The 120,884-nt window shown below is 40.6% G+C and overlaps 3 protein-coding genes and 2 long non-coding RNA genes across 7 annotated transcripts; 2 read left to right on the top strand and 3 right to left on the bottom strand.

The window, feature by feature from the left end:
• Window positions 1–8,795: 8,795 nt before the first annotated feature.
• birc6 (baculoviral IAP repeat containing 6) lies at window positions 8,796–94,659 on the bottom strand. Of its 3 annotated transcripts, none has more exons than XM_089012857.1 (73): window positions 94,297–94,659; window positions 92,347–92,528; window positions 91,547–91,684; window positions 89,166–89,359; window positions 88,402–88,513; window positions 88,101–88,183; window positions 87,758–87,983; window positions 87,511–87,680; window positions 86,834–86,892; window positions 85,063–86,697; window positions 83,463–83,612; window positions 83,167–83,392; window positions 82,929–83,089; window positions 80,680–80,811; window positions 78,913–79,044; window positions 78,629–78,795; window positions 78,408–78,541; window positions 77,366–77,527; window positions 77,018–77,149; window positions 76,839–76,936; window positions 76,606–76,753; window positions 75,828–75,961; window positions 75,269–75,415; window positions 74,995–75,182; window positions 73,436–73,747; window positions 73,199–73,298; window positions 70,607–70,821; window positions 70,040–70,248; window positions 69,136–69,488; window positions 68,563–68,782; window positions 66,909–67,045; window positions 66,662–66,799; window positions 65,653–65,780; window positions 65,255–65,386; window positions 64,841–65,056; window positions 64,473–64,656; window positions 62,174–62,347; window positions 61,827–61,960; window positions 60,869–61,022; window positions 60,665–60,781; window positions 58,418–58,578; window positions 58,089–58,215; window positions 57,863–57,973; window positions 56,387–56,645; window positions 55,738–56,309; window positions 55,462–55,637; window positions 55,278–55,374; window positions 54,958–55,152; window positions 54,680–54,880; window positions 54,022–54,301; window positions 53,678–53,934; window positions 53,471–53,579; window positions 52,950–53,174; window positions 51,852–52,701; window positions 51,608–51,751; window positions 50,047–50,176; window positions 49,579–49,710; window positions 49,308–49,469; window positions 49,058–49,231; window positions 48,353–48,552; window positions 47,072–47,405; window positions 46,681–46,898; window positions 44,648–44,812; window positions 43,503–43,674; window positions 32,050–32,272; window positions 28,319–28,464; window positions 26,618–26,728; window positions 23,555–23,772; window positions 22,027–22,188; window positions 18,823–18,900; window positions 18,214–18,402; window positions 12,066–12,200; window positions 8,796–9,059 (listed from the first exon to the last, which is right to left on the bottom strand). In XM_089012857.1, the coding sequence occupies exons 1-73, from the start codon at window positions 94,505–94,507 to the stop codon at window positions 8,880–8,882; spliced, it is 14,937 nt and encodes a 4,978-aa protein (XP_088868983.1). In that variant the 5' UTR covers window positions 94,508–94,659; the 3' UTR covers window positions 8,796–8,879. The 3 variants fall into 3 exon arrangements, with proteins under 3 accessions (XP_088868983.1, XP_088868984.1, XP_088868986.1); XM_089012858.1 differs by having other exon boundaries at window positions 65,255–65,383; XM_089012860.1 differs by lacking the exon at window positions 60,869–61,022 and having other exon boundaries at window positions 60,665–60,821.
• Window positions 79,854–102,722, bottom strand: yipf4 (Yip1 domain family, member 4). Its single transcript, XM_089012861.1, has 7 exons — window positions 102,538–102,722; window positions 102,138–102,291; window positions 101,174–101,345; window positions 99,449–99,526; window positions 99,257–99,370; window positions 96,288–97,134; window positions 79,854–79,930 (listed from the first exon to the last, which is right to left on the bottom strand). The coding sequence occupies exons 1-6, from the start codon at window positions 102,593–102,595 to the stop codon at window positions 96,997–96,999; spliced, it is 714 nt and encodes a 237-aa protein (XP_088868987.1). The 5' UTR covers window positions 102,596–102,722; the 3' UTR covers window positions 79,854–79,930; window positions 96,288–96,996.
• On the top strand, window positions 94,792–96,402 carry LOC148889121 (uncharacterized). The gene is made up of 3 exons (XR_016116989.1): window positions 94,792–94,889; window positions 95,878–96,189; window positions 96,267–96,402. It is a non-coding gene; the product is annotated as an uncharacterized LOC148889121 (long non-coding RNA).
• A 2,482-nt stretch (window positions 102,723–105,204) lies between the features above and the next one.
• exo1 (exonuclease 1) lies at window positions 105,205–119,768 on the top strand. Its single transcript, XM_089011471.1, has 13 exons — window positions 105,205–105,266; window positions 106,610–106,784; window positions 106,952–107,071; window positions 107,351–107,474; window positions 107,886–108,023; window positions 108,991–109,203; window positions 111,546–111,733; window positions 111,858–111,960; window positions 112,167–112,386; window positions 114,391–114,580; window positions 114,800–115,292; window positions 115,378–115,455; window positions 118,076–119,768. The coding sequence occupies exons 2-13, from the start codon at window positions 106,624–106,626 to the stop codon at window positions 118,235–118,237; spliced, it is 2,190 nt and encodes a 729-aa protein (XP_088867597.1). The 5' UTR covers window positions 105,205–105,266; window positions 106,610–106,623; the 3' UTR covers window positions 118,238–119,768.
• LOC148889119 (uncharacterized) lies at window positions 111,639–114,361 on the bottom strand. Its single transcript, XR_016116836.1, has 4 exons — window positions 113,411–114,361; window positions 112,190–112,359; window positions 111,821–111,900; window positions 111,639–111,738 (listed from the first exon to the last, which is right to left on the bottom strand). It is a non-coding gene; the product is annotated as an uncharacterized LOC148889119 (long non-coding RNA).
• Window positions 119,769–120,884: the final 1,116 nt, after the last annotated feature.

The raw sequence follows: 120,884 nt of genomic DNA, 5'->3' as shown, positions 1-120,884 counted from the left end.
ACTAAATCTTATGGTGTACTGGAAGAAATGCAGCATAATTAATAGGGCCCCAAAATATATATTTTTAATTGTTCCTTTTTTAATGAAGAAAAAAATACACTAAACTAAATAAATAGAATGGTTCGTGTGTCAATCTTTCCATCTAGTTTCTTAACTGTTTATCATTGATAAGGATGTGGGCATTCTGAAGCCCATCGCATTCGTCTCCTGAACAGGTTTTGAAAATGATATTAAAATATACTCCTTCATCCATGTTATCCACAAAATGGATACAATTATCATGCTGATTATTGTTGATACAAACATAGTCATTATATGTGATTTTTGATATGACAAAATTGTAAACAGCTACTGCCCAAATTAAAAGCCGTGGTGAAAGTTTGAAAAAAATGGAACTGGATTGAATTACCCATTATTAGTCTGGCAGTGGATTAGTTTACATTTCACAGCAGCAAAGTTATGAAAGCAAGATGAAAGGGAAGAAGTAGAAAAACAAAATGTTGAAAATGTTGAAAGCAATCATGAAGCTGTATCATCCATTGACGAAAAGAGATTGTCTTACATCTCCTGTCGCACATAAATCTGCTTCAATTCCAATTGTATGAATTCAATTTTGACACAGGTTTAAAAGTAACCCAGTGAGAAATTCATAGTAGTGAACTGAAAAGAAAACATTGATTCTCTCCCCGCTTTCAAATCCCATCTCAACCCCACCTATTGAAAAGCACATTCAGAGTTGTAATTCATCTCTTTTATTATTTGTGGATTGGATTGGATTTACCGTTATTGGTCTCACAGTGGAGACATTTACATTTCAGAGCAGCAAAGTTATGAAAGGAAAGAAAGAAGAAGAAAAACAACACGCAGGAGCTGCTTGAAAGGCAGCCACTCTTACGACGCCATCTTGAAGTCAAAATAACAAAAAAAAACTAAATAACATGACAACACAAAGACACAGACAGTCAGTTATTCAATCTTAAGCACTTTGTGTAACGTCTTTGTTGCATGAAGCAGTTCTAGATGAAAGAGGAGAGGATCAAAGCGTCCTCTTCACCAGTGGATAATATAACTTTATCTGTAGTTTTACTGCTTTTGTCTTTGACTGTAAAGTATCATTGAGTGTTTTGAAGGGTGCTTATGAATAAAATGTATGATTACTATTATGATTAAGAGAACTATCCCAGCCATCTTCAGGCACTAAGCGGGGAACACTCTGAATTGGTTGCCAGCCACTCTCACACTCGCACCTGGGGACAATTCAGAGTATTCAATCAGCCTGCCATGCATGTTTTTGGTATGTGGGAGGAAACCGGAGGACCCGGAGAAAACCCATGCGGGCCTGGGGGGGAAGATGGCTGGGATAGGCTCCAGCACCCCCCCCCCCCGCCCCCCACCATTTTAATGAGGATTAAAGGGTCTGGAAAATAGATGGAGTGATTAATATAACAACATTTATTGACAAGTCATCACTGTAAGTAAATATGCCCAACAACTTTAGACTGTAGGGCACAGGTGTCAAAGTCAAGGTCCGCGGGCCAAATCCGGCCCACCACATCATTTTTTACGGCCCGCGAAAGCAAATCAAACGTGTTAAATTCCATGATGATTGCTAAAATCTGAGCAAAATGTCATATTTTTGGATGTCAACCACAATAAAAGTCATTATTCTTGACTTCAGATTTGAAAATGAGTTATTCATTAATTTGCTGTGTGCTCCATATGTAATATTTAAAGGGATTTAAACATTCTAATGGGTTCCCCAAATTCATAACGGCCCTCGAGAGGAAACCATAACTACAACGTGGCCCGCGGCAAAAAATGACTTTGACACCCTTGCTGTAGGGTGAGGGAAAAATGCCAAATTAATAATGCAAACCAGTAACTCAGATACCTCCAGACTCTTATAACCTTGGAATTAACTCTTTTTTTCTGAAGAAAGAAGAGAGGCTAAGGTTTCTTCCGCTGATTTGAATGTTTGTGTAGTCCTAAAACTCAATATTCTGTGGATCCTGCCATTTGAGTGAAAATGACTTAAACATTGGCACAGGAGTGGACACATATTTGCACATTGTCTGGCAATGAATGAGTTTAGAATTGTTTTTTTTTTTTGTAACTAAATAGGTGCGTTTAACAGCACACATTACTTTTTGGTTTAAGTAATCAATTGACTCACTTCTCAATGAAGTAACTGGTAACTACTAACAATCTTGCAGTAACTAGCAAAAATTGGTAATAGACAATCGATGAAAAAAAGGTTTCTTCAGCCGTCATCTGTACTTCTTTGATGGTGTCATATCATTCTTATCCAAGAAACTTCGTCAGCAAAGTTTGCCGACGAAGTTTCTTGGATAAGAAGCGAAACGTCAAAGAAGCACAGATGACGGCTGAAGAAACCTTTTCATCGATGGACCACTCCTATACGACTGAGAGCTTACACAGAGGTAATAGATAATATTTCAAAAGTAGTTTACATGCATGCATTTGTGCATGTGTGTTCATGTGTAAGCATGATAATGGTCGATCACGGAAGGTGAGGTGGCTTGAAAAATAGCCGAACAATATTGGGAACCCCTTATTTGGACCATTTATCATTGATCACCTGCTTATTCTGTTCAAACGTAAGTGGTTAATGGTTATTTACATTCAAGCATATTTTATTACATTTATATTTCGAAGAAATCCATTTGATTCTCGAAAGATACAGAAAGGCCGTAATTTGTGAATGGTAAATGACTACCGGTAATTGCTGTCCAACTCAGTGTGCATGTAGAAGTATGCTTTGCCTTAACCTGTAAGACAATTCAGCTTGTTACTCATGCTTTTATGGATATTAAACAAATGCTCAAAGGACTCTGGACAGGCACCCCTTACGCCTGTATTTTCGGCATTTAAAGGACAACTGACATCTCCGGACAAGTTGTGTCCATAATTTGTAAAATGGCTTCAAATGACTTCTACTGAGCGTATTTTACAAAGATTTCACCGCATATAGCTATATTTTACATTTTAAGACTCGCGCTGAATATTCCGGAAGTCTTGTTTTTGAATTGGTGACGAGTACTCACCGTACGTCACTGAAGGAACGCCCCTCACCGAGAAAGGACATACCTTGCATCACCTCAATGCATTTTCCAGTACTTTGTTTGGTCTGAAAACTTCGCGCTGATCCGTATGGATGGCGAAATTAGAAGGAAAACACATAAATAACGCCATGGTGAATCGTTTTGTGTTACGCGAAGACTTCTACAGTGTATTTGATGTTCGCTTACAAAACGTCCCAGGAGACAATTTCCACGGAGCTTTGTTGCCCTCTTCTGCCTTTTTTGGGTACTGTGAGTACTAAAGAGTTTGTCACTACATTTCTCTCCAGATGCATCAAAATGACCGGAATAAATTCTTTAATCGATTGCAAACATGTATGCTTCCCTCTTCAAAACTATTTGAAACATATTCATAACTAGATGAGTAACAATAGAATATCTTTTCCGAATCTGAAGCCATTGTTTTGGAAGAGGAAGATCAGAGAGGGGAAGAAGGCCTACAGGATGAAAATGGAGGAGCAGCTGCAAGCCAGCAATGTCGCTGGTGTCTGGAAGGGCCTGAAAAACATCTCAGGCCACAAAAGCCCAGTGACATTGAACGAAAAAGACAAGGACTGGGCAGATGAACTCAACCGCTTTTTCAATCGGTTTGACAAGACGCCAGCCGCCCCCGGCCCACCGTCAACTTCACCTGTAGCTGCACCTGCACCAACTCTCACTGTGGCCTTACCCTCCCTGCCCCCTCTCACGACCAGCTCTCCACAACCAACATCTGCCCTCCCAACCGTTGCCACACCCTCAGCCGCCACTCTGCCTCCTGGTTCCTGCCTGTCTGTCACAACTGCGCAGGTGAGGAACCAACTGAGGAGGATGCAGGTGAGGAAGGCAGCAGGTCCGGATGACATCAGTTCCCGACTCCTCAAGACCTGCTCCGACCAGCTGTGTGACATTGTCCAGCACTTGTTCAATCTGAGCCTGAAGCTGGGCAGAGTTCCACAGCTGTGGAAAACGTCATGCCTGGTCCCAGTGCCCAAGATTGCCAACCCCAAAGAGCTCAACAGCTACAGACCGGTGGCGCTGACGTCTCACCTGATGAAGACGCTGGAGAGACTCGTCCTCGCCCACCTGCGACCGCTGGCAAGCTCATCGCTGGACCCGCTGCAGTTTGCCTACCAGCCCAGCATCGGTGTGGAGGATGCCATCATCTACCTCCTCCATACGGCGTTGCTGCACCTGGAGAATGCTGGGAGCACGGTGAGGATCACATTCTTCGATTTCTCCAGTGCCTTCAACACCATCCAGCCAAGTCTACTGGGGGACAAACTGCAGCATGCCGGAGTCGACCATCACCTCACATCCTGGATTACAGACTACCTCACAAACAGGCCACAGTACGTGAGGGTAAAGAACTGTGAGTCGGACAGGCTTCTCTGCAGCACCGGAGCGCCGCAGGGAACAGTCCTGGCTCCATTCCTCTTCACCCTCTACACCTCGGACTTCAACTACAACACCCCAACCTGCCACCTTCAGAAGTTCTCTGACGACTCAGCTATTGTCGGCCTCATTACAGAGGGAGACGATAGGGAGTACAGGGGACTGACAAAGGACTTTGTGGACTGGTGCCAGCAGAATCACCTCCAGATCAACACCGGCAAAACCAAGGAGCTGGTGGTGGATTTCTGCAGGAAACAATCGTCACCTGCACCATTGAACATCCAGGGTTCGGACATTGAGAGGGTGACCTCCTACAAGTACCTGGGTGTTACTCTAAACAATAAACTGGACTGGACAACAAACACGGATGCCCTAATCAAAAAGGGACAGAGTCGCCTCTTCCTCCTCAGGAAACTGAGGTCTTTTGGAGTTCAGGGGTCACTCCTAAAGACTTTCTATGACTCTGTGGTGGCATCAGCCATCCACTATGGCATTGTCTGCTGGTCAGGCAGCATCACCACCCGGGACAGAAAAAGACTGGAGCGCTTTGTCAAGCGGGCCAGTTCTGTCGTGGGCTGCTCGCTGGACTCTCTAGAGGAGGTGGGCAACAGACGGACGCTAGCTAAACTAAAAGCTATGACGGACAGCCCCTCCCACCCCCTCCTGCCCATCCTGACAGCTCTGGGTAGCTCCTTTAGCCAGAGACTATTACACCCGCGCTGCAAGAAGGAGAGGTACCGCCGCTCGTTCCTACCGACTGCTGTCAGGCTTCACAATTCCCAATGATCACATGTGAAAAAAAACCAAAAAAAAACTGGACACCTGTAAATATGGGTTGTTGCAATATATCTAAATGCATTTCTTGATTCTGCACTATGTACAGTCTTGTTTATAGAACGGTTTTTGCACATCTACATTTGCACAGTATACAGTTGACATTTTTATTTTGTTATGCTTAGAATATCTTGTTTTCTATCCTTTCACTCCCACCCCAACCCCATCCCTCTTCAATTGCTGCTGTGGACTGCAAATTTCCCCATTGCGGGACGAATAAAGGTATTCTGATTCTGATTCTGATTTTAGAGCAAGTCAAGATGTCTTGGCATGACACCACAAACAAGGGGGCGGGACCTTCTGAAACTGGCCACTTCCGGTTTCAAATTTAAGTACTTATTAGACACTTTAAGTCATTTTTATTGGTGTTTTGTATTTGACTAAAAATATACTGCGTGTTTTGGGCATTTTAGATGCTATAAAATGTTTTTCTGATGTGAGTTAGGAAACAAAAAAATGGTGTCGGTTGTCCTTTAAGGACTGCTGTTGGAGCGCATTTACTCATTTTGTGTTCTAGTCATGAGTTGAGCAATAGATTGACCTTTCCTGTCTCCTGTGATGCAAAAAAGCAGGAAGTCTTGCACATGGATAATGGACCCAAAAAAAAACATTGTCACAATCATTACATACTTTCAAGCATCATTTAATGTCCTAGCAAAAAAGATTAAGCGGTTGTTCTAGGGAGTGATTAAAATAGAAAGTGCATCTTTTTGTTCACTGGAGTTCTAACAAGAAATAAAAAAATAAAATAAACAAAAAATGTTTTAAGCAATTCTATTTGTCAGATGGCGCAAAATCCATAATCATCATTGTGTATGAACAGCAAAAGAATTTCAGTAAAGGTACACTGTGTGCTGGAGTAATTGGTAGTATGGAGTCACTTAAAGGCACATCACAGTTTGGTATCTCACGAGGATTGTTGCACACGCACAGAAGAAACACGTATAACATGCGCTAGCCTTCAAATGACACGTGGACGTGACACGCAGTCGCAGTCTCATGTTTTTCCAGCGTCCGGAAGGGGGACAATATAACATTTTAAGGATGTCAGCTTTTATTGATATGGATAGAATTCCAGAGATATCAAATGATTGCAACGGGTATCCAAAGGGGCTTTTGTCTTTTACTCCTTTTCCTCTGTAATAATACATTTAATTTATAAGCGCCTTTCAAAACACTCAAGGACACTTTACAGTCAAAAACGAGAGCAATAAAACCATCGTAAATACTCAAAGAGGGGATTAATTTAAATGCAATTTTAATTACAGGAGGTGGGTTTTGAGATGGGGAAGAGAATCAATATTTCGGATGTTGGGTGGGAGTCACTTCCAGAGTTTGGGGGCAGAGCAGCTGAAACTTCTGCACCCCGTCGTGCACAGAGGGTACACAGAGGTGGAGGGAGGGTGAGGACCTGAGGGAACGAGAGGGAACGGAAATTTGAAGGTCGGACAGATGGAGGTCTGGGGGGGGCATGGTTATGGATGGCTTTAAATGTATACAGAAGTATTTTGCAGTTGATTCTAAGTTTGACAGGGAGCTGTCGGAGGATGCGAGTGATGTAATGAAAGGAGTGGGGTTTAGGGATGATCCGGGCTGAGGAATTCTGGACTAGTTGGAGTTTATGAAGGACTTTGTGGTGGACACCGTGAATTGCTATAATCAATACGGGATATGAGAGACTGTGGACATGGATAGCAGTGATGTGAGGGGTGAGAGAGGGACAGAGACAATTCATGTTACGCAAGTCGAAATATGTGGACCGAGTTAAGATAGAGCCATCCTTGATGGCTCTATCTTTGGCTCTTGGACTTGATGACAAACTTAGATTATTGAGGGATGGGGGAGTTCAAAAGTGGATAAGAGTTGAAAATGGGTGGGTATGTCGGGGGAGGTGGACAGAGACGTTTTTACAGAGACCAGGGGGTAGAGTAAAAAAAGACATAGTGGGGCTTGACTGGAGCAAGCGTATTGACAGTATTGGCGAGTAACCAAATCGTCAGGAGAGGAGTCGGAGTCCGGAGTCAGAGAGGCAATCATTGCAGCAAGGGAGACAATGTTGATGTCTTGTATTTCGGTAAGATTTGGTACGCGGTGGTTTGGAACCGCGTACCGAAGTTCATAAGCAGTTGGAGGGGGTAAGACCAGAGCAGCAAATCAGATCCAGGGTCTGACCTTTAACGTGAGGAGAAGTCTGCAAACTGATGGAAGCCAAAAAGGTTTGGGGGCATGGTTGACTGTGGGCAATGATCGTGGGGTGCTTCCGGAAATTTGAGAGGTGAGGCATTAAATGAGGACATTTCAGGGAGAGCGATTGGGAGGACTTTCCACTTCTCGCGGTATAACGGGGTTTGGATATATAATGAAATCCCAAGGGGGAAGAGTCATTAGGCTACAAAAAGTCTCATTCCAACAAAGAAAGTCAAGCTTACAGTCTTTGAGGATATCCTGGATACGATAACCCTTACTAGTAAGTGAACGGATGTTGAGTAGTTCGAAGTAGACGCCGGCAATATCGCTAATGCGAGGACCATTGGCAGACCTAGCAAGGCCGGCTCACCCACGATGGAGGTGATGCCTTTGGAACTATCAAGGATGGAAGCCCTGACGAGACCCACGGTGGATGCATTTCCGTGAAGAGCGATGTCCGGGTGCGCTGGTGGGGAGCCGGGCCACAGGGAACGGATCCTGAGAACCTCTGCCGCTGAATACGGTGGCAGTCCTTCCACGGGTCGATGGAGAAGTGACAGGACGGTACACATAGCAGATAATAGTATGACATTGGCCCCATTGTTGATCCTTGGGTGGAGATGGCACGCTCATCTGAGAGCTGAACAGGCAGGACGCTGTGACAACGCCATTGCGAACAATCACGTGACGATTTCATGACCAAATGGATTGGGATAGGAGTGTATGTTTTTTTTTTCCAATGACGACGGTAACCATAAAAGACACTAAAAATTGTGCGCGAGCAGCGGTCGCCAGACACACCAGCATTCACTCGAGCCAGAAGTGTAATGAAGATTGAATTACGTGTTTGTGGTGTTTTCCTTATTTCATTTCTCACCTCTGCTGCAATTATTTTAAATATGTTCCTTGAAGAACAGCCACTATATCCCCGATAACATCTGTTGTCATTCTCACAGTCCAAAAGATGGGAGAAGAAAATCATAAAATACAATTTAGTAAACATTCATTTCGAAAGGTAGTTTCCCTTATATAATTTTTCTCTGCCATTATGTATTTATAAACAAGTTTAATAACATACCAATCAGTGGTTATTTCACAAATAGGGGCAAAAAAGACAATGTTTACACGCTTTTTTAAGGTAAATAAAAGTCTTTGTTGACTGTTTTCATGAGGGGCATAGCATAGTTCAGAGTTCGTCTCATGGCGTTGTGGTTCCTCGCATCCCCACGCGTTCCACTATGATACTACTAGATCTTTACATACAAATATGGACAAAATGGCGGCCCATGCTCCAAAGCCTCAAGTCTCTCTCTGTTTTTTATTTATATCTTTTTTTTTTAAAGTAACCATTCGCTTTGAGGTGCTAGCCATCAAGGCCAAGACTCAAAGGTGACCCTCACCGCTGGCTTCGTCCTGACTGCCACTGGGCTTCTCGGAATCATGACCTGGCAGCTCTCGGAGAATGAGAGCGGCGCTCTTCTCTGAGAACTCGTCGCCGTCCGCTTCCAGACCGTCGGGGCAGTGTAACTTCAGTAGTTCATCTCGGAGCTGAGCTGTGTGTCGCTGCATCCAAAAACAAAACAAACCGTCAATCAATTTCAAGGCTTTTATGGAAATACCAAACACCACTTGAGAAACGAAAACTCAAAATCTAAAATCGCAATGATACCACAAACAAAAATGTGCACTCTTAAAGCACAAGCGACACCATTTTTTTGTTTCCTAACTGACATCAGAAAAACGTTTTATAGCATCTAAAATACCCAAAACACGCAGGCTGATATTTTTAGTCAAATGCCAAACACCAATAAAAATGAGTTAAAGTGTCCCAAAACGACTTCAAAATGACCTCGGAGATGCCGAGTTTCAGAAGGTCCCGCCCCCTTGTTTGTGACGTCACGCCAGGACGTCTTTGCCTTGCTCTAGAATCGAAACAATGGCTTCAGATTCGGAGAAGATGCTTTCTTTTTACTCATACAGTTGAATATGATTCAAATAGTTCTGAAGAGGAAAGCATAAATGTTTGCAATTTATTAAAGAAGTACTTGCGCAAGTTTTCAGACCAAACAAAGTACCCAAAATGCATTGTGTGTTGCTTTCTCCGTCGGTTGTCCTTGAATGTTTGTACATTCTCAAAGCAATTATTACAGTGATACCTCAGCTTACGAACTAGTTTTCGGCGGATGAACACCAAACCACACGGTCGAACAGCACCACGGTGGCTGGCGGACTAGTTTTCCATACCCCCTTTGAGTGCAGATGTGGTTTGTTATCGAGTGGTGTACCTTTGCTATGATGGGACTGAAAAATACCCCACCACAGGCTAGTGTTCCTCCTCCAAGTATCTGCAAAATAGTATGTAAACGCCATATTCCTTGAGACAAATTTATTAACTGATCAGGGATATTTTTCACATTTGAAAGACAGTTAATAAATTGGGTTGTAGTGTTCTTACTGTGCTATGAGGTTTGTACATACTACATTTAAAGGACAACCGGCACCATTTTTTGTTTTTGTTTCCCACTGACATCAGAAAAACGTTTTATAGCATCTAAAATACCCAAATCAGGCAGGCTGATATTTTTAGTTAAATGAAAAACACAAATAAAAATGACTTCAAATGAATCCGGAAATGGTCAGTTTCAGAAGGTCCCACACCCCTGTTCGTGACGTCACGCCAAGACGTCTTGCCTTTGATCGAGAATCAAAACAATGGCTTCAGATTCGGAGAAGATGTTTTCTTGTTACTCATCCAGTTATGAATATGATTCAAATAGTTCTAAAGAGGAAAGCATAAATGTTTGCAATTGATTCAAGGAGTCCTCCCATATCAATTTGAGCCGTCAATGACAGCAATGTAGCACCCAGAAAATGCAGAAGATTGCGCCCAAGCTCCGTTGGAAATGGGCTGATTTGTCAGCTGGGAATTTGTGTCAGCGAATATCAAATAGTTGTCTTGGTGCAACACACAATGATTCACCATCGCGTTATTTATGTGTTTTCCTTCTAATTTCACCATCAACACGGATCAACACGTAGTTTTCAGACCAAACAAAGTACCCAAAATGCATTGTATGTCGCTTTCTCGGTCAGGGGCGGTCCAAACGTGACGCCACATGGGGATCGTCATCAACTCGAAAACAAGACTTCATGAATATTCAGCGCAAGTCTTAAAACGTAAATTATAGCTATATGCTGTGGTATCTTTGTAAAATACACTCAGTCGAAGTCATTTGATTTTATAAATTATGGACATAACTTGTTCAGAGTATTTCCGGCTCAAACACTCCCTCCAAATGCTCCTGGCCCGGCCCCTCTGTCAAATTTTAGTATGCCTAAGAAGACATTAAAGAAAATTACGATCGAGCAGAAGAAGGAGATCACGGTGGCTGGCGGACTAGTTTTTGTCACCCCGTCGTTTGTTATAGAGTGAAGTACTTTTGCTATTATGGGACCGAAATAGAACTCATCACAGGCGAGTGTGAAGCCGAAAAGGAGACTGAAGAAAATTACGGTCGAGAAGAAGAAGATCATCGAAAAACATGAAAGAGGTGTGCGTTTGTGTGATATAGCGTCCCATTACCAGTACGCTAAGTCAACCATTGCTACGTGTGGGATGTTTCTGTGTTGTCTAAGCAACGGTCTAAGGCAATAGAAGAGGTTGAAAAACTTCTGTTGATTTGGATTAACAAAAAGCAGCTAGCAGGGGACCGTGTGAGTGAGGGTATTATCGCAGAGAAAGCACCGCTACTTCACTTGGATATCATCAAAAGGCAACTACATCAATGACCATCACAAAATGTAAATAAAATGACTCTTTATTATCCAGTGCAGTTTACTTCTTTAATTACAATACAGTAGCACATTTATTATACATAAAATAAGTTATATTTTGTGTAGTTTTAAGGCTTATTTAGGAGGAAATTATGTTTTATAGGGACCGGGGAACAGATTCGTCTCATTTTTAATGGTTTCTTATAGGATATAAATCTTTGGCAGATGAACTTTTCGCCTTTTGGCAGATGAACTTTTCGCCAATCAAGTTCGTAAGCTGTATATCATAATGAAATATAATGTAAAGCATTAAACGTTGTGTACATTGCAGTATCATCCTGCAATGCAATTCAGTGTACTGCTCCTTCCGGTGTACTCGTGGCCACCAAGAGGGAGTACAGTCCTTCATGCGCTGTTTTAAATATTAGCTGCTTCACTTGTTCAATGCCAGCCATCTGGGTTGATCCCAACTCAGGAGGGCCAGACATTTCAGAACATTTGGAGAGATTTTTCCGGGACTCACAATTTTTTTTACATCAAATCCATCCAGGTGAAAGAATAGACTTTTCTGTCCAATCATCAGTAGAAAATAGAACACTTTTTAAAATAGCACTGCTTTGTCCCAAAATCCAGAGGAAAGCAGCTTTTGGCATCAACAAATATTCAATTTGATACTAATAGTTTTTGCTTTTGTGACATTTATAACATCGCAGTATAGTTTGATCACAATAAAAACTGCTGGTTCAACAATTTGGGTTGGTTTTAATTGCAAAATAATACATTCCTTTACAATACCTTTAGCGCTGCAGCATGATGGGACATTGTACGCCCGACCCTCTTGTCACTGCTGTACTGCTGAATGTCAGCGATCCATTCTTCGCACTGAGACATAATCTCTGTTCGCTTTAGGTAAAAATGTTTGTGGATCACCTGCAAACACAATAATGTGACACAGTGGGAAATAAGACATCGAAATTGTATAATGATGAAACACAATGACACAAATGGTAAATGTCCTTTCGACTTTGGGAACTTATAATGGTTTACACCGTTTCTTCTTGTACCTACAGATGACGCAGAATCTGGAGCAAGTGGGGTTCGAGTATCTTGCTCAAATACATTTCAAGTAGGTTACAATGGCCGGTGAGCATTCACACGTACTAAATTATTCCGATGTAGCCCTTGAAAACAGCTTAAACCAGAGCAAATTCATCCCTGGTGGTTTAAAAATTTACTCCGGAGTAAATGCGCGTTTGCGGGGCAGCACCAATATAGGATGGGATGTGTGAACGCAAATGGAGTAGACTATATGCTTGAGAAGAGTCGATTATACTGTATTTTGTGCTCCGTGGTACTTGCATGCTACTCCCTCCTTTCTCTCTCTTATCCTTTTACGGGGTCTGTATAGACCACAGTGTTTATTTGTCTGGAGAAGTATAAACCATGGGGTTTTTCATATGTCTCAAACAAGGAGGCGGAAATGATGTACATTTGCAAATGTTTTGTTTCTGTATTATTCCTATCAGAAACTGCGCTGTGTGAATGCAAGCGGGACTGCACCGGGTTTAACACGCTTATCTTTAGTAAACAGCTTTTTACGTGTGAACCCTCCACAACAGTTACACCGGTAGATATATTGTAACAACATACCATATTTTCCGGGGTATAAGGCGCACCGAAGTATAAGGCACACCCCCAATCAATGATGTATTTTCAAACTATTTCCATATATAAGAAACACCGGACTATAAGGCGCACCTTCAATGAATGAAAAGTTTTCCAAATGTAAGGCACACCGCATTATATGGCACTACGGTTGGGGCTGGGGTTACATATTACTCCTTCTAAAGTGGGAAATGGAGTCGGTGGCTGCTGACAGTGGTTGCGAGACCTGTTCTGGCTCAATGGGAGGTCAACACCAACTCCATCCTGAGAAAGGCCCAACAGAGGATGTACTTCCTGAAGCTGCTAAAGAAGCATGGCCTGCCACAGGAGGTGCTACAACATTTCTACACGGCTGTCATCGAATCCATCCTGGAGAAGTATAAACCATGGTAGTATAAATCCATCAGCGTTTGGTTCGGAGCCGCCACAAAAATGGACAAAAATCGACTTCAACGGACAGTTAGGACGGCGGAAAAAAATCATTGGCACCGCCCTACCCACTCTCGAGGACTTGCACACTGCGAGACTCCAAACCAGGGCACGGAAAATCCTACTGGACCCTCCACACCCTGCCCACCACCTTTTCCAGCTACTCCCCTCTGGCAGGCGCTACCGATCCATGCGCACCAAATCCAGCAGACATTAAACATCTTCTTCCCCCAAGCCATTAACTCTCTAAACAGTAACCCAAATAGAACTGTATCGTGCCTCCATTTTATTTTATTTTTTTGAGGGGGGATGAAACTAGGGCAGCGTGTTCTACCGGAGACAAATTCCTTGTGTGTTCTACATACTTGGCAATAAAGATGACTCTGATATTACTTCACATACAAGACGCCTCTGCATATAAGGCGCAGGGTCTTCTTTTGAAGAAAATGAAGGCTTTTGGGGTGCGCCTCTGCCCCCAAACTCTGGAACTCACTTGGTTGTGAGGTTGTGGAAGATGAAGCGGCATTTGAAGCTTTTTATATATGCTCAAGCCCCTTGATGATGGTTCGGTTTTATTGGAAGTACAGTAAAGTCTCGTTATATCGATATCGGATATATCGATAGTCCCGGTTATATCGATATTTTTTCGGACTCCCTTGAATATCGATATAACGAGACTTTACTGTAGTAACAGGGCAACAGCTGTCATATGACTGTTGGAATCAGTTGAATATGTAGTCTGAGGCAAAACAAGAACAAAGCACGTAGGGTGAAGACAAAAGTGTCTAACAAAAGCATGGCCACAATCTATTTTCGACAAAACCTCTTCCAAAACACAGAGGCGGTTTATTACCAAGGGGCTTAAGTCATATTTTGACATTTTATCTTCAACACTCTATTCTAGGAATATCCATCATGTCCGCCTCATTGTCACTTTGCTTCACTTGTTTTTTACACCCTTGTATCCTCCAACGAGCTTGCTGGTGCAGGTGAGGAGAGAATGTGTGTCACCCTTGATCTGTTGCCCAACTGCTGCATTTGGCGTGGTTACCGCTGATTTGCTGTAAAATGGTTTGTGGACCATTCTAATCTCAAGCTTCCTCCCACATCCTTTTCGGCTCTATCTATCACAGTCACGACTTCCCAGCTCATCCTTGTTTCCTTCCACCCGCCGCCCGCGTTACATCCACTGAGTGATGGTCTCCATCTGAGAACGAATGCTTCAAGGTCACTGATGTGTGGTAAAAAAAATGAAAAGTTTGAGCGGGTGTCAAGGCTCACTCCAGGCCAAGACAGGATTTGTGACAAAAATCTAAATGACAAGCACATGGACACTGAGCGGACATGGCAAACATATTGAGGTAAAAAAAAAGGATGTTTTCCCTCAGGCGCCATGTTGCAGCGACAAACATCCACTTGACTTTTGGTATTTGGACATGGCCATCCATCACAGTTATGCAAAGACACACAACGCAAACACTATACTCCGCTGCACACACAGACACACACATATACACAGAGAGATTGAGAGAGAGAGAGAGAGAGAGAGAGAGAGAGAGAGAGAGAGAGAGAGAGAGAGAGAGAGAGAGAGAGAGAGAGAGAGAGAGAGAGAGAGAAGCAGATGAAGGAATACACATGCAGTCACAGATGAGGTCCACTGGCAGTGGAAGATCCCTGACAACCAGAAAAAGTCAGTGACCTTTAAGGTAAGGCGGTCCACTCATTATTCCACAGGGCAACCACGAGAGGAAGAAGAGCCAAGGAATGGATATGCAGAAGCTGACTGTCAGATGGAGGCTCAAGGACAGGAATGAATCACATCATCGTTATCTAGTTCTTATTCACCGTTTTACATTTTCCGATCAGTAACACATTGAGGCAACCAACCGCCTCATTTTGATTTTCTGACTAGAAGCTTCTGGTAACGTACCAGCAAAACAACACTTGCAGACAATTGGCGGATGCCATCAGGGACCACTGGGAAATCAACTCTATTTCCCAAGATCAACGTTAAAGTTGGCAAAAAAAAAATCTCCAGCAATGAGAACTGAACTGGAAAAATGGGATGTCAATTAGCTCCACCTTTAATGATACTATTGAAGAGGGAACAGGGGTTTTCCGGACAACCTAGCCGAGCCTAATCCAGACAATATCAACAAGGGAGGATGCAACGACACAGATATGACTGCAGACTCCATGAATGCCGGCTTTTCACATCAGACAAATAATACTGGACTTGAAGGATTGGATGGATTGGATTGGATTGGATATGCCTTTATTCGTCTCACAGTGGAGAAATTTACATTTCACAGCAGCAAAGTGATGAAAGGAATGAAAGTAGAAAAAAAATACATGAGCTGCTGGAAAGGCAGCCACTCTCGCGGCGCCGTCTTGAAGTCAAAAGAACAAAAAAAAGGAAAAGGAAAAGGAAAGGAAAGGAAGATACAAATCTGCAGTGCCATGGTTGAGGAGAGGGGTCGGCAACCTGCGGCTCTACTGTCGCATGCGGGTCCTTAGCGTACACCAGTTGCTCCCCGGAGCTTTTTTTAAAAAATGTTTAAAAATGGAAAAAGATGTGGAAGGGAAATATTTTTATTGGATTAATATGGTTTCTGTAAGAGTATGTATTTACGTAAAAACATACTTAACGTTACCCAATGCTAGATTTGGGTCACATCCTGCGGCACAACTTTCTTAAAAAAAACAACAACAAAAAAACAACTGCTGTTTCATGTATAATTCACAAAGTAGAGTACTGGCAAAGAAGATCTGGTGGTCCATAAGAACCATTTTTAAAATACAGGTAAGTCTCGTTATATCGATATCGTTTATATTGATAATACTGCTTATCACGACACTATTTTCATTTCCCGTGCACATTTATAGTCTTTATGTATAATTAGTTCCGTTTAGTACGATTCGTGGTTTTTACGATAATCCGGTTACTACGGTGCTCTTTTTCATCTCCCGCCGGCCATTTTGCTATGTTTATATCGATACAAAAGATATTTAAGATGAATCGATATTTGCTTAGGGTTTCTATATAATACAACCATTAACGAAATCTGTATCGGTCGCGCCATTGGTCGACTTGGTCACGTGACTTGTTACGTGACCAGCTCTCGTGTAGCAGACGCCATTTTCATTTTCAGACGCCAGCTCGTGTGTAGCAGACGAGATTGAAGTGTTTGTGTTAAAAGGTAAAAACGGGAAGCAGAAGAAGATTGATGACATTTTTAAATTGCATACATAATACAGTAAGATGTAAGTGTTGCAGTTTCCCTGTTGTGTTATGTACATGCCCACTGTACTGTATATGAATGCAATCGTTTTTTGCAACATTTCTTGTTTTGTCTGCTGAAGCGTGATGATTTTGAAAATTACTGTACATTCCATACTGTGTATTAAAGGACAACCGATGTCACTTTTTATTCAAATGCAAAACACCAATAAAAATGACTTCACGCCAAGACGTCTTGCATTGCTTGTGAATGCTTCAGATTCGGATATGCTTTCTTGTTACACATCCAGTTATGAATATGAATCATGATTCACACTTAGTACACATGAGTTACGATAGTTAAAATGCAGCAAAAGTGCGTCCAATGCCTCAGCGTCAGGTCTCGACAAAGGTAGGAAGGCATGGGTGTATAAGTGTGTTATGTATGCATGTGTGCGATAACAGGTCGATTGCGGTATGTTGGTTGATCGAAAAGTAGATCTTATGTAAAAAAAAAAGTGTGGAAAAAAGTATTTAATCATGAAGGCTCATTCTGTGTTTGTAGCAAATTAGATCCTTTTGATAGGAGGCTCATATATCTCATAAAGATACATGCAGCATGTTTCCTTCATTGTAAGGTTTACAGAAGACTATTTTTTATGGCTCCAGACATGATTATCCATCCATCTACCCGAACCTTATCCATCCATCCATCCAATACATCCACCCTATCCTCCCATCCATCCACACATGTTAATTTGGCTCTTTCAACATTTTGGGTTGTCAACACCTGGTCTCAGAAAATCAGTTTCAACTTAAGTTGTTTAAATCAAATGGTCAAAGCCTTGATGCTGACCCTCATATTACTGAACTGAATATTATGGAATTTTGAACACCCGGTTTGCAAACACGTCACATACTAAGGTCCAAGTGTGTACGTACTTTTTCTCCCTCTGGCATCAATATTTTAAAACAGAACCAATTGTCCTTAATTCCGCCTGACAACCTGCTGCTGTGCAATTCACGCTTGTGCCGCATCCTCGGGATCTCCCATTATCACACTCCTTTCTCACACACAATTACTAAAAATAAAACAGCGTCTACACCATCCCATTTTGAATTTAAGAAACGATATGCAATTTTTTCATTCTGGTGCTATCGGCAGTATAATATGCTTGAGTGCAGAACTGTAATTTGCGGACCATTAGGCGCACAGTATTATAAGGTGCATTCTCTAAATAAATAAACAAATAAATAATGAAAATAAATAAATAAAAATACAAAGGGGGTGTGCGTGCGTAGCCACTGAATGGTAAAATAAGTTATACCGAGCTTCAGTGAGTGTAGTTGATGAATGCAGATTAGCTCTATTGCAAATCTCCCCACTGTGGGACTATTAAAGGCTTTCTGATATGAGAGCAGCAGCGTCTCAAACAACACTTTGATAGCGTGCTTAAGAAGTCTCCAGGGCTTCAGTATGACTGTTCTTTTGTCAATTTGTCAATGTGTGCTGTCTTAAAGCTAAGGACACCTGTTTGTTTTCCACACTCATGGCTTTGCTTCCGCTTGTAGAAGCAAGCAGCTGGCATTCGCAATGTTTACACAGTTGTTGAGTCTTTCTGATCCTACCTCTTTGAAGCAAGGTGATGGGTTGCGCATCTGTTCCAGCATGGCCCATTTTACCGTGGCCTGGCGTATGTTGCCATCATATTCCCTTGAGCTCTGGGTGCCGCTCGGAGTACCCCTGGAGCGCTCGTACCCTGGCTCGTTGAAGTAGGGCTCAGCCACCAGGATGAGGGACTGCACTGATACTAGCACCTGCAGCACAGTGGAAAATAACAAACTAAATGACTGATATATTTTCTTTTTTAATAGATTTTCATAAATCCCTTTTCTTTGACTTTTGTGTTTTGCCATGAACATCTAAGTGCAGTGCACCTAAAGTGTCAGTGGCAAAATATAAATGTGATGTCATGGTTAACTTCCGGTACACTTAAATGTGGCTAGACTTTGTCTTCTGTTTCGCTAAGCCATTTGTTTTATTTACATAACACTGCATAGAAATTGAAACTTTGAAAATCATCTAAACATCAGCTGTCAGGACACTAAAACCATAAATACATTGTGGCTGGTAGTGTAATGACAGACTAATGAAAACAATCTTGTGACGTAAAACTAGCAAATTAGCATTGCGGATGTTTTCAAGCAGGTGACTATCATGATGGGTGTTCAAATCACCTGTAAAAAGCTTGAGGTTTGCGGGTTCCATTTCTCCTCTGGTCTCCCATGCCATGTGTTGAGGATACTTAAACATACCTGATAGAAACACAAATGACAAAGAACAGGAGAGACTTTCAGTCAAAATGAAATTAAGATTAAGGTTTACTGTGTCAATTGCTGGAATAAACGATTGGTGGGTTGTATCAAATGCTAATGTTTTATTCATGCAAATATATGTAAATCATGCAGATAATGAGTAACATTCCATTCCACCTGCCTCCCCACAAAAAAGAAAGTGCTGGTTGGCATTTGAACTTAATTTACATACAACATAGGGTTATACATTCTTAAATGATAGGGATTATACTAAACTGGCAAATGAAACGCGAAAATGCCTAATGATGTTCAACATTGATGTGCAAGTGAAATTTTCTAAGGCATTCATTCAAGTTTGTTGGTAAAAATAATCAAGGAAACGGCTCTTTGAAAATGAGCTCTAAATAATAGCCACTAAATGAAGAATGAGCATTTCAGAAAGTTTGGGAAGGTCAGGCTTGGAGATTGTTGTTATTGCAATTATCTGTTTTTATCCAAATTTGTGCTAAATAACAGCAATTCACATTTGCACAAATCATACCTTTGCTTGGAATGGATTTGACAGATCGAATATAGAAATTTGACATATTTATCCCAGCACCAAGGCAATTGAAATATTGCAAGGATCCACTCCTTCTGCTACAAGCTTCTTATAACATTCGCCCTTCACCGCCATCTAATCAACTGTCCCTCATCTGTGTACTAAATTGCTTCCTGCTTTGTCCAACCTGTAGCAGTAATGTGGGAAGCCTCAAATATTTCCTATAGCAACTGTCTAAATCTCTTATAGAAATACATGTGGACTGTCAGCAGCTGCCTAATGAGGTGTAACAGATGGTGAATTGAAGCCCCTTGGACCTTCATATATGGAAATGCGAAGCAACCAGGGCCACTGAGAAGGATGTGGGTGTCTTCTTCCAAACGCCAAGTGTAGTAAAAAAAAACTGTCGGTTGAAAGCAATAAATGTCTGCCCTGGCTGCTCAGTACAATATGGTGGGCGTAAAGTAAAAATATGTTGTCAGCATTAATAAAAGAGGATTGAGGGCATTTGTTTTGTTTTGTGAGGTTGAAAAAAAGAAGCAACTCCACATCAGTTAACTTGTGCATGCTCCTTTAAGACCATATTGAAGAGCAAAATTTGAGTACCAGAGTTGGATCCATTTTTATTCTCCTTAATAGTATTCTAAATAGTTACTTGATCAATATTCACTCCACTGTAATCTGCAAACAGGACGTCACATGCTTCCATTACCATTAGAGTTTCAGTAGTGCAACTGAGGTTGTTGTGTGAGGTTGTGCACTCAGTTGTTCGATGATCACTTTGCTGTTGTGAAATGTAAATTTATCCACTGCAAGACTAATAAAGGCAAATCCAAATCCAAATAGTTTAATGTACAGTGTGTTCATAGACATAGTCACTAACATTGACCACAGACAAGATGCTGCAAACAACATGAGAACAACTTCCCTCCCTAATGTCCAGCCATGGCGGCGCCGGACACAGCTATGATAGGTCCCTACTCTCAGGTTGGGGGGAGCAGAGGACCACTCCCTGTGGCCCCACTGATTGTTCCTACATTCCTGACTAACGACTGGCACATTTCCCCCACCCCACCGGTATCACCTCATCAGCATTACGAAAGTTGCCTAACCTGTTTTGCCTAAGCAGGCTATTGTATGAACGATCCAAATTGAACCTCACCCCACCAGACCGGTTTAATGAAGTATTTTGTTGTTTTATAAGAATTGCTTCTTTTACCCCCCTTTCAAACCATCTGTTCTTTCGCTAAGATTTTAACCTCATTGTCGTCAAATGAGTGGTTGCTAGCTTTTAGGTGCAAATGTACTGCCAATTGAGGCCCACTTATATTATCCCTGCGATGTTGATTAAGTCTTTTTTTGAGAATGTGTTGAGTCTCCCCAATGTACTGCTCTTTACAATTTTTATTCTTACAATGTATGGAATAAACTACATTACTTTGTTTTTGATTTGGTAGCCTATCTTTTGGATGCACTAATTTTTGCCTTAACGTGTTTGTCGGTTTGAAATAAGTAGGAATTTTGTGTTGCCAAAGGACTCTTTGTAATTTTTCCGAAACTCCTGCAATGTAAGGTACTGCTACTCCTCTCCTTTTTGTATCTTGGGAATTATTGGTTTCCTTCCCTATTCTACAGATGACAGCTGAAGAAACTTTCTCATCGATGGACCACTCCTGTACGACTGAGAGCTTACACAGACTTATGATAAGGATATATTATCCATTGCAAAGCAAAATTTGCTTACAAAGCTACACACCTACAAGAAATGTAGCTAATTTTATGTGGCCTACCAGTACTTCGCTCTCAGGTAGTCAAAAGCCATTGTTATACTTTCAGGCGCTTTATATAACAAACTGTAATAATAATAATAATAATAATAATAATAATAATAATAATAATAATAATAATAATCTTCTTCTTTTCCTTTCGGCTTTTCCCTACAATCGATCGATAATACGAAAATATAAAATGATTAAAATGACACTAAAAGTTATAAGATTTATAAATGAACTGTCAACATAATAATAATAATAATAATAATAATAATAATAATAATACATTTCATTTATAAGCGCCTTTCAAAACTCAAAAACACTTTACAGTCACATAGTTTTTTGTGCAGGTGAGCAGCGGCCGCCATTCACGCCAGCATTCACGCTACCCGGAAGTAATCGGTACATCAACACACAGCCTGTTAGAGCTACTGTATAGCCACAACTGACACTGGGTTATTGGATTCCTAATAAGCCAACTTGATTATAACACAAACATTTAAACTCATGGGCACTACAGTATAGAATGGAAGGATGGTGGATGAACACACAAACGAACCTCACATATATATTTTATATTTGATGTATAAGATTCTGAATACATATATAAATATATAGATGAGAAAATACCTATCTGTCACAACTTGGCAAATTTTTGTCAATTGAAGGTGTTCCACTGCACATTTTATTTTCACATGTAAATTTGTATCATAATAGAAAGTTACCATGCAGGGGTTCTATTATACTGTGATATCACCCAGTCCGATGACATTTAATTCTACCTCAAAAATGGCCAAAATGTTTTCCACTCACTTTGCCATCATTGTAGAGATTAGGGTTAAAGCGCACACTTTGACCACCGGTTGTCTCCAGGTTTACCAAAGGAGGTGAATTGGGATAATCTTGGGGAAAATACACATCAAATTCGAAGCAGCCATTGGCATAAGGAGTGTCTGCTGGGCCAGTGATGAGAACCTGGAAATACAATCAAAAGTGGAAAAAAATTAGTACGAAGAAGTACACAACATTCTGTTATTTCATTCATCCTTGTGCCGCATCGGCTCACCATACAAGCATGTTTACATCTGCATGTGGCCGATAAAAAAGCAGGCAGCAGTGGAGTGAGGTATGTTTGAATAGGCAGAGCGTGCACCCACCCCTCTTATTATATCTGCACACACCCTGCATGATAAGTAATTTGGTAGCTTATGCATGAATTGTTTCGATCCGTAAATCCTGACGCACTGGCGACCAGTGTTCTCAATTGGAGCATCCAGAGCGCGCTGCTCTTGGGCACTCTCAAAAATTGAATGACACATTTTGAAAAAAAAAAAAAAGGTTTCCATGCAGTTTGAATGGAGCAGAACATGTTCGAAGCTTATTTCTAAATCGACCTAAAGAGAAGTAGACGACACTCTCTCACTGCAGCAGCAGTGTGTGTAGGAGGAGGAAGCTGGTTAAAGCATTGTAAAAACACAGCGACTTTAAACCACGTCTTAAAAATGAGGCAGCATAAAAACATGAACTCGCACTGTGCGATTGGATGAAATTTGTGACTCACAGACACTGAAAAATTGCTTTAATTGATTTACAAGCATTTTATACGCAGTCTTGAACCTAGTTTAACAAAGAAGGATTCCCTCAAGAGACACTTGGGGGGTAGTTTCTATGATGCAGATTCAATTTCTTCCATGAAAATGATTAATATAATGGTAAGAACATTTATACATAATTTCTTTAAACTATATGAGGTTCTGTTCATGCATTAGCTGTATTCTGGCGTACAACGTTCAGGTGTAACAGTTACACTTAAATTTGCTGTAGAAATCTCTGAAGACAAAAAAAATAGTTGGAATAAATGCAATGGCTCAGGGGGAAGACACAGGTGTAGAGTGGTGAGTCAAAGGCCAGGCAACTTTATGCTGATGTTGCTATGTAGACAACTCAAGCCCCGAGAGGCAAGTGGGGGGGAAAGCAAGACGGACTATTTACTTTCTCAATTTGCAACTTTTGTCATCTTGTCATCTGACTACAAAGTGGGGGAACGTTTGTATTTATTTTTTTTTTGCGGCATAAACTTTCAAACTGTTTGATATTGTATTTAGAAACAACGGATTGTGATTCCCTGATAGATTAAGTACATTTACAAACACATGGGTAACTGACCGAAACTAGTGATTGTGATTAGCAGATAGATTAATTATATTTACAAACTGGTAACTGACCGGATCCTAAGATTTCACTCACATTTCACTTGATCCAAGAGTGTGTGGTATGAGGAAAACATACACTTCCAAATATATGCATAACTTGGTTGAATAGATCATATTCCCAAATTTACCTTCATGATGTCCAATCTCTCCTCATCACAACGGACAAAGACACTTGATGAGGATGACAGAGGCAGGGAGGTGGAAAGGGTGACAGCCTCTTGGGCAAGACGACGGGATCTGGCTGCACTGTTTGTATCGTTGGCATTCTTCACCTGAGACATGTAATGGTAGTTGACCTTGAACATCAGTTTCCCATCCTCATCCTCTGATACCATTTCAAAAGTGTCTGAATAGAGAGAAAAGTATTTTCAAGTTGTGTATCATCACAGGAAAAAAAGCGCTCAACCACAAATTATTCATTTGTTCGTTCGTTCGTTCGTTCGTTCGTTCGTTCGTTCGTTCGTTCGTCCGTTGGTTTGTTCCTTCATTTCCTGATCCACTTTATCCCCAGAAGGGTCATGGGGTGATGCTGGAGGCTATTAGAGCTGTCTTTGGGCAGTCGCATGGGGGGGGGGGGGGTTGCCAGCCAATCGCATGGCACACAGAGACGAACAATCACCTGTGCTCACCAGACTCACACCAAGGTTATATTTAGAGTGGTCCATTAATCTGCCATGCATGTTTTGGTACATAAGAGGAAACCTCAGTACCCAGAGAAAACCCACGCCGGCCAGGGGAAACATGCAAACTCCATACAGGAGGGCTAGAACCGGGATCAAACCCACAACCTCTACACTGTAAGATCGGTGCACTTACCACTCGACCAAGCATGAATTAACTATACCATAAAGTGGCTCCATACACAAATGCAAGGATTGTTTTGCTTTGTATTTTTTTTTTTTGTTGTGTTGTGGCACCAAAACAAAATTCCACATAACATGGCATGAAATAAAATCCCCAAGATCCCAAGTTAGACCAGTAAGTCACCAAATATGTGAAAATAAATTAAAATAAAGTAAATATGATAAAGACATGCGCATAATGCTTATTTAAATGACAAGCGACGTCTCCGGCGGACAAGTTGTGTCCATAATTTGTAAAATGGCTTCAAATGACTTCTACTGAGTGTATTTTACAAAGATTCCACCGCATATAGCTATATTTTACGTTTTAAGACTCATGCTGAATATTCCGGAAGTCTTGTTTTTGAGTTCTGACGAGTCCGTATGTGACGTCACTGAAGGAACGCCCCTGACCGAAAAAAAGGACACATTGTAGCAGTCCTTCCATCACGTCAATGCTTGTTTGGTCTGAAAACCTCGTCTTGCGCCAGAAGAGGGCGTCCAAGCTCCATGTGAGGAATTTATCAGCCTGTGGAAACGGGCTGATTCATTCCTCACAACAGCTCAGTGGCCATCTTGTGCATTTTCTGGGACGCTACATTGCAGTCCTGATGGCTCGAATTGATACGTAAGTACTTCTTTAATCGATTGCAAACATGTTTGCTTTCCTCTTCAGAACTATTTGAATCATATTCATAACTGGATGTGTAACAAGAAAGCATATTCTCCGAATCTGAAGCCATTGTTTTGATTCTCCAGCAATGCAAGACGTCTTGGCGTGACGTCACGAACTGGGGGCGGGACTTTCTGAAAACGCCCAATTCACAGCTCAATTTTTTGCAGATTTTGGACACTTTAAGTCATTTTTATTGGTGTTTTGCATTTGAATAAATGTCATACTGCGTGTTTTGGGTATTTTAGATGCTATAAAACGTTTTTCTGATGTCAGTTAGGAAACAAAAAAGTGACGTCGGTTGTCCTTTAAGGCTTCAACGGGTGCAAACATGCAAGGCAACCGAAGTGTGTATGTGGCAGAATGAAAATGCAAGAGGCTTAAATTTCAGATGATATTTCAATTTTATTTTATACCTGACAATAAAACGAGATTGCTCACGAATGAAGTGTCCAATTTATAGGAATTAATCAGCATGAAGCTATGATTGATTGTCCTTGAATTTTAGTTGTTGAATAAGTAATCAATTTCAAAATAAATGAATAATCTATTCAATCATCAGTAATCAAGTTATTTTGATTATATTTTTCCATAATCATCAAGCCCTAGTTCTAGGGAGTCGCTTTCCTCTCCTGTTGTACATGCTCTTGCTTTTTTCTTCTTTACATATGCAGCATCATATCAGCATGTGGTGAAATCTACAAACGCATGCAGCGATTTCTTCTTGCGTGCGTGGGATTGTTTGCCCTGCCTCAGGCTCACAGGCTCGAATTGTCAAACTGTATTTAAGTTTCAGAATATTCATACCACCTGTCGGCCTTAGCTTGTGAATATTGTGCTTTGCCATGGTGAACTGTAGATAAAAAAAGCTCAATGCTTTTCTTTTGTTCGGCAGTCATTTACTTCTGAGGCTTTTGGTGGTTGACTTGGCACCAAAGTAAAAACATGAGAATCCTCCGCATTGAGCAAGAAAGAGAAAATTATTCAAAATGGAGGTTCGAAAAAAATTGTAATAGTGTAATCCAGTCTAAAATGAATGATTTATTGAACACTTAAATATGTGTGAATTTGAGCGTGGAGGGTTGTTTGATGCCCTTGTTTTTTCCAAGTTGTAACACAATGCAGGATGATCATATTTGAGGGAATGGCATTCGTTTACACACCCGTATTTTCATGACCATGAGACACATATAAAAGTCATAAAAATACATTAAAAATTTTTCTCCACAATGGACGGGTGCCTGATAATGTGCATTGAGTTCTTAAATCTGTGAATGTTATTGGGTGACTTCAATGTAGGGTCTGGTCCGCTTGACAGACTAATGTTGCGACAACACACGAGGAGCCGCACGGGGATGAGGTTGACTTTAACAATGATGCAAGAATGCTAGCATGTTTGCTTGTGAAGTTTCTTCGCTGTTCAATTCGGATCCAGAAGATTAGAATTTAAATGGGTATGATAACGATGACTGATAAAAAAAATAAATAACATGAGCATATTGGTAAAAAAGTACATTTAAAAACTCATGCTCTCGCATCGTGTAAGCTTGCGTCTTGTAGATGTGGTAAATACAGAAATAAGTGACACTACGTCTTTTAATATGTTGCGTATGGTTGTGAAAATATGGAAAATAAACAGAAAAAACAACTCTGCAAATAAAAAAAAGCGGTCTCACCAAACTGCAGCTTCTTCATCGCAGCAACATATTTTTCTTCAAGAGAACGCAGGATAGAAAGGGGCTTGGGCCTACTTGATACCTTTCTTGAAGTCTCAACGAATTTCCTCTCTGTTAAACAAAATGTTTGGAGAGCAGAGATGAACAGGTTGCAGTATAATACAATTGTGTGCCAAACTGCTGCCATGGAAAAGGTGTCTTGGCATGGCCTCGCAGGACTTGTATTAAGGTTATTTTTCTGGACAGAATGACTATTTACATATCAGTAGAAAAAAATTAATACATCAAGTTTCAGGGGAACTGGTTGAGAATTGTGACTTGTGCGGGCGAGCAACATCAACAACATGGTGGATGGGTGAAATTACCTGGATACATGACTGGAAAATGAATTATGTATACCTCCCTGATGTCTCCCCCCCCCACCCCATTTCCTTTTTTTTACATCCGTTTTGTATGTCAGACACTATTACTAGTTTGAAAGCAGCCTAAGTATTAAGGGCAGACATTTTGTTGAGATCATGTTTATCAAGGTCTTCATGTTGCAATGTACGCATAAAAAATGTATTATGTGATTTGTGAGGCCTTAAACAGATGGAATTCAAAAAGGGAAGTAACTTAGCATTGATTCTATCTACACACCATGCATACTACGACTATGTTTAATAGTCAACTCTGCACCTCCGTGATCAGTTGGCTCGCTATTTATATGGACAGAGCATAACAATTTTGTCGAGCTAAATTTAATGGCAAGTTGGGGGATAATTAAATTAAGAGTACTGGCAGGCAAAAAGGTAATGAGGGCTACGTATAATGTTTCGATGTGCAGTTAAAATTTTAGGCATCTGCTACTTTATAAAGGTGACTCACTTTGTTGGAAGAATCTTATTTTCTGCATTTTTCTGCTTTTAGTCATTGCCATGGACTCACCATGACTGTGTAAAAGCTACATATATGTGTAGAAGTGTTTTTAATGCTCTCCTCTATGTCATACAAATGCTAATTCAACATGTGATGTTGATTCATGTTCCACAGAGTCAAGGAGGAAATTGTATGACATGTAAAATTGCCCATGCTGAAAATGTTTTACTTCAAAATCAACCAACAACGATCTAATCTAAATTCGGTCAAGGTTGGCCTTGGTTAATATTGTACGTATGACCAGCAGTCAGAGGTTATGAAAGTTGAGTACTTTTGGGTAGAAAAAAGTCAATTTCTGTGTCCTTAGACTTAGGATGAAGAAGAACAGTGTGAAATGAAGGAGATTGCCTATTTAGATCTCGAGTAAAATAAGGCAAACACGTGGTGAATTGCAGTTTGGTTAGCAGTGCTTCATTGTTTTGCTCCGGAAGTCATCTGACTAAATGAGATATTACACGTATTTAGTAATTTTAAATGGTAAAAAGGGTTACTTTAGTTATTTAGCCATTTTATTTTCAGCGATTAAAATGTAATATTTTGTCTAAAATATAATGGATTTCACGGCTTCCTTATTTTTAGATTTAGATTTAACACCTTTTACAGAGGGATTTTACAAGTGGCTGTCCACAGGAAGTGACATCATGTGTACTCAGGTTCAGAAACTGAGTTTCAAATGTGTCAATTGTACATTAAAAATAATGAGGGAACCGAATTCATTATCAACAAACAAAAAAATAAAACCAGTTTAGTATCCCTGAAGGTAAAACAGAAAAAGGCGTTTACCTTGGTTAGCTTGCCGGAGGCTCGTCGTTGCGGCATAGACAATCTCAGCTGTCCTCTGTATGTCAGGCACAAGAAGAGTGAGGCCCTCTGGCTCTGGGTCTGAGCTATCCGGCTTCATAATGCCTTTACTTTTATCTTTCTTTGACCTGTAATACACACATATATATACTGTATATGCTGTGGCGACCCCTTGACGGGAAAAGCCGAAAGGAAAAGAAGAAGAGATATATATAATTCACAATGATTTTATACAGATATTTAATTGAGTATAATACTCCTTTTGAAATGGCTTTTTCTTCTTAGATATTAAAATATCAGACCAACAGCATTCAATCTCCTTGATAATCAGGGTTAAATGCTGAAATTTTGCATCAATAAGTGAAAATAGAATGTAATAAAAAAAGCAGACTTCTCCGATCTCTCTTTTGACAACCAACTCCTAATAATTTGAGGGTATTAAGATCAAAAGTTGAACTACAAAAGTTGAACAGGAAGCCACAACCCGCAAATCCCCCTTTTTTCCCCTTAACTTGCTTGCTTCTCAATAAACAGTTAGTAAAGAAGTAGCAATACAACTAAAGAAACTACATGCTGAGATGTGTTAATTTTAAAATTTGATGCTTTGTGTTAAAGTGTCTAAAATTTGTGACACGATAACATTTTTTTGTATTGTTCTAAATACCACCTGCATATTATTTATAAGTTTAATCAATATTTCCCCAATATTTAATACATTTCAAAGTCCCGATCACCAACCTCACAACTTCTAAAAGAGAATGAAAACAATTTCACCATAAAGACAATGTGACCTATGAGTATTGCAATGTCACCTGTGCAGTCTCACATCGCTCACAAAGTCTAACTTTGGTTTATTGCAATGTCAGGTGTGCAGTCTCACATCGCACACAAAGTCTCACTTTGCTTGGCATCACTGCGAGACAAATAAAGGTACATCCAATCCAATCTACATTGTTCCGATTGGTGATATTATACATAAATAAAACAGTTTTCTGTATATTGCCTATGATACCCATCCATGCATCCATGATTCGATGCATCCAACAATCCATCCATCCACCCATCTGTCCATACTCATTAAAGGTCAACCGACGTCGCCGGACAAGTTGTGTCCATCAAATGACTTCTACTGAGCATATTTTACAAAGATTCCACCGAATATAGCTATATTTTACGTTTTAAGACTCACTCTGAATATTCAGGAAGTCTTGTTTTTGAGTTGGTGACGAGTCCGTACGTGACGTCATGAAAGGACCGCCCCCTGACCGAAAAAAGACAAATTGTAGCAGTCCATCAACATCAATGGATTTTGCTGTACATGTTTGGTCTGAGAACCGTGGTGCACCCAAAAGCCGACAGAAGAGGGCATCCAAGCTCCACATAAGGAATTTATCAGCCTGTGGAAGCGGAGGTGGCCACTGGAGGTCGCCATTTTGTGCCTCTTTTTTTTGGGTGAGAGATTTTCCCCCAATGTTGCCTCAAAATGGCACGGAATAAATTATTTAATCGATTGCAAACATGTATGCTTTCCTCTTCAGAACTATTTGAATCATATTCATAACTGGATGTGTAACAAGAAAGCATATTCTCCGAATCTGAAGCCATTGTTTTGATTCTGCACAAATGTAAGACGTCTTGGCGTGACGTCACGAACTGGGGGCGGGACTTTCTGAAAATGCCCAATTCGCAGCTCAATTTTTTTTTACAGATTTTGGACACTAAGTCATTTTTATTGGAGTTTTGCATTTGAATAAAAATATCATATTGCGTGTTTTGGGTATTTTAGATGCTATAAAACATTTTTCCGATGTCAGTTAAAAAACAAACAAGTAACGTCGGTTGCCCTTTAAATCTTGATTAGGACTTGTTTTTATACTCTTGCATTTAGTTAAACGACATGATTGTTTTGCTCCCGCTACCTCCCTTTCCTGATAATCCTCCGCTAATTGGAGAAGGGGCGAAGTAACGATGACCAAATCTAATGTTAGTGTACACAATAAGCACCGACTAAGTGGGACAAGATGCGATGTGAGTCTGCTTCTGAGAGGCGAAGTGACAGAGAATTCTGCATCGACCGATGGGGTTCTGTTATGAAGTGCACCCATTAATCCAGAGTTGTCTTCCTGCAGTGTTTCATTTTATTAAACGCACTCCCACACTACTCTAAAAAGTACTTAGACATTGTATAGCACCATATTATGGGTTAAATGCTGACCATTTAGCAGGCATTGTGGCTTAGTTACTCTGAAGTGATTATCCTGCCATCTGCGGTTCCTACTCAAGATTCCTGTTTTTTTTTTCCCAGACAACAATGTTTTGGTTTAGTTTTTTTCCACTCACCCTTTTGGAAGGTTCGGATCGGGAATGTCATAAGTATTTGTTGACAATGGGCCTGTAAAGCCCTATTGTACAATACAATGCATACAATACTAGACTTGATTTTATACTTAACACAGAGGAGTCATAAAACTGATTATTATTTAGCTAGCCAGCTAACTATTTATTAGCTCGCAATTATCTATTTATTAGCTATCTAGATTTCTATCTATTTGAGTTACCTCCGGGTTGAGTCAACGCTGGCGCGTGTGGCTGCCGCTACCTCATCCACAGAAAAAAAACTTATCCTGCGACTGTAAAGTGACATGAGAGTTTTGAAAGGCGCTTATAAATGAAATGTATTATTATTATTATTATTACTACATTATTTGGCTTGAACGGAAGCAAGGGAGCCCAGATTGACCTGACAAGACATTAAAGTTGAAATCCAGGGTCAATTTCAATCAGTATCAGGTCGCACCATCTGTTGGTGTTTGAGGAAAACTTGACTAAGGACAAACACTGTTAAAAATAAATCATAAAAAGGTGGAATTTGCCAAACTGGATGAAGGCACAAAACATCTGCAAGGATATCATATGGATAAGCAAATCAAAAGTGGAACTTTGGGCAAGCCCCATTAACACTGTGTTCACAGAGGCAAAAATTAAACATGCACGAAAAGGACACAGTCCAAACTGTGAAACATGGAAGAGACTCTTTTATGTTCTCGGGCTATATCTGACAAAGGGTGGTTTGAATCTGTTAGGGTACAACATAAGGCTGTCAAGGAATTCCAGAGGGAGACGAGCTGCCCAGTGTCAGAAAGCTTGAATTCAAGCATCATTTCATGTTGACCCAAAGCACAGGTAAAAACAAACACAAATGGCTAATAGGAAATCACTGGGCTACTTTGAAGTGGACTTATATGACCTCTGATCTCCATAAATGCTGTTATAAATCTAAGGTCACAACTGAAACATGGTGTCTGGGGAAACCACCCTTCAAAACTGAACACAGGAGCAGTTTTCCTATGGTGAGTGAGCCAAAATAACCAGCTGAGGAGTGAAGAAGTCTTAAGTGAAACTTTAAAAAAATCATTTGATTGCAGTGATCGCCTTAAAAGGTTGTGCAAAAATATTTTTTTTAACATTTTATCCGGGCCTGTTTAATTCTTTTTTTTAAAACTCTCTCGAATGGCAATTTCAAAGCAATGTCTTATTTGTATTGGTGATCATTCATTCACTTCTTCATTCACTCATCCTATTTTCTGAACTGCAATGAGTTCTTTTTTCAATTTATTCTTGAAATTATCAGATTGAATTTATTTCTGTCACCCATGCAGGTTCTTTTCATTAATGGAGCAGTACCAACAATTTTGTTCATATGCAAGTCTAACCTGAGGCGATTAGTGTAAGTGTCGACGCATGTCTTCATTTTAGCCAGCAGCATCCCAACAGACGTCTGTCCTTCTGAGTTTTCTTCATCCTCTTCTTCTTCATCCTGCCCTCGGTCACCAGACAAAGGAAGCAGCAGAGGGACGAGGGATGTGCAGGTTGAGATGGCCCGAAGCAGCTCCAGTAATGCCCGATACAGGGGCACATGGCGCGCCATATCCAGAACTACCAAGACAAAAAATAGGGCACAAGGTCAATTTAGTTGAAAAAAAAAAAACACCTCTTTGCACAACAGTGTTTTTAAATTAATTTATTTATTATTTTATTAAATTAAAATTATTACAATTTCACCCTGGATTACATTAAACACATAATAGTCAGATGGTTTCTTCTTATTTCATTAATAACCACAGTGGCCATAGAAAATATTCCTTCACAAGGTTTATATTTGGGGCTTGCATGTAGCAAAAACAACACCAGTCACACAGTGCAAATAAATAATGAACAATGCTGAGTTGTATGAATGGAGTCTGTAAATTGTATGCTAATCAATCCATACTGCTATTAGGCTATACATTTTCCTTGCCCACAATCAAGATTCTTATTGGTCACCTTGCTCATACTATCTTTTTCAAACAACTTTGAAATACACAACCTACACAGTCCCTTGCAAAAATCCCTGTTATCATAACTTGCAAATGGATGGTTGGTATAAGTAACATCCGACTTACGACCACCCATACTTACGACCACCAGACCCTATTTTTGTAATTTTAATTCGACGCCTGGCACCGCAACGCGCTAACAGCCCGGCAACATGTATAATAATTTCAGCCAGCCAGCCAGCCAGCATCTAACTCTCACACAGCAATCGACCGCGTGATGGCACCGGTGGGGGCGTGGGGGGTGTCCACCGACGCCGGCCGGACTAAAACCGAGGCGGGTCAGGCGTCAGCGCTCGGGATCGACGCGACGAGAACACCGCGTCTAGCCCACGGCCGGCGCCGCCGCCACTTTGAGACAGTTTGTTCTGCTTCGGGGCGAGATGGTGGGTGGGGCGCGTCTGTGCCACAGATGGCCGCGGGGTCAGGCCGCGCGTTGGCACGGAAAGTGGGGTAAATCCGGGGAGAGGTGTCCGCCCCCATGCTGTCCGAATAAGGTCGTTTGTAAGTCATTTAGCACCGAGTCTCTATACAACATTTTGAATGGATTTCGACTTACGACCATTTTGGTTGGAACGGAACCCGTAAGTTGGATGTTACCTGTATTTTACGGGGGTGTGAGCAGGTAGTGTGACCATTCACATGAACAAATATATGTGTGACTAACAAATTGAAACATTAATTGGTTTAATAAAAGCCTTGAGATAGACCATACCTTACAGTTACACCATAGATAATGTCATGAAAAAAACATGTTGAAAACACGTGTGCAATGGTTTATTGGTTGAATACAGTTTTGAGTACCCCAGTATAAGAAAAAAAATGGTAAATGATTAAAAAAAGCAATTATGCCAACAAAGAAAAGCTTTGACAAATAGTGTTGGAAGTTTCATCTCAGTGCGCTTGCCTGCCAAAGACACCATCAAACAATGTGAACAATATACCAAGTCCACAAACTAACGACCACTATCATCAGTATCAAACCCCCCAAAAAAAGGAAGCGGTGAGGGGACTACTTCCCATTTTATTACTTTTCGCTACACCACACATAACAACTCTACGTCAAGTGCTAAAATTTCAGGTAGGAAAAGCAAGAAGTTGAGGCGGGTGTTCATCTGTGATGCAATTACATTGCGTTATAGCTTCAAATTCACTCTGCTGTAAGCGAGTGTATGTTTTATTGGATAATGCAGTGTTTTAAATAATGCTTGCCCGGAGGCCCGGGGCGTATAACTTTTACGTCAGGCGTACAACTTTCAAAAGGTCTCGGCCCGGGTGGCCGACTTCTTCAAGAAAAGAAAAAACAAAAAAGATTTTTTTCAAATCAAACGTTTGTTTTATTCAATAAAGCAAAACCTACTAGCAAATCGCTACAAACCTTGGCCTCCTCTTTCTAAGTGGCTTTCAAAAATTTTAAGTACACTTTTCAGTCACGGTATAGTCTGAAGCACGAAACAGGCTTCTGATTGGCTGCCGTGCCAAGTATGCAAATTGCCAAACGAATATTCGTTTGGCATATACCGTGACTGAAAAGTGTACTTGAAAGTTTTGAAAGCCACTTAGAAAGAGGAGGCCACGTGGCTTTGAGCAGACAACGCAACGCAAACTTTGCATTGTGCACCATGACGACAAACGACAACTGCAGTAAAATATTCAGAAAGAGATATTTGTGGTAGGTACTTCCTTAATAAAAAAAAAATCCTTCATACTTCGCAACAATGTTTTTTTTTTTTTTTTGCGATTAGTAATCTTATTGTGTTTCAAATTGTGAAAAATGGGGCAGGCAACTTTATGGCGGGTGTCCGCTAACTTTTTGTCATGAGTTTCAGACACTGGATAATGTGAACATTCAATAAAAAACACCAACTTCATGCAGTGCAGCGTGCCTTACAAAACTCCCAAAATAGTACAGGGATTAGGGTGCAAATGGTTGATGGTAGTTGTGGTGTTTAATAGTCTCCCTTGGGAACAGAAAAAAAAACAAATGGGACCAGCGGGTGGCAAATAATCTAACTGAGGAACATGGTGAGAGTGCATCATCTCTTCTCAACCATTTTAGACCAATGAGCAGTTAAGAGACTGAAATGGTAAAATTTAGCCAACAAACTGCCTCAGTACAGTGTAATAATGTGCATTGAAGTGGCAAGTCAGTTGAACAAACAGGAAAAGGTAGGCCAAAATTTAAACATCTCTGCCTGTAAGGACTCCATATAACCTCTCATCCCATGTCTCACTTAGAAATGCCACAAAATTGTCTAAAATCAAACTAATTCTATTTTCAAGGAAAATTTCCCCTCACTGCCAATCAATCTCCAAAAGATGGATTGAAATAAGCTTGAAATTCGGTGTGTACTCATTCTATAGCAAATTTCCAGGAGTCATTTACCATATTCCCTAAAACTGCAATAATACTTAACTTTTTCTGTTCAAGGTCAATTAGGCTAATCAAAATAATGACCATTACTTCATGCCATTGCGTGCGCGTGTGTCTGCATGTGTGTGTGCGTACAAAATTGCCAAAATGGAATTAAATCAGAAAATTGATTTGATTTAACCAAATAAGAATTATTACATTACTACACACCGATGTAATAGATTTCTTCCTGGCGGTAAGGCAATGTCAGTTACAGAATTCGGTTTCCTGCGGATAATGACACACATCTAGCGCCAACAACTTTACAGGGTCCCTTGCATTTGATCTTTGTTTGACACACTTTTTTTGATCAAAGATTTTGGTTCTCTATCCCAGTGATGATTGTCACTGGGATAGAGAACCAAAATCTTTACTGAGGGGTTTGATACCTAGTGTTTGTGTCAGCATGGTGTTTGCACTTGCGTATAATTGAAAAAATGTGGCACCTTTTCATGGATCTCATAATTCTCTCATTATATTGCACACATGGATGCAGCAGACGTGTGCAAGTCCAGAATTCTCTCGTGGGCTCTTCTTTTGACCATTAATTCATCCACAGGTGTGTCTCTTATGAACGCAAATGTTCTTAACAAACCGCTCAGAAGCTTCCCAAGACATGACTTCCTAATCTGGGTTTTGTTGAATGGGTAGTAATTTTGCAGTCAGTGGACTTCCGAGTTTGAAAAATGGTCCTCAAAATTCCCTTCTTTCATTGTTCTGGCATTTAGTAAATAGAAATACTTCCATGTGATGTTTCGCGATGACTAATTAAACTAGACAACAATCGTACATTGAGTCTTTAGACATCGAGAAATAAAATGCGAGTCATTAAGGTATGTTTTATAGAAATCTAAGACTCGAGACGACTAAGCATACATGGTGGCTGCCATCCCCTTAGAGATAAATAACATGTGCACAGATCCCAACTGCCTCCCCATCCCTTTTCACTGCCTCCTGCTTTGTCCTCCGCCCAGCTTCAACCAATTTTTATTTCACCACTGCTTCATCGTGCCCCCCCCCCCTTTCCCTTCATCACTCTTCTGCATGGCTCTGTCCAACAAACAGCAGCTGATGATAGGTTCCATGTCACAAAAACAGCAGTGTTGGTATAACATTTTTGAAATGTTATACTCCCTTTTTTACATTTGTGCCATTTTGGTGGAAGCTGTGCTTCTGTGTGCACAGCCAGCCCCCACAGCGGAGAGAGGGGAGGAGAGAACGCTAAGCGTGAGCAATGTTGCTTCCCCCACCCTCCTCTTTCTTTTTGCTCATTCTTATGCTCCTTCATTGCCACGGCCATCAGGATCCATTCTCTCTCTTTTGCCATCATTCTGCTCGGTTATGCAATGCACAGTACTGCCATGGTCTCCAACTGGTGTTGAAGACCTACCATAATACTGCTGTCACTGCTGGTACGTTAAGATCTCGAAGGCTATATTAAACGTCTGGCTCTGCGGCTTCCTTTGCCTCTCCACAGTGATCTAATCTATGGAATATTTTGGCTTTTTATCTTTCTCTGGAATATCAACAACCAGACCTGGCTACTTCAGGGACTTGTGTATTCTCCACTAGAAGACTGGAAGCATGGTGGCATAGACTAGAGACACCAGCTGACACACCTACACAACGATCCGAAAATGATATATCGTTCAGGGTCAGACGCATCCGGAGTGAGCAAGATACTTCATTGAGAAGCACTAATTGCACTGTTTCCCAGAAGAATCCGAAGCAAGAAAGATGTAACCGACATAGCGAGCAGGGTGGGTAAATTAACCAACACTATGAGGAGGGAGTTGGGAAAATTGTGCAGAAGAGTTCACACAAAACAGGGAACCACTGGGGAAAGGATGGAAAGAAAGGTGGTTAGAGAGAAGAGGGCTTGTCATCACTATCACCAAATAAAGCTGTTGGTACTTGAGCAGATGAAAAATTACTGAATACTAGGAAGGGTCAGAGTGAATTCAAATTTCAGGGGACATTGGACTTGATGGTCTTTCGAACTGGATGTGGCACGAGGTGGGTTTCCCTGGAAGTACAGTTGAACAAAACTGTCCATTCTACCCTCCTTCGCCAGCAGGTTTTCACATGTACATCCTTAAATTCGAGGAATTTTTTGACGATCCAAAAAGCATGGTGAAAGACAAATATGTGTACCAAAACCACCTTCGGGTAAAATATTTTTTTCCCACGCTATTTCCCTGTAATCCCATTTGTAATTCATTTAATGTACGTTAATGAGTAGTGACGGCATATTTTTGAGGAAAGACCGCAGAAGCTCTCCATTCACAAATACACCCAACAAAAGGGGGAAAAAAACATCTCTTGCTCATGTAGTGTATTGTCTGTCTCTACTGTCCGGCTAGAGGAAACACTGCAGCTTTTTAATCATTGTATTTTCTTCCGCAAGGAGAATGCGAATGACGCTCGTTAACTACACACAGCATCTGGGGCGTTTAATCATTTACAGCGCATGAAAATCAGTGGGCGGACGTGAGAAGCTCTAATGGTAGCATTTAATCATGCTTCTTTTGACAGGACAAGCATGAAACTTTACCGCTGGTAATTTTCCATTTTAATCCCAAATAGTCCATGGTTATGCTTATCCAATTGTTGACAAATTCGGATTTATCGCGCGGCTTGTGGCAGGTCAGTAAATATGATGACTCGACTCTGCGTGGCCATATTTGGTCTACTTCATGATGGATACACAGATAGGAGGAGTTTGCGAAAGCCATTGTAATGTTCACCCTGTTGTATTACATTTGAAAGCTGACTAGAGTATTGTTCATTTCCTTTTATTACAGATTCGGGTCACCTTGAGGTGTTAGGGGAGTTGCAAGATCATGGGCACTACAGTTATCACCCTTGATGATGTGCGTGCACTGGAGCTGAAGGAGGAGCAAGAGGAATCCATCTTGGCCATGTTAGGCATCATTGGCACATTTCTCAACTTATTTGTAATTGTGTTTGTATACATATACACAACATTATAGTGAATAAGATATTTTTATAACAATCGACTTTCAGAAAACGACTTCAAGAAGTATGGACAGACTGTTCAAAAAGTTTGAAATGAATCTTTTCCTAAATAAGAGGTGGGTTAAGTTAGAGGAACTGTGTGAAGATGTGGAAAACATACTGAGTCAAAGTCCGAAAAGATAGCGAAGGATTGGAAGAGACAGCATGAAACACGAAGAAGTTATTAACCATGATGAAACCATGATGGACATACGCAAGAGCTCAACCAGGACTGACCTTCATCAAAACTATAAACTGAGCCTTGAAGTCTTTTTTTCCGGCCTGCTGATACAATTAAAAATTCTTGTCATTTGTTGTCACTTGTGTGAAATATATATATATTTTTTAAAAAGGTAGTCACTTTGATTTGCCCATAGGTTAACAAATCATTTGACATTAAAGGACAACCGACGTCTCCGGACAAGTTGTGTCCATAATTTGTAAAATGGCTTCAAATGACTTCTACTGAGTGTATTTTAAAAAGATTCCACCGCATATAGCTCTATTTTACGTTTTAAGACTCGCGCTGAATATTCAGGAAGTCTTGTTTTTGAGTTGGTGACGAGTCCGTACGTGACATCACTAAAGGAACGCCCCCTGACTGAAAAAAAGACACATTTTAGCAGTCCTTCCATCACGTCAATGTATTTTGCTGTATTGTTTGGTCTGAAAACCTTGTGTTGCACCCAAAAGCCTCCAGAAGAGGGTGTCTAAGCTCCATATAAGGAATTTATCAGCCTGTGGAAACGGAGGTGCCCACAGGAGGTCACCATTTTGTGCCTCTTTTCTGGTGATCGGTTCTCCCCAATGTTGCCTCAAAATGGAATGGAATAAATTCTTTAATCGATTGCAAACATGTATGCTTTCCTCTTCAGAACTATTTGAATCATATTCATAACTGGAGGTGTAACAAGAAAGCATATTCTCCGAATCTGAAGCCATTGTTATGATTCTAAAGCAATGCAAGACGTCTTGGCGTGACGTCACAAACTGGGGGGGGACTTTCTGAAAATGCCTAATTCGCAGCTCAATTTTTTGCAGATTTTGGACACGAAGTCATTTATATTGGTGTTTGGCATTTGACTAAAAATATCATACTGCGTGTTTTGGGTATTCTAGATGCTATAAAACGTTTTTCTGATGTCAGTTAAGAAACAAAAAAGTCGGTTGTCCTTTAAAGTCGGTTGTCCTTTGAAGAGTGTACAAGATCAAAGTGAAGTAATTTTATATCATCAAAATTTTATAACATTCAAAAGCCAAAGGATATTTTTTTCTCAATATGTGGGGTATCACGTTTGCAGAAAATAACATTTATAATTGGGTATCATAGTAAAACAGCTTAAATGATTATTTGGGGACAAGAAACGACTTTGAATTGAGCTATTACTCCTATGAGAATGTTATTTCTTAGGAGCTATTGAGATAAGTCAGAGTGCAAGCGATCTAACCAATCGGAGGAGATTTTCACAAGAAGAGCCCTAAAATGTGAAACCCCATAGGGTCTACATTTCAAACAGTATGAAAAAAAATGAACCGCACAGTTATAGAGTAAAGTCACTCCATAGTCGCCTTGTTCATATATCGGGAGATGTTTATGCATTGCTTAAAATGGGAGTGCAGCGGGACAGCAATACTGCCCGAACTGATATGCAGTGGCAAAAATTAAGGGCTCCTCGCGTTATACCAGTTAAAGTTGTACATTAACAATGGCCAGATGACCCGGGGCCGCTATGTGCCTGTGTCAAGCCAACCGAAGTTTGTTGGCAGTGGCCCAAATGGTCCATTCATACTCATTTCATACATAAATAGAATAAAATCAACATGTCTAATATACATTAGTTTGTGAGCACGCACACACTCATGCACAGACACACATGTTCGAACGCATGCACACCTGATGGTGCAAGCGTGAAACCAACTCAGTCAAAATGTGGCACCTTTCATATTTTTTCAGGCTGTCACTATCATTTTTAGAATCGATTAACCTCATGTTTATTCTATTAATTGAACATTTTTTTTAAAGACTTGCAAAGTATTTTTTTTCCTGATTACTGTTTATTAACCTGTTAATGTTTATCGGGAATTGATAAATGCATAAAAAACTCTCCAACATTTTTGAAATGGACAACTATTTCTTGGGTACCGAGTCATGTGAATTTTGTGGCTTCAGGTTTAAATACATGTCAATTACAGATTATTCATATCATGACTGAACATAAAGAATGCTTTTTGTAACAGATTAAAATGCATATTGTTTTGCCATGAGATTGATCATGACTAAGTTCTTGAGCTGGTCTCTAAAAAGAAGTCAGAATGAAAAAGAAACATGTATGCTTACCTCCTCCCCACACACACCTCATTCCGAATTATAAGACACATCGAAGGGCATTAAATGTTCTCAAAAGTTGAGAGTGTGGCCCATAATTCTCTGCGCCTTGTAGAATATATGGTTTTAGCTAGTCACTTTATAGGTCACATAGAGTAGGTTTCCCAGTTTGTGTTCCTCTGCTATCCCTTCTTCTTATCCTTTCGGCGTTTCCCTTCAGGGGTCGCCACAGCGAATCAATGTCCTCCATCTATCCCAGTTTTGTGCATCTTGTTCCTCTGCTATGTAATGGTGAATATTAGCAGGAACCAATTGTATCCTAAAATGGGTCTGCCTGACACAAGTCGACATATGCATTCACCAACACGCACTCAAAAACTACCAAGTCAGCTCTGCACAGCCATTGTTAAGTTGAAGCAGAAGCATCGCTAACTCTGACAAAATGAGTCTCCTAAAGATTAGACGTCTGGGGATATTTAGCTCCCTGTGGATGTGAGCCCATGGGGTCGGTGTGCCTTTTTGTTCAATCTACATAATGTTTGTTTTCTTTTGTAGTGTCAATCTACATAATGTTTGTTTTTCTTTCATGTCTGTGTTTGTGAAAAATCTCATGGCTTGCCAATGAATAAACCCTGTATTTTTATGGACTATGTATTGTGCTTCATGTTACATCCTGAAGGAGCTACATCTTTTCCTCTTGGCTTTTCCCTTCAGGGATCACCACAGCGAATCAGTGTCCTCCATCTTCAGAGGTTTGATTTGCATGTTTGTTTTGGCCAAGCTTTTCCGTCAGATACCCTTTCTGACACAACCTTCTGTATTTATCCGGGCTTGGGACCGGCACAAGAAGACACTGGCTTATGTCCCCTTTAGCTACAGGATAATATTCTGATTTTTTGGACATTGGTAATTTAAATGTTCTGGAAAGCACTTTGTTGCAGCTGCAGCGTTTATTCCCTTAAGAAGACCACTGGGATAGTCTTCAGTACACCCGTGACCCCTATTACAATCAACGGCTCATGACCCCCATGAGGAACGGGAGTCTTGGACAATGGATGTATGGATGGGTAACCTATTGCTCCAACTCCTCTTTTAAAGCTTACGATCAGAACTATTTTTTAAAGGGAAGTATCAGAACAATTTAGAGCTTCAATAAACTTAGCATACATGTTTTTAATATGGGAGGAGGCCAGAGTACCTGTCAAAACCCCAAGCAAGCTGACAACATGGCCCACTGTGTCACTTGTCAGGCCTAATTGCATTTGGGAAATTAAAAGAGGGGGCCCCCTTGTGTCTGAAAAGGGGGCCAATTTCTAAAATGGTTGGGGCCCGATTTAACGAGTATACATAACTTATATAGTATACATAACTTTTCGAAATAAACCAAAATACATTCATTAGATAAATTGCAAATGAAAAAATATTTGAGTAAAATATATATTTATCAACAAACAATTTTTATTCCAGTCAAAGAATTTATTCATGCATTAAAAAAAAATTGTTCGTTACTACACAATCAATCCTGTGCTATTTTGATATTATACGGAATTACAGAGACGACAACGAGAACATACTGACACAATATTTCTTATTAGTGTCTACTTTAACAAATGTCTTTGCTTTGAAGACTTTGAATGTGCAACAGCTCCGAAATCATTCTCATTATCCACTAAATTCGAATCATGAATAGGAGTTTATTGCAACAAATTGTGACTACCCACCGCAGACTGATTCGATTGTTTCTTAAAAAACGAGAATATGTTTGTTTGCTATCTCTTTTTAATGTATTTATAGTTTTACTCATGTTCTAATGCTCCATATTGCAACCATGCGCCATGTTTGATGTAAATACAGTAAAGTCTCGTTATATCGATATTCAAGGGAGTCCGAAAAAATATCGATATGACCGGGACATCGATATATCCGACCCTGTTTGCATGTAATTTTCTCCGTACGTGCATAGAAATAGTATCGATATAACCGGGACTATCGATATATCCGATATCGATATAACGAGACTTTACTGTAATACATGGGTAAATGAATGTTCGAAATCCCCTCGACCACAACTTTGAAACACACCGAAATAAATGCAAGGTAATTATGGCTCAATATCGGTAAAACAAGATGGCAGATGACGAAAGTTATAACCTCTTTTGGAAAAGGTACAGTTTTCAATTGCTATTTAACTAAAAGTGTTTTTTTAGCTATTGTAACAGAAGCATGTCATATGCATATGCGCTAATCGTAATACACTTGCGCCGGTGCTGGCGCAGTGGAGTTACAAAGTTGTGCCAGTGGCTGTCAAAATGCGGAATAAACAGAACTACAGTAATTCACAATGAATGGGGAAAGTGTCGATATCTGTTCTGAACCTACGTAATCAGAGAAAAGCGCAGATGTACAACTGTGTATATCAGAATCAGAATCAGAATCATCTTTATTGCCAAGTATGTAGGACACGCTGCACTAGTATCGTTGTAAAAAAAAACTGCTAAGTGGCATGCACATGCGCACTGTTACGTTTGATGCTCGACATCGGTGTTTAGTCCTACAATTATATTCTTCCTCTGGCAAACAGCTCTTTGGACGCCAAATGAGAAGTTGGAGGAGGAGCAAAGGGAGGGCTCAGGTTTTTTTTCGCTGGAGCCAGCTCTCTGTGACATTTATTGAAGGACGAGAGCCGCTGGGCAACTGGCAAGTTGATCAAAGAGTCACTGGCTTTTATTAAAACATATGTTCATTTGGTGATGCAGTGGCATTTCCCTTTTAAAATAATTTGACATTCTATCAGCCACACTTCAAATGAAGTGTGGCATGATATGTATGAGGCTTTACACATATCACTCATTCACAACCAAAGCAAACTGAACTTTGTTAGCTATGGCGAATGACAAATATGTGCAATTAAAATTCAAGGAAATCCAGCACCACGCAATAGAAAAGTTGGAATATAAACCGGTGGGCCTGTACATACTTATCGAGAAGCCTTGACCAGCTGTATCAACAAAATTGCTGAATGGAATAGGGGCTTACCGGAATCGTTCCGTAGGTAGGAGGACATTGCAGGGATGAGACAGGACTGACTGAGCAGCTCCTGCAGCACGACTGGGAGTGCGGAGCTGTTGTGTGTTCTGCTCTCCGCTGAAGATGTATCAGTGCTGTGGAAACTGCTGGAACCTGCGGCATTAATGTAGCTTGCCAAGACCTAGTAAACAGAACCACGTTATCAGAGGAGGAAATTAAGTCTAATCACTTAACACAAATGGCTTCTCTAATACACAGCAACTCAACTCTCATCGAAACTCAACTGTATTTATAGAGCACTTTCAAACAGCCAAACGCTGCATACAAAGTGTTGTACACAGAGCAACTATCATATACAAGCAATAAGACAGTCACAAATATCGTAGAAAGCACCAGGGAGTAAAACTAAGACCAAGTCTGAGTCATGCTGACTCAAATGCCAAAGAGTACAAGTGAGTTTTGAGGCAGATTTAAAGACAGACAGCGAAGGGGTTTGCCGAAGTTCAGTGGGAGGTCATTCCAGAGAGTGGGACCAGCAACTGAAAAGGCTCCCTTCCCTTTCAGCCTCCGTTTAGTTCTTGGCGCTTCTAATGATATCTGATCGGCAAACATAGGCGCTGGGAAGGTGTTTGATGACGGATGAGCTTGGGGAAGTAAGGTGCCACGAGGTCATTTAAAGATTTGAAAACAAATATGATCTTGAAAAGAGTGCTAAAATGTATAGGAAGCCAGTGAAGGGATGTCAACGGAGTCATGTGCTCCCTCTTACGAGTACCAGTCAAGAGGCAATCAGCAGCATTCTGGACGAGCTGGAGACGCTCAATAGAGGATTGGCTGACTCCTACATTAAGTGCACGACAGTAATCGACCCGGGATGAGACGAAGGCATAAATTATAGTCTCACAGTGATCATAAGAAAGGATAAGTATTTCTTTAGATGAAAGCAACTATTACTGTCCTATAGTGATAGATATTTTTATGCGTGTTAATTTTCAGCAAGTCTGTGTGATTAAAAGGAAAATAATTAAAATAATTAAAAAGGGGGACGTTGCCGGTAACTGTTGATACAATTCTGATGATATGTAATGCTATTTACAACTCAGCATGTCAATCCGAGCAGCACATTTAATTTGTCAAACAGAATGCCCACTTACCTGGAGAAGACAAGTAACATGCTCTTCTTCGAGACGTTGCTTTGTGAGAGCTTGCTCAACATCCCACCCCGATGCTGTGGATCCAGTGCCAAAACCGGTTCCTTTGGCCCAGTAAAGCTGCTGCTCCTCATTAGTTCCTCCACCATGACAATTTGACATTTGTGGCTATCAAGAACATGGATTAGATATTGTAAGATGACAGCAGCTCTACAATAATCATTTTCCAATTGATATACAAAGTGAACAGAACTAATCCTGAGACAAATGTGACAATCACGGGGTGAGGGATGTGAAATATTAAAGGACATTTCCGTTTTGGAGGCAAATACATTGAACATTCTTCAAAATTTGTGATAGAAATTAGGGACTGAAAAACAACCAGACAAATCAATGTTCAACAGAACGTTTTGCATGTGCTACGAACAGTTCAGTTTTATGTGTCTGTCCTGCAATCGAAGTTATAGTACATCGATTAGCGCTGGACTGGTTACACAGGTGTTGGCCACACATGGATGCAATGTCAATTTCATAAATTATTGATCAATTGAATTGCTATAATTATCGTCATTGTAACCTCAAATTTCCAGGCTATTTCTATTTTCTAACTCGTGTTTGTATGTTCTATGCAGGATTGGAAAATTTCAATGCATCAGGGATTCCCCCCACCCCGTAATTTTCACGATTCAATACATTTATGAATCCCTGCTTCAACAATGCCAACGCATTCTGATTGATCTTTGTTTACGAACTGAAAATGGGTCTCCATCAAGCTTAACTTAAAGGGTTTGTTGAGTTACTGTTTTAATGCATAAAACAACCATTCTGATAATCTATATTACTGTAAAATAGGAGAACTACCTTGTTCTATGGGATTCTGTTTATGCAAAAATATTAAGACAACTACCCTGTTCCGATGGCAATATATATATATATATATATATTATTTTTTTTTTGCGTTTTGGAATCAGTAAATCGAAATAAGGTTGAAAATAAAATCCAATAGTTTGACATTGTTTTAATTTTGTGTTACAGTAGTATCGGTTTGTTTAAACAACAGCCATTGTTATAAAAATAACATTAAAAACCCATATTGTGTCACATTTTATCATTCAAGAAAATGTTATATCGCTTTGTGACAGATCATTGTGCATTCACTCGATAAGTTCCAATAGTAAAAATAAAAATAACAACCACACAATAGCGGATTGTGCAGCCACTTGTGGTTATACTCTAAGAAGTTGCGCTGATTTATATTCTAATTTTGACACAAGCCAGTGTCTTATTGTGCCAGTCCAAAGCCCGGATAAATACAGAGGGTTGTGTCAGGAAGGGCATCCGACGTAAAAGCCGAGCCAAAACAAACCTGCGAATCAAACCTCTGAAGATGGAGGACACTGATTCGCTGTGGCGACCCCTTGAATGGAAAAGCCGAAAGGAAAAGAAGATCTACTGTGGTCTATCAAAGCAAATTCATATTCAATTGTCGAAATAGTCCTGGACTTAACTGTATGTCCATAGACAAGGCCAACAAAGCTGAGACAAACTAAACTGAATTAAAGGGATGAGCATTCTGCTTTTTGAAAATACTACGTCTTGGCTGACTGTCTCTGCTCCCAATCAAGCTCAAAGTCAGCCAGCAAAATATATTTGGCTGTTGTTAAAGTCATCTGCCTTATGAACTGTCCCCAGCTACAAGAACTCTAGAAATTCACAAGGAAAGGAAATGAAATAACGGGATAGTACATTAAAACAAACATCCCTGTTTTTGCACAGAATTTACATGGAGGACTGTAAATACAAAGCTCCAAATGTGTAGGTGAACACTGGCCAAATCATTACACATAAATCAACATTTTCCAACCACATCTGGTGTACAAATCCAAATGTCTATGCCAAAACGGAATGCCTCTTTACACGGTGTAACGTCAGTCTTGCTATTATTCTGGGGGTGACAGAGGTTTAAGCAAAAGAGCTGTACGGAGAGAGATGTTTTTTTTTTTTTTTTTAAAAAAAGGGGTACATTTGAACTATACCTCAGAGACATTGCTGCTTGCATTGGGGTTCCGGGGAGCATGGTGGCTGAGAGCTGACAGACAAGCCAAAATAAGGTGAATGGCACCAATCTCCAAAGCCATGCGACGGAGCAGGACGCCATCATCAGTAGTGAGCGGAGTGCTTCTGAACAATGCTCGCAGGACATGGAAGGGCAATGTGGGCAACACGTTTGCTGACGGGGATTGCAGGATATGACCTAGGGGGATAGCCAAAGAACACAAGCCATGTCTTCAGCAAGAAAGTAGCAGTTCACTCAATTGGTGGTGGCAAGTTGAAGGAGATTTAAAACTAAGTGTGTATCAAAGAATGCAAAACCGGCTCATCAATAGTTGCTTTTAAAAAACTAAAAAGACATTTATTTCAACTTACTGCCCTCTCCATCATCTGTGACACCAAGCACCAGGCGCAGTAGGCACTGGGCATGTTTTCTCTCCTTTAGCAGCACTTCTGCATAGCCTGGCAGCCGCAGGAACAGGCCAAACGCTGCCAGGGAATGGGCAGGGATGGGTGACATTGTTTGCACGGAGGACGACGATGAGGATGCCGACTGAGACTGCTGCTTGTTGATGGGGGGTGGTTCCGTCGCAATGGACTCTGGTGCCTCGTACACCAGCTCTCCCGATTGCTCAATGGTGACCCACTCAAATTGATCAGTGTCTTTTGGTTTCTCCGGGGTTGCAGAGGGCACAACTGGGGCACTGACCTGTAGCCAAGAGAATAGGGCACTTGAATAAAGGTCAGAGATGTGACATACTGAGTTCTGATATTGTTGGAAGGAAGATCTTGTGAGTTGTGATATTTTAAAACCTTGAGCATTGTTTATATGCGTTTGTTTGAATTCATCGCAAAGTAGTGTAATTAAAAGAAATTGTTTTTCATATCAACTTGCGACAGCTAGCTGTAACCTAGGAGGTTGCATTTATATGAATACACTTTAATTAAAGTCAACTAAATATGTTCAGCTCTGTTTATTTACGTTTTATTTTTATTAAGATGTGTAAACATGATGACTCAAAATGGCAAATAGAATAACAGTCAATAATTTAGACGTATTTTTATCTCCGAGTAACAAAAATACTGAAATATTTTAGTTTCCAATATTTTGTGGTTTTTACTTTTTTAAAAAGGTTGATACAATTGGTGGTTAAATGTGAAATGAACATCTTGTAAAACAATACTGCAATAAATTGATTATAAGCAATGCAGACTTGATGACATAGACTTGCAAGCAGAAAAAGTTTGAAATGTTTTACAGTGAAATATGTACATCATGCAGTTTCTACATTATGAAATTGATTGAAAAGGCAAAAAACTTGACTCGTGAGCCAAACAACGTATACAACTCTGGGCCGCAATTCCTGAAATCAAGATTTGCATGAACTGATAAGAATTCTTGCTTTGTAATTTTGGCCCATTATTCTTCAGTGAGTTATTTTAACACACTCACCCCAAAGTACCAATGACTATAAAGTGTATTTATTGGTTTGATCACATATCCACCAAAGTAATAATTTCAAAACAATATTTGCCAATAACGTGGCTGCTGTATTCATCAAAAAACGCCCTGCTTGGTTTCCACTGATAGAAGTCATTTTTATTTAAAAATGTTTCTTGTAGTTCCTTGACTGGCTGTTCTAATGCAAATCTCACCTGCTGAATGACATCCGGATACAGCATGGGTAGCCTCTCTGCAATGAGTGCCAGGCCACCCATTCCAGCAAAGACTTGCAAAGGCGACTGGATGGGGTGTGTTTCGAGTAAAGACTCATCCGTTGTGGTATCAAGACATTCTTCACTGGGAGTCATAGGTTCATCTTCTGGGCAGTTATTCAGCATTTCAGTGTGATCCACTGCAAATATGGGAACATTGGGGGGTTCAAACCAAATACAGTAAAGTCTCGTTATATCGAGATCGGTTATATCGATAGTACCGCTTATTACGATACTATTTCTATGAACGCAAGGAGAAAATTACATGCGCGCAGGGTCGGATATATCGATAGTCCAGGTTATATCGATATTTTTCGGACTCCCGAGAATATCGATATAACGAGACTTTACTGTATATTCTGTGTTTTTGTCTGATGAGACCACAGAACAGTAACCTAATATGGAAATGACCAAGGAGAGGGATCTGGGTGCTGGGTCCAATTAAATTAGAATAATAACAATTTGACCAATGTCACATAGCAGGAGTCTCTATGGAACAAAAATATCCGATATACTATTATTGTTATTTTACTCACCATTTTCACATTATATCAGTATTAAGAATGCTTAAATGTGGTATGGGTTGTATATTGTGAGTGTGTCAATCAACATTTTCTACCTAAAAATACAGTCACCTATCTGTACCTTTTTCAGTGCGCAACCGTTTGAAGGAATCCGTCTTAGACAGACCAGGGTCAGAAATGACTTTGGACCCCAGTCTAACAGTGAGATTGATGGACTGGTAACCCTGTGCCATCTTGCGGTCATACAGTAGTGTCAGTAGTTGGGCCAGAGTCATCTCTGGTGCAAGGGGGTGACCTAACAAGAATGATGGAACAAACAGTATAAGATTCATATGCCTACATGCATATAATTAGGTATAATTAAATTGTACCTGGAAGCAGTTTGTGGTAGAGGTGAAAGACAGGCACACTGATGCTTTTGGCAGAAGGCTCCACTCCTGATGAGGGCGTCAATTTATCACTCATCACCCGACCCCGTCTTGATGGGGGTCGGGGAGGAGTTGATAAAGCGCGCTTGGACTGGGACTTCAGACCTAAGTACAAAAAATATATAAAATTGCTTATTTTGAACAAAGAGAGAGCATCATATTTATCATTTGATCATGACAACACAACTGGAAGATTCAAATGGTAAATGAACACCTGAGGCAACAACCACACTGTAGTTGTCCTGGAAGCCACTGTCAGCTTTCATCTTCTCCTTTTCCTCGTGATTCTTCTTCTCCTTGTCCTCTTTCTGCTCACTGATCAGCTTGGCTGTAATGCTGGGTGTGTCTGAATATATGAAAGGAATGCAAGACATAGATTTCCCAAAGCAGCGGTGGCAGTAGATGGAATGCTGTTGTGTGTCAGTCAGATGGAAGTTTCACACTCTCAGCTCACACTCTGCGCCCTACACTCTGCGCCCCACACTCCCCGCTCACTTTCAGCTCTCTGCTCTCATTCTTCGCTCTCATTCTCCGCTGACACTCTGCCCTCCCACTCCTCTCGGTTCTCTCCCTCTTTCTCCTTCCAATCACAATTGTAACACTTGAGGGTGCTGTCACTTCATGATTGTTATTTACTTACACAGGTTAGAGATGGAAACTAAAGTTTGCATTTGATACATACCAGACACCCGATCCAAGACTTCAGCCAGAGTGGTGGAGATTGGCAAATGGAGGGTGCGGTACTTGTGCCCTGCTCCATACATCGGATGTTGGATCATGTGGCTGGTAGCATTGATGCGTCCTTTGTATAACTGAAAAGTCAGATGATGATACAGGTAAAGGCTAAGTCACTTTCACATGAACTAGATTTCACCTAGCGTTGTTTTATATCAACCAACCTCACAGTTGTAAAAAGTAGAAAGTGAAAAGTAGGAGGTAAAACTTAATCAAAATGTTTCTTGATTTCCAACAGAAACAATGAAATATGAAACAGCTTTTGAGACAATCAATTGTAAATTAACACCAGACGACTGGGGTAAAACTACACTGAAGTAAAACTATGACACCCAATCAAATTAAGGTTGCCACCATTCCATGGTGTTGTAGCTCCCTCGAGTGGTCAGAGATTAAAAAGAATGATCATCATCCACACGGCCACTGAGCAGTGAAAAGCAGTAACGGGATTGTGATAAAATCTCTTGCATCAAGCCACTTGTGAATTTACAACCCTTCGCTGGGCCTTCCCATAGTTTGGGATTTCAAGTACAACACAGCAGATGTGACCACACATCAAATACAAAAAAATAACCAAAAATGCAGAAAATATACACACCTTGGGAAAGTGTATTGGGGTGGATTTATATGTTTCATTCGCCAGCAGGCATATTATAGTCAGCTACTCCAGAACATAGCTCACGTAACTTCATAGGATTTTATCTTCTGCCCCTGGCTATTGAGCTAGAAAATTTTGTCACTCCTGATAGTGTATCAGAACAGCATTTAATAAACTACAAAAGGCATACATGACCACAAGGGCATCACTTGACAAAGATGGCATGCCCTTTTTGAGCTGCATAGCCACGGTGTTGCTTAGCCAGGTGGGTAAAAGGAATAGGTGCATTCCACGTGTGTGAGTCACAAGAAAACCAAAAACTAAGGCTCATTAGGACAAAGGACCCGAGAGTACTATTTCAAAGGAGGAAAGGGAGGGGTGTAATAAAAAAATATAGATACACATTTAAAAAAAATACAAGAATAATGCCACTGAATCTGGAAACACGAATGCCACCTAACAGCACAATAATATGATGCACATTAATGTTAATACAAATCAATAACTCAATGTTTTACATGCTTATGACAACCACAGACCGATATTTAAGAAATGTTTATCCCAAGATTGTTACTTATTGCTATTTTTTTGCGGGGCATATGGTTGGGGGGGTGTTGTGTTCTCCCTGCTCCCAACAAATTGTACTGAATGTCAATTGCATTGTGGCTACTGTATTCCCCCACTGTACCACTGTACAACAATATTGGCATAAGTAATATATTTTTTCACGACAATGACAAAGTGTATTAAAAATATTTTGACCAAATAAAAAATATCTGCTGAATTGCAAGTTAACTGTGGAAATTATATTATTACAATTGTAATTGACAGACAGCCATTAATTACTCATCATGCACATAACACCCAAGAGATCAAACAGTTAAATGTTGACGAACAAATGGCTACCCACCGGGCAGGGAGACTGTAGGAAAACTGTGACTTTCTCATCCTCCAACATGAGTTGCAGGAAAAGCCTGCGTATGAACCCAGAGATGCTTCCAGAGAGAGGTGCACTGCCTCTCTGGGGTGCTGATTGGAAGAGCTCACAAAGAACCTTGGGCAAAAACATACAGCAATGTTGAAAATAAGCATTGTGTGTATCATATATGTTATTAGCTCCTCCTCCTTCCTCAAGAGAAAAGCAGAAAGTATACCTGCGCCATGAGCCGCTGGTTGTTTGGGTGACATGAGATGCACTGTAAAAAGAAAGCCACTGTGGCATTCTCCAAAGCTGTTCTCTGCTGTGTGGTGAGGCCTCCTGATTGGCCAGAATTTGTCAGGGAGAAACGCGAGCCCAAGTGATATGGTTGTGATGGAGATAGACTGCCTCCAGATGAGGCCTGGATCACAGGTTGACAACTGGTGTTGGCACTCGCACTGGAGTGGCACAGCAGAAAAAGCAATGCTGTCCACAGAGGGTTGACCTCCGGTCCGCCTAACCAGTCCTTCATGGGGTGGCTGTTGCCTACTTCAGTGAGGAACCGCAGAACTGGAGCAGCTAGCTCTGCGGCAAGCGGTGGACGATGTGTGGATGTGGAGCACGACGGGTACTGGTACTGTCGCCTGTCAGCCAGAGCAGCGGGCAAGGGCAGGTCAGCACTGACAAGTAAACAGGCACAGAACTGAGCAAGGTTGCGCACAAGCAATGAGGGCAATCCTGAGTCTAGCAGTTGCTCTATTGCGCCTGGAGACTGCGAGGCAGCTGCCAATGTGGTTAGCTGGGATTCTGATAAAGTAACTGGAGGCCTCGCATGCTTTGAGTCATCTGTAAGTCCCGTGGCCGTAGTGTTAGCATTGTGTTGCTTTTTGCCATCGTCAGTCATGGCAAGTCGGTGCTGCTGAGCTTGGGAATGAGTTGTGTTGGGCATTGTCACGATACCCATCCAGGACATAAGCAATGAGAAGTAGCTTGGATGAATGTGACACATGGAACAAAGGAGGCTGTCCACTGCCTTCTTGAGCACAATGTCACAAGGCAAAGACATGGACCAATTGTACAGGAGTCTAAGGGAAATGAAAGGCAGCAATTCAGTTTTTCACCATGAAACCCCTGAAGTTACATTTTGCAGGGCTGTGCTTTAAATGTCGACATACAGAGTAACATGCAACAGCTAATGTTAAAGATTGACAATTATTGAACGATACAAAATCTGAATTGACTTAAGATGAAAAATTGTTCAAAAGAGAAATATGATGAATAGATTCTGTTGTAATACATATGCTTGAAGAAAATAAAAGAAGAAAAGTCTCACTCAAATAACTCTTGGTTGAGCAGCGTTGGGAGGTCGTAGTCAACAGGCAGTTCGTAACTGTGCCACAAGATGGCTGCTACACAATGGAGGTGGGATGGTGAGGGCATGAGAAGCCCATACTCCCTCAATGAAGAGGAGCCACTGATGGTACTGGAGTAACCGATGGGAATTTTTAGCGCTGCAACCCTTGAGGAGTCATGAACCCACTGGAGAAGAGCTTGGATTCTGGAACAATAAAGTTCAGAGAAAACTGATGAAGTGGGCGATATGAATAGAGCCACTCCCACTGTCCTTGAAAGTGATCTTGGTCAAGTGCCTTAAAATGCAACAAACAGCACACTGCGACAGAGAAGGATGACAAGGATACACATAATGACACTTTATGATCAGTTTAAGAGCCTGTTGAGGATATCACCTTGACAGAAACCCGTTTCTCATTAATCATTCTAACAGCAAAGCCAAACATCAAAATCCGACAGTAAGGACAGCCTAATTTAAAACAAGCCGTTTGCATCACAAACCTGTCCTTGGTTCCTGAGTCCTGTGTGGTACCCAACTGGTACAGAATGTCTATAGTTGAGTCAGAGGAAAGACCATTTAGTCGTCCAAACAACAGAGGGCTGTTCAAATCTAAAAGAGAGACAATTTTTTTTTTTTTTTACTTTCATAAAGGTTTATCCTTAATTCATAGAAATACATCCAACTAAGAAAAAAAAACATTCACTTACTGGCCGGGTCAGTGCCAGAGGCAGCGCAGTTTCTCAACAGAATGTCGATGAGTTTAAGACCAATGCGCGTTGACTGCAGGCCAATCTTCACTAAAACCGCTTCGATGTTAGGGGAGTGCATACCACAGTAAGGTGACATGAGCAGTGCAGCACAAGTCTGCAGAAGGTTAGCAGTAGGTGCAGCTGCACTGGCCATCATGGCCTCCAGATCACTGACATGAGTCAGGCAGTGGTGAAGAAGACGCAGCCAACCAATACTGTATACAAAGAACAAATGGGTCACCACCAGGCCTATGTGACCAAAAATAAACTGATTTGTCAGTTGAGGAGAATAGATTTTGTACCTGGTTTTTGAGACCTGATCCTCAGAGGGTAAGAAGGGATTGTTGACTGTAGCAGATGAAGTGTTACCAAACGCTGTCAGGCCCAAGAGTTTAATCTGGGACAGACCCAGGGTACTGGCATCACGAGGTCGGTGCAACCTTAGACATACAGCTGATGCAACTTCAGCCTTCACTAGCTGGATTTTGATGTAGGTCAGGCCACTGGTGATAACGGGCGTGGAGAGTGGGAGCATGTTTACTCCATCAGCACTGATCTCCACAGAGACAGAGGAGGGGCAGGCTAATTGGAAAGAAGAAAATACAACAGGTAAATAAAAATGTTGCTTTCGTTGATAAAAAAAAAAAGGAAAAAAGGGGAGAACATTTGAAATGCGTAAATATTTTTTTTTCAAGACGATGTCCGAGTAGGGACGCACGCGTAGGCAACTGCTCGATATTGAAAATTATTGGATGCGACAGTTTCTTGTTGCCTTTGGAACTTCGCCATGCTAATCAGTTGAAGACCATGCCGCCTCAGTTCAGACAAATCCATGATTGTCCCAGACACTTGGATTTTGTAGTTTTATTTTTTTGCTGAGGTTGTTCATACCTTCTTGTCTTGGTCAAATAATTGTGAGAAAATACTGAAACTGTAATGATTGTGTGCGGCACTACTTACTAGCTAAAGAAGCCAGGTGCGGCTGAATGTGGAGCTCCCTTAGTAGAACTGCAGCAGGGAGATGAATGGTGAGGTCACACCAAGCCTCTTCTGGAAGGAAGATATAGGACCAGGCAGCAGAACGAGCCCGACGGTGAGGTGGCGTAGCTTGTAGGAGGACTTCTGCTGGCTGCGCTGTTGGACTACTGGAAGTAATTGTACCTAAGAAAAGACAGGTCATTTCAAACTGATGAATTGCCATCGCAAGAAAATATGATGCGCAGAACTCTTTTAAGTACCTAATGGCGCAAAGTTGTGGAGTCCTTCTGCATTATCAGGCTCTGACGTCATCACTCTGGATTTGAAGTTGCCATCCGATGTCTTTCCTGGACCCAAGTCTAAAAACTTCATAATGGTAGATACCATGCTGCGTGCAGTGTTCACTATGGCTCTGGTGCTGGTCACCATGTTGTTACAAATTAACTGTACACCACCTAGATAGGGACAAGGAAGGTATATGATATTGTATGATTACAACTACAGTGTTGATAATGATTAGAAGTTAGACATGAAAAAAATCAAGTTCAGGCAATACAGATATTGATCGGTGACTCCCTACCCATATCATGGAAAGCTTTGAGAGCCTCACTGGTATCCAACACTCGTAGAATGAACCACAAAAGAGGTTCAGACAGCTGACAAGTGGAAAGAGAACCCTAAAAAAACAGGCAATGTGTACTGTATTTTGAAAACAAAAATCTGTCGACCAAAAGCTCCGCCAAACAAAGCAGTGCTTTGCTCACCTGTCGCCCCATGTATCCACACGCCATGTATGTGAGGATGGGCTGCAACATGACCTGAACAGATGTAGCCCTCTTGCTGAGGGTGGTGAGGATGGTGAAGAGGCCATCACCGACTGAAATAGCATCCAGACCCCCATGGAAGTTTTCATGTTTGGTTAGATGGAGGCCACTTGCTCCTAAAGACCAAAGAGGACAGTCAGACCAGCGGAGAACAAGCCAAATTACTGTAAAAAAAAGGTTGAAAATTTGCTGATCGGTGAACATTCGCAATCTTACCAATGATCATGGCCATGGCACTGCTGTTGCACTGGCCCAGCGCAGACAAAATCTGACTCATGATCTGCTGATTAGCCAGTACGAGATCAGCCACACCAGCTGATGGACCCTGACTGGATGTTGATCCACCAGCCACACTTTCTTTGCTTCCGCAAACCTTCTCTTCATCCGACACGCTGCTATCAGAAGCCCCACTGCCAGCAATTGGCAGCCGACCACTGAACTCTCTGTCTCCGGAGAGAGGCAGTTGCACCAGCACATTAACCAGTTTGAGGAGATCAAACATCAGCTGGTCACGGGTAGTTTCACCACAGATAGCTTTTGCATCTCCTGGTCGAATGATGTTAGCAAAAAGGCCACCAAAACAAGCACGAGCGCCCACAGAACTGTCAGAGCCGCTTCGTGAGATAACTTTGTCAGAGCAGGTGATGTAATGGTGAACGAGGAACGTGATAGACTCGATCACAGAGGAGATGGTGGCCACAGACACCACTTCAAAGTTTTGCTCTAAAGTAAACTCCAACAGTTTCACCTGCGCATCAAGTGGCCCCTGCCCTGACTGGAACGGACCCCTGAAATTTTAAGATGGCATGAAAATTCCCCAAAATGAATTTCACAATGCAAAACATCTCTTGAGAAAACAAATTACCTTTCAGTTGACAAGATGTGCAAGAGTTTCAGCAAGAACTCGCTGAACGTTTGAGGACAAGTGGAAGAAAGATGCACCTGAAGACGACTCAAAAACTCGTGCATAGCTTGAGTGGCAGTTGGTCCAACTTGAGAGCTATGCTGATTTGTCCCATTGGTGTTGCTGCCAGAAAGGAAACGCACCAGGACATGAACCAGCGTTGGATCGGACACCATCTGATGTGCTGTGCTTTCTTGAGCGTTCATCCCATTACCAGAGCCTGAAAGTTTAGACATGTTTTAGTACTGTATTAGCATTCACATTATATGTAGATGCATCTGATTTCGTTTGCCGTTACTGAGTAACAAGTCTTCTGATTCGCTGGCCCAAGTATGATGCCTGTTTATCTGATCCTAATACTTTCTGTCATATGAACTGAATTAGGGAGTATATCGTGCCTCTAAATGGCACTCATGATAAATTACGAAATATGCACCATCTGTATCCCTGATTCTTTCAGTCACAAAACAATTTAATGAGTTACACCTCATCAATAAATCCCAGTTTCTTTTGTAGCTTGTGGGTTTACAATCAAAGCAATCGAATTTTATGATTTTCATTTTTGATGCATTATTTTAAAATGTTTTAGTTCAATCATTAATTTACGTTTTTCACGGGTGGTCATGAACACCTCTCGAGTTGAACATAAGAGAAGCCATCGATGACAAAGATGTACCTGTATTTGCTGACTGATAAAACTATTAATAGAGTGTGCGTTTTAATTCACAACACCACAGCTCTCCTTTTATCGGAGCTGCAACAAATATTAGCTGCAACATATTTAATAAAGTAGCGACACAGTTCACCGAACTAACAGGAAGTTAGAACTTATGGATGTCTCCAACAACAAGCCCTTTTGGGGTTGACGTATACCCACAATGATCATATACAAGGCACACTGGATTGTAAGGCACCCTGTGAGCTTTTAAGAATATGGAAGACTGTTCGGTGCGTCTTATAGTATGGAAAATGTGGTAGTTCACCAAAACAAAATGTTATCAACTTGTGAAAACCATTGGTATAGGTTTGTTCTAAACTTAAGATGGTTTTAATTTGCATTCACAAATCATCTCTCCAGTAATTGTGCTATAATAACCAGTAGATAATTACAGTGGGGAACAATTGGGGAAAACGGTGAGTTTACATTTTGACCCTGATTAAAATAAAAATGCCCATTGTAAAATGTTGCTTTTTTCCGAGTATGTGTGTTTCTATATACATATCTTACCCGCCAGCTAAGCAAAATGATTGATCACAAATGGACTCATCGACAGCTCGGCAGAAATTTGTTTGTATAGTCACAATTGGGACAAAAATGAACACTATCATGAGACCCCCATTTAATAATAATAATGTGGGTGATCGAGAGGGGACAATTTGGTCAACTTATGTGACTCTGCATACCTTTGCTAAATAGGATAAGTGAAAAATACTGACCATGGTAAGGCATGTTAGTCATCAGGGTAAGTGAATGCAGGACCAGACACCAAGTTCTCAGGGAGGCGTTGGGGTACCATGCCAATACAGTGAGAAAACTGCTAATTGATGCTAGACACAGAAACAAACAGGTGTGCATAATTTACTAGATTACTCTGCAACCAGCTTTAAATGAAGTTTTGAAAATCACAGGGGATACAAAATGGTGATGGAGAAAAGTACCGACCTTGATTAAGTGGAATGGTGGGTACTCGACTGGAGTTAAATAAGAAGATATCGGAGCCGTTCTCTTCATTGCCACTTGGGCTTGTGTTGAGACTCAGTGTTATCCACAACTGCAGTAATGACTCCAACTGACAGCAGAAATGTGAAGATTAAATTACAATGACCTGTGTCAATCGTCAATTTCATTAGATTGAAAATAGGTTTGTGACCTTTTGTGTTATGGTATTTGGATCTATGTGAGGTTTTGGCTCCCAAATGAATGTGTGGTCAATACATATTGATAATAATCCGGCATTTGTTTTAACGAGTCAAAAATAAAAGTGTGCAGACCTGTACATGGTGGACTTGTAGCATGGAGAAAAGCTTGTTGAAGCAAGCACTCAGCATCGGAATTGAAGATGGCTGGACTAAGAGGGTGCTGCCAGGAGGAGAGCCTCCTCCATGTAGAGCCCTCAACAGAGAGTCATCGGTGCCATTGGTAGTCTGGCAAACTGGAAAAGAAAATTTATTCATTCTTGTAGCTTCGATGTACAGACAGTCAAACTCCATCTGCAGGAAGCATGTAAGAGCTAGACTTTAGATCAGACATGGGAAAACTATGGCCCGCAGGCTTTTTAATCTGGCCCGCCAAACTTGTCCAAATTATAGTACAAACAGTGTCTGAAAGTCATGACAAAAAGTTAGCGAACAACAGGGCAGACAACTCTGAAAAGTTGCCTGCCTGGCCATAAGGCTGCTTGGACCATTTTTCACAGCTTGAAACACAATAAGACGAGTAATCGCAAAAAAAAAAAATATTGTCACAAAGTATAAAGTTTTTTTTTTTAAATTAAGGCTGTACCTACCACAAATGCTACCTTGCTTACATGGTGCACAATGCAATGTTTGCGTTGTGTTGTCTGGTACAAGCCACTAAGCGCCTTTCATAACTCTCAAGTACACTTTACAGTTATGGTATAATGTAAGTTTACGTTTTGTAGAGTCAAATTTTGTGAGCATCTTTTGAATCTTTCTCCTGGGCTGAGGTTCTGTGCATCTATTTTGGAAAATGATATGCAAATGCACGCTTGGAAAAGTCTGAAGCACAAAGCAGGCTTCTGATTGGCTACCGTGCCGAGTATGCAAATTTCAACTCGAGGTAGCCTATGTCTGTGTGCTTGGCAACGAAACACGTGTACTATTTACGCGTGAAGGTGAGGGCGTCCATGGCGAGTTTGTATAGCACGCGGTCAGGACAATCCACCCATGATTTTGCGGAGTTTAACACAAGTAGATATTATTGAGCTTGAGTATTTCGTTGTGTAATAATGTTTTGAATGTTGAAAGTGATTCTATTTTTCAATATACAGTAAAGTCTCGTTATATCGATATTCCCGGGAGTCTGAAAAAATATCGATATAACCGGACTATCGATATATCCGATCCTGCGGCATGTAAATTTTCTCGCGTTCATAGAAATAGTATCGTAATAAGCAGTACTATCGATATAACCGATATCGATAAAACGAGACTTTACTGTATGTTGATTTCTTTATCTTTGCACCTTTGATTAAAACTTATTAAAAACAGATGCAATCTTGATAAATCACAGTGCGTATGTTATTTTAATCCCATTCCCTCCTCCCAGTATCTGCGAAATAGAATGTAAATATATATCTTATATCTTGCATATTGCTTGAGACAAATTTATTAACTGATAAGGGCTATTTTTCACATTTGAAAGACAGTTAATACATTGGGTTTTAGTGTTCTTACTGTGCTATGAGGTTTGCACACACTACATTTAATGCTTTAGGTTTAGTATATGCGGCCCAAACACACCCTCCATATCTGTCAAATATTAGAACCCATTGTGGCCCGCGAGTCAAAAGGTTTGCCCACCCCTGCGTTAGATGATTGCTGGTACTGTTGACCAAGTTTTTATTGCTGGGATTTGTTCATTTTGTTTTGAGAGGAATCTTCTTCTTCCAGACATCATTATTCTCACGAGGGTTGGAGGGGGTGTTGAAGCCTATCCCAGCCATCTTCGGGGACTATTAGAGCGTTCAATCAGCTTGCTATGTATGTTTTTATAAAGTGGGAGGAAACCGGAGGACCCGGAGATAACCCACACAGGCCACGGGAGAACATGCAAACTCCTAACAAGGAGGCTGGAGCGGAATTTGAACTCCTGATCTCTGCGCTATGAAGTCGGGGTCTTAACAACTTGACTACCAGGCCACCTAAGGAGCAATCATTGAAGTATAAGCCACACAATGATGAAGCTTAGCAGAATTCTAGAGGTGGGGAAATTGAAGCTCGAAATTTGTGCAAAAATTCAGAGGTTGATGTAAAATTCTGCAGGACATCACATGAGATGCCACTATATTATGGAACAGATCAGTGATCAGTCAAAGGCACAAGACTTCGGCTCATTATAAAACAAAGGGTTATGTCAGGAGTAGCTGGATATATGTATGTAATATTGTTAATATACTGTACATACTGTAACTTTATGCCTTAAAGGAAGTTGTTATGTTCTGTGGGTGCTCTAGTTGTGTATTTACCACACTGTTCTTAATTTGTCACCCTGCTTACCTCCAGAGGAGCTTGATGTGAGAGCCTGTAGGATTGAGTCGGCCTGTAAAGTTGCCATCATTTTTAGCATCAGCTCAGCCTGCTGCTCCAAGCCCACCTCTAATCGAGCATCCAGTGCTGAGGACAAACAGGCAGACTGGGTCGAAATAACTGATACCTAGATATCAAAAACACAAACATTAAGAGAAGGAAAAAAGTCCTCACCTTGTGAAACTGACACTGAGAGCCCTTGTGACCCCGGCTTCTCAACAGCAACTGGTGGTTTCGACACTGGAATACCAGCCCCTCCAATATATGGTGTGTAACCATATGTGCCATAATCAGAACCCCAGTAGTCATACCATGTGCCGCTTATTGGCTGTGAAAAGCCAAATAGGAAAAAGGATGAGACATAAAAGGATTAAACGAGTTCTTATTGGTTTGCAGGGAACCAATTCACTGAGAATGAATGAGTACCACATGTACCAAATGTTGTTTAGTTGTTAAGCGTAACAGGGCATCATTGTCATTTTAAGAAAAAAATCAAATTCCTGGTTATCATAATAGCTCTGTAAAAATGTGGGATTGCCTTCTGTGGTGGCATCACAAAACAACAAAACAAACAATACATTGTTTATCCATTGTGGTCAATTATTTCTCATTGAGCGGAAGACTAACAACTTATTTAAATGTGCTGAAATGTCATGCACAATAAATTGAATTTCAGGTTTTGTTGAACTTCTGAAGCATGTTTTAATTTTGTGTTTTTTTTATTGCCAGGTGGCACAGTGGAAACCGATTTGCATGGCCATCTTGTAGTGCAGTGTGAGAATCCGGTTCCAGCCTTCATGCGTGGAGTTAGCATCTCCCCGTTGCATATGTGGGATATCCTTCCAAATTCCAAAAACATGCATGGCAGGTTAATGGAACACTAAATTGTCCCTTGGTGTCATTCTAAGAGCGAATGTTTGTCTATGAGTGTCTCGCGGTTAGCTGACGACCACTTCAAGGTGCCTGCGACCCTCATGAGGATAAGTGGATTAGAAAATGGATGAATGGATTTTCTTTGCTTCATTTTCAAATGTTTACACAGAAAGACACATATTGAACATTAACTTAAAACATTGGTTAGTAAGTGTGATAAGAGAAAACGAGAGAGAAGTTTGAGGGAAAAAAAACATACCTTAAACACTTTTGCAGCAAGTGGATCTTTTTCCAAGTCAATATCTAAAGGATCAATATCAACATCCATCAGGTCTTGTAACAAGTCAAAGTCCATGTCTTTTTCTTTTTCCAAAGAAGACAGAGGTGGAGCGCCTTTGGACAATGAAAGCAGCTTTAATATGGCAGTACTTAGCAGTGATTTATCATTTGCATACTGAGTGCGGAAATAGTTTTACGGTCTTGACAGAAGTTAAAAAAACTAAACCTTTGATTATTTATATGCTCAGATCTGAAACATCAGTGGTGCTGTGTGAAATGTTGGCAATTGATGGGCCATCCCACACAGTGTAAGGTTACATGTAGTACCTGCAATTATATCAGGCACGAGGGTGTCATCAATGCTCTCTACCAAGGGGATAGGCGTAGGCTGAGGCAAGGGGTCATCTTGATCAACTCCAACCGATGATGACGAAGCCCCAGCCTCCTCAACAACAGTCACTTCATCCATGACATCCAAAGAACCAGGAGACAGCAGTTCACCTGAAATAATGTTCATTATCATTCTGGATGACCACACACTTCCGATCTTTGGTTTTTCTTACAGGGAGTTTGTTGCAAGGACATATAAAAGACTCGTCGGAGACTTTAAAAAAAAGACTGTCTCACACAGTATTTAGTCAGAATCAGAAAGCTTTTAATCGTCCCACAATGGGGACATTTTCAGTCCACAGCAGCCATTTGAGAGGGTGGTGAAAAGATAAAAACAAGATATTCTAAGCATAATAAAAAATGTCAAAAGACTGAGGTGTATACTGTAACTCTTCTTCTTTTCCTTTTAGCTTTTCCCTTCAAGGGTCGCCACAGCGAATCAGTGTCTTCCATCTTCAGAGGTTTGATCCGCATGTTTGTTTTGGCCAAGCTTTTACGTCGGATGTTCAAGAATATTTCATTTTAAAAAAAACGGTATATAGTGCAAGTATAAAAGAAAAAACCTATTGATATATGTAGCTGCATTCCATCAACATAGGTTTGCTGTGCTATTTACAATACAAGAGTCCAGGTTTTCTTTTGCATCTCTCACACAGTATTTAGTGACAGAAAATGTAATTATCTTGGCTATTTGTGAAAAATGTTCAATGAGCACAACAAATGTCATGTTATTCTTTTTTTGGCTCAATAACCCCTATGCCAATAATCTTCAAAATAATTTATATTGCACCAATGGTACTTCGGGGGTCGTGCACAGACATATGATCAGAGGGGCAAAGCAGACGCACAATTGTCCATTGTCACAGTGATAGCAGAGTACTGTAAATCATCCGCAAGTGGAGAAAGAGCTTTGAGTTTACCCGCCAATGTCAGTGGGTCTATTTCTTTTTCCGCAATTTCAAGCATGGCGGAGTGCACTCGTAATGCCCCAATTTTCATGAAAATGAGAAATACTGGAAGGATTGGGATAAGACCAATTCCATCCCACACACCAAGATGTTACCACCCTGCCCTGCCTAATTCTGTTAACAAAGTCGAGAAAAATACCAAATCTAAGCACAGTTAGACTTTTAGGTTATGTATCCTCACAAATGTTGTTAGCTTCTTTTGAATCTTTCTTCCGGGCTGAGGTTCTGTGCATCTATTTTGGAAAATGATATGCAAATGCACAACCTTATAACGCTCGGGAAAGTCTGAAGGAGGCTTCTGATTGGCTGCCATGCCTAGTATGCAAATTTCAACTGCAGGTAGCCTATGTCTGTGTGCTTGGCAACGATACATGTGTACTGTTTGTACGTGAAGGCGAGGGCGTCCGTGGCGAGTTTGTAGAGTTTAACACAAGTAGATGTTATTGAGCTTGAGTATTTCGTTGTGTAATAATATGTTTTGAATGTTGAAAGTGATTCCATTTTTCAATAAATGTTGATTTCTTTAACTTTGCACCTTCAATTAAAATTTATTAAAAACAGACGCAATCTTGATAAACCACAGTGCGTATGTTATTTTAATCTCGTTCCATTTCTTCCTCCCAGTATCTGCGAAATATATGTAAATGGCATATCTTGCATATTCCTTGAGGATTGGGATAAAACCAATTCCATCCCACACACCAAGATGTTACCACCCTGCCCTGCCTAATTCTGTTTACAAAGTCGAGAAAAATACCAAATCTAAGCAGTTTTGCGCTTTGTGCCAGTACAAAAAAAAGAGCTTCTTCTTCTTTTCCTTTCGGCTTTTCCCTTGAAGGGGTCGCCACAGCAAATCAGTTTCCTCCATCTTTAGAGGTTTAATCCGCATGTTTTTTTTTGGCCAAGCTTTTATGTCGGATGCCCTTTCTGACACAACCCTCTGTATTTATCCGGGCTTGGGACCGGCACAAGAAGACTTATGTCCCTTTGTGGCTACAGAACAAGCAACTCGCTCAGTAAAAGGCTCCCAAACACAAAATGCTCATTGGCACAGCAACATTCAAAAAAGAAAAAACTATACTCACCATTTGATGACAATGCTCTGATCTTACAATGAAATGAGCGTCTCTTTCCCTACATTACATCACAAATAGAACTTCAAAGTCCTTTAAGATGCTTTATCTTCCAGTCAAAGGATATATCGAAATGATCATCTTTTTCCCGATATTACATCACAAACAGAACTTCAAAGTCCTTTAAGCACATACCTGCCAGGATGTCTTGTAACATGCATGTGAGGGAATACTGAGCCCAGGCACCACCCCAGGAGATATCCCCTCGATTGAAGTCCGTCCCCACAAGGAGAAGGAGTAGGCGCTCTAACTGGTTCTCAGAAACCACCTCAGAGAGGTGAATTGTTGGTCTGGTGGCATTCGCTATTCGAGCCAGGACCTGAAGAGATGACAAGTGTATTCATTAAGAGGATTTGGCAATGACAAAATGAGTAAATGAACCGGTTGATCTTCCTCAAATCAATGAATATTTATTCAATAAGCAATGCACACAATCATATGATTTGTGGTAATAAAGAAACAAAAGAAGAATCTTAATTGAATTCTCAAATTTAAGACACTACCTTGCAGACAAAAAGTAGCAGGTCAGCATGACAAGTGAAGTCCATAGAGAGGAGGAAAAGAGCGAGCTTCTGCACAACGGAGATGCAGCGGTCATGCGACAATGTAAATGGCAGGGGCTCAACTTCTGGTGCTTCTTTGGCCGTTGCAGACTCTGTGTCTAACGTGGACCGCGGCCATTCAGCCGTCCGCCGAAGACGGAATAAGTCTTTAAAGTGCTGGGAAACACAGAGCGATTGGACAAAAATATATGTTTTGTAGGAGCTAACAGAATTTTCTTCTTCCAACCACCATTCAATTTAAAATATTAAATCTATCTTCAGTAACAGGAAAGCAATGACATTGCAAAATTATCTTTTTTCTTTTATTTAAAGTCTTTCAAAAGACATTAAATACAAAATTAAAGCAGAACCTACCTTGGATATTGCTTGCTTGAGCTTGGCCTGCTCCACTAAAAGTTTGTAGGAGGAGCCCTTGTTGCTTTGGATTTTCTCCTTCTCAATCTGCTCCACTAAAGCTTTTTGTTTTGCTTTCAATAGATTAAACTGCTAGAAGTAAAGGGGCACAATGAATATCACCCCTGAAAAAAATCCTCTCCTGATAACCCACAATAATGAATTTGTTCCAATGAAATAAAAATACAGTAGTTTTGTTAATATTTTTTATTAAATAGTGACTCTTGAATTAAATGCAGTTAACTTTTTAATTTCTGTGTGTCAGAGAAAGAAGGGTTGTTTGGAGAGGCAAAATATGTGAGATTCACAGACGACTAAAACTTGGTTGGATGACTGGTAAACAAATGACATACGTGTACCTGTTTGTGATGGACGAGTTGCTTCCGAATCTTGCGTGAGTAGAGTCTGTCGAGGCTAGTGCTGCCTTTAGCAGATCTGCTGGTGTTCTGAGATTGAAGGCTGTTGTTGATAAAGCTCCACTGAATACCTAAAAAAAAATATATATATGAATTTTCCAGGATCATCTGCTGTAGCATGAATCAAATCAACACAGCGTGTACTAATGGATTAGACTCCAAGCTTTTATTTTCTAGAATTGTACCTTATACGTGTATTTTGTACAAGCTTGCCTTAATGTGGAAAATACTATACCGAATTGGAGGGGGAATTATATGATGACTATATATATATATATTTTTTTAAACGACCATCCCTCCCCTATAGTTGTGTTAAGTTCATACTGTCTACTTGTTATCTAATTTACAACAGATATTTTTCTTACAGACAGTGGCTTTTTTAGGTGCTCAATTACCGTACATGTTTCGGCGACTTCCACCTCCCCAAGGTGGAAGTCGATTCTCATTGTTCAAATCAAAAGAGCCCTTCAAAAGAACGACTCAGTCGCGAATGTCACAACACAAATTTAACAGCTCATTCGGATGTTGACATTTAAGTTACTTTCATTGCAAAGTAAATCAAGATGATGCAATACAGCCGGTGGACTAATGAGCTACTGATGGGTTGGAGAGAAGCGAAAGGCCATGGCAACACACCATGACCCCGCTAGAGTCAGGTTGACTAGCCCAGGAGCATAGCACTCGCTCAAAGCAGCATGAAAAGTCGGGAGCCCTGCTATATACACAAACATTGTATTTTCAGAGGGATGAATTCCTCATGATTTGCGGTTTATCGAATTCACATATTTTTCTGTTTCTGCTGTCAGACAATGGAGCAACTAGTGAAACGTCGCCCAGAAATACTCTCTGCAACCAGTTGCTATTTCAAAGGCGCCATCCACGGTTGCTGCTGCTCTACTGACACTTTTGACTTGCGGAATCACTAAAGTATGAAATCAAAATGCGGAAGTACCTGTAAACGTTCTTTCCCTTTCTTTCCCTCCAAGGTGTTTCTTCCCACCCGAAGCTTCATCTTCGATACTTGTGACATAGTCCAATAGTCTGGAAACAAGCATCACCACCCAGCTGATCATCGGGATATCCAAAACACCTGGAGAACACAGAACAGATTGACGAAAAGTGATTATTTCTTAGGTTTCACAAGATGTGCAAATCAACAGATGATATTTGCTAAGCAATGTGTTATTCTGTACCACTACCTTCAGTACGATGCTGTATAGCAGCTTGTGGTTGTTGCAGAGGAGACAGCAGGCTGTCCAGTAGGTTCAGTAGACCTTCTAACACACCACTGTTGCTTAGAGATCTTTGGCCAAGGCAGGAGAGGAGCATAAACACTCTGCGATACAAAGATTCAGAAAACTTGTGATTAAAACAAGACTGTTTGCAGGGTGACAAGGAATGCAAACGTTCAAATGATATGCTACGTTCAAATGATATGCTATTCAGTTTTCAATTATAATATTTACATTTTGCCCATCCCATTTGTTTTCTTAAATTATCAACAAGGTATATACACTCAGAGTTCTAACGGCAACCAATTTGAATAATTTCATCCGTTTTGATTGCAAAGATGTGAGTGCATCGATACACAAACTAAGAAATCTGTGTCAATATTGCTCGGATCACACCATGACGGCATCAAAACGTTGTGACTCGGCATAAAGAATTTGGATGTTGCAGATAAGTTGTTGTTGCTTTTATTTTAATGAATTTGAATTGTTTGTGGTGGCCCAGTAGACGAGTGGTTTGAAATTTGACTTCACAGTGCAAAGGTACTGGGTTCAATCCCAGCTTCGGCCTCCCTGTGTGGAGTTTGCATGTTCTCCCCGTTCATGTGTCGGATTTCTCTGGGTCATCCGGTTTGTTCCCACATTCCAAAAACACGGATGCCAGGCTGATTGAACACTCCAAATTGTCCCTCGGTGTGAGTGTGAGCGCAATGGCTGTTTGCTTTTCTGTGCCCTGCCTGTGGCGGGTAACTTGTTGAGGGTGTCCCCAGCCTAATACTCGAGGACAGCTGGGATAGGCTGCGGCACCCCTCGTGAATGAATGGTTTCTGATGTGATAATAATAAACAAGCCAAAAGCTACACATACATATGTTCTCTGGTCTGTCAACAAAGTACAGTATTTGAAGGAATTGCTACAATTACGGAAATGAAAGGTTCTTTTGTATCGTAAAATAAATGTATACATTTATTGCACCCTACACTGTTGAACAGAGTCCTACCAAATAGATTTCTTCCACTACTGAACTTGAATCCTGTTGCACTGACTGTATCAAGATACAATGTACACCCTCTAGTACACAGGTGTCAAAGTAAAGGCCCAGGGGCCAAATCCGGCCCGCCACATCATTTTATTCGGTCCGCGAAAGCAAACCAAATGCCATGATGCTTGCTAGTCTGAACCAAAATTTCTAAATGTCATATGTAAAATACAATAACAGTCATTATTCTTTGTTTTAAGTTTATACTGTCTCCTTATTATCTAATTTACAACAGATTCTTTTCTTACAGACAGTGGTGTATTAGGTGTTCAATTACCTGACATGTTTCGGCGTGTAAATTAGTCATTATTCTTGACTTCAGATTTGAAAACTTCATTAATTTGTTGTGCGTTTTGTATGTAATATGTGGAAGGGATGAAACCTTCTAATGGTTTCCCCAAATTCATAACGGGCCTTGAGAGGAAACCGTAACTACAATGTGACCTGCAGCAAAAAATGACTGACACCCCTGCGCTCTAGTATATACCATATTGCATGTTATAACAAGTGATTGTTTTCTATAATAATTACAAATATATTAAAAAATATACAGCTGTTTTCGTCATATGGTAAAGGGCACGTTACCTGTCCTGGGGGAAAATGAGCAGCTGTTCAGAGTTGTACAGCTCCTGCAACACGTTAGAAAGGAACTGTCCCCACCAGTGTTCACCTCCACACAGCTGTACCAAAAGCAGGCCAGCATGAAGACGGATTTTCGGTGTTCCACTGAGGCAAAGGTGTTTGAAGAGCTCCTCGCAGGCCTGTGCGTGGAAGGTACTCTGTAGCACTGATGGCACTGAGTGTCCTGAATATACAGATGTGCAAAAAAAAGTAAGTATGCTGATCCATAGCTAGGTTTCACTTGCCCTCATAAATGTTGCAAAATGTCACAATAACAAACTGCCAAGTGGCTCTCAATATGGAACTGTATCACAAAGTCATAATGAAAACACACTTTTTTACATCATGCCACACTGTCCGGTCAGGTCATGTTGAAAGAATGTGATGCAGTAACCCAGAACGCCCAAGCATTACACTCTTCAGCAAGCCAAAAAGTGCCAATATTCAGGTTTTTAAATGGTTATTGACTGCATGTAAACATAGTCTAAATTAATGACAAGAGTGTAACCTTGGCATGCAAAACAAATCATTCCTCACCATTGTTAGAATGCAGCAGGCTAAGCAAGGTGTCCAGAAGGTAGCGGATGATATTTCTCAGTTGTTCTGTTGAGGAGTTGTGGACCAGATCTTGAGCCTCATTCGACCTGGCCGTAGGGAGGGACTTTCGACTGGCACCAAGCGACACACGTAATCGCTGGACAGCATGGTGAGCCAGATTGAGCTGCAACTGAAGCTGGATGCAATCTTGGTAGGCTGAAAAAACACGTTGGTCCTCCTCGACCACCTTGTCTGGTTTACGTAAGAAGTATTGGGCATTGTTGGCACTGTTGAGGGGTGGTAGGTCGATATTTTGTAGAAGGGTTTCTAACCGATGGCAGGCAAGATTGTACCTATAATGAGTGGAAAAACACTCATTCAGATGAAAGTCAAAATCTGATATAATTCACACTATTTCATTGTTGAACATTACTCTTTCTGACACTCCATCCCATACATAAGAGCCCCAGTTCATAAATGCATTTCCTTCGAGGGCTCTGCTCACAAAGTAAAAATGTGTTAACCAGTTTTGCCTTTGAAATTAATGAGAGTGCAATTATGAGTTCCAGTGTCTTTGTTGTTATTGGTGTATACTGATAAATACAATACAAAATAGAAATCTGAAAAAAATAATTGTGAATGAATCTCAGTGCAATTGTCAATGAGCGTTTCCTTTCACAGGTCTTTTTTTAACCTAAGGTACCCAAAGCGCTTTAATACTTTTTCCTCATTGTCTGAATGACAACATTTTGGGGATCAGTATCTTGCTCGAGGACATTTCAACAAAAGGGAAGGTGATTTAAAGGAAAAGAATAGATTGACCACAAAGCTTCACTAAAGCTAAATTCATATTTGCATTATCACAGACTCCATATTTATTGTCATTAGATACTTCATATCTCACCTGCACTGGATATCTTCCTGTAATGCCATCATCATGGTCAGGTGCTGATCCACATCTGGCTGACTGGCAGGTTCACTTTCTCCCCGCAGTGGATCGTGCATCAGTTTAAGCTCACTCTCCCAGGGTAGAATATAAGTATGGCCATAGTAAAAGCCCAGAGGAATCTTTGCACGAGCATTGGTACTGCCATAGCGGCCAATCACGGTGATCTGAAAATTGTCGAAGGCGGATAAATATAAATGCAGATGTGATAAAATCTACATCTCATAGACAGTCTTGCAATTAAAAAAAAACGTATTTTCCGGTGTATAAGGCGCACCCCCAATAAATGGTGTATTTTCAAACCGTCTCACCATATAAGACGCACCGGACTATAAGGAGCACCTTCAATGAATGGAAAATGTATTCCAAATAGAAAATATGAATATTTTCCAAATATAAGGCACACCACATTATAAGGCACAAATGAAAATACTGAAAATTCAATTTTACAAATTCTTCCATATTTTCACTCGCCTAAAAGCAAGTTTTGTGAAAGTGAATCAAAAAATAGAAAGCGCAACAAACCTTCATAAACCTGCAAACAGGTGGAGGCAGCAAGTCATGTAGAATGAGGGAGTGAGTGCTGATGTCAGTGGCCACCACCAGCCTGCGGCCATCCACCTCCTCACCTAGCGTCCAAATGTCTATGGACAGAGAGGCCAGGTCGCTACAGGTCGGGATGAGTGCGTCAGTCAGCAGGACGGGACGACCAAAGTCCAACGTCACAAAGCGACGACCTCCTGGGAGAAGAAGAGAAGACATAATTACTTGAACTTTTCAAATTAACAGCTTTTACACAGTGTATGAAACTACGATGGCTGCAAACCGATTAAGTATGTAAACAGCATGACTCTGAATGGTGAAAAGCTCATTGCTGACATATTTTCCTACTGTTCACATTAGCAACGTAAATGTATGTTAGACAGACATTCTATTCAATTTCAGTAACTGAAAGAAAGATTTGAGATTCAAACTGCTGCTCATTTCACCATTGAGATACGAATGACCCCAATTTGTAAATACATAAATGATAAAAATTAAATGCATTTCTTGTCTATTAGCGATTTGGAAAAGAGTGCTTATACACCACACTCCAATTGTTATGTTTTTCGCAGATTTTTTTTTTTTATAAATAGTATATGAAAATGAAACTCAGCATTATAGTTATCAACTGTTAGAAAATGTAACTGCTTTTCAAACTTCTCTTATGTTCGTTTCTGAACAACAACTTTCATGGGTCAACATAATCTGCTTTAAACAACAAAAAGAAACCCCAAAATATGGCATAGTACATTTCAAAAAAATGAAAATGAAAAAACGAGGGAGGTTTGTTGTATATTTTTCCCTAGTTTTCTGGCTGGGTCAATCTCACTCGAGACCTAACAGAATGGTTAAACAAATAACCCAGGTATATTGTTGAATTCTCAGTATTGTGAGCTTTTACTGAAACCAAAAGCGATTTCCATCAAAAACATCTTAGCAGCTCACTTTCAATATCTTCTTCTTTAGGCTTTTCCCTTGAAGGGGTCGCCACAGCAAATCAGTGTCCTCCATCTTTAGAGGTTTGATCCGCATATTACAGTAAAGTCTCGTTATATCGATATCGGATATATCGATAGTCCCGGTTATATCGATACTATTTCTATGCACGCACGGAGAAAATTACATGCAAACAGGGTCAGATATATCAATAGTCTCTCCCTTGAATATCGATATAACGAGACTTTACTGTATTTGCATGTCATGCCTCCTTTGAATTTGTGAGTTTTAAGGCAACTTTTGCTTGATTGTTTCCAGACTGCCACAAAAGCCTCCCAGAAGGGTTGTTTGGATGTCAACTGCTGTTTGGATATGAACTACCTCCCAACCTCATAGATCTTTGCTTAAAGGTAATTTGAGAAGAATGGGGGGACCACAAGTTTTTTTTCCCGCTTTTCTACCAGAATGAAAAGGAATTGCTTGCGGCATAAGGTGATCTTTTTGTCATGAAAAAAAAGATCACTTTGCAAAGTTCTGCTCTTAACTTCGTACCAGTGGAGTCATAAATTGCACACACTTTTCAGGGTTAGTTTCACACTTTTTATCTTAACATGCCAAATGTGACTGCATATTACTCCATTACATTTAAGCACAAAATTCAAATTTGAGACTAATATACAGTAAAGTCTCGTTATATCGATATCGGATATATCGATAGTCCCGGTTATATCGATACTATTTCTATGCACGCACGGAGAAAATTACATGCAAACAGGGTCGGATATATCGATAGTCCCGGTTATATCGATATTTTTTCGGACTCCCTTGAATATCGATATAACGAGACTTCACTGTAGTTTCTGTTTAAATTTGTTTTCCAATCATGGATCACCTGTTCACTTAGGCTGAGCCATGTTTGTTTGTTACCAGACGCCGAGCAATTGCGATGTCATTTTCAGTCATCGGCAAGTGACAGAAAGGATGCCCCATGAGATGGACAAGGACAGGTATGTTTTATTGCTAACCTCAGAATCGACAAACACAATATTATTCTGAAGGCTGTGTTTAGATTAATAGGGGGGTATACAACATCATTTTGAAAAGACATTTTTTACTCATAAAATGTTTTTGATTTAAATAGCTTTTGATTTGAGCAAATCTCTTGAAGTATTTTTAAATACAATTTATAAAATACCTTGAAACACAATTGCACATAATTTTGAAGAGTGAATTGTAACAAAACTATTGTTTTTTGTAATTAGAATAAAGAGCTTTTGATTTTAGCAAATCCCTTAAAGCGGCATTTTATTTTTAAATACAATTTATAAAATACCTTGAAACACAATTGTACATAATTTGGAAGAGTGAATTGTAACAAAACTATTGTTTTTTTATAATTAGAATAAACACCGGTATAATAATTTAGAGTGCAATGTAGGCCATGCATTCACTTAAGTTACTCCACTGAAATAGAACTAATTGAAAATTCAGAAAGAGCAACTTTGCTAAGTGTAATGTCTATATAGAAGAGGTCATCAAGGCAGAATGTGTAGATGCAATAATAAAAACACAAACTCTTTTTGACACAATGAACTGACCAAAAATAAAGACATAATAAAGTGTGACGGGGTGTCATACCAGAGTGCATCCGTTCTATGATGATCGACTGGTGTGGAGGAGGCTGAAGAAAATGAGATGCCTGAGAAATAGCTAAAGCCAAACCGCTACCCATGGGACTCTGCGGGGATAAAACGATAATCAATATTCAGGATTCAAATCAATGATTCTTTCAAATTAAAGATCAAACTCCTATACTTCCATGGAAAACAAGTAAAACATTTGCTTTAGAGAAATGGTTGCAGCAGCATCACAAACCGGCTTAATTTTTTGGGAGTTTTTGTGTGCTGCGAGATTAACTGGTCCAGGGTCCATCATAGAGCCAGGGAAGAGTTGAGCAAGCGCTGCGCTGAAGGGCCCAGACGCAACCTCATTCGGAGGTGTGACAGGAGGTGTCATGAAGAGGGGTGTGGTCTTCGGTGTTGGCGGGATGACATCAGAGGGATGAATGAAGAAACCCGGAGCACAGGAGGCATTGGAAGGCACTGAATTGTGGATGGGCCCCACACCAGAGGCGGCTGCGGCAGCTGCAGATGTGGTCTGATGCAGTTTGGCTTCAAGCTTCGCCTTCTGCTTGCAGCAGACATACAGAGATTTAGGAAGGGTTCGACACGAACAGTGGTACGGTGGCCTGGGGCCATCAAGGTTCACAGATGTTGGCCCAACTGCTTAAATAAAAATAACAACAACTAAATAGAATGAAATTAACCTTCGATTTAATCAACAATATTTTCAGTTTCACTCAGTATTATCGATCAATTGCCGCAGATTTTTTTTGCGCCCTGTGTACATTTTTTGTGAGTCGGGTTTCAATAATTCCATTAAGAATGACTCCAATAAAACATAACACCTAAAAAATAAATGTAAAATATCGAGTCAGATTTTACACTGCACAATACATATTGTTTCTTTATGATTCCCATTTGGAGTTTGTTTCATCAACAATTCAACAGTGACACTGGAAAAGAATGGGAATCTGGATCACCAAGAATGGTACACATAAGCTACAATTGTGATGTTCCTGCAATTCTTCTTCTTTTCCTTTTGGCTTTTCCCTTCAATGGGTCACCACAGTGAATCAATGTCCTCCATCACGAGAGGTTTGATTTGCATGTTTGTTTTGGCCAAGCTTTTACGTCAGATGCCCTTCCTGACACAATCTTCTGTATTTATCCGGGCTTGGGAACGGCACAAGAAGACACTGGCTTGTGTTGCCTTGTGGCTACAGAACAAGCAACTCGATGAACTTAGAAGATGCTCAGGAAAAGTCTCCCGAACACAAAATGGTCATCGGCACAGCAACATTCAAAAAAGCAAAACTATATTCACCATTTGCAAATAACACACTATAAATGAGTGGCCCATGCATCCACATGACGTCTTTTACCAATGTCGGCAGTTATTTCCATTTCACAAACTTGTTTCCCGTTATTTTTCATGCTAGGAGCCATTTTGTCTGTTGCTCATCATTGCACGGTACCCACATCTGTTGCATGTATGCCTGCACATGCTGTAGTGGGTCTAATGCGGGAATTTGGTTGCTTGAAAAGTAGACCAAAAAAGATTGGGCACATCTGCTACATAAGGGAAACTCTCAACATAAATAAGTTTGACACCTGTGCTTTTCAATAATATATGTATGAGGACTTCATGATTATCCATTATATAACTCAATAACATGCTGATGTCCCTTCATCCAATTCAAAACTGTAACTTTACAATGCCCTGCTTTCAAATTACTTTTTATTATGATTGTGTGGCGATTGCTGATTGAATTTGAGTTTATGCTGGCGAAAACGGAAAGTGTTTTTATTCACCTGCTGCTGCAGTTTGAGCAGCTGCTGTTGTTTCTCCTGTAGAACCTGTAACTGTTGTTCGGCTGACACCATGGCATGAGACAGAGATTGCAGGGCCACTTGTGCTGCAGAACTAAGAGCTTTAGAAGCTTCGCCAACCGTTCCTGTTGATAGACTGCTAACTGCAGGAGTAACGCCAAATGTACTTACTGAGAAAAGACACATACACAAAACACCTGATATGGCGAGTTGACCGGAGACAATGGCATAGAAAATGAAGATGTGTCATATTCACCAGTGAACATGCTAGCGTCATCACGCTCCACTCGAGTACCGTCACTTGTGGCGATGCAAGAGAAGTGCAAGGGCTCTACCTCGAGGAGCCCTGTCAGTGCTGTGAAGCTTCCCTCTGCTGCAGCACAACTATTTACTTTTCCATTCCCTGCAGAAAAAAAGATACTATTACACAAAGAATCATGTAGTTTAGTATAGGAATAAAAGGTGAAATCTCATCTGTCACATCTACATTTTTAAGACCACACCTTTACTTTGACCTGAGGGGAGTTGATTAAGAACTGCACACAACTGGGTTTAAAAAAGGTGTTTCCGGAGGATAACAAATTACACAGCTTTTATAGGTCTGAAAAATATGTCAAATGACTTGCTGTCCATTCTGTTTAGAATCAGTGTTGATCTACATAAGACAATAATGTATTTTGTCAGTCATAGCTTCATAAAATAAATTAATACATACATATAACAATTGGTATCAAGAACATCTGCTGTACCATTCTTATCATTTCAGTCCTCAGAATTACACGCTATACTAGAATGCACATTACCGGTACTCTTACCTGACAGAATGTCAGAGAGGTCAATCTCATCTGACTGGACCCCAATGCTGCTATTGAAGGCATTTTTACAAGACGATCCACTAAGTTCCAGGTCAAAGAGCACTGGATCAAAAGGAGAGCTGTATAATCCATATCTAGATAGAAACAAAAGGGAGATATTTTACTAAAAGATGGCTATCATAGACATAGATGGCTATCACAGACAGATAAAATCTGGGTGGGTGGGTGGGTGAGTGAGTGAGTGAGTGAGTGAGTGAGTGAGTGAGTGAGTGAGTGAGTGAGTGAGTGAGTGAGTGAGTGAGTGAGTGAGTGAGTGGGTGAGTGGGTGGGTGGGTGGGTGGGTGGGTGGGTGGGTGGGTGGGTGGGTGGGTGGGTGGGTGGGTGTGGGTGGGTGGGTGGGTGGGTGGGTGGGTGAGTGAGTGAGTGAGTGAGTGAGTGAGTGAGTGAGTGAGTGAGTGAGTGAGTGAGTGAGTGAGTGAGTGAGTGAGTGAGTGAGTGAGTGAGTGAGTGAGTGAGTGAGTGAGTGAGTGAGTGAGTGAGTGAGTGAGTGAGTGAGTGAGTGAGTGAGTGAGTGAGTGAGTGAGTGAGTGAGTGAGTGAGTGAGTGAGTGAGTGAGTGAGTGAGTGAGTGAGTGAGTGAGTGAGTGAGTGAGTGAGTGAGTGAGTGAGTGAGTGAGTGAGTGAGTGAGTGAGTGAGTGAGTGAGTGAGTGAGTGAGTGAGTGAGTGAGTGAGTGAGTGAGTGAGTGAGTGAGTGAGTGAGACATAAACTGGAAAATACCTGGTCTGCAGTAGTGCCTCTATTGGGGTGAGTCGGTCCTGCAGCTGTCTTGAGATGGTCGTGAGTAGGGAAGCACAGGAGGTGCTACAGCCTGCCAGGTCCTCTTCCTTTACATAGTTCAGCAGCACAAAGTACCAGAACACTGAACCTAGAACAATAAATGCAAAGATAGAATACAATTAGAGAGAAGGATGGTTCAGAATGTCGAATTGTGTTGCTGTTCTGTTGCATACCGCCTGTTGCTGCAGCAGGCAAGTACGGCATATTGTCCAGGAGAGCCTTCAGAAGAATAGCGACAAAACCTTGTTGACCGGGATCACCTTTTCCGTTGCTTCAGCAAAAGGAGAATAACATTACAATGAAACAACCTGACCACAACCACATCAATAAAGACATGGTCAATGTCTCTCACCTGATGCAAAGGGCAAGAAAGCGTGCACACTTGTGAGCTATGCTTCGGCCGGCCTCAAAGAAACAAACTGCAACAATATCCATTACTCTTGATCTGGTTTTGGCCAGCAGCCCCTCCTTTCCTTCTCGTAAGCTAAATGGAAGACAGGAAGAACACATGAGCAGCGTGCCAATGATTGCATGTATACAATATAGTAAGTGCCATGCATGCTGTAAAAACCAGGCCTAGAATCAAACAGTATTTATATAGTATATTTCTAAATCACGCAGTACAGTACACTATTTGTGGGGGATGGTCTGGAAGATTACCCCTGTAACATGACCTAATCACATCATAGATTAATCACACCTGCATGGTCCATTGGAAAAAACACCAGCCAGCCAACATAAGATGTCAAGGATGAGGCCTTGGGCATGTTCTGTGGATAGGCTACCCTGTGTCCGCTGGCAAAGCGCATCCAACAGCTTCTCGTGGAAATCTGAAAACTGCAGCATTGCACAACGTTGCACCCTGGAATACAAACGAAAGCCACATTTCAATTTAACAAGCCAAATAGATAAAGGTGACACCCGTCACTTAATCAGCAATATCTTGCCAAAATCAATGTTTCATCAGCGGGATGCAACAGAGATGTGGAGAGACTGGAACAGTTACAGAAAGGTATAAAACTGGACGTGGGAGGAAATATTAAAAAAAAATGATTTCAAATATATATATACAGTAAAGTCTCGTTATATCGATATTCTCGGGAGTCGGAAAAAATATCGATATAACCGGACTATCGATATATCCGATCCTGCGGCATGTAAATTTTCTCCTTGCGTTCATAGAAATACAGTAAAGTCTCGTTATATCGATATTCAAGGGAGTCCGAAAAAATATCGATATAACCGGGACTATCGATATATCCGACCCTGTTTGCATGTAATTTTCTCCGTGCGTGCATAGAAATAGTATCGATATAACCGGGACTATCGATATATCCGATATCGATATAACGAGACTTTACTGTAGTATCGTAATAAGCAGTACTATCGATATAACCGATATTGATATAACGAGACTTTAGTGTATATGGAGTGCAGTCATCAACAATCAGCTTTCATCCATTCATAATTATTAGTACCCATTAGAGAAACAACAATGCAACACAGCTGTTGCGTCGTATTTCATTGATCTAACTACTGTACCATGTTTATTTCTAATTTGGCATAACTATTTTGAGCCTAAGCAGTTGCAGCAGACGTAGACATTGCTATCTCGCTATGACAAAAACAAACAAACAAAACATTTCAGGCTTTTTGTCATGTTGCGATAGGCTACTTTTTTCCAGAATTAGTGGATTGGCGGAAAACAAATTGGTTTTCCCAGACGAAGAACACCTGCTTACCTTTCTTTGGGAATAGATGCTTTTTTGAACCTTCGGATTGTCACAGATACTTCCTGCAACAGGTCGCAGCCTCTCATGTTTTCTACTTTCTTAGAAGATGGAGGACAATCTGTTTTAACTCCAGACACCTTGTCCTGGAGAAAAACAAACACGGTTTTGCATGTAAGCCTCCTTGATTAATTTTACAACTATCTTACAAACCGGCCTAAATGACCACTCACCTTGGATGCTTGAGCCCTCTGAAGGAGAGTGGACAACGAGTGTGATTTTGAGCACTGGGGTTTGGCACTAGGCATTCTCACAACAGGTCGGGGGCTGTCTTCTATGTTTTTGTCACTAGCGGCTTTAATGTGAACCAGAAAAGAGCGGTACTTTCCACCAGCCATGCCTGCAGACAAGGTATAAATTGGACTAGAGAAAATCTATACATTGATCTTCATTTGTTGGGTTCATCAATTCCTATTGAGTTCAGTTAATGTTTTAACCAGGGTTTGTCTTTTAATACCTTTGACCAACTTTGGGCTGGTGAGACTGAGCATGCCTGCATGACCCGAGAGATCCAGCCCACTGGCAAGCCACACTGGTCCACACAAGATATCCTCTTTGTGCTCTTCTAAGAATGGACATAATATGGAACCTATAACAAATACATAAGAATGTTTTGCACACGTTGGACAGTAATTGGCCTTTAATGCAAGTGTAGTGCTTCAGTTAAATTTTCGTTCCAATGCCAAATGTGATCTAAGTTATTTTTCCTCTTTTAGAAAGGACTGAGCCTAAGACATTACCATTGATAGAATTTATAGTAGTGGCTCTCAATTGACCATGTTTGAGGTACATTCACTGAGCCATTCATTAGAGAAAAAAATAAAATGGGATTTTTAACAAATCATTAAAAAAAAAAAAGTAAACAATTACGTTGAGTAAAATATATGTTTTGTCATTGTGCACAAAATAAACCAGTCAGTGAAGGCCAAGCGGGTGTGCCATAAAAAAAATCCCCACTGTGAGACTAATAAAGGATAATCTAATAACTAATTACCAGGTAGTCTTAACCTTCATTGCGAAGGCTACATCAAACCCCTCAGACTGATTCATCGAGCCTCTGGGGTTCGATAAAACTCAGGTTAAGAACCACTGCTCTAAAGTAATTGCAAAGCTACAATTATTAGAATTACAAGCTATGTGCAGTGAGACCTCAACTTACAAACACCTCAACTTACAAACGTTTTGTCTTAACAAATGTCAAATTTATGAAAATTAAACCTTATAATAAGCACTATTTTCATAATACACACCCACCACGGCTGGCGGAGTGATCTTCGGCGGAAGCACACGACCGAACAGCACCAGAGGTTAAGTTACCAACAGTCCTTATGGAAGGTGACTCTCCTTCCATAAGCCATCAATGACCATCAAAAAGGTACATAAAACTTTATTTTACAGCACAGTTTATTTCTTTAATTACAGTCGTCATGTAATGCGCCTCTCTTTCCAAACAGCAATTCCCTTTGACCTTCGACCTCCAACGCCAAGTGACTTTATGATACAATGCAGTGTATTTCTTTCATTACAATACAATAGCACATTTATTATACATAGAATAAGGTATGTTGTGTGTAGTTTTAAGGCTTATTTAGTTGAAAAGTATATTTTATGGAAACCCGGGAACGGATTATTCCGATTTTAATGGTTTCCTATGGGAATTACTTTTTTGAGATACACACTTTTCGCCTTACACACGCTGTCTGGGAACCAATTAAGTTCGTAAGTTGAGGTCTCACTGTATATGGTATGTCTTCAACATCTGGTATACGAGTAAAAAATGTTGTCACCTAACCTGAAACTTTGAGTTCAATAACAATAATAACGGTAATAACAATAATAACAACAATAATAATAATAATAATAATAATAATAATAATAGTGTGTTTCTGCTGAAGCATGCCCAGATAACTGTCAATGTAATAATACACGAAATAATACTCTCCCATTGAGTACCAGTATGAAGACATCGTGGAGCCACCGTATGTAAGTAAATCAATAATTAAAACTAATTGTGTCATGCCAGACATTGCATGTTGTATTCAACAGTTTTGGATTACGTGACAATATAGGGGGCACAACGCTGTTTGACAACACATAATTGGTAATGAAAGTGACCATTTATGTGCAACGTGGTTATCACGCCTGAATCACACAGTCTGAGCTAGGCATAATGAGGATTGCGGTCAGGAAAATGCATAGAGATACAAAAGACTTAAATTCATACCCAATGTGTCCTCTATATCCATAAGGTGGATATCGTCAGTGAAGTCATGCATTGAAGGTCGACCGTTCTTCTCCCCATTGGAATGGAGGACATTGGAAAGTGGGAATGTGATCTGTCTATCAACAGCTGTCTCTGTTAAAGAAATGCATTGTTAGGTGATCAAATCCTCAAGGGCTAAAGGGTGAATGTGAGGATGTGTCTGGCAGGTGGAATGCTGAATCTACTCAAGTGAGGTGTGAGATGCAAAACGGCTGACCTAAGTGTCCAGGTAAAATGTTTTGGCCGTTGTGTTTAATATTTTAATGCTTCATAATTTTAGTTACTTTGTGTTTGTACAGTGGAACAAGTGAAGACTATTCGTACTGAAAAAAAATATTGATTTTTCTTTCAGAATTATTAGTTTATATGGTATTGCTCCACTAAATACAGATGATGCATATTCATTCCCTGAAAATGTTTGGCACAAGACTTTTGTCACCAAAACAGGATAAAGCAAAACTTAGCACAGCAGCTGGCTATTTTCTCTTTTCACCAAGGCTGTCTATGTGCCAAGGACTGTACCTCCAACGCCTGTAAAAGTGCATGCAACGCTTGGATGGCTGTAAAAACCGGTCACTCAATGAGTCACATTCATAGTGATGGTAGAACCACTGTTTTCTGTTTCATTAGCATTATGTTCCCGGTCACACGCTCCCTAGTATCATTCCTTTTAGCACTCTACGTCGCCTTGAACAATGCCATAGATTTGACATTTCTCAAAATTAGTGCTGACAAGTGATCTAAAATATTGTGAGTTTAATTCATTCCGATCTGTAAATAATTGATCTAATTCATCTGTTTCTAATCGTGTCTAATAATTGCTGAGAAAGCCCATATTTTCCTTTGCAATTCATTACATTATTAAGGCAAATTAAAAAGTGGCATTAAATAAAGTATTTTGTTTTTCAACTGACTTGGAGTCCCAGGTCCTACCTGCAACCTTTAGTTTTGACCATGAGGGTAAATACAACTTTATGTTTGGTTTTGTAAATAATAGAATTGAAAAATAAGGTCCTTAAAATGTGCTTAGGTTAACCAGAGGGTCGGCAACCCGCGGCTTCAGAGCCCTATGCAGTTCTTTCACACCTCTCTCGCAGCTCCCTGGAGCTTATTCAAAAATGTTTTAAAAATGAAAAAGATGTAGGGAAAGATAATTTTAGTTTTCATGTGGTTTCTGGAAGCGGACAAACATGGCATACACATTCTTAAAAATTTCCAAGATTTAAAAATGTGGAGAATAAATCTTAAATGTCAACATTTCTGTCAACGAGGATTTGTGTCATAGCATGTAACACACGTTTTTATTATCAGTATGAGATGCCAGGTAAATTGGGTACTGGAAAAGAATGGGAATGTGGATGGCTAAGAAAGGCATTTTTAACGTCATAGTCAAGTCAAGTCAAAGTCAAAGTCAGCTTTATTCTCAAATATGCGAATATACATGACATACAGCACAGATGAAATTACTGTCCTCTCGGACCCGGCGTGCAAGGCACCTATCATAACTTTAACAAACATAATAAACACGAAAATTTCAATTTGCCGGGAGAGAAAGGACAAGTGACACGTGAGCTACGATAGTTAACGTGCTGTAAAAGTGCATCCCATGCCCCGATCATTTTAGGGGCCATTATGGCTGTTGCTAATTATTGCACATGTGTGTAAATGGCCGACCATGTACAGTTACGGGTCAATCGGGAGAGGTTGGTTGATCGAAAAGTAGATCTTGGGCACCCCTTCTCTATAAGATGCATTGCAGGGGAAACAAAAAAAAATTATCATGTAGGCTAATTGTTTATTTGTAGCCAACGTAATAATTTTCATAGTAGGCCAAGATACCTAATATATGCTTTGACATCTCTACTGTAGAAGACAACCAATTTGTTGAGAGACAGAGAACAAGAGAGGAGAGAGAAAGAGAAAAAAAGGAAGAGAGAAAAAGAGAGATTTCAAGGTAAATTTCATTTTGGCTATTAAATTCTCTGTGTTGGTATTGAAGTTTCTATTGGTGAGTATTTTTTTGCGCTGGTTTGGCCATGTTCAGGTTTCTTTTTCAGCTAGGAATTTACATTGCAGTGCATGCCTACTAAACAGTCTCATAGAAAATTCCTAATGATTTCAAAGTACACTTGATAAATGTAAATACTGTAATGTATTTTAATTTTACAAAATGAGTAAACAAGATCTAGCAAACAAAATGTTGGCCTTACCATTGACCTTTCCCAGGCCAGGTGCTTTATTCTTCAATAAAGTTATCTGTATCTGAGGAATGTTGACAATGTTGGCATTCAGGACAAACTTGAAGTCCACATGGCCAACCATGCAGGCCTTTGGCAGAACCAGTTCAAAGACATGCTCATCCCAGCTGGAACTACACAACAGGCAAACACCGCTACATCACCTGCTGATAAATGAATGTAGTCATACCAAGTTGTGAGTGTTGCAAACCTATCACTCTGAAGCTTCCAGGTGCGGGTGTGTTGAGCTGCATCTCCATGGTGCTGCTGGTGAAGATGCTGTGGATGGCGCCGTTGCTGCTGTTCTTGCTGTACCTCGACCCAACAGGGTGGCACAGTGGCTGAGAACCGTGGAGTCAATGTCTCAAAGCGCGTCAGCTCCACCAAAGACATCAGGCTCTCTGTCGTCAGCGGTTGGTCCACCAGGAGCTCGACTCCTGTCAAATAATAAAACCCGTGGAAAATCTGAAGAAACAACAAAACATTAATTTATGATATAACTTATACCTGAGATTCCAGGACTAGAAGGGTTAGAAGGAGGCCTGGCCCACTCCAGCAATAGTTCTGCCCCTTTAGAAATGGGGCCATCAATAAACATGTCTCCATCATCTATATCATCACAAACTCCTCCAATTTGAAGGAAATGAAGCTCTCCCCCTGTAAATAAAGATTACAAATGGTATTAATATACATCGATGCTTAATTTCCCTTGCTTTAAAATTTCCAACAGAGCACCCTCAGCATCCTTTTCTTCACTTTCACGAAAAAAAAGTATTGAAAAAAATGCAATTTAGGAGTAGGTGACTTTTAACCTACAGTGCCACATGACCTGCATCACCGGACGTTTTTAGCATTCAACATTCTGCAATTACAACTTGTGATCACAGGTGCTGCGATTGATTTTTCAAAATTATTATTAAGTTTGTTTCATGTCCAATTCACCGGTGGCAACGGCAAAGAATGGGAATCTGGAAGACAAGTACATGTACAGGTCTTTGCAGTTAACATGGTGCAAAATTGAGTCCCATGCCTCAGTGTCAGGTCTGGAGTTAGGTCAAGAGTGATTTCATTTTAACAAACTATTTTTCTACTTTATTTTTCTGGTTCATTTATGATCACCACGCCGTGCATGCACAGTATTGGGTCAGTCGCAGATGATTAGTTAGTTATTTGAAAAGTAAAAAATGTTTGCTACAAAGGAAGCAAGTCATGTAATTCAGCTAATATTCCAAAATAAAGACATTTATGTTATGACGGTGCTGTACATTCTGAGTAATTAAAACATTCAACCTAAATCAGGGGAGACCAACCAAACACACAAATCTCTTTTCCCCCCATTCCCTCCTCCCATCACTCGCGGTGGACTTGGGACCAGTCTGCTGGCTCTTGTTCGATTGGGATCGACATATTGGGGCAACTTTGCCTTAAAAACAGAGGTAATTTGATGATTAGCTCAGCATCTTTGCTGTGGTTTTACATTGTTATACCATGCTCGATTCTGACTATCGCATGCATGTCTTGCGCAAAGTGAGTGATTAATTGTCACATACGGCTGATGCATTTTGCATGCTATGATCAATGCTTCATTCCTTTAAACGTGTCTAAATAGAAAAACAATGTACAATTGTAAATATGTCTTATTTTTTAATCATGACTGTTAATGGTATGATGGATTTATTTCAATGCCATTTTGTTTGTTTTTTAAGGTTTGAAATGATTTTGATATTTGTTGATTGTAAGAATTCGATGCACTTAAAACAGATTTTAAAATTTGCATGAAGACCAATTGGACATTTATTCTCCTCTACATCTCTATCTCCCTCTCCTCTCTTTCTCTCTTTCTCCCACCCCCCTGTTTCTCTCCCACTCACTCTCCCTGCCACCCTCCCTCAAAATACTGCATCGACATGACAACTGTCAGGGAAAAAATATAGGACATCAAAATTACTCTGGCATTTTCACCATTCCAAATATTGGGCAGTAGTAACACTCTGGGCAGTAGTAACACTTTCTTATCGACTTTACAACTTATACTCAAGCACACACAAAAGAATGGCATCTTACAGCTAGAGAACAGCAGTGATGCTGATGAAATTTAAACACTTACCTTTAGTGCATGCACAAAGACGGTCAGTACCAGAGCAATAAGTTACAGACACAAATGGGTCAATTTCTTCCCCTGCTCCCTCTTTCTTTGGGGGTTCCACCTTGGTTAGAACCTCCAATGTCGACAGGTCCAGGATCATAATACTCCCACCTTGTGTTGTCACCACTAAATGGCCCAGGCCTGACACTTCTTGTTTCTTGGACTCTTTATGGTTGCCAGAGGAACTGGTAGTGGGTGCACTGCTACTGCCTGTGGTTGTTCCACAGGCAGGGCGAGTTAAAGGTGCAGACCCTGCCAAGGCTATTCCAAACCGTGAAGTGCCATTTTTTGAACCGGAACGAGCCTCCTCTGGAGTCTCCTCACTGTCATCTTCCCTGCTATCCAGAACATCTGGAGGAAGCAGTATCAGGGAAGTAATTGCATCACAAGGCTGGCATATCTGCTGTACCTTCACAGGTTCCTCATCCAAGGTTACAATACGGGTCGAATAATTGAGCTTATAGAGTGCAAGATAGCCGCCCCCACTTGGGCACGTCTGCTGGTGGTCACCTGAAGGCAGGATGAAGTTTGTTTGTAAAAGTGTGCTATCTTGGTGGTTAGTTTCCACTCCATTGACAACTGGATGAAGGGTGTCCATCTTCTGCTGGTTGCACAGAGCTGAGTGCAGGCGATTCAGATTGTTCAGGGCTTCCACATGATTCGCCGCACTCAGAGATTCTGCATTGCATGGCTGCAACCCCACTAAAAGGTGCACACCATCCCAACATGGTGTAATGGAGTCCACACAAAGATTCTCCTCTTCGAGCTGTTTGGGTAACCTCAAACACTGTACTAGTGTTCCAGGTCGAGGTGGGGCAGATGCACTAGCGGCAGCTAATGTGTTCCATTTGTCCATCTGACCATCAAAGCCAGCCAGATTGTTTGCAGAGTCGGCAAACTGTTGGATGTACGTGATGGGAGGATCCTGGAGAAGGAGCTGTTCGTGTGAGTCGAACTCCATCTCGATAATTTGCGGCACAGTGAATGTCTCGTCGTGGAGACCCTTGCTCATTAGGTTGTTCATCTGAGCAAACACCTGCCCCGAGGTCTTGTCATCTGTCTCTCTGATACTATATAATAACAACACGGGTATAGTCCTGTGCACAGATGACACAGAGGAAGGACTTGTCGGCTGAGAACCTATCAAGTGAGAAAAGCACTGTTCCTGGGCAACAGTCTGAGAATTACACATATCTATTTCCATGGGACCTTGGTCCTGGATAGGTCCCGGTTGGAAAGTCTCTGAGCCCTGAGCTCTACAAGGACTATCAGACAACCTGCGAGTCGATGGTGGGACTGTGGGGTGAGCTCCAGCTGTGGAGTTGCTCAAAGCTGCGCGGTAACTGAGCAGGCCTCCAGCCAGCAAGCAGGGGAAAGGAATGTTGTGCTGCTCATGGAACTTTTCCTTTGCTTTGGCCTGGTTGTGGGTCTTTGCTTGATTCAGTGAAGGATTGGCACCAAGCTCCTCCAGGTCTTTGACGGTGTCCTCCAACACACTGGCCACCACCTCCCACTGGAGCTTCTCTGGCTGCTGGAGCACACTGAGCGCTGTCACTCCGAGGCTCAGATCCATGCTCTCCCACTGGGATGGTTGGCCTGTAAAAGAGACAAAAATGCATAAAAAGTACAGACATGTGTTCAAACATAGACTAATAAGGTCAACATTGAGGGTAACATCTTATGAATGGAAATAACATTACAAAAACTATTTGCATGTGTGGAGGGAGAGTACCTGTGGCAGACTCGGACCGGGAATGCTCATCGCTGTCTGAATCCTCCAACTGGTCATCACTTAGAGATTATTAATGAATAAAAAGTGGTCAGGATGATGTAAAACATGCAATTAATCCAGAACCTACTTGTCATTCAAGGCATTTCTGTTCAGGCATTATTATTCACAAATGTTGAAGACCCTCCAAAGTCTAACACTTTGGAAATGTATCTCCAAATTCAAACACATTAATCCTATAAATATTTGCTGACTTCATCTGAAGGAGTATGGAACTGACCCTCTATATCTTTTGCATTGTCACCAAATAGTTTGTAAAATAATGTGTTTATTAAAAAAATTAAACAGCAACTGCAAGATTAGAGGGGGAAAATGCAATTATTTTATTGAGCTCTACTATTTCGAATTTTGTTTCACCATTGCAGGCCAGGGTGTACCTCACCTCTCGCCCAAAGTCCTCTAGAGGAGTGTACCTCCCATGCAACACTAGTGAAGATAAAAAGTATAGAAACCTGATGGAGAGATAGTTTTGTTTTCCTGAATATGAAAAGCATCTTGGCATTAAGATTTTATGTGGGTGACAAATGTTATTTTTGTTGCTTTGTGTTTTTATTTTACACGAGCATTATAAAACAGATGGTAAACGATGTGAGAGGTTCCTCTGTATAAAGAAGGCTCACCTATCTCCCTCAAGCTTAGGCAGGTCTGAGCACGAAGAAGACTCCTCAAGCCAGGCCAAAGTCGGTCTCCGTGACTCTGTCAGCGTCTGCTGGCTGTGATCACCACCACATAAGATCAGCTGCCTCAAGATGGCTGGGTCATATGGGTTAATGTCAAACTTCAGGTGTACCTGTTAACAATAGGACAACGATGACACTGACTATGCAAAGTTATCATCTTTGATTGACATATGATGAGTGATCTGACCTTCATCATTTTGGAGACATCCCAAATACAGATCTTGCCTCTCTTTGTTGCTACAGCCAAGAACTGTGGGCAACTGCCAAAGCCATAGCAGGCAATTCGGTCTGTACTGTCAGGACTGTTAGGGAACTGAGCAGGACAGGTTGCCAGTGTCACAGACAAGGGAACATTTTGTGTGTGCTCGCCCTTTACAAATGGACAGTTCGGGGAGTGTCGCTCGTGTTCTGACCTGAGGATAATGAAGAGATGCAAAATGGTACACAGAACACACACACACAGTATCGAAAATATACGTAGATACTCTGACATGGTCAAATATATTCTGTAGTTAACAGTAGTCACTCACCACGGCTCATCCGTAGGTTCCCAGCACACCAGACATACACTACATGTGAAACACATGGCTCTATCATCCCCTGATGAAGCAGGCTATGTAAAGAGAGAGAGATGGTCAAGGTGGTTTACAGCCACATACACCGTTGTTGTACAAATTTAAACTTCTTGTTTTGAATCAATGAATTCCATCAGAAACTTTAAGGGCCAGCAACATCCTGTATCAGTACCATAAAGCACCACCTATGACAAATTGAGTTAAACCGGTTCTCAGAGGTGATAACAGGTATGTGTAAAGTCCACCCTTAACCCACCTGGTGGTAAAATCCTGCTTGAGCCATTGGATCAGGTTGAGCCCACCTATACCCAGCATGAGGCCATGATGTAAACGTCTCCCTCCTGTTAGCCTCACTGTACATTAAAGATCTACGGGGTACAAAAAGAATGAGACTATGAGAATAACATCTCATATTGTGGAAATGCTGAAAAGTACATTTGATTATTGGAGAAACATTTTGGTGTCAGTGTACGGGAAAAAATATGCATTGGAGCTGAATTTACAGCTAAATTGTTCATTCACACCCGCTGATACTGTTTGGGGTCACAAGTGTGATGGACCCTGTCTAAGCTGTATTTTGGTGAGAGGCAGCAGTCCACGTTGATCTCTGGCATGAGTATGACCTCATCCTGAGAAAAGCAAATCCATAGCGCTGGGCCCAAGCAGGCTGTGTTCCATGGCCGTATGGTAGTTGGTGCCTGGTAATCCATGAATCGGTTGCCTCATAGGGCTAAAGAAGGCATTCTTTCAGATTGTTTTGCTCTGTGAGATGGATAATTGCAGAAGGCTAAGCGGAGCACAGTTTTAAAGCTTACTCAGGCACAAACTTGGATGGTCAGGGATTTTACACTCTCGATCCCAATCATGCATGAGTCCGATCGACCAATTTACAGATTACAGATTTTCAACAAATTCACCAAACCCGCTCTTTTTCAACGAATATCGACCTATCAGACACAGAGCAATTGGAGCACCCCTAGTTAATCGAGGAGTTTGTTCTCTCTTTTGTAGATTCCTCACCTATCTACAGAGCGCCCAGGCCCAACTCCAAGCTCAGGTCGGGCGCTTGACAAGAGGTAGGAAAGTCTGTCCATAACGGATGAGGCCACAGACAAGGCAGCAATGTTCTGGTTAATCTTCTTGAGCTCACTGACAATGGCACTGGCAACCAGCTTCAGCACATGGTGAGGAAGCTGGAAGGTTACTGTCGCCCACTGGGGAGAAGAAGAAAAACAGATGGGAAAATAACGTTAAAATTAGTGGTGTAGCAGATTATATCTCCTTGATGATAAATATAGTTCATGCTTCACAATTTGGGCTGCCTGTGGTCTTTGGAATGATTGGTAGAAAAAAGAGCATCCCCATTCACTACAACACCAAGAGAGGAACTGGAAAAAAAACGGTGAATCATGAAAGTCGCATTTATCGGAGCGTTTTGGCAGCTAGAGTTGAACCGAATCCATAAGTAGTTTGGTGACTCAAACTAAAATAGAATGCATGACAAATGATTGGGTAACAGTTTATTTGGTGCATGTGCCATCATTTAAGAGATGTCGAGGAAGCTGCAAAGATTCTCATAATTTAACGTACTACATACTCAAAGGCAAACTTAAAAAAAAACGCTTGCCAAATTATATGTTGATTAAAGTACAGTATAATAACCTGAGGAAGTTTTATTTTTAAGATGGCCTGCATGGTTATCTAATGACCTGTCTTTAATATTTCAGCCTTGCATCCTCAGAATTTTTGTTGCCATGACATTGGCGTGACCAACATCAACACAATACTATCCTCAAATCTTCTTCAATTGCTAATTGAGGACGCTAAGAAACACTCGTCAATTGCACCGTCAGTGTATGATGCGGCAAAAGCATCCGGCTGGTGGCTAGTAGCCATTAACTGCTACAAGCGAGTGCATAGCTGGCAACAGTAAGTCGTTCCTGGGTGTTACTTTGCTTTATTTATTTTCATTGAAGTGGACATAGGCTAGTTTGTAAAAAGGATTTTAACTCAAATTGCACTGAAATCGTATTTTCCATTCACAGTCCATAGAATAAATCATGCCTTATTTTACACTTTGTGGACCTAAAATCTACACAGCCATATTTTACATTTGGAGTTGAAAGTTTAGTTTATTTGATGGGCAAAGTATTTGTAAAATAAATGATAAGGTAATTGGAAAACGGCTTGATAGACGGATGAAGACAAAATTCTGTTTATCTTTTCTTGAATGCAAATAAACGATCTCATCCATGATTCACAGATCCAGTTTTTTGAATTTTTTGGATCCATTCGACCATTCAGGAAAATGATTAAAATAAATACACCTATGTAGATTTGTTTCTGTCAAAATAAAATGCAAGCGACATACATCAAAATGGAACATTGACAAATGTTTCTCCGTAATGCAAAAGACGTGTGATTGATGTTCTACAGTTGTTTGAAGTAGTTGCACAGCCGGCATTCATCCATTTAGTCATTGATTACCACATACTAATTGAATAATTTACATCAGCATTGTGATCTTCTTCTTCTTTTCCTTTCGGCTTTTCCCGTCAGGGGTCGCCACAGCGAATCAGTCCTCCATCTTCAGAGGTTTGATTCGCATGTTTGTTTTGGCCAAGCTTTTACATCGGATGCCCTTCCTGACACAACCCTCTGTATTTATCCGGGCTTGGGACCGGCACAATAAGACACTGGCTTGTGTCCCCTTGTGGCTACAGAACAAGCAATTCGATGAGCTTAATAAAGATAAAGATGCTCGATAAAAAGGCAATGACAGCAAGGATAATAGTCGGCAATAATAATGTTCACGAAGCAACTTGATTGTGCACTTTTGTGCTATACCAATTCCATATGTGCAGTTTTTAAATGGATTGGATTTTAAAAAGTTTTCAATCAGATTAATTGAAAAAAATAGTATTAAAATATTTTGACGGTTGCAGCCCTGCACGACAATAAAACTTATACTTGCAATCTTTATCAGAGGAATTAAGGGTGACTTCTGATCTCAAAGACAACCACAAGAGTTCATGCACGTTGTGATGCATAATGTAAATCAATAACAATTATAGAACTATTCCAACTGTGGAATATTTGGAAAATAATGGCTCACCATATGTTTTCAAAGTGCACTACTGCCCCCAAAACAAACAAACAAAAATATCTAAACTCAAGAAAACAAAAACACGGTCTAAATCAGGGGGTGGAGCATTTGCATGAAAGAAACAAGACTTCTTGTGAATGTTTGGTTTTTAATCAAGGTGAATCATTTTTATCATTGCGTGATGATGATTGAATTAAGCAGGTCTGGATTGGCAAGACTTTTCTCTCATGCTGAAGCCAAAAGTGACACAAAAAAACAGTCGGAGCAGAATGTTGAGGGAAGCTCTGAGACCAACCTTGGCAACTTTGTGATTGGCTGCTGTCTCATGTGAGGTATTCTTCAAGCCTTCTTTTAGCTGTACGATAAAGAGTTCATAGCCCTTTGTGGTCGAAATGTCAATCTTTTCCTGGCAGGCTGACAGCAGGTGTTGGGCCTAAACAGACACATTTATTGGTCAAAACAACGCAGATTCTATATCTTACAGTGTCCCCAATGTTCTCTGGTTACCTGAGGCTCCTTCAATGGTGGCCTGCTGTCCCAAATGCTAGAGAGTGACGACAACTAAAACGTGCATTTTCCTTTTTTGACTTTACTTTTGCTGCCAGATACTACAATCGTATGCATTTCGAGCTACTTTTCAATGCACTTTTGAAATCCCAGATGAAAGAGTCACCAGTGTCATTCATTAGCGTGGATTGTTTGTCAAGTGTTTCAGAAAATGGATCAATGTACACAAAACTATATCACTGCCTTGTGTCCAACTGCCATGATTGTAATTACCGGTAATACTTTTATCATTTGAGTTTACTTAGGTCTTTAAAAATGTTTTTACATCAAAATGGGCAGATCCACTTAATTATTAGGATTCATGCCATAAAAAAAAACAATTACAGAAAACAAGCCCATGTGCAATCCCGCTGTAATATGCCTGACAGAATTGTAAAAATATGAAGTTTCAGATAAATTGTTTAGCAAGTGCATCTCTTGAGATTGGCATCTCAAGAAATGCACTTGGCATTTGGCAGATTGGCAATGTTTGGTGCTTTAGCGGTGGAGCAAACTAGCACGAAAAGTTAGTTCAGTGATCTGTCCTACCTCCGTGACTGGAAGCTCCATCTGAATCAAATCCTCGGGTTTGGTCACGGGAGGTTGCAGGGCTGTGTCCAACAGCAGGATGCCATTTAGGTCCTTCCTACATCCCACTGCATAGTCATCAAGAAAAAGCACCTTATCCACAGCAGGAACGTACTGACATCTGACACGACCGCCGGGTTTAACTGGAAAAGCAACAGAGGGAAAAACAAAACATAATCAGACACGTGCTAACTCTGACAATGAAATTGTTTTCTGTTATTTTAAGTAAATGTCACATCACATGGTCTTTTATCCATGAAGATTTGTTTTGGTTGCGGCCAGTTCCACTCACACCAAAAAAAAAAAACAACAACAAATATGAACATAAAACCTGTGAATACAGTAGGCAAAGCAGCTGTACAACTTTCATACTTTACACACAACCATAAGTCACCATTTTATATACAGTATATATACGCTTTTTTCGCACAAATTCAAACTCTCTCAAATACTCACACACACACACACACACACACACACACACACACACACACACACACACACACATATATATGCCGTAAATTTACAGTCAGATCAGGAGTGAGGTCCTTCCAACTTCATGAATTAAATGCATTGCGCCATTTAATGCATCATAAGACCCGCAAGGTTTTTTTATTATTGTTTTTATTATTATTTATTTTTCTTCAAATTATTAATTCACACTTGACGAGGCCTACAAACCTGCATAGAATTAACGCCCATTGATATGCATTGGCGGAATTTCTTCATAATAGGCATTACAATGACAATAAATGTATTGTGTTTCTGCCAAAAATACCCATCAACCTAAATAAAGACTTATCAGATCATCTCTATAACATGACATAGCGAGTGTTAGCCCTTCAATATTTGTTGGGGAAGTTAAGAGGAAGGTGCATGTTTTTGGATGGTGCTTGTCTTCTGTAGCATGAAAGCCAATGTGCATCCTCGTTCACTTCACCTATTTCTCCTTGTTTTACTATCTAGTAGTCAAAATAAAAAGATCAGCGTTGTATTTGTACGGGCAAGTACATGTTCAACACCACAATCCAACCAGTCAAGTTAGTCTGAGCCTTTTACCGCCTGCAAACTAAAACAATGAAGAACATTTGGACTACACATGTATCGTGGTAAACTAATGAATGGGATCAGCAATGAACCCTGTCCATTTGAGGTCATGTGGCGTCACTCGTGCGCAACGCGGCACTGAATTGTGTACGCCTTTCAACCATTTGATGTATTTCAAACCCAAATAAAGAGTCACACAACAACATTAACAAAAAATATACGTTGACATTGCATGACAAACAATAACAAGATGGGTCTGAAACTTGATGCAGTACGTCCAATGTTTACAGAGTCAAAGAGTTTCCGCAATGCCGGCAACTGAATGGCTAAAGTAAATGACAGTTCGCCCGGTAGTGTAAAACGATGCGACGACACCTGTTCCAGAGTTAGCCCGGTGGCTGAAAGCCCGATCATTTTATTTCATGCTGTCGCCCGATTTTATCTAGCAGTCTTCCCGGTGTGTCGCCACAAGACAAACGCGCGATGGTGAGCTATTTATTGACAAAACACACTGATGGTGAAAAGTTGAGCTGTCAACCACCAAAGTGCTAAGTACACCAGGTTAGCTGTTAGCTTTCCTCCTCGAAATATCATTAATCTTAAAATGCACCCAGTAACGTGATCAACAAACACCATCGGTAAGGAAACAACCTCTCATACAAAATATCTAACATATCAATGCGCCGTGTCAGTGTTTTAATTCAATGATCAATCGTGTTCAACTCATCATTAGGCCCCAAAACAACTGCTAATGCTCGTACGGCTAGTGCTATCAAGATGAGATCGAATGCTTAGCCTGTGTCATGTTGACAATCCGTAGCCAATTGCGGCTGCCCGGGTTCGGAAGAGAGCTCCGGTGCTTACCGTGCTGCGCAGAGGTCTGGAGAATCGCCCCCGAAGTGCCGTCAATGACTTTAATAGCCCCTTTGCTGGTGACAGCTAGGATAGCGTTGAGGGCCGGGTGGTATGAAAGGCTTCGCAGGCCCTCCTCGTCGCAACGCAGGCATCCGTCTCGGAGTATAATCCAGTCCGAGGGGGTGGACGAACCGGAGCCCGGCGAGGCCGCGGCCGCCATTTTTCCTTATTTTCCCCTTCCTGTCCCTTCTTGATTTTGCTACGAACCGCTGACACACTCAAGAGAACTAAATCTACAGGACTACCTGCGGGCTGTCAGTCCTCTGCCGCTGCTGATCCCTTCTGCAGCTTCTTCCCGTCCGCCCGTCAGCGTAGCAGCGGCTATTCACTAACAATGCTGAGAAAGTCCTGTCGGGTTTCGCCGCTGTCAGTTACATGAAAATCAAACGAAACTGGCGTAGCGGGTGTCACATCTCGCGATGCCATTGTGTGCCAACGAGAACAGCATAATCACTGTCTCGCTTTGGCGCAAGTATGTACATTTTGTTGTACTTGTCACTGCCAAGTGCGTAAATTAAACAACCCCATGAGTATGAGTCACAGTGAGTTTTTTGTTATTCTTCTGCCATGTTTTGACCTCAGCAATAACTTTATGTATTCAATTGAACTGAAGTGTACTCTTATGTGTTCAAACTGTTTTATATCACGTTTGGTGACGTCTTTGATAAACGTCTTCGGAATAGAAAATATTTTACGATCAAAGATGTTTCGTCCAACATTTTTACTGCTTGATTTATTTGAACACATACACACATTGAAAATATGCTCATAAAATTATTACACTAGTAGGTTGTTTATATATAAAAAAGATCGCAAAGTAGAACAATAACTAACAAAACAATAATTGATAGAATCAGGCTTCCCTAGTTTGTGAACTCTTTTCAAGAGAGAATACATGTTATATAGACGAATAGATGTTATATGTCATGTCCTTGGTTATGATACTCGTGCGGCGTGTCTTCTACCGGAGACAAATTCCTTGTGTGTTCTACATAGTACTTGCCCAAGAAAGATTATTCTGATTCTGAAAACAACAAAAGCTTTTATATACGGATACTGACTATGCTTTTATATACGGATACTGACTATCTTATCAATGAACTACACTTGTATAACATATTCACATTTGTGTATATGCAATTCATATTGATACCTCATTTATCTATTTTTGAAACTTCTATTCAACCCTCGATCACTTCCATATTTATTTCATGAATTAACAACTTTAACAGACAGATTTGATTGATATTAATTTTTATCTTGTGTTTTTAAGTGACTTGAACGCCTTTAGTTATGTCAGCAACCCTCTGATTTCACAGTGCGTCGTTTATAGATACAGTAAATAATGAACAGTATAATGTGGACGATTCCTTTTCCCCCTGGGTTTTCTATAGGATACCTATAGTTTGGGATCGTTTACTTTAAACATTTTGTGTGTGATGTCATCAGTGACACCAAGAAAATAATAATAATACTTTTAATTTCTAAGAGCCTTTCCTGCTCCATTCCTGTTCACTCATTCTACCTCAGGCTTCAATTACAACACCCCAACCTGCCACCTTCAGAAGTTCTCTGACGACTCAGCTATTGTTGGCCTCATTACAGAGGGAGACGATCGGGACTACAGTGAGACCTCAACTTACAAACTTTTTGTCTTACAAACATCAAATTTATGAAAATTAAACCTTATAATAAGCACTATTTTCATAATACACAACCACCACGGCTGGCGGCGTGATCTTCGGCGGATGCACACGAGCTAACAGCACCAGAGGTTAAGTTACCAACAGTCCTTATGGAAGGTGACTCTCCTTCCATAAGCCATCAACGACCATCAAAAAGGTAAATAAAACTTTATTTTACAGCACAGTTTATTTCTTTAAGTACAATCCTCATGTAATGTGCCTCTTTTCAAACAGCAATTCCCTTTGACCTTCAACCTCCAACGCCATTCCATCAAGCCATAAATGACCATCACAAATGTAAATAAAGTGACTTTATGATACATGTTATATGGTCACTCCTAAAAACTTAAAAACTTTCTACGACTCTGAGGTCGCTTCAGCCATCCACTATGGAATTGTCTGCTGGTCCGGCAGCATCACCACCCGGGACAGGAAAAGACTGGAGCGCCTTGTCAAGAGGGCCAGTTCTGTCCTGGGCTCCTCGCTGGACTCTCTGGAGGAGGTGGGCAACAGACGGACGCTTGCTAAATTAACATACTTTTTCATGCAACTGTATTTTACGATTACCATTAAAAAGTAAAATAAAAGAATGAAATAAAAAATAACATTGACCAGTGTCTCACTGAATGGTGTCTTAGATCATCCACAATCACAAATAATTGCCACCAAACTTTAGACACTGCATTTTATGGAAAACAGTGCATCTGATGTAAAAATTATCCACCATTGGCAATTTATAAATGGTACCATCCCAACTGGATTGAATTGCTTGAAGGGCTGTGTGATTGAAGCTGTTAAAGCAACTGCTTTATTATTACTATTTTTTATTGAACATTATGAAGACATATGAGTTATAAGTACACATACAAGGAACACAAAATGGTAACATCCCAACAGATTGTTCTTCTCCTTGTGGGCTATGTGTGATGGTCCATGAAAAAGTCCACAGTTCAAATTCATCTAGTCAGACACCGGTATAGAGTGATAGGAAGTAAATGTACAGAAGGAAAATAGGATATATGAGAAGAGGCTTCTTTGTTTTAAATTCATCGCCAACCAGCAGTGATGCAGCGCTGTAGGCAGCCCAGAAAACTCCAAGTAACTGAAAAGAGCAAACAGTGATAACTATCAGCATCTGATATTATTGAACAAGAGTGTGTTGATTAAAAGCACAACGAATCACATCCAAATCACATCAGACAAAACAATACTGCTTAAATGTAATTTGACCTGTTCTTTTCCTTGAACAGGAATGACCTAATAATTGTACAGTATATGCTTACTGCGGTCGTAGGTTGCTGAGCTGCTAAACAGGATTTGACACACTGAGGTGTTCCACAATAATTTCCCGTTCTTGTCATTTCATAAGGGTGTCGAGATGTTGCAAAATATTTTGAGTGTCATGTAGAGAACAATTATAGGAATGATAGTAGCCGCAACCCTTTCAGGGGACAGTGGTTACCTTATTATTATGAGGTAACTGGATTAATGAAAGGGTTAACATTAATACTTCGATTACAAGTCTATCAGAACTTGCTAGATTATCCAAGGCTCGACGTGGACGTTTGGCATCCCAGTTTGTTCGTCAAAATTTGCACACAAAATGCATTGAATAGCAATGCTTGAGAATCAACCGCTGAGATAATAATAATAATAATAATAATAATAATAATAATAATAATAATAATAATAATAATAATAATACATTTGTGTAAACTCTCAGTCGCACAGGAGTGGTCCATCGATGAAAAGGTTTCTTCAGCCGTCATCTGTACTTCTTTGAAGGTGTCGGACGTTTCGCTTCTTATCCAAGAAACTTCGTCAGCAAACTAAAGTCTTACTGGTAGTTTAGGCCCTATATATATATATATATATATCCCTACTGTCCGGACTCTGCTATGATTGGTCCTTGCTCTCAGGTTGGGGGGAGCAGAGGACTACTCCCTGCAGCTCCACTGATTGTTCCTATTGGTCTGACTAACGACTGACCTGATTGCCCCACTTCCACCGGTATCACCTCATCAGTATTACTAATCCAATGTTGCCTAAGCAGGCTATTGTATGAACGATCCTACGAGCGAGCCTAGCAATTTGTCTGATAGCTTACTAGCTAGCCTGCTCATTAAAATTGGTTGATTAGCTACAAATTCTTTTAGCAACCTCTAGCTAGTTCGTTCGCCAAACAATTTGTCAGTCCTACTGGTAGGACGTGTTTGACAAGAAAACATGTAAAAGGGTCTTGAGCTCATTCACTGCCGGATGTGCAAAAATGTATCCACTCTAGTGCCGGGGTTTTTGTCATTGTCACTTGAAATACAGGACCCACAAAATATTGACTTTTAGGACTACATAAACATTCAAAACATTCAAAAAAAGTGTTACAAACCTTAAACTCTATTTTTTCATTAAAAAAAAAGAGTTAATTTCTAAATTATATGGGTCTGGAGTTAGATGAGCTTGAAATGAGGCCGGCTGTCCAAAATACAATGCAATACATACATATTGGTTTCTATAGCGCTTTAACAACAGCGTAAGCTGGAACAAAGCGCTAACATGGAAAAAAAGGAGAACTACTGCTCCCTTGTGGAAGGGAAAAAACATTGCCAAAAGTCTGGCCAGCGCTTTATCGCACCCAAGCAACAACAACAAAAAAAACAGCCACTGCTCACCGTCAGAAAAAAAAGTTCTCATCTCATGACTGTAAAGTGTCCTTGAGTTTTGAAAGGCGCTTGGAAATAAAATGTATTAAATTATTATTTTTTTTATTATTTATTAAAATATATATATATATATATATATTATTAAAAATTATTGCATTTTTATTATTAAATTTTAGCTCAAAATTGGCTGCAATGACGAGAAACACATCTGCTCAGGCACATGTGACAATTAGATGCGCTGGGTGTCAACTACACGTAGGCAGGCAGTCAGAGGTGAGGGCAAGCTCGGTGCGGCTTGGAACACACCAGCAAGTGAGCAAGAAGCAAAGGGGGTGTCAGTAGTGTCTGCTACTCTTTAAAATGTTTAGAATCACAACATGTTACCGGTGTAATGCGTTGTGTTCAGTGATTTCTGGAACATTTGTCGGTGGTGCGTTTTTTGCAGTGTTGCATTTCAGTTTGCAGTTTTATCAAGGTGCAAAATTACGCTTTATAAAAGCAGTTTATTTCTTTCTATTTGAGATATTACATTGTGCGTTGCAGTATGTCAGCTCATTGACTCACTTTGATGAAGGTCGAAACCACCTCAAAACCTCCGATCACAAGAAGAAACGGGGCTATAACAATTAGGGGAAGAAGGGAATATCCTATCACTCCGAGGACCTGACCGTAGGAAACCTGCTCAAAACAAGTCTGATTAGAATAAAACATATTATATTCGAAAAAGTGTGCCGACTAGAAATCAGCTCAACTTACCTCCCCGCCAAGAACACGCGCCAAGAGAAAAATTGTTAGTGATCCAAATATCCAAATGGTGATGATCCAGGAAACCACCTGCCAATTAAAAGCAGCACTTCAGTTTCAGGCTTCTTTTAATGAGCATTTAAAGGACAACCGACGTCTCCGGACAGGTTGTGTCCATAATTTGTAAAATGGCTTCAAATGACTTATACTGAGCGGATTTTAATAAGATTCCACCGCATATAGCTATATTTTACGTTTTAAGACTCGCGCTGAATATTCAGGAAGTCTTGTTTTTGAGTTGGTGACGAGTCCGTACATGATGTCACTATAGGACCACCCTTGACCGTAAAAAAGACGCATTGTAGCGGTCCTTCCATCACGTCAATGTATTTTGCTGGACTTGTTTGGTCTGGGGACCTCGTGTTGCACCCAAAAGCCGCCAGAAGAGGGTGTCCAAGCTCCATATAAGGAATATATCATCCTGTGGAAACGGAGGTGGCCAGAGGAGGTCGCCATTTTGTGCCTCTTTTTCGGTGAGACATTTCCCCTCAATTTTGCCTCAAAATGGCACAAATAAATTATTTAATTGATTGCAAACATGTATGCTTTGCTCTTCAGAGCCATTTGAATCATATTCATAACTGGATGTGTAACAAGAAAGCATATTCTCCGAATCTGAAGCCATTATTTTGATTCTCAAGCAATGCAAGACGTCTTGGCGTGACGTCACGAACTGGGGGCAGGACTTTCTGAAAATGCCCAATTCGCACCTCAATTTTTTGCAGATTTTGGACACTTTGGTGTTTTGCATTTGACTAAAAATATCATACTGCGTGTTTTGGGTATTTTAGATGCTATAAAACGTTTTTCTGTTCTCAGTTAAAAAACAAAAAAGTGGCGTCGGTTGTCCTTTAAATTAGAAAGCTCTGCCCATCACTCCAACTTTTATATATATATATTTGTACCAGGTTAGCTAGGTATAAAACAAGCCATGATCACTGAAAAAAAATTGCAGCTTTCATGCATACAATGTATCTGAACAGGATCAGAGGTACGTATTTAAAAAAAAAATGGATGGGTGAAACCATTTTCAGAAAGTATGGAGAACAGTAAGCATCACAAAAACAACTTAAAATTGACAAGACTTTGCCGCCCAATTTATATACCACAAGAGATTGCTCTTGAATCAGAACACAATGTTTAGACTTACGAAGAACCTATTATTGTAAAGAAAATTTGTGGGTTGACTTCCTCTGTAAAATTGTATTGACTTGTACATTAGATAAATTAACCTTTATTCGTCTCACAATGGTGAAATTCACAATTCACCGCAGCAAAGTTATGAATGGAAGAGGAAAGGAAAAATAAGTAGAAGAACAAAATATAGGAGCTGCTGTAAAGGCAGCCACTTTCGCGGAATAATTGAAAATTGCTGAATGATGGGTAATACTATGGAATGATATTGAGTAATAATCTAGGGCAATTTATAATCAGCTGAAAACTAGAGATGGAAAGATATCCGTCTGTCAAAGCGTGGAATTAAGAGTTAAAAACCATACACAGACTACATTGAACGATGGGTATGTTGAATTGCTCAATACTAAAAAGCTACCTCTCTCTATAAGATATACATAAAATAAATCTGTGTTGACACGAGTCTGAAAAGGTTTTGTGGAGATTGGTAATGCAGCGTAACACATCTGTCATATTTGGACCATCATATAATGATCTACTCACCCGAAACTGTCCATAAATTGAGATCATGGAGAAGAGCAGGACCACAGCAAGTGGGCCCCAGAAGTCTGGGTTATCTCTGACCACTTGTCTGTTGTAGCCCAACGATGGCATTGGCATAAGCACACACCGAATCTTGTAGTAGATGTCCTTCACGTCAATGTCCAGCTCATCACTGATCACACATATGTCATCACATTTAATGTTAAATGGATGAATGAATTTGCATTCCGAGATGAGAATCAAATCACATCAGCAACAATACAAAAAAAATGAAGTGCATCTCTGTAAATCATACAGAAATCTAAAGGTTAACCAAGCTGGGATGTGTGACAGTTATCAGTATCTCTAGACTGCAGTCATGTTGACATAAATAACATAACAGGCAGTAAGCATTTGTAAGTGTTGTATAACTCCAGAAAAAATAGTCATCATAAATAACAGTATTTTTGGGGTAAAAGTAATATTTACCGCCACAAAAAAAATAACATTGAAATATTGTTTTGGGCATTCAAACATGCACTGAGTCATATATCGATTGCCTGATTTCTCCATAGTTTAGTTAAATGTCCATCCTTGTTTCTATTGTGAAATCAGTGTTAAAGATGTCAATTTTTCCCCAACAGCTTTTTTTTTTATTTTTCTGCAAGTTGGGCTTTTCTGTGATGCTCTGTCCACAGAAGCAATGACAAACACATGTGTCACAATTAAACATCTAACTATTTAAAATTACAGATCTGTCTATAAAGGGGGTTATCAACTTTGGGAGTGATTTTCCTGCAATGAAAAATATTCACACACAAGCAACACAAAATAAGTACCGATAGTACTCGTCATCAAAAATGGTATTGATCCCTTGTTTAGGATATGTAATTTAAATGTGCCTTTAAGACCACCTACAAATAGCCAAATTGATACCATAAGTGTGCATTTAGTTATTGAGCACAAAAAGAAATACTTGACTTACAGAAGAGGTTTGTTCTCCTCCCCATCATCTTCCTCCACTTCCAGCAGCCAACCATACCCTCGCTGCCTCAGGAAGGCAGTGGCATAAGGGTCTTTACCGCTGTCAGTGCCCATATTGACTTGGATCTCTGGGGCAGTAATAGTGCCACTAAGCTCTGTAGGATACAGAGAGTTATTATTTAAAATATATTACATGTCATTACTGGAAAAAAAAATACGACTGAAATACTTTCTCAAATAATTACATGATTTTACAGTCCAGGACATTGTTCTTGACCAGTTAACCATTAATACACTGGTCTTTACTTTATTGTCGCTACATAACTTCCCATCTAAAAAAAACACACTGGTAAAGCTATCATAATACTTTTCGCAGCCAAACTCAAACGCCGTTAGCTTACCTTGCGCCTCTGTCGAGGAGACAAATGTAAAGTCTCCGTTATTGGGAGAAAACTGCATTGTTTCAGTTGAAACGCGTCGAATTCAGAAAAGACAATTCGAAAATGAAAGTTGTGCAATATCCCGGGGGATCGCTGTCATTGACGACCGCTTTTTAATAAATACTTTATTGTCGCTACATAACTTCCCATCTAAAAAACACACTGGTAAAGCTATCATAATACTGCATTGTAATCCATCAAAAATGTAAAAAAAATATCTACTGGATGAACAACCAGATGTATGTGAATATCTAGCATTCGTCATTGAGGTTTTCTTTGAGAGTGACCAAGATGGATAGAATCATGAATGAGTATATTAGAGGAACAACTCATATTAGAGGCTAGACTGGGATGGTTTGGACATGTCCAGAGAAGAGAGAGTGAATACATTGGGAGAAAGGTCCTGAGTCTTTAACTGCGAGGAGAAGGCATATGGAAGTTGTGAAAGAATACATGAAGGTCGCTGGTGTGAGAGAAGAGGATGCACAAAACAGGGTTGGTGATGGCGGACAATAATCGGCTGTGGCGACCTGAAGGGAAAAGTCTAAACGAAAAGAAGTAGTGACGTCTGCATTTGGTTTAGTAAAAATTATTTCATGGCCAAGTGATTGTTTTATAACTAACTATTCAACATTTACACTTCACGCAGCGTGTGTAAACAGTGGCGACAACATTCGTGACAAACCAATATACAGTAATAACACCACAATGACGTCAAGTGATGCGTTCTTGGGCCTCGTACTTTCGCAGCCAAACTCAATCGCCGTTAGCTTACCTTGCGCCTCTGTCGAGGAGACAAATGTAAAGTCTCCGTTATTGGGAGAAAACTGCATTGTTTCAGTTGAAACGCGTCGAATTCAGAAAAGACCATTCGAAAATGAAAGTTGTGCAATATCCCGGGGGATCGCTGTCATTGATGACTGCTTTTTGCGGTGTTTGACTATTTCATTTTGTTTTCGTCAGTTAACTCACCGAAGGAAAGCGGAAGTGCAGAGGATGCTGGGAAATGGGACACGTCTCATGATGTATTCATGTTATCAGAACTCAGTTTGAAAATTGAAAGATTCATAATGAAATAACCATCACAACTGACTATTCCATTTTCCGCTGTGTAGTGTGCTTGTTGTCTTCTATGCACTTTAGGTTCCGGTTCTGGCATTAAAACGGGATCGGGGTTCAATCAGCGCACAACTGGTGATGGTTTGTTGGCATATGATTCAATATGCATTTTTGTATTTCATGATCCACAATCACCCCTACTACTTTAATTCGGCTACAAAATCAATAAAACAATGGTTACCAAATTTAAATACATTTTCAATGGTGCACAATGGTCATGTGACAGGTTGTAAATTATCGTATTTCCTATTTTGGTTACATTCGCGTAGTTCTATTGGTTTACAAATGATATATATCGAAAATGTTTATTTAAACATGGAACGCCTGCTTCGGTTCGTGTTTCGTGTCGGACCGATTTAGATCGTTGGACCGGAAATTGTTGTGCGCGTACGTTTGCATTAGATCGGGGCATTCGAAGTAAACCACTGTTGAGTCAAGACGTATCACATTGCTTGTCTTGTGGTTTTTTTCTGGATCCCACAACACCGTATCTCCCTTACTATAGTGGAGAGCGCAACAGTCACAATTTAAACATTAACAGTAAACGTTTACAAAAGTTCTATTAGGGTAGTTGTGGTGACGTTCTGCTGCATTTGGCTCATTTTTTTTTGACACAGTTGAAAAAAAAGTTAATCGAATAAAAAAATGTAAAAAGTTGATAAAGGTGGCACAGGGGGGGGTACTGGTTAAGTTTTAATTTCGTTTGCGATATGTGCTAACATTCATTTGTGGTGTAATCGTTGACAAAAAGAGCGGTGTCGCTGGGTGATTGCGTCAGTGGAGGGCGTCAAGGACCAGACGAGAGTGGCCAGAACGGATTGCATTGGAGGAAAAATAAATTACCCACGTTAACGCAACAGCTGCACTCACATGTGCCTTTTTTGACAACATGACACATCAACTTCAAAATTTGGTGGCATAGTAGACAACGGGTGACAACATTTGCCTCACAGTACAGAGACAATGGGTTCGATTCCAGGCCCCAGGCTTAATCTGCCCGCTTGAATGTCCTCAATGTTCTCCGGGTACTCTTGCTTCCTCCCACATTCCAAAAACAAAACCCAACGTCGGCGATGACTCTAAATTGTCCAGAGGTGTGACTGGGTGTAAATGGTGGTTTGTCTATGTCCCTGGTAGTGGATGGCAATAATTCGGTTTATGCCCACCTCGGGTCTCGACGACAGCTCGAATAGGCTACAGCACACCTGCGACTGCTAAAATCGGTAACAACCCGGAGACAGTTGGGATACGTTTCAGTGTGCCTTCGACCCTCGTGACGATTAGCAGATCAGATAATGGATGAACGGGTGGATGTAATCCTGAAAATGCAATTTCATATTCTGGTTTCCTCTCACATTGCAAATACAGAACCAGGAGAACCCAGAGTGTTCATGTAGTTAAGTGTGAGGCGCGCTACCATTGACGTAGATATGACTCCGCCTCTTCTGTTTTTTTTCATCCAATTGTAGCCATTCGTTCCCATTTGCCGCTAAAACTAAACTACTTCCGGTCATTCCTCGTGTAGTGCGGTCTGCCAGCTACGGATTGAAGCCTGAACCAACCCCAAAGAGGTTTGAATTCAAAATGATTATTTGTGCTAATTTGTGTCCGGCTGTCTTTCTTACTCGCCTCATATATTCATATTACCAGCGAAAGCAAATGGTCAAAGTACCAAAATAAGTCCCATACCCCGTGTCATGGTTGATACTCTGAGTTGTTTACTCTGACACACGTTTCATACGATTCTTTTCCTCGCTGACTGGCTGCTTACGACTACAACTGCTCTGCTCCTACACCGAACGCAACAATTTGTGTGTAAACATTCCAAAAATAGAAGCCTGAACCATTTTTTGTGAGGACACAGATTATTTTAATTGTGCAAACGTTAGACATTTCACATGACTGTACAGTAATTTCTGCATCGATACAGGAGGTCAAGAACACTCATCACGATTTGATTGGTTATCCGTTTGGAATCATAATAATTTTCACGTTTTCCCCTTATAAATCCCGTGAGGGACATTTAGGGACATTATTTTCCTCAATGACAAATTGTTCGCTTTGTTTAATTGAGTGACTGATGAGCAAAGAGAAACATAAAATAAAATTGACTTGAATGCGTTCTATCTGTACTTGTGATTTTAATTGTACAAATGTCATCATAGTTAAGCTGTAACTACAGAGTCGAGCTAAATATAAGTGCAGTACAGCAAACATCTTTTGATCGGTGATGATTTGAAGTCATTCTCCCTGGAATGACCTGTCACTTAACATTCAGCAAGCCTGCTTGCTGTCCATCCATTATATCGTCTTTGTGACTATTTTATTGCTTTAGTGTTGTATATGTGGTAGTTGCTCCATGTACAGCACTTTATATACAGCAATTGGTTGCTTTAAAGTGCTCTGTGAGTTGAGAGCTTAGTTGATAAGGTCGCAGATATTAGCGTACTATTGGATAATTGATTTTCAGATGTACATGTTTACACACCAAATCCACGTATACGCAAATCCACTGGCTCCAAATTGTGTCAAGGGGGTCACCTCACAGTGAATATCGCTTCATTGCAGATAGACATTAACAAGTTATTTGTATTTTATCTGTTTTTTGCTTTAAAAAATCACCTATTTGCTGTTTTGTGCACAGACCAGAGCAAATAAATTGTATTTATTTGGTGCTGTGTTATTTAATCTAGACCGAAATGAATTTAGTTTCACTTGACAATAGTAGTGATGACTACTGACATTGTAGCCACCTAACCTTTTTGAGGATGGGGCATCAATCACACGCACATTATTGCAATTATTATTATTTCCAAAAAAACCCCAGCTTTACAACTAATAAAAAATATACTGAACATTTGCTGGAAATTTTCCATCCCTTTGCAAACCTAATTATATGAAGTTTGTGTTTCAGTGTAAACTCTGAATATGGGCATCCATGGCCTACTACAGTTCATCAAAGATGCAGGAGAGCCAATCCATGTGAAGAAATATAAAGGCCAGACGGTGGCTATTGACACATACTGTTGGCTTCATAAAGGAGCATTTTCATGTGCTGAGAAGCTCGCTAAAGGAGAACCAACTGATCAGTAAGTGTATTTGAAGATATCTTTGTTGCAAAATCTTCAACGTTTGTCTACACAAACTTACTTACACAAAGTAAGACTTGCTATACCGTGTGTGTGTGTGTGTGTGTGTGTGTGTGTGCGCGCGTGTGTGTGTGTGTGTGTGCGTGCGTGTCTGTTGCCATTTCTAGGTATGTATCGTACTGTATGAAATATGTGGACATGCTGTGTTCCTTCAACGTGAAACCAATTCTAGTATTCGATGGACGTAATCTACCTTCAAAACGAGAAGTGGAAAAGGCTCGCAGAGAGTGAGTTTAAACTTTGCAAATATATCAATGAAGACCAGATACTGTAAAGGTGTTGGCCTTTTTATTCAGGCCAAACTGCTATAGATTGTATTTTACAATACAATACATATTTATTTACCATATGTGTTTATTTATTATTTTAACTGTTTACCTATTTATTTGAGGCTGATGCCAATATTTGGCATAAAAATATTGGGAAATTATATATTATCGGCATAGATTTCATTGTATGTGCAAAATACATACTTATACTGTATATCGTATTCATTTTCCCCCCAGGCGTCGTGAAGCAAACCTCCAAAAAGGCCGGCAATTGCTCAGAGACGGCAAACTTTCTGAGGCTAGAGACTGTTTTACTCGGTGTGTCAACATCACTCCAGCCATGGCACATAATCTGATTAAGGTACCCACACTTTTTTATTGCTTTGTTCTGATTTATGCCAACGTAATCCTATGAACATCTGGTGCAGTTGCTCAAGCAAGAAATATTATTTTGCGGTCTGATGAAGGCGATACCTTTTCAAATTTGCTGTACCCCATTTCCACTTCAACAAGAGATCTTGAATAAGAATAGACTACAATGAGAGAGAAGAAAGTGAAAGTGAGTAAATTTAAGCCTGCATTCCAACAGCGAACAGTTGTCAATATCGTTTTGTAACCTAAGCAGTCTAATTGAAAGAAAAAGGTTTGTCAATTGTATCCTATCAGCCGTTGTACTTCATGTCATGCTCCATTGTAACAGTACAGTTATACAAGTTGTGAAGAAGTAATATTCTTCTGTGTTTTTGTTTTTGTTTTTTTGTTTTTGTACAAGGCTGCGAGGGCCAGGGGAGTAGATTGCGTCGTAGCTCCATATGAGGCCGATGCTCAACTGGCATACCTGACCAAGTCTGGTTTGGCTCATGCTGTCATCACGGAAGACTCTGACCTTCTGGCATTTGGCTGTAAAAAGGTATTGAAATAATTATTGCTCAGTTGTGATTGACACTGTGGGAGAGGTGTTAATTTGAACAATGTACCGTATTTTTTGGATTATACGTCGCTCCGGATTATAGGTCGCACCAGCCCAAAAAAATGCATAATTAAGAAGAAAAAAACATATATAGGTCGCACTGGAGGATAAGTCGCATTTTTGGGGAAAATTTATTTGATAAAATCCAACACCAAACAACATATATATCATCTTGAAAAGCAATTTAAAATAAATTAATTAAATTAAAATAAAATAGAGAACATCAAGCTCCATTTCACTTCTTTTTTTTCCAACATAACACCGCAGCTCTCGCTCTACGCAACTCCGATGGACACACCTCCTTTTTGGTAACCCAGAACAGTCTTTTACAAGAGTTATTCAGATAACTAGCACAAAGAACATGCTAACAAGTTTACCAAAATATCAGGTTTTACTCCAAATCACCAAATCCAAGGAAATCTTCATCCTCGGTGTCACTTTTAAATAACTCCCCCAACTCGGCAGGTAGACAAGGTGCCACTTCCTCTTCTCTGCACTCTTGCGGTTTAATGTGAAAATAACATGTGAAATGATATACAGTAATAAAAAAAGCATATATAAGTCGCTCCGATTTATAAATCGCACCCCCGACCAAACTATGAAAAAAAACTGCGATTTATAATCCGAAAATACGGTACTGTACTGTAACTAGATGTGCTTTGTTTCATATTCAGGGCTTTGTCTCTGAGCTATTTTTATAGCAACAGCTAAAACGTTAGCAATAGCACCCAGTGAAAAAGTACAATAGTTACAGTGCAGTAATAATTCTATGAAGGGAGGCCAAGAGGTGACCTACAGTTTGTACTTTGCAAGAATCCCATCAAAGGGAGTGATAATATGTTGCTGGCCTGTGTATGACTTGCTCGATATCATCACGAGTCAGACATGATCTTTCATAAAAACACAGGTGATCCTAAAAATGGACAAGGAGGGAAACGGCCTGGAGATTGATCAGCGGAACCTTGGTCGGTGTCGCTCCTTGGGCAACGTTTTCACAGAGGAGAAATTTCGCTATATGTGCATACTCTCCGGCTGTGACTACCTGGCCTCTCTGCATGGTATTGGTTTGGGCAAGGCTTGCAAGCTGCTGAGACTGGCAAAAGACCCCGATATCCTAAAGGTGAGATCAGTTTCCATTCATATGTTTGACTTTGCGTATGCGCAAAAATGCCTCAATGGCGATGCCAAAGAGGAAACTGAAGCACAATGAGATGCAGATGAAACAGGGCCACAATCTCTGTCAAATGCAGTCATCTGGAAACACCACACAAGGAGGCCTGATATTAAATCGTATCATTAATTTAGATGACGCCTACTGACTTACCTTTACTTGACATGTGGTACGGAGATACATATTATAACCATCCATTTTCTGACCTTCTTACACTCACAGGCGTGCGGGATTCTATCCCAGCTGTCTTTGAGGAGAAGGTGGAGGCAACATTAAACTAGTTGCCAGGGCACACAGAGACAAACAACCATCCGTGGTCATACTCACACCTGGAGACAATTTAGAACATGGATGCCAAAGTCGAGGCCCGGGGGCCAAATATGGCCCGCCACAGTATTTTATTTGGCCTGTGAATGCCAATCAAGCATGTCAAGTTCCAAGTCCTAACCAAAATTTAAATTTGTCATCTGTATACAATATCGTCTTCTTCTTTTCCTTTCGGCTTTTCCCTTCTGGGGTCGCCACAACGAATCGGTGTCCTCCATCTTCAGAGGTTTGAGTCACATGTTTGTTTTGGCCAAGCTTTTACGTCACACAACCCTCTGTATTTATCTGGGCTTGTTACCGGCATAAGAAGACAAGGCTTGTGTCCCCTTGTGGCTACAGAACAAGCAACTCTCTGAACTTAATAAAGATTAAGATGCTCAGCAAACAAAAAATACCACATTTGATATCCAAACATAACAATCATTGTAATTGACAAATTGATCATTCATCAATTTGTTGTAAGGCCGCTAGTCGAATGGTTAGCACGCCAACTTCACAGCCTGTGGAGTTTGCATATTCTGCCCGGGCCCGCGTGGGTTTTCTCCGGGTCCTCCTGTTTCTTCCCACATTCAAAGAACATGCACGGCAGTCTGATTGAACACAACAAATTGTCCCTAGGTGTGAGTGTCAGCACGGATAGTTGTTTATCTGTGTGTGCTCTACGATTGGCTAGCAACCAATTCAGGGTGTCCCTCGCCTACTACCCGAAGACAAATGGGAAAGGTCCCAGCACCCCCCTGCGACTTTAATGATGATGAAGCGGTCTGGAAGATGTGTGGATGGCTCTATGTAACATGTGGAGGGGATGAAACATTCTAATGGCTTCCCCAAATTCATAATGGCTCCCGAGAGGAAACCGTAACTACAGCATGGCCCGCGGCAAAAAATGAGTTTGATACCCTTGATTTAGGGCAGGGGTGTCAGTCATTTTTTGCCGCGGGCCACATTGTAGTTATGGTTTCCTCTCGAGGGCCGTTATGAATTTGGGGAACCCATTAGAATGTTTAAATCCCTTCAAATATTACATATAGAGCACACAGCAAATTAATGAATAACTCGTTTTCAAATCTGAAGTCAAGAATAATGACTTTTATTGTGGTTGACATCCAAAAATATGAAATTTTGGCTCAGATTTTAGCAATCATCATGGAATTTAACAAGTTTGATTTGCTTTCGCGGGCCGAAAAAAATGATGTGGAGGGCCTGATTTGGCCCGCGGGCCTTGACTTTGACACATGTGATTTAGGGCATTCCATTAACCTTCAATGCATGTTTTTGGAATGTGGGACGCTACTCAGAGAAAACCCACACGGGAATGTAGAGAACACCCAACTTCATACTGGAAGGCAGGAAGATCTATTTAATTAGTACAATTCCGGTTCAGAGACTTCTTTGTTTGCGACAGTCCACAGAGTTCCGGATTTACAAATAGTACCAAATGAAGGGATTTTCATGCGTAACAAGAAGGCATTATTATAATCATGCAGGGTTTTTTGCACAAATACTGTATTTCCTGTCATTTGACGTTAATGCCGGGACTGCAGCACATTCAGATTTGCATTCAAATTCAAATAGCCATTGTTAGGCAGCCCGGTAGCCGAGTGGTTAGCACGCCGGCTTCACAGTGCAGAGGTTGTGTGTTCAAGACCTCTCTGGCCTTCCTATGTGTAGTTTGCCTGTTGTCTCCCCGGGCCCGCGTGGGTTTTCTCTGGGTCCTCCGGTTACTTCCATAAACATGCATGACAGACTGATTGAACACTTCAAATTGTCCCTAAGTGGGAGTGCGGATAGTTGTTTGTCTCTGCGCTCTGCATTTGGCTGGCAACCAATTCCGGGTGTCCCCCGCTTAGTGCCCGAATATGGGTGGGATAGGCTCGAGCACCCCCCACGACCCTAATGAGGATTAAGCGGTATGGAATGGATGGAAATAACCGTTGTTGAAACATTTTGCATTGTGGCGTCAGGTGATCAAGAAAATGGGCCAGTACTTAAAGATGAATCTCGTAGTCCCTGAAGAGTACATCAAAGGATTTGTCCGAGCCAATCAAACCTTCCTTTACCAGCTGGTGTTTGATCCTGTCAGCAGGAAGGTTGTCCCCCTCAACCCATATGCAGAGGACATCAATCCGGCCACTCTCACATATGCTGGAGCGTATCCTATGCAATTGTAGGATAAATTGGAATTGAGTTAAAAACAAATTTTTGAAAACTGCAAATTTCTCAATCGATTTCTACCCACTTCAGCAGCACAGATACCTTAACAATATCGGATGTAGGCCTGTAGGAGAAGACACAGCCTTGCAGATGGCCTTAGGGAACCTTGACATCAACACAATGGAGAAGATTGATGACTTCAACCCAGACAATCCAATGACTCAGGTACCTGATGCATGTCCCCCCCCCCCATGCCTGACAATGTCAACGCAACAATTCTTTTCAACACAAATAGGCGTATGGGTTGATACGAACCCTCCTTACCACACAGGAAGTTGAAAAGGGGAAAGAGAAGTGGTAAAAGGCTTGTTTTAAGAATGTTGACAGCAATTCCCTCTTTCACTAAAAATAACTCCCATATTTCTACCCAGCCTGCAAAACACCGCAGTCGCACCTGGAGTGAGAGCAGAGTCGGTAGTCCTGCTGGGGTCAGTATTTGGAGCGGTGCCGGGAAGGCGGCGTCGATTGTACCGGCCCAACCAGATGCCTCCCCTGATAGGCCCCCGTCCACCAGGGGTAAGGAGAGAGTCATCAACCTGTGTGCGGTCAGGCTTCCCTACAAAACTGTGCAAGTGAAGAGACCACGAGAAGGTAAGGCATGAAGCTGAAATACATGCTAGCATTTATTTATACTGACAAAACATTTAGTCACTGAAAAAATGTGACATGTCAAACAGGCATTTTTTTAATTAAGTAGAATGCATTCATACTTCAAAAGACCACGAGTGTGGTTATCTTTTGAAAATAGTTCTCACAATCCTCCATCTTCTGAGGTTTGATTTGCATGTTTGTTTTGGCCAAGCTATTACGTCGGATGCCCTTCCTGACACAACCCCACTGTATTTGGTCATTGTGTGAAATTCAGCCATTTTCTATTAAAGATGATGGCCACCAGGGGGCAGTAGAGTACATGTATGCGTATCATAATGGTCATGTATGTATGCGTAAGCGTATCATAACTTTATTACATATCGACTTTATTATACCGTACAGTTTATTTCTTTAATTACAGTACAATAGCACATTTGTCATACATAAAATAAGGTATATTTTGTATAGTTTTAAGGCTTATTTCGTAGAAAATTATGTTTTATGGGCACCTGGGAACAGATTATTGTCATTTTAATGATTTCCTATGGGAGATTAATGTTCGGAAGACACACTTTTTGCCTTACACACACTTTCTGGGAACCAATTAAGTTTGTAAGACGAGGTATCACTGTATTCCACATTGGTGATTAATCTAATGAGAAATCATGAACATGATTCGTCTTCACACATGCATAGAATGCCATCCGGTTGGCATCAGGCTGGCCGCCTACTAGAGGAACAGAAGCCGGAACACCTGACGGTCACCACAGCTCGAGCCCACCCAGTCCAACCCGATCTCAAAGACTGACTAAATTTTCCCCCTGGAGGTGCTTTGCCTAATTACATTTGATGAAAAACGATGTCAAGCTGGATGAGAATAATGCTAAAGAGAAAAGTGGGGCAGTGAACCAAAGCATTCCACATCACGCGCAAATGAAAGTAACATGAGGAATTGTGAGGTGTATCAGCGCATTGTTGACTTCAAACCAAATGCTACTAACCGGTGGCCATAACTGTGACTTACTCACAACTTGTGAATGGTTGATTCGCAATACTGTGTGCGCCTTGTGAACTCAGCCGGGACTGGCTCCAGCTCAAGCACCAATTGTTTGGTCGCATGAAAAAAAAAACAAATCATTAGATATCACATCTTTCGGTTGGTTCGTGTTAACCCTTTCGGGGAAGGCAGTTAGTGGTCAGCTCATCATGTCATCAGTTTACAGCAAGGGTGTATTTTTTTGCCACAGGGCCACATTGTAGTTATGGTTTCCTCTTGGGGTCCGTTATGAATTTGGGGTAGCCATTAGAATGTTTAATCGCCTCCACATATTACAGTTATAGCACACAACAAATGAACGAATAACTAGTTTTCAAATGTGAAGTAAAAAATAATGACTTATTGTGGTTTACATGGGTAAATGTAAATTTTTGGTTCAGACTTGAGCAAGCATCATGGAATTTGACAAGTTTGATTTGCTTTCGCAGGCCGAATAAAATGATGTATGTATGTAGCGTGCCAGATTCCAGGCCTTGACTTTAACACATGTGGGATTACAGGCTGCATGAAAGGGTTCTATATCCCAATAGCATCAATATAGCAATGATTGAAACCCACACAGCCTATCCATCCATTTTCCAGACCGCTTTATCCTCATTCGGGTCGCGGGGCGTGCTGAAGCCTATCCCAGATTTCTTCGGGCACTAGTCGGGGTACACCCTCAATAGGTTGCCAGCCAATCGCAGGGCACACAGAGAAAAACAACCATCCGCACGCACATTAACACAATTTGGAGTGTTCAATCAGTGTCCCATGCATGATTTTGGAACGTGGGAGGACCCGCAGGAAACCCATGCGGGCCCGCAGAGAACATGCAAACTCAACACAGGGAAGTCTGTGCTAACCACTCGACTACCATATCATTTTTTTTCTTCTGATATGGTGCAGTCAAAATGGAAATTGCTTTCACACTTGACTGCATTTGCACCTTCTTCACCCTGCCACAGACAAGAGTATATCCGATCAAGATGTTCTGCAACAGTACTCCTCCGTTGTGAAGCGATCCAAGTCAGACCAGAGGGAAGAAACGTTAAAGTTAAGACCAATTGGTCCGCCACGGCCACGCAACCGCTTTGCCACACTCCTGCAGAAGAGGAACCAAGATGTCGATGATGAAGGCCAGGCCATGAGCAGCAGGTGATTTTTCTTTTTTATTAATGACCAACATGAAAACATTGTTTTGTGCTATTCATATTGATTGTGTGTTTTAATAAGTCTTTTGCCTTAAGTAAAACTGCAGGAATCACAGCCCCCCTCACTACCACCTCATAAGCCGATACCATTTTTAACAATAGGGATTTACATTTTTGTATAACTATGCACCAAGATTAAATCTCTCTTTGTTTCCACATGCAGATTCTTCAGCAATTCCAGTTCAGCTGCGAGCAATATAAAGGAATCTGCTCGGGTGGGTTTCGGTCAGAGCATGGGGCCTCGAGCTGCAAGCCCTCTTGAGCACACTTCCATGTCCGGCTGCTCAGAAGGCCCCGAAGCCCCAAACGTGAAAACACCCAGCCCACCCGTTTCTCCGAACCCTACTTCCCCCCATTCAGGCAGTCAGGGTCTCAGACTGTTTAACTGGTCAGACAGTTCGCCCTCGATTGATCGATCACAGACACTGAAGTCTCGTTTGGGCCTGGATGGCCTGCAGCAGTTCCAGTATAAGAAGGATCATCTCTCCTCAAACCCAAAGCCCTCAGTTTACAGAAGTCCAAAAGGGGAGGATAACCTTAAAGTCCCTCTTTCTTCCCAAAACAGCACTTATTTTTCTCAGTCCCAGACTTCCCATATGTCCTTATACAAAGATGAAAAACCTGACTGTGGCCACAGCTTTTCACGTTCCTTGCCTGTAAGTTTGTAAAACTCTGTACATCCTGTTGAGCAGCTATGCATATTTCTTCCCTTACGTTGAAATGTATTTCACGTTGCCTCAGGAAATGGATTCTGAGTCAGAGCAGAGTCCCAAGCGCTCTAACGAAGCCGAGAATACGTTTGGAACGTTTCAATTAAAGGTGGGTTTATCGAACTGCTGCACCATGCGTGAGAAAATGTGAATTGTGTGAGGTACACAACAGAGTTCCGCTCCTAGTAGAGGCAGATTGAGTTCAGATTTGTGTGATGAAAGTTTCGTCAAAGCCAATTAACCATCAACTTCATTGGCAATTATTTCAGCACAGTGCAACACTCAACTTTTTTTGCATCACGGGCAGGATTCACATAAAGATATGTATACAGTAAATCCAGGAAGTATTCACAGCACTTCACTTTGCTCATATTTTAAAGCCACATTCCAAAAAGAAATGTTTTTCCCCTGAAAGGTCTAAAACGGGGGTGTCAATGTTATTCTTTTGCTGTGGGCCACATTGTAGTTATGGTTTCCTCTCGGGGGACGTTATGAATTTGGGACGCCATTAGAATGTTGAATCCCCTCCACATATTACATATAGAGTGCACAATAAATTAATAAATGACGAGTTTTCAAATTTTAAGACAAAAATAATTACTGTTATTGTGGTTTGCATGGGACAATTTGAAATGTTGGTTCAGCGTTTAGCAAGCATGGAATTACACAAGTTCGATTTGGCTGAATAAAATGATGTGGAAGGCCAGATTTGGCCACCGGGCCTTGACTTAGATACCTGTTATCTAAAACATACCATCACAGACTTTTTTCTTTTCTATAAATTAATTTATCCATCCATTTTGCGATCGGCTTTATACGCACAAAAGGGTCACAGACGGGCATGCTGAAGCCTAATGCAGCAGTCTTCAGGCAGTAAGTTGGGGACACCCTAAATCGCTTGCCAGCCAATCGCACGACACACATAGTTGAACAATGATTCACGCTGAAAATCGCACCTCAGTACAATTTAGTGTTCCATTCACCTGCCACCAATGTTTTTGGAATGTGGGAGGAAACTGGGGTACCCTGAGAAAACACACACACAGGCTCAGGGAGAACACTGTGAGGCCGTAGTTGAGCACACCACCTCTGCACTGTGAGGTGGATGTGCTAACCAGTTGACCAACATATCACCATTGTCAACTCATTCCAACTTAAAAAAAAAATGTATTTGGATATTTGCAGATTTTGACACAAAGTGCCAAATTGAAGTGCATCATGTTTTCACTGATCATCCTTGAAAAAATTCCTTCGGCTTAATTGGAGTACAGTTGTAAATTCAATTGATTTGAAAAGATAAACACCTATCTGTTTACATAAGATCCCACAGGTGACAATGCATGACATAGAATAAATCACGCATGTAGTCAAAATAATTGTGTGCTGACTACCAGGACACACTTGTTTTGAGGCACAAATCAAAGGAAGAGTATTCCTACTGCTCGATGGGTTCCATACGATGGAGTGAATGAAAGAGTCTCTAACCAGTCGTACTGGCCTTCCATCTCAACCAGGGGTGTCAAACTCATTTTTGTCGACGGGCCACACAATAGCGACCAGTTCCCTTGGAGGGCCGTTATTGCAAATTTCCCCATTGCGGGACTATTAAAGGTTTTCTGATTATGACTGTGAAACCATATAAAGAAATCAAGAATAGTGGTATATTCAACTACAGTTTCAGTTCATGTAATGAGGGTTTTGGTAACAAGAATACTTTAATCTGTGGTGTTTGCGTGTTTATTTTATTTTTTTGTACTTGCCTGGCTTTTCACTGGGGACTCAAATTCCTCCCACATAAAAAAAAAAAAAAAAAAGATAAACCACTAGTGTCAAACAATAGGCCCTTGGGCCAGATCCAGCCCTCTGTATCATATCATCAGAAATGGAAGACAATTTTAGTCGCAGCCTGTGAAGATCAGGTGACTTAGATGACCATCATTTCAAACTGGAATCGGCTAACGCGGACTAGCTGCACATGTATAAATTTCATGCAGCACACTCATGATGATTTCTATAATCGATTCATCTCTAAAATATGTTTTTTTCAATTCATGGACAGTTTATATTTTTAAAGAAAAAAAATCATATCCAATTTTCCATCTCTTTACTGTACAAAACAGGGTATGACTTAACATGGACACGGTGAAAGGCAGTGAATGGCTAGTTAGCCTTCTATCTATTTGAGTTACTTCCGGCTTGAGTGAACCCTGGCGCATGTGGCTGCCGCTGCTCACTCAGAAAAATGTATCCTGCGACTGTAAAGTGACCTTCAGAGTTTTGAAAGGGGCTTATAGATTAAATGTATTATTATAAAAAAACTTGGTTAACCATATGTCATGTTACAGTTCCCGTTTGTTCCATAATGTGCATTTTTTTTCAATCAGTGGTTAAAACCATTTTGGGTAATTGGCTATTTTTCTATTTTCTTGGTTTTCGTTTTTTCCTTCCCATGATTTTGACATTACTTGATGTGATTTGATTTATTTTGATGGGACCGTAAATTTACGGTCACGCAAAACATATAACTGCTACTTCACATAATGTGGAGGACAAATTGCAAAAACCAGCATTTCATTTACACCCATTATAAAAACCCCAAATTAAAAAAAAAGAAACAATACAGTGCCAATAACTATCCCCCATACATAACTATTTATATTAATCTCTGCAGTGATGTCAGCCTTGAAAAAATGTCTGTTTTGTTCTAACGTTTTCTTTCTCTTTCAAAGCACAAGAAGGTTGAAAGTCTGGTTGAAGCCACAAAGGTGCACACATTGGGTCCAGCAAGGGCCAGCGGATTGAGGAGGAAACCCTCTGCGAACAACGAGAACAACCCTGGTTTTCAGGCCACCATCAGTAGTCTGTGGAAAAATTACAGCTTCAAAAAGTAATTTTTTTTTTAGGTCCGGGGGGGGGAGAGGTGTCATGTTTTGAAGTAATAGAAACATTTGATTTATGGTCGCAAGAAAGGAGAGTTGATGTCTGCGCTTGAAGGCAACCTGTTGGCTAGGTGACAGCAGACAAATCTGTTACAATCAACAACCTCTGATGTTTGTTTTGAATATTTTAAATAGTGCAAACACCCTTTTTTAAATAATAGAGTTATTGTATGTTATGTCTATCATAGCGTAAACACCAAAGGAGTAGCCTTGCACGTCATTTTTCTATGGTTAGGTCGTGAAAGTATGGAGTGTTGCGGCCTGCATGCATCCATGAGATTGTCGCAATAATAACTACAGTAGGCTCAGTATTTCGAAGGTTTCCTCACAAGTCTCTGGAAACTAAAATTAATCTCCCTACCGATATCCAGTGGGATTTGATATTTGCTGGTACAGACACTGCCAAAGCAGTTTGCTACAATTATGCTGTTTGGGGTCAGTATTAGTCCTGGGCTAAATTACAATATCATCAGAGTTTAGCCATTTTGTACAAGTGCACAATCAGGCCGAATAAAACATTATTTACATTGATTTAAAAAAAAAAAAAATCTGGTCATTTCTTCATATTCCTCCGTTCTTCCTGTTTTGGGTTACAAGTGTTTAACAAGTACTAACTTTGATATGGTACGTTCTGAACTTGTTGCCATCAAATTGCAGGACACGTATTCGTAAATTACCATTTATTCACAGTTACATGGATTGGCAAATTAGACTTTTTCATCAATCTAACGTGTGAGCATTGGGGAGAAATCCAAAACCCCACACATCAAGCACCGCAAGATAGACTTGTTAACCAAATGCTGCACCTGACACGCCCCAACTTAATGCTTTGTATATTTGATCTTATTATAGAACTGTTCCGAGCCTATGTTAAACCTGTTTGGCTAACACTTTACATTTTGAGGTTCTGCTCGGAAAAAAAAAACGTCTGTGAAATGGTACCGGTTTTATTTGCATTGTGGTCACAATTTTCCGATGCCTTTTCCCCTCTTATGATCCACGGTAAGTTACTTCCTCGTCTTAACACTGCAGCCAGAAAACGGAAGATGTGCTCTGTTGTCTTGGATTTCTTCCAAGGCTAATTACACAACAATTGAGCATGTGATACCGTTTTTTGCCTCCTCCTTTCATGTTTGTGGTGACGAAAAGAGCAACTGAAAGAATAGCATCATCCGTTTTCATTTTCTGCTTAATAATCTGTGATTCTCCGAAATATGGACTATTTTGCTTCACCAAAAGAGTGAATAGTAACAGTGTATAATGTCAGATAGGGTCAATCTCATGGCATTTTTAAAGTCTTTTTTTCGCAATTGCCCTTTTCCTAAAAACAAGTTGTGAAATGTATGACACCCCAGTGCATTAAAAAAAATGGTATGTTGAATTTACTCATTGCTCGCAACATATTAGACTCCTGAATTAATATCTTTATTATTGTATTTTGTGTAACTATTTCAAATAAAACTGAATACATTCAACACACAAATTTTCATTGTATTTAGCATTTAAAATGTCATTCCGTTGGTTAACTGTTTAAATGAATTTTTAAAAAAAAGCATTTCTCATTGAGATTGATAATTTTGCTGATGGAAGAGAACTGTGAACACAGTTTTTTGGGGGCGTTGTCTCAATATAAAAATATCCTGCTCTATTTATTGTAATGATGTTGAATTACCAAACTTAGTGTTATGTATTGCTGTTAATAATCAAAAACCAATGAGTCATATCATCGGTATAATTATCAGTGGCGGCAAAAATACTCGCACTCTCCCAAAATACAAGTGCTGATACATGCATGAAAATAATTTGACTCAATTAAAAAAAACTTATTTGGCTTTGGCTTTTATGCTCTCACAACAATGGGTTCCCATTTCTTTATTAGTATTAGCTCACAAACGAAAAAATAATAATTTTATTCATGGTAACTCAAAAAATGCTGTCTACCAGACAGAAAATTGTTGAATATCAGAAGCTGGTGGTTTTGAAGCTGACATATGACACAATAAATCGGATATTATCTATTGATTGAGACAATCACATGAAACTGTTCTAAATGTGGCCATGGATGCGGAATATTCAGAGGCTTGCCTTTCCTCTCCTGATAACTTCATAAGACTTGGTGGATGACTGACTGGTTCACACATGCACCTCACAGTGCAGAGGTGCAAGGGTTCGATTTCCCAGATGGCCTTTCTGTGTGTAATTTGCATATTGTCCCTATACCTGAATGGGTTTTTATCCGGGTAGTTCGGGTTTCCCCCCAATATTCTAAAAACATGCATAATGGCGTATGGAACACTCTAAATCAGGGGTGTCAAAGTCATTTTTTGCCGCAGGCCACGTTGGAGTTCCGGTTTCCTCTCTGGGGCCGTTATAAATTTGGAGAAGCCATTAGAAGGTTTCATCCACTCCTCATATTGCATATGGAGCGCACAACAAATTGATAAATGACTAGTTTTCAAATTTGAAGTAAAAAAAGAATGACTTATTGTGGTTGACATGGGACAATTTTAAAATTTGGTTGGAACTTTAGCTAGCATCATGAAATTTCAGAAATTAGATTAGCTTTCGCGGGCCGAACAAAATAGTGTGGTGGGCCGGA

The sequence above is a fragment of the Hippocampus bargibanti genome, linkage group LG13 (assembly GCF_051943395.1).
Source record: "Hippocampus bargibanti isolate YZ-2025 linkage group LG13, ASM5194339v1, whole genome shotgun sequence".
Lineage (NCBI taxonomy): Eukaryota > Metazoa > Chordata > Actinopteri > Syngnathiformes > Syngnathidae > Hippocampus > Hippocampus bargibanti.
This window is presented reverse-complemented; position numbering and strand designations above follow the sequence as displayed.

Bases quoted from the DNA above. Each gene is read 5' to 3' on its own strand.
- birc6 (XM_089012857.1), bottom strand. From the start codon at position 94,507: ATGGCGGCCGCGGCCTCGCCGGGCTCCGGTTCGTCCACCCCCTCGGAC. The intron at 87,984-88,100 runs GTGAGTGACTAC...CATTATCCTCAG, and splicing joins GAACCTACGGATGAGCCGTG to GTCAGAACACGAGCGACACT. The intron at 53,935-54,021 runs GTACAAAATCTA...CTTTGTATACAG, and splicing joins GATCAGGTCTCAAAAACCAG to TATTGGTTGGCTGCGTCTTC.
- yipf4 (XM_089012861.1), bottom strand. From the start codon at position 102,595: ATGCAGTTTTCTCCCAATAACGGAGACTTTACATTTGTCTCCTCGACA. The intron at 101,346-102,137 runs GTAAGTCAAGTA...ATGTGTGATCAG, and splicing joins GAGGAGAACAAACCTCTTCT to TGATGAGCTGGACATTGACG. The intron at 97,135-99,256 runs GTGAGTCAATGA...TGCTCTTTTCAG, and splicing joins TGGTTTCGACCTTCATCAAA to TTACTTGGAGTTTTCTGGGC.
- exo1 (XM_089011471.1), top strand. From the start codon at position 106,624: ATGGGCATCCATGGCCTACTACAGTTCATCAAAGATGCAGGAGAGCCA. The intron at 107,475-107,885 runs GTACCCACACTT...TTTTTGTACAAG, and splicing joins TGGCACATAATCTGATTAAG to GCTGCGAGGGCCAGGGGAGT. The intron at 112,387-114,390 runs GTAAGGCATGAA...ACCCTGCCACAG, and splicing joins AGTGAAGAGACCACGAGAAG to ACAAGAGTATATCCGATCAA.